The sequence below is a fragment of the Corvus hawaiiensis genome, chromosome Z, assembly GCF_020740725.1.
Source record: "Corvus hawaiiensis isolate bCorHaw1 chromosome Z, bCorHaw1.pri.cur, whole genome shotgun sequence".
Lineage (NCBI taxonomy): Eukaryota > Metazoa > Chordata > Aves > Passeriformes > Corvidae > Corvus > Corvus hawaiiensis.
Window position 1 is genome coordinate 47,886,266 of NC_063255.1, and position 144,179 is coordinate 48,030,444.

General features: G+C 38.4%; 1 protein-coding gene across 4 annotated transcripts; it reads left to right on the forward strand.

Moving 5' to 3' along the window:
* The first annotated feature begins 38,798 nt into the window (after window positions 1-38,798).
* On the forward strand, window positions 38,799-109,072 carry KCNN2 (potassium calcium-activated channel subfamily N member 2). 4 transcript variants are annotated; one of them, XM_048291423.1, is made up of 11 exons: window positions 38,799-38,862; window positions 39,105-40,351; window positions 40,533-40,628; window positions 60,360-60,778; window positions 74,796-74,834; window positions 84,830-84,971; window positions 98,436-98,546; window positions 101,012-101,139; window positions 103,603-103,611; window positions 105,650-105,719; window positions 107,560-109,072. In XM_048291423.1, the coding sequence occupies exons 1-11, from the start codon at window positions 38,841-38,843 to the stop codon at window positions 107,845-107,847; spliced, it is 2,571 nt and encodes an 856-aa protein (XP_048147380.1). In that variant the 5' UTR covers window positions 38,799-38,840; the 3' UTR covers window positions 107,848-109,072. The 4 variants fall into 4 exon arrangements, with proteins under 4 accessions (XP_048147380.1, XP_048147381.1, XP_048147382.1 ...); XM_048291424.1 differs by lacking the exon at window positions 103,603-103,611; XM_048291425.1 differs by lacking the exon at window positions 74,796-74,834.
* Window positions 109,073-144,179: the final 35,107 nt, after the last annotated feature.

A 144,179-nucleotide genomic window follows, 5' to 3' on the forward strand; every position in this document is an offset into this window, starting at 1 on the left:
AAGGATACAAATCAATAGTGAAATAAAATTGGTAAAATAAGCAATGGTAAAATCACACCATCTGCTCTTTTTGCAGAGCCTACAAATCACTAAACAATGGCTGGAATGAGTTTAAAAGCATTTGAGGAAAAAAAATTACTGTTGCTGTGGTTTCTGAGCCTATGTGAAAGAATGGATTCCAATTGTATCTGCATCTTTTCCAATAACTCACAGCGTATTACAATCAAGACTGTCTTATTCAAAAGTATTTCTATTTTTGAACTAAATTTTTGGTGGCCAAAGCAGCTTACAATTGTTTACAATTCAGAGGCACAGCTCTGCTGTCAAAGCTTCAGGAAAAGCATCTGTATTGGAAAACTTTCTATGAGCCAAAGGAAATTTCTTGCTTTTCTGAAGGAGCATAACTCAAAACTGGTGTGACTTGTGATTTTGCTGTGCCTTCTCAAAACACATGGAAAAATTGCTGCCTTCAAAAAGGTGATCATATGTTAAATCGAAATGTTTGCTGACAGCCGTATCTTTGCAAATTTATCCCCACAGGAGTAATGTGCCTCTGCTTCTTCTGGCAGCTTCACGGAAAATAGACTTTGGTCTGCATAAAGAATCAGTACTGCCCTTCAATAAAGAAATATTATCTTTTTTTTCTATGGCAAGAGATTTGATAATGTAAGAGGTACTATTAAGCACTGTCTTCCATTCCAAATATACTAATGGCCCAGGACTTGAACGCAAAATACCACTCCTCTAGTTCCACATCACATACTTCAATGAAATTGTCACTCCCTTTATTGATACCTGCCACATTTATCAAGAGGATACTAAAATCTACTACATACCATCTCCATTTTGTGTAATCAGTTCTTTCTGAATTGTGAGCCTAGTGGCAGATAAAATTCCTCCCCCCAAACCCCACCTTCCCTTGGAGTTTTATACCCCGAACATTAGAAAATTATGGTCCTGCCAATTTGTTATTGTTACTAAGGGCAAAACAATAGTATTGGTCTTACATTTTTAAAATAGCACTGGTTTCGATAACTAGTAAGCTTCTTTTTTTCATCTCTTACACTAAGTTACAAACAGTAGAAACTAGAACTCAAAGTAAAAGTATGATTTCCTGCTGTTTCCCTCCTGACACTTCAAGTATCTCTGAGATTAAGTGATTCTGTTCTTCATCTCCACCACTTGTCTCATACCTTCTTTTAGGTGCATTTCATCAGTTAAGTGGGAAAAAACCCACCTCATTTGCTTATTTTCTAGATTGCAAAATTGTAATTGTAAAAAAGATTGTAATAGTTAAAATTCTTGAAAGCTATTATATATCCCGTGGACAGAATTGTAACACAGGGAAACAGAAGTATGCAGAAATGCTAATGATTTAGGGCTTTCAGTCCTGAAGGCCAAGGTCTGTTACCTAAACTTTGTCAAGCCCTAAATCTTCAGGCCAGATTATACTGTGTATTGCAGCTGATAACCATCAAGGCACCAGTTCTGTCCCACCTGCTTTAGCAGTGTATGAACAAATATTTGGGCATTCAGTTATCTCTTGTGGGTTTTTTTGTTGTTGTTTGGTAGGTTTTACTGTTGGATTAGGTCTCAAGGGATCATCTGCTTATCAGTTTCCAAGTAGCTAGCAGGTGTGGTCTGTGGATGACCTGCTACTATGCCATGAAGAACCCTGTATTTTGTTGTTTCTGATGTGGTCTAATGAGACACAAGAGTCTTATTTTCTGTTACAACAGTTCATCGTTCATCAGAGAGCGTGCAGTTAAAACAAACACGTTTTCTTACACTTGCACCCCTCACAAGGGCCACATTCCCATGCTCTACTATCATGTTTTATTGCAGCTTACCTCAGATGATGATTTGATATTTGCAGGGGGAGTAAAATAAGGTCATTTATATGGAGGATCTTGCAGATATTATAACAATTTTGAGGCAACAAAAGGTGAATAAAATTTTCAATTATTGTTTTCTTCTACAGTTCCTAAAATCTAGTACATAAGTGAAGGGTAAACATAGTAGTGCTTCTTGGTTTTCTTCCAAGGAGTCTGAAACACTGATTTTATATATATTTTTTTATTATATTTATTTTATATATATTATATATATTTATTAGATATATATCTATTTAGATTATATTATATATCTATTTAGATTATATTATATACATATTTTTAACATATATTTATTTTTGCTAATTTTATGAGAGAGGAGAAAATGTTTGTAAAGTGGAATGGCTTCTTTGCCACGTCTTTCTAAGTGAATTGGATAAACCAAGAAAACAAAAAATGCCTGAGTCCTAGATTGTTTTTTTTTCCTTCTGGAAATATGTGGGATGATTTACCCTCTGAGCTCTTTGGACAAAAACTTTATTAATACATAGAAGTGCATTTGGACTGGGAAGAAATCAAAGCCTTTTCATCAGACTCCCCTGCTTCCACCACAGTGGTTTGGCATAGCTCAACAGAGTAGATAACGTGAGAGAAAGAAACTCATAACAACTAAATATAACCCTGATTCAAGTGCAGTCTTTAACAACTACCATTGAGTTCTGGAGAGTTCCCAACATTTCAGACAAATGCAAGAACTTCAGATGAATGTATACGTGATATAAAATTAGTCCTGGATCTACAGGAGTTTTCATTGTTGCCTGTGCAATCTGTGAAGGGATTTTAATTTAACTTTCTTTGGAAAGGAAACTGAGAGTTCTTGGTCAGTAAGATGAGAGAAACTTTGTTCTTTCTGCAAGAAATAATTGCCATTTTAAATTTTCCACGTGTTGGCTCATTAGGCACCAGTCTAAGCACTGTAACCTTGCAGGGGCTGTCACAATTTGCCAGTTTAATTGCTCTGTTACTGTTTAAGGCTGCTGGAATTAAAAGAGCATCCAACTTTCTTCAGAAAGTACTGAAGCCTGATTTAATGTGTCAATATCGAAAAAAAAGGAAAGGAAAGGAAAGGAAAGGAAAGGAAAGGAAAGGAAAGGAAAGGAAAGGAAAGGAAAGGAAAGGAAAGGAAAGGAAAGGAAAGGAAAGGAAAGGAAAGGAAAGGAAAGGAAAGGAAAGGAAAGGAAAGGAAAGGAAAGGAAAGGAAAGGAAAGGAAAGGAAAGGAAAGGATGAGCAATAGGAGGACTTCTTAGCTAGCAATGTGCACAGTGTGGGAGCATTTATCTTAACTGGTTTTTTTTTCCCTCTCTGTCAAGTCATAACTCCCTGTGATCTCTTAGAATGTCTTTCAGCTCCCACTGTTTGGCTGCAAGGGATTTACTTGTAAATTTTGTCTCTTTCCCTCTCATCTGTTTGGCTACTTAAACTTAGTGACTTCTAAAAGATAAACAAAAATCCAGACATTTGTCTTGCAATTTTCTTGGAAAAAGGCTTATTTCTACAGGGTGTCTTCAGATACCTTTGTGTTCATCTTTGGTTGCTGATGTGCTGTCTGGCAAACTGTGGCAGTCTTTGGGCTGCACCACAGCTTTACCATCCTGGAGATAAAATTCTAGGTAACAAAAACAACCCGTACAAAATGAACAAACAGGAAACCTACCAGTTCTTTTGGCATAGACTAGACTTATATGTTATTTGTTGCCAGATGTCATATCAACTTGGATTCTTACTTGTTTACAGGAAAAAATCAAAGAAAATTCAGCAGACTTTTGCTAGCTACTGAATACATATATTACTGCTGGTTTTAGTTGTCTAGTGATTATTAGAAGTGTGTTTTTAAATTACTTATCTTTCCCAGGTAAAGAAATTTATGTTTTAGGATCCTCTGGGAATGAAAACCATAAAAAAAGTTGAAATGCCAAAAATAAAGCATGTTCACCTACTACAAGAGAATGCATATATATTTAAAATTTCTCAAGAACCATGCAGTTTCCCTCTAACATTTGACAGTTTTCTCCTTCTTGGTGCTTTCAAAAGAAGGGGAAAGGTTCTTTCCTAAGGACAGCATAACCTGGAATTTTTAGTTTTGATTAGCTAGTTGATTTTGTTGTCAGTACTGCTGCAATAACTTCACACAGACATTCTTGAGATATTTTTTTGTATGTGCATTTATTTCTAGTGATCTGACTGTTAATAAAACACAAACTAAACTTGAGGATTTCCTTTTGCTTTTTCACTTGTGTGGCTAGTCCAGTTTTTACCTTTAGCTTTTAAAAGCATGACTTATTTCTCTCACCATTAAGAATCATCTGCATTTTTCCATGACCTTTATACAACAAAACACTAGCATTTCCCCATTTCCAAGGATGCAGTTATTAAATAAACTTGGTGTTCAGTGGCCACCATTTAACTTACATTAGCCATAGTTTAGAGCTGTGATGTGACAATGTGACAGCAGTCAAGTTCCTCCAGTTCCAGCAGGAGATTTAGCTGCAAGACATGCCCAAAAGTGTTTCAGTAGGTGGTCACAGCTCTAGAAGGACTTTGGGAAACACCTTATTTTCAGGGTCCATATACAGTCAGACACTAATGTGGTATGTGTACCTAGTAATGACTCCCTTTCCTCCATTTTTTGTCCTGTCCTGTTAGGATTTTTATTCATGACCAGTTCAATTAAGTCGCATACTTAGCAGTAATTATAAATAAATGTATCTTAGCATTGGTGTCAAATTAGGTTTTAAGATTTGGTTTCCTTGTATACTGTGTATTCTCCATAAACCTTTGGCACTCTACAGGGTGCTCCTTGGGGCACTATAGGAATTGGATGTTTGTACACTGTTCTGCCATATCACCTAAACACCATAAGTAAAGGGAATAAAATCTCCTTGTTCCTATTCTCTGTAACACTGCTGGAGAACAGCATCTGGGAGATGGGTTTGGCTCTCCGGTTCTTCCTTTTTGTAATGTAAAGTTCCATGGGGCTACTTGCACTAGGATAGAATGAAATAAGTAATGGGATATAAGCTGTGCATCTCATAGCCATGTGTCCCTAGAAAATTTGAAACATCCTCTTTCTCTTCAGGACCAGGAGTGCAACAACCACAGAAGGTGGCTGTGTGGTTTATTAGTTTCAGGCTGGCATGGACTGCTGCTACTTGTTCAATTAATCTTCAAGTCCAGACCTCTGGCTATCTCAAACCCACTGCTTCATGTTCACCAAAGAAAGGAGTCTGTATGCTGCAAAGTTTGGTCCAGTAAATCTCATTTATTGTTAGTGCAACATCTTTCAGCATTTGTGCTAAGTTAGGCTCTGGATGGGTTACCAAAGATAAAAGGAACCCACAGCCCTGTGTGGGTCTGCATGGCTTTGCAGCAATCTGTGAAAAAAGAGGAAAAGCAAAAGGATTAGTCTGTAATACTTTACCAGTATGGTGTTAAAAGTTCCTATGGGTTGTGTTTTCATGATTAAGGTGGTAGGATTAAAAGAGTTAAAAATTTTCCAAGCCTCACTTGGATGTTCACTTCAGAAATGTGGTCGATTAAAAAGCTATTTTCCTTGCATTGTTTGCTACAGTCTCTTTGCCAGAAATTAAAACAAAGGGATGGAAAGGATCTTTCCAGTGTTCATCATTACCCTCAGGACAATGAGAACCATATCAACATTACCAAGTTGTCGAGGTCACTCTGACAAGGAGTCAGATTCCCTGACTGATTCCCAGTGGCTCTGGATTAGGAACTGAACTCTCACTTTGGGCAATGAGATTTTAACCATTGCAGCAATTGACTGAGTAAGCATCTCTCTCTGCTTATCATCTCGTTTTGACAGAAACATGAGAAAAGGCTGAAAGATTTTTTCAACTTGTTATTCAGATATTCTTTTTCATAAATTGGTGAGTGGTTTTAAGGTCTACAAGTTTCATTTTCTCTCTGAATGCAATAAGAGCAACATACAAACAAAAAATTAGATTTATTTTGCTTGAATGTAGACTGTGCTAGCAATCTTTAAAAATTTGCATATTTCCAGTATTTCCCCACTGAAATTTTAGAGGGAACTTTCCTCTTTGAGGGAAATATCAAAATTTTGTGACCTGATTTGGAACAGATATTAATTTGAAAATGTCAGTAAGAAGGAGTGATTTCTTCCTACTTCTGCTGATCGCAGACTCATCATGAAATCAAAGAAAGGTTTGCATTGGAAAGGACCTTAAAGATCATCTAGTTCCAACCCACCTGCCAAGGGCAGGGACACCTTTCACTAGACCAGGTTGCTAAAAGCCCCATCCAGCCCAGTGTTGAACATGTTCAGGGACGGGGCATCCACAGCTTCTCTGAGCAACCTGTTCCAGTGCCTTACCACCTTCACAGTAAAGAAATTCTTTCTAATACTAAACTTTCCCCGATGTTTTGTTCTCCATTCTTTAAACTTGTTTGAATTAAATGCAGTTGCAGATGCAGGCCAGATTTGGAACAAAAATATGCATGATACATAGATAGATTCTTGCTCATAAGATTCAGATATTGCTATCTGGATTTGATGCAACAAGAAAATTTTCCTCTTTTAAAGACTGTCAAAGGGAAAAAACAAAATAGTGAGTCCCTAAATAAATCCTTTTTCTATAGCTCCTAGAAATAAACACCTGTCCCTTGACTTTATTTCTCCTTTCATTTCGTTTTCTACATGCATCTTTTTTTATTGCTGTTACTGTCTTCAGTTTGCACTGGCCCTCTTTTGAGCACCTGCAGTACACCATGCTCAGATTACATGTGACCATGACATTATTTGAGGTTCATGTTTGATATTAAATTGCAAAGTGATGGGGAAGTATCATATGTCTGTTGCCAATACTGAAGAGATATTGCTTTATAGATAATTGGATGGAGGGTTAACCTGGTACAAACTCTGACTAGGATCTGCTCAGATAATCACCTTACTGTGAATTCTCATTGGAAGACCAAAAGATTTTTATAACCCAAAAATCCTGTTTCTCATTGAAAACTCCAGAAGTTTCATTCATTTGAAATAAAGAAAGCACCAACCAACAGATTAGGGCAGAACAGAAGTAATAAGGGTATGTATAGGACTTGCAGTCCACCTCTGTCTTATCAGCCAAATGCTGTTGTTGCTGGCTCAGCTTCCCCCTGAGATGACACATGAAGTTGAGAAGATCCAGGTCGAAGAACAAAGCCCTCTCTTTTCCCACCTCCAGGGAGCTCTGTCTGCCTTAGTCTTCTTAAACGAATATATCTAAGATAATACATCTATCAAATAGATTTAAGGCAAGAGCACAACAGATATTCTCTGTGATGTGAAAAATGACCACACAGGTTTCTTGGTCATTGACTCTAATTTTTGGTGTCGAGAGGGCCTGTGGATGCAGGTGTTTTCTCCATAACAGTAGAAAAAGATCAAGCACTTAGCTCTCATACAGAAAAGCTACAAAAGCTATTTGTTTTTATATGGAATTGCTTTCATAAGATTGAAGATATATTGGCATTTTAAGTTCTAGTTTCACTGCAGACTAATGCAGGCAAATAACTAATCAAAATATTCTATTTATTGAAATGACAGAATCATAGAATGGTTTGGGTTGGAAGAGACCTCAAAGAACATCTAGTTCCAACCCTTGTGTTCTGGACAGGGAGACCTTTCACTAGACACTTCCTCAAAGCTCCAACCAACCTGGCCTTAAGCACTTCCAGACATGGGCCATCTGCAGCTTCTCTGGGCTACCTGTTCCAGTGCCTCACCACCCTCATACCTAGTATCTAACCTAAACTACTCTCAGTTTGAAACCATTCCGCTTCTCCTGTCACTACATGCTCTTGTAAAGAGTCTCTTCTCCATCTTACTTGTAGACTCCCTTCAGGTACTGGAAGGCGGCTTTGGTGCAAAATAAAAAAAAAAAAGAAGAGAGGAATTATGATCTAAAAGAAGCAGTGCCTCCTGCTCATTACAAAGAGGAATTATTTCCAAGGCAGCTAAAAAAGTCACTCAAAGATGTAGAAGATTAATGAAGAAAAGTTTTGGCAGAAAGATTTCAATTCTTGCTTTAAACTGCTCAAATGAGACATCAGTGTACAGAAGCCCCAACTGTGAACAAAATTCATGCTTTGCAGCTATGCAAATTTTTAACATGCATAGGAGGACAGTAATAAGATAGAATAGTTACTCTGCATTGTAATTCTGCCAGTGACTGTTGGATCAAAGACAATGAAAAAATTTGATGATGCGTATCACGTTGTGATAAGCATCTATTAATTAGCACACACTTTTGCATGCCAACGTATTCATAGATTATGCAGCCTGCAAGAGAGTAACAATGGGTCTGGAACAATGGTATATGTTCAGTATTTGGTTTTGAATTACTGAATAAATGGTGGCCCAGTGTGCTAATCTGCATTATAAACTTTCAAAACAATTCTCACCTTGGCAATACCCTAACAAATGGGATTTACAGGTCAAGTGTATCTGGTGGACTATAAGAAACTTCAGTGTTTTCTTCCGTGCTTGTACAGAGCAACCTACCTGAGAGAGAGTGCATAGCACATGTCTGTTTCTTTTTCCCTTATGTAGTTAAGGTCAGGAGACCTTCTCTAGGGAAGATTCTGTAATGTAGCAAGAGTGACCAGACATCTTCTAGAAATGCAACCCATGAGGGCCTCAAAGAGAAGTACTTTTCTCTCTGCTTCTCACTCTCTCAGTGCTTCACCTGTGGGCTTGGCCTCAGAAGAATGCAGTGGTCTTGTTACCAAAAATTGGTAAACTCTGTAACATCACTGTAACATTAAGAAGCAGGCTGAATTCTTTATTCAGCCAGATGCACAAGGGGATATTTGCTCTGAAGTTCTGTACATCCTGAGTACAGAAAAGGCTTCCATTTATATACTGTATTTCACATACATTTTCATTTGTTTTCCTGGAATGAACATACATATGATAATAATTTCCTCAAAATGATTAACATATAGTCACTCCCCTCTGCACACATGCTCTTCTGTCCTGGGGGTCTCTTTGGTGGCTCCTGGTGGTTGGTGATCCCAAAACCATACCCGACAGCCTGATGAGCTGCTACTTTCAAAGTTAGGAGAAAAGTTGGCATAACGGGACTGGTTGCTCTCCCATTCTTCTTCTTGGTTAATGTTTAACCTGATCCTACAGAATAAGCATTGTGTGGTTGCATGGGCTGGTGATTTTTGAAGAATAAGCATTGTGTTAACCCACCAGGTGTGCAAACAATTCTTCATCTGCTAACAGTCTTAGAGGACTCCTGGAGATGGATGTTCCTTTGGAGCATGAAAACCTGCAGTTAAAACAAACTAAAGCCTCACAAGGACAAAATGAAACTGGTTTTGACATGCCACATGGTAACTAAACTATTTCTACATATTTATTCATTCATAGATTTGTATGCTTTTCACATACAAGCTTTACCACAGTTGTGGATGAAGATGATATGTATATGTAACAAGATTGCTGAAGTCAGGTTATCCTCCTTGAGCAGTTGCAGTGTCTATTGATGTGGAGATATAAAGGGACAGTTGTCTTGATTTAGTGGTCTGTTAAGTTTCATTCACTTAATTAAGACAATTTGAGGTGCGTATAAGATCATGGTCCACTAAGTTTTTTTATGTAATCTATCCTCTGATAACTATTATTTCAGATTTGCCTGGCCTCTCCATGCTGAAGGCTGATTTCAGATATCTCAGGTTAGTTTCCTTTAGTTTTTTAATGCTTTTCTGAAGATGTAAGGTTTTAGATTCAGCAGTAATTGGAGAAACTTCCATTAGTGAGTACTGCTATGAAAGTCAGAGAGAATGACAAGCCTGAAATTTCAAAGTTTGCCACTAGTGAACAGTGTCATTTCCTCAGCCAAACTATGGATCTTTCCTGTAAACGTTATTGTTTCCAACAATGTTATGCTATTTCCAATAGAGGAAGGGGAAAAAAATGTTAATGAAGATAATTTTGTGATAATAGCAGGGAGAGAGGAAAATTTTAGTAGGTTTTAATCAGAAATATTACCTATGCTTTATTTAAAGTATTTTTAACTTAAAGCTTTGCTGCAAGAATAAAGAAGAAAGGGTGAAAACACAGCTTTGTTTTCTGTGGGTATCAGTCCAAGCCTATTACCAGAACTAACTACAGTTGAAATAAATAAAAGCCATTTGTTACACTAAATTAGAAACATCAAAGAGAAAGAAATCTATTGTTCTGAGACATTGATGAATTTGGCTCAAGGGGTCATTGCCATCAGCAGACAAAAGCTGACACATGCTGCATTGTCCTGCACTGCACGTTGTGCTCCGATAGGCATGCAAACACAATGTTGTTCACTTTGCATCATATGCTATTGGTAAAACACCACAGTCCTGAAACATTGACTATGGAGAACTATCTGTCCTTGTGTGCCTATAAATGCAATTTAAAATTGTGTCACATGTGCCATTAAATGGAACTTTCAATTATGTCACCCCCACAGAGCAGGTGATAAAAAAGACCAGGGCAGGAGTGGTACAGGATTTTTTTTTCTTTAATAAATATTTATTAAAATTGAAACAACTGTGAGTCTGGAAAAGGAGTCTTCCCTCCAGTAATATGTTACGGGAAAAACACAAAGTAGGTCAGGAAACATACGTTTTTCTACAAAATCTAAGCTGTGCTGGAGAGGCAAGTGAGAGACAGCATTACTGACTGCTTACGGTAAGAATGATATGCATTGTGTAGATTAGGTCCATAGCAGAAAATTAGTGACCTAAACTGGTAAGCCACTATATACATTGGGCCAAGAATATATCATGAGATTTTCTAAAACTAGTTCAGCACAGGAGATGAATGCTCAGTTGTCCGAGACCCAACAGTAAAGAATAGCACTAGAAGGGACCTCTTAATATTAGCTAGTTCATTCCCAACCTCAGGAACTCCTCCAGAAATTTTCCTGGCAAAGGTTTTTTTCTAGAAGGTTCTATATTCTTTCTTGCTTAATACATTCTCTGTTAAATAGCCACACCATCATAAACATCTTATTCAGGATTATTGCTCTTGCCTTACATCCAGGAGACACAGGGAAATATTTATTAATTTTCTCATTGAAATGTAGTGCCTCAGCTAAATAAATACCCCCAACATTCCTGATTCCCCCAACACCCTGAAGTTTTTGTTACCAGTTGTTGTTGCTCTCCTCTGAAAGCTTTCCCCTAATATAATAGTTTCTAAACTGTGGTGCTTAGAGCAGAGTATTCCCATTAGTAAAGCCTTTTCTCATGTGGGTCCTTAGTCAGTTTGACTGCTGATAGTCTTGCTAATAACTCAGACGATGCCATATTGGAAAAGTATGAGTTGTTAAAGCCTCTTTGATCTATGAGTCATTCTATCCCCAGCTCCTTTCCTGCAAAGCTCCTTCACAGATGTTCTTCCAGTTGAACTTGTGCATTTCATTATTCCCACAGAAACACAGCAGTGTGCGAAGATTATTTCCTTGACTTGTCAAGATAATTTTACGTGATTTCGTTCTGCCAAAGTGGGTGCAATCTTTTCCACTCCACACACACACACACAAACATTAAGTGCACAGTCTACTCAAGGGTTTGGAATCATTAATATAAAAACCCATTTGATAAATTCTTGCAGTTCAATGGTGAAGCATTAAGGACTACTCTGACAATGATTTTTTAATCAATTCTATATTTGTTTGATGGTAGCTCCCACCTGAACCATATTTCTGCAGCACATTTATGGAAAGGTCATGAGAGACAGACAAAACCCTCCCTAAAGTAAGAGATATTGTATCTACTCTCTTTTGCCTATCTACAAAGCTTTCAAAGACATTTTTTGCGCTTGAGGAGATTGTCTTAGAGGGCAATGTATTCTCCCTCTACTTGTAGCTTTTGCTTAGAGAAACTGGTGTCAGGAATGCCAGAAGGGAATTGCCTAAGAGAATTGAGTATATGATATCTTGAGGTCTATTTCATCCCAATTTTCTGTGATAGAAAGACATTGCTGGCTAGATTGTTCTTTGGCACACTGCTAACTTTATATAAGCCTGATGAATACAGCCTCCAGAGACTTATCACATAAAACTCAATTATATGTGCTCCAAGAAAGAGCTGGAACAAAGAGATATACTGGGTTGTTAGGGAAAAATATATTTTGGGAAATGGAGAGACGTTATTCAGGTATACATCTCATCCTTAATTAAGGATTGAGCCCACAGTAAAATCTTAGTGGAGTCTCTGCTTACATATCTTCTTGGTAGTTCTATATTTTATGTTTCACCAATGTAAATAACTTGTCAGTTTGCGCTGGACTCCTCTCTGCTCTGCTGTCATTTCCTACTTGCAAGTTTCAAGCACTTTGACTCTGAAGTTTTGAAACCAATACTGTTTAGGGCAGAATCCATGGAGCTGCAGGAGCCTTTGGCACATCCTTGCCTCAGACCCAAGCTTGTGTCCACCTGTCTCTTTTCAGAGCAGTGTTGTGACATAACTCTGCACCACCATTTCAGAAGGGAAAGTTGTGAACTATACTTTAAAGAGAAATGCTTTGAGATGCATTGAAAAGAGACATAGTAACTGATTTTCTTTGTGACTGTCAGGGTAAGGAGTATAGAGGGGATAAAAAGGGGTTTTTTTCCATTTTAACTGCATGTGATTACCTTTTGTTTACATCAGAATTGTTTCTAGCTCCAAAAATGGTTTTAAGCCACCTAGCCTTGTTGTCGTTACTATCCTGGCAGTGTAAGACCTTAAAACTATTTAATGCACACAGTTTAGAACCTGGACTTTTGCCTTTACTAAAATTCATTTTTTCATCAAGTAGTAGTTATATAACAATGCATTTTTTTTTTGTTTTAATCCAGCTCTTGCATAGTATAGGTAGTGAAGTTTGACACCTTATTTCCATGTCTTCCACTGCAAAAACACATTAAACAAGGGCATCTAGAAACTACATGATTATTATCTTAATACTGCCAGGAGGCTTAGACAGAAAGACTGGATTGCACAGAAGATTGGCAGAGGAAGAAACTGTAGTTCAGGGTATGCCACTTCCAAAAGCTGAGTATCTTCTAAACCTTGTACTTGTCAATTCTGGTTTCTTCCTTTGGTAAGAAACATAATTTGTCCCTTTCTTATGGGGGCAAAATGCCAATTCTTATGTTTTAGTAAATGTGAATTGTAGAATATGTTATTTCCTGCTGTAACTAACAAATGACGTAGTAAGCCATTTTGTTTTGACTTAGTGGGTATTCTGGCACTATCTGAAGAAGCTGGGTTTTTTCTGCTGTCTCCAACATTTCTTTATTGTCCAAATGGTCTCTTAAGTTTGTCTAACTACCTCAATGACTGGTCTTAAGATAAAGGCTCTCTGTAATACTAAAATAGGTGGAGATTTGATTTGTAAAACAATTTGTAAGCTCTAATCCCTTCTTCCATACATGCCAACTGTAGCGGGTTGAGTTTGAAACCGGGCGGAAACACCAATTAAATGTAGTGGTTTTGATTCAAAATATTCATTATTTACTTATTTTCCTTCTGTGAGATAAGAATTAGGAGAAAAGCAAAGCAGGCACAAACCTTAAACAGTTGCAGTACAATGAAAGAGCTTTATTACTAACAGAATTAAAAGTAAAGAGAAAACAACAAAACAAAATTAAAGTAAATTTCCCCCCCCCCTCTTTCCAGCACTTCTCTCCTTTTATCCAGCTCACACAAGGGATAACAGAACATGGGATGTTAGTCAGTGTTGCAGTTCTTGAAAAGTCTCTCTCTTATGCTTAAGGAAAAAAAGGTTTTCCTTCAGTTGCACGTGGTTCCCAAACTGCCACCAATAGCAGACCCGCCCGGAAACAAACAGTCTGCTATGTGTAGAACATCTCTCCCATGAAGAATTTCATAGTTCTTTCACACTACAGAACATGGGCCATCACATGGGGTTATTCATCTTTTTAAGGATAAGTTATTTTGGCCTGCACACAGAGGCTTTTCTTCGCCACAAGTCTCTAACAGCCTCTTACTACTTCTATATAGCCTGGCATAGGCACTCTTCACAAACTTCATAGGCACACGTTGATTCTCCACCCCCCCCATGTTCTTCAAATGGATTAAAGAGACAAACAGTTTGTGGTATTACAGTTTCTTACCACGGCATGCAAGAAGGTTTCTTTTAAGCTGCGCGCCAGAATCGCGGCACCGCCCTCTTTTCTCCTGTCGCCATGCTCAGCTCCGTCCCACGGGACTCACTTCTCTTTCTCTCTGACTCTGAGGCCTCCATGTTGAAGAGTGTTCTTGTTCGGGCTTTACGGTGGGGAAAGCCTCGCTCCCTCTGTGCTGCTGGCTGCGTGGTGTCCTCTTCAGTTCAGCACGGAGTGTGCTGGCTGCAGGCAGGAGGCTCTGCCGGCTCCCGCTGGCTCCGCCGGCTCCGCATGGAGAGGAGAGGGACCCGCCTGTCCCCAGAAGCCGCGCTGGATGGGTTTAGCTGTGAGCAGTCCATGGCTGGTTTGAGCTGCCTGCGGCTCTGGGACAGTCCCCCTCAGTGACCCAGGGTCCGTGCCGCAGCGATGGGAAAGGGGGAAAGGGGCAGTGGCCCCGGCCCGGCCCAGCGGGGCCTGGAGGCTCGGAGCCCCCCCACCTTCCAGCAGGCGAGCTCCGACCAAAAAAGGGGAAGTCCCGCCTTTCCGTGCGGTTTAAATATGTAAATTGTGAGAAGCGTAATTGGTCTTAAAGACTGTCCATCAACTCAGGGTCAACCCAACACACCAACACATGTACTGAAAATATTTGGGGTACAGATGTGAGCATTTGAATACTCATGATTATCAACACAAGTACTGGCAAAGAGTGAACTTATTGTGGATAACCTTATACTGATTTTTTACAAAAAGTTGCAATTTTTGCACTTTTCTCCTTTTTTTTTCTTCTTTTGCTCACTCTTCCCAAATATAGAAATGTGTTAAATTCTTTTTGTAATTAAATGGAAACATTTCTTTTACGTTGTAAGGGATAACATGATCTTATTATTCATTTTTCAATAAATGTATTAGGCTTTTCACCACTCATGCAGACAGTAATTTACCCAGGAGCCACACAGGCTTGCTTGACTGCTGGGAAAATACAAGGCAATTTACCCCAAAAGTGAGTGATGCCTTTCTTGCTACTATTGGCAGACATAGGCTGCTGTGCTTCTAGTTTGACCTGTGACCACAAGGAACGTAACTTGCAAGAGCAGCATAACACCTTGTACCAATAAAAATATTCAGGGTTATACCCAAGACTGAATCTATTCCCACATATGGTCTTAATCAAATCATAATATAATATGAAATGCTTACATCCAGCCAACTGAAACTCTTGTTCGCTGAAATATTTCCACTGTGTTCCAGACTTGAGCTAGAGACACAGACTTTTTTCCAGACTTTTGCTCAGTTTAATTAATATACTGCATCCTTAAGAAGGGTGTTAGAGAATGCCACACACCTGTTGTTCATTGAGCACAAGTCATTGTGCAAGAATGACTGCAAGAATTTATCATAGGATCCACTGTGAGTTATCACCTCTGGAAAGACTGTACTATCTGCATAAAACTACACCTGTAATTATAGACAAAATATTCCAGGGCTTCACTTGGTTTCTAAAATATTTGTCAGCTGCTGCAAAATTCTTAAAACTGAATAACCGTCTTCAGGAATCTTGTGTGAAATGAGAACGTCTTTCTGTCATTTAACTTGTATTAAATTAGGTAACTTCATAGCAGATGCATAAATATTTGAGACTAAATACATCATAGTAGACTCTTTAGCTTACTGTTTTGTGAATTCAAAATCAATCCAGGACTACATCAGATCCATTCTAGAAAATAATGCAAGTCTAAGGATATCAGAAAGACCTTCAGGTGTTAATCCCTCTCAAGCCTAGTGCTAACTGGAATTATCTTGTTAAAAAGGAGTGGGAGAGTAAGAGGCGGGGGGGGGAGTAGGTGTGAGTGTGGGTGTGTGTTGGTAGACATAAATATTCAGTCTGGATCAATATTAAATGCAAACTCCAATCCACTTCTGTAGTCATATGGTGGGAGATGTGACCATTCCTCCAGAATCTTACAGTGACAAGCATGTAGTAGGTTGTCCTGTCTGGATGAGGGTTTCCAGTATGGTGCACTACAACAAGCTTGACTTTGATGTATAATAGCTGTGTTTTGGGGGCCTTCTTTGGTTTTGGGGTTTTTATTATTTCTTTTTTATAAGAAAAAGAAACAAATGCATTACCTACTACACTTTTTAAAGTGCACCTACTTGAAAAATTTGTCAAAATATAATTAAAGGGCAGTGCATGTATAATGATTTGAATCCTCCTTCTAGAATGGCTACCATGCAGTCAGATTATAAGGCTGTTATGTTTATAGTTCCATTCCAGCGTAAATACTTATCTCATTTATTTATCCACAGATAATAAGAAGACTTTCTTAGCTTTCTTCAGGTGTAATTGCATGAAATATTTTATATGCCTGAATAGAAGGCTAATGACTGTACTGTAATAAATAATGAAATCTGAGACCCATATAATATAAATGCAGAAGCAACAGATATCTGAGAAAACAGAATGCTGTGGCTAAAAATATTAAATCTTCAATTGTAAAAAATGCACCCAGCAACTCAGGGATGTTATGAAAGCTGAGTTTATCTGCTTGCAGAATGGAGCTTGCTATGTAAGGAAGTTCTGACTTTTTGCTTCTGATCAGAAGTCAGTCTGATTTTATTGGAATGGAGGTGGTTGGAATAAGCCCTGTTGTTGCAGTGGGGATACTGCAACATGCATATACCAAACCAGGAGTCCCGTGGAAAGGAAATATATATGGACAGACAGATTCTTGCTAGATGTTTCAGAGATGTTTATTTCTCCAGCCGCATGGCCGGAGCTCTGCCGAGGAACTGTTCCAGTCACCGGACCAAGGGTCCTTCTGCCCGCGCAGGGAACACAAACCAACCAATGGGAACGAGGCTGAGCAGGGACAGGGAACCCCGTGTCTGTGCCCTCAGGGCCCCTCTCCCAGGGCTACACGGCAGGGGAGGGACCCCAACACCTCACCCGTTTTATTTTAATAAAAGGAGAATGAAAACAACTGGATAAACATAACAAGAACAGTTTCAAAACAAAACAAGCCACCCTCCTGAGTCTTTAAATGTCCAAACAGATTCTGTGGAACATCTTAGGGCTGACAGCAGGGAGACAGAATTCTCTGAGCATGCTTTGTGGGGAAACTGAGGCAGGAGAGGGTTTAACTTCTTCCCTCCCCCTTTTCATCCCCCACTCGGCATTGGAAAGGGATTTTTGGGGAAACAATTGGCAAAAGCATGGTTTTGTGAGGGAAACCATGGATGAAAAAACGGATTGGGAATACACTGGGGGTAATAGGACATAGGGTAAAAGGGAAAGGTGGGATTAGGAAAGGGAGACTGTAGGGGGGGCTTACAATGGAGATATTGTCTAACATGACTACGATTTTTTGCATATATACTGCCTTTTACAGAAACACCATCAGGCCCAGTGACCTGCGATGCTTGTAACCCTTTTCTCCCTAGTACAATATTAAATTCCACCACCTCTCCATCTCCCAAGCTTGGGATCCATTTTTCAGGGTTATTCTTTTTAATAGCAGTTCTATGCACGAATATGTCTTGCTGGTTGTCACACCTTGTTATAAAACCATAATTTTGCTTAACATTATACCATTTTACTATCCCTAAGATCTTAGTTACTATGATCTTTTCCTTTTTCCGAGTGGCTGCTGTTTTCTGTCTCGCTGCGTCTTTGCTCTCTCCTTCGGTCGCTCCCGTGTTGGAATTGTCGGGGCTGCTCGTGCCTGCGCGCTCTTCCCGGGGTCGTGTTCGGGGCTGTGCGGGCCAGGCCGGGCCGTGCCGCTCAGTTCTCCGTGCGTCGCCTCCTCTGGTCGCAGCTTCGCTGCCGCTGCCGGGCGCTGCACCCACGTCTCGGCCGGGCCCCCGAGCGATGACCCCCCCGCGCCCCGCTCCAGCGCACGTCTCGGCTGGGTGCGGCTCCGTTCCACCGCCATCGCCGCCACCCGCCGCCCGCGCGCCGCCCCTCTCGGTCGGGCGTTCCCGGGGCTCGCTCCACCACGCGCTGCGCAGGACCGGGCGGGCACTGCCGGGTCCCGCCGCTCCCGCCGCGCCTCGCTCCGCCACCGACACTGCGGCTCGCGTGGCTCCGCCCGCGCGTGGGAACTGCCTCGCTGCTGCTCGCAGAGCGCTCGGTGCACATGGCCTGGGCCGCACGGTCCCTGCGCCAGGCTTCCCTTCGCCAGGACACAGCTGACATTGCTCAACAGTCTTGGTAACTAAATAATATTCACGAAAATATTCTTCCATCGGCATATATTTTGACTCCAGTATTAACTGTGTCCAAACGGTTTTCCAAAAGCCCTTCGTAAGAATTAAATCCCAAGAAACATAGAAAAAGTTCTTAAACAACCATGCCAGGAAGTGTTTCAGTTCTTTTTGAGCTTGAATCAAGCTAAAATTTACAAATCGTTGTTCAAGAATCATTTTAAGTTTAAGATAAATGTCCATATGCGGCTCTGAGAGCCAAGAGTCTTCCCACGGTTCCTCCATAGTTCAGATATGGAATAGCAAAGCAAAACCAAGAAGAGGAATCCAAAGTTTCCAGGGTTTACTCACACAAATCAGTCGCTTAGGGATCGGGGATCGTTCTGCTCTCAATTCTCCACCATTTGTTGCTGTGGTGATCCTGCAACACGCATATATCAAACCAGGAGTCCCGTGGAAAGGAAATATATATGGACAGACAGATTCTTGATAGCTGTTTCAGAGAGATGTTTATTTCTCCAGCCGCATGGCCGGAGCTCTGCCGAGGAACTGTTCCAGTCACGGGACCAAGGGTCCTTCTGCCCGCGCAGGGAACACAAACCAACCAATGGGAACGAGGCTGAGCAGGGACAGGGAAACCCCGTGTCTGTGCCCTCAGGGCCCCTCTCCCAGGGCGACATGGCAGGGGAGGGACCCCAACACCCTGTGTTTATCTGTTTATAGAAATATTTATTCTTTTCACTATGTTATCAAATTAAATTTTAAACTGTTTTAGTTTACTTTTAACTTCTGAAGAATTAATTGAGGGGCAAAAATGTTTCATTTTTATCACATCCCAAAGGTTTAGGGGAATGGTAGAACACAATTACAATTCACACCTTTAAATATTTATCTATCTTGGGCTCTACAGCTTGGCTGATACTTAGTTTAATCTCATTACATTTGATTTTATTTTCAGGAGCAAATATCTAGGGTCAAATCCAGCTTTATTCATGAAAGGTACTGAACTCTATCATTTAAATCAATGAATAATACAAACACTGATTTTAACAAGATGTAATGAATCATACTTTCAAGTGTTCAGCCCATGTCAAGGTTTAGCTCATAATGAGATTAATCACATAGGCATGACAGGCAGGATTTGTACCATAACATCCATGCTAACACAGAAAAATACACACTAATGGTGATTAAAAAAAACCCAGGATCTTTTCAGCTTGAAAAGAGTCTTCCTGACCTCCAACAAGTCTGTTGTTCTAGTGATCTTACTAGATGAAGAGGAGGGAGTGGGCTGTTCACATACTGGTCTGCTTTCTCCTGTGCGAAGGCTGTTATGTTGCACTAGGGACAAGCCACCCCGGTCTTGAGACATGAAAAATGTAACTGCACTGCTTTTGCAGCTCACCGACTGTAAACAATGTTACAGGAAGGTAGGATAGGACTGGCTCACAGACAGAAAAATGTCTGGCTGTGCTAATGCAGCTAAAGGAAAAATGGAAATTACAACATCCTTGCAGATGATGTAAAAACACTTCCATTTTTGTGAATGCAGAGGCAACATGGCTGAGAAGAAAGTGGTACTTCTGTGTGAAATACGGGGAGAGGGTCCATGGTCAAGGCACACCCAGCACACATCTTGTGTTCTGGCTGTGTGCTGGGGCAAGAGTTTCTCTGAGAGACTTTCACAGAGAGGAGTGCTGAGATACCACGGGATAAAGAAGCATAATTCCACCTCATCCGTTTCTGTCCCAAAGTCTACCAAATTCCTCTAGCTGAATCACTTCAATGATGTGCAAGTCTCTGCTGCAACAACCATTTCCATGCATTGTAAGTATCCACATTTCTAGCCTTTGTTATGGAGCTCTATTACCTGTACTGCAACTCGTTTCTTCCAAAGCACCACACAAATAAAATATTCAGATGATGCTCCAACTTTTTACATACTTCTCTCTGTTCATAAAGTTTCATTAAGCAAACGTTTTCTTTGGCTTTCACATATAGTTATTCATATCTGCCTGTAGTTGGGGCACACCTGTGACTAAACAACAGAAGACACCAAACCTCTACAGAAAAGAAAACAGGAAACATACTTTACCAATTTGGGGTTGATAATAAGGTTCAATTATTTTACCAAAATGAAAAAAGTAATTTCTGGAGCTGATAATATAGCGTATATGTAGTCAATTTCAGTAATTGCTAATATATGTATTCAAGCTGGCATTATTTATTTACTGAAATTTTTAAATGCATTTGCTGTAATTGTCTATTAAGAGAAAAAAAAAAAACAATACCAACCCTCCCCTCCACAAATTCTCAACTTATTGTGAGTCCAGTGAATTTTGTTTTCTTTAAAAATCGTGGCCTAATTATCATGACTGGAAGACAGTGCTTGACTGAGACAGAAGCCTTGGAGAGCGATGAGACTTCGGGCATTTTAGCACTAATGGGGTCAGACATCCTTGGGCTTGTTTTTTTCTGCCACTCATCTTGAGACCGTAAGTACAAGAAACAAGACTATGGGACATTCCCGAACTGACTGGACAAAAAATTGTTCTTCCTAAGTCAAAGTAATGTGCTCTCAACAATTTCACTAATTCAGTTTGTATCTATCATATTAACAGATACACAACCCTAGTGATTAAAAAAAAAAAAAAAAAAAGGCTGAATATAGTCAAATACATATCAATAATTAAAATTCACACCCAGGAAATATTGCATGAAAAAAGACAGAATCATTTTTGCTGTTGGCCATCTCACCTGAGTCCAATAAACACATTTTACAAAACCATAAAGCTTTTGTTAATGAATTCCAGATAAGAGACCTCAAATGAACCATGGATATTTTGTATTTTCTTTCTTATTAGAGACCTATCACAAGGGAAATGTAGGCAGACTCTGAATCACTAGAACAACGTGGGCATGCCAAAGGATGGTAACACAAGAGAGCTCAAGATTGCAGCTGTGCTCTGCTGCTGTGTTGATACACAGGATACACAGGCACACAAAACATTCACTTTCAGCTGGGAGGCCTTCTGGAGACTGTTCAATTCTAATCTATGGGACCTAATCCACAATTATTTTAGCTTCCTCTAAAGGTTTCCTGCACCAGAAAACCTTTCTTGTCATATCTTCACTGTACAGTTAACACATAGTCTCACTTCAACACAGAAACCAGATGTTACCACATCAGCCTCTCTGAGGCAGTGGTCTGGTAGGCTTTCCTACAGCACACATTGTGCAAAATCTAGAGGACTGCAGTTTTCATGAAATGTGATACCCACAGGCACTGCTGTCTTCCAAGCACAGCTAGAAGAGGAAACGGAAGTGATGCTCTGGACTGCTATAGGACAAATACCAGTCTTGGCCAGCAGGAATTCCTGTCCCACTGAACACTGAATAGGCTGTATGTCATGCTCCTTATCTTTTTTTTTCTCAAAGACTTCATTCAATGCTTTGGCAGGAGAGAGACACAGACAGTAAAATATTATTCTGGGAGAGTTTCCAAAAGATAGGAGACGAATTTCTAATTCCAAGACTATGATGCAGGAGGGAAGATGCTGTTTCTGTTGCTGGCTGGCTTCTATACTGATGTGTTCAGGAGAGGTCTCAGGTTCTGAACTGGAGAGAGATGTTTGCCTCTGCTTAGTAACCTGGGAAACAGGACACATATATTGTATATTTTTTACACTTGTGTTTACCTATTAGCTAACTCTAGTGGTTCTGCTAATAGTATTTGCACAGCAAGCCTAAGTGCTTAAGGCTAATTCCTCTACCTCGAAGCAATGCTTTTGCAATGCTCAGAACTGTGGCACCAGAGTAGTTTCATGATGTCGCATGCTAAATGTGACACAGAGAGTAGAGCAGCTGATACCGCTCTACACAGAGGTTTGATTCAGCATCTGTTGAAATTAATATACTTTTACTCAGTCTTATAGTAATTTGATCCTACTGAATATTTGATTTTCAGGCGAGGAATTCATCTTACATACTTCAGAAAACAGAGAACTAAAAGGTAGGTTCAAACACAATTCTGATAGGGATTTTATACAGGGATTGGTATTTCTCCTTGCACCAGCAGCAGTTACATAGAACAGGTAAAATTCCAAGGCTTTCAAAGGCCTGCAATGACTTTAGAACCGCTGTTTTGGTGATTTCATGTATTTTCAAGGTGTGATGCTTGAGACTGGATTTTCAGCAACTTCTAAAGACCTAGACTCTGTTTAAAGTGGCATGTGTATCTGTCAAGAATTAATAGGGCCAACTTTTAAACTCATTTCTGGAAAAAAAAAAAATTGATTCATCCCTTCAGGAGATATAGAAAAATAAGGTTCTTTAGCAAAGCTTTTATGAGAAAGCATGCTGATGAATTAAGCAAAAGAACATAAGGTATGCACACACATATGATGGGATAACCCTCCCCCACCACACTGTGTTATCCAGATCCCAATTTCATTTATGAAGAAGACAGCTAGAAGAATTATTCAGTTCTTTGGTGCCTCAGTATTTTTCAACCACTTTCCCCTAAGTTAAAATCAAATCCTTTGTAACTCACCTGCAAGGTACAAATATTGTGGGAAGAAATTTTGAAGTAGAAAGACACCTTTTTCACAATACTGCATGCTGCTAAAGCTGTAACTAAATCTAAAATAGATTTTTTTTTCTCTTTGGCTTAGCTATGTGAGGAAGTACAATAAAACAAAGTGAGTACAAAACAATGTCCTATATATTTATAGACTGGCTATATATAGTCTAGCTGCAAATGTTGAAGTTCAGTTTCTGCAGTTCTCCTTTACTTTTCCTATATTTTAAGGCTATGAGGTAAGTACAATTTTTATTATTTAGATTGTTAATGCTACTCCTGTTAAACAAAAGACAGAGAATTCAAAGGAGAAATTAATATACAAAGAGGATTTGACTTCTTTCATTAACTGAATATCTTCTCTACAGAGGTGCTTCTCTTTTTGCATGTTCAGCATTTCTCAACACTGTTCTTCCTTTTTTAATAATCCTTCTAATATCTTTCCCCTTCATATAACTGAAATCAATATTGTCAGCTAAAACTGCTTCCTAAATTCAATTCAATGAAGAAGAGTGATAGAGTGCAACAGAATAGTAATTAAATCCTAAAATTTGAAATGTTATTCCTCTCCATGATGAACAAATGTTAGGCATAAGATTCCTTTTGGAAAGGTGAAGAAAAATTACGCATGAAAATTATTGACCAGCTGTCAGTTAAAAAGTGATTCAAGGACTCTCTTCCCTCCTATTCTCCATCACCTTGTTTTTTTCCTAAATTGTATCAGGCTGCAATTGCATATAGTTAGGTATAAAACTCAAGCTACTATTATTGGCACACAAGATTGCAAGAAAAGGAAGTAAAAATACACTGTACTAAAGAGAGGGAGAAACCTTTATGTGTATCATCCTTCATGAAACTATCACTTTTGAGAAAAAGCCATATATGTTTCACTTTAAAATCAAATTGCTCCATTATCCAGCTAATTCAGTCATGTGAAAAATCTTCCTCTAAAATCCAAGAAGAAAAAAGATTTTTCAGTATTCAGTTACCTGGATGGTTTGCTGGAGGAGTCTCTCTCTTTGCCCACTGTCTAGTGAACTAGTCACCTTACAAGGGATATTCCTGACATGACTCACACCCTCAAAAATGGCAAAATTAAAATATGCTGTATTTACTGCAAATATTTTCCATATTCAGCTGCTATTTTCCTTTGGTTTTTTTATTTACAGTAGGGCCTTGATGGAACAGCAGTAAGATTGTCAGCGGTGCTATGCATCCTCTTAGTACTTACAGATAAAATCTGAAAGTGTATATACAGAGAAAAAAACCCCAACTGTTGAAATCAAGGGGTTTGAAATGCTTTGATGAAATGACTTGCTATTTTGCTTCACTAAATGATTTAGTAAATTTTAGTGTTGTGCTCTTGCCACATGAAAGTCTATTTTAATACTTAAGAAAAATTTTATGATTGGGGGAAAATGGTAATGATTATTTACTGAAAAGAAAACTTTATTGCAGGGTCTTCTACAGACTTTGAAAATCCAGGTGTATTAAATGGTTCTCCCTTATTAACACCATTGTGTTGACTTCATCAAGGAAATCCATTGAATTTTTAGATAGGACATCTGGTGAAGGGGAAGAAAAAAAGTTATGTTTCTTTCCCAAACTCATATCAATCCAAGTATGTATTACTACTATCTTTTAACATAGTTCTTAGTCATTTTTGAAGTCCTAACATCAGGTTTTCTGGTCTGTGGTGTCACTTACCGTCCTAGGAACCTTCACACTGTATTGGCCATTTGCCAGCTGTCTGGTGCTGACATAGTCTTTAGCAAAAGGTTATATATCCTGTACTTAGCAATTCAGCTACTTCATCTTGAAATGCATTTATAAATACTGGCTGATATTTCCTCCTTTATTTGTTTTTACCATATCGTCTTTTACTGCAAAAACAATATAGGATAGGTATTCAAACTGTCCATCCTTTCCTTCTTTATGGGTACTTGGTGAAAGATGTAAGATCAGGACTCAAGGCTTTGTAGTCTTCATCACATCTGCTACTTGATTACATAGATGCTTTTCCTTCTATGAGCCAAATTCTCAAGTCATTTGTCTTTGGGAATGCCCAGGACTAAATCTTACATGCAATGATCAGCTAAGCACCCAGCACATATCTGTATCTGCCTAGAAGGATTTTTTCTACTTCTGTCTCACCATCATGGCCCACTCCACTGGACATGTTTGCAACTTGCTATATGATTTCTCCTCTTCCCTTACTGCACTTTACAAAACAGAGGTGTTGCTACCTGTTTCCACAAATTCATTTATTTAATAATCTTCGGAGCTTTAAGTGTCCCCTAGCATGTGAGAGACCATGCTATAGATCTCTTCTGTGTGATAAAATTTTAAATTGCCAGAATATAGGGTAAGGTTTTTTCAATTACTCTTACTGTTGAAAAGAATAATTAAATAGCCACTGCAAAGCTCTTCAGACTAAAGGCTGAGGAAGTCATTTGGGACTTGGAAACCTGGATTCCAATCCCTGTACTAATGAGTGTTTAAAGTTCATTCTATTAAGAGTTTTATTTCAGAAAAGCCTTTAGGTTAGTGGGTAAAGCATAGAGCTAGGAGATGCACTTTAAAATTCATCAAGCAGAAGAGGATACTGACCCTATTAGTTCTGCAACTTGGGCATGTGCTGAGCAGGTGAAACATTGCACAGGCACTCCTGCCTCCTGTTTGTCCTTTTTTCATCTCCTCTCTGTTTTTGCAGGGAGCAGTGATGAATTCTGTGCCCCAGGAAACAGTTTGAATGTGGGATCTATCTTGGGCACTGTATGGTAGTTTCTTACTTCCCTGAAGTGTCATCATCCCTCACATGGTTGTTGTCTGCTGCTAGATCAGGTTCAGGTGTTGCTTCTCTATTTTACAGTTAGAAGATTAACTCTTCCAGGATATTAGGTAAAGTTTCAAGTTGTAATCAGCTGGTAAAGGGTCTCTATTATATTACTAGCTAGATACCCAAGAACAGTTACAGTGCTGAGAAATACTGCATTTACAACCACTGCTGACGTGGTGCACAGCTTTTGAACCTCTAATTCAGATCACAGAGGTCAAGTGTGGACCTCTGTGGAGGAAGGTGGTTATTCAGTAGTGAAGAGTTTCACTGGTTAACAATTTTAAGTACATGCCATTTATGTCCTAGTATAATAGACTTCATAATTTTATGAAATTATTGTAAAGATATACTCAGGTGAGAGACAATGTAAACCATGATTAAGAAATCCATCTACTGGGAAATATTCTGGAAGCAGAAATTTACAGTGTGCAAGCTACTGAGCAGCTATTCAAAAGAGGCAAAGGTTGAAATGAGAAAGGTGTTCTAGGATACATAATACTTGCCTACCTTAAGTGAGCACCTTTTCAAATTAAATACAGTCACAAAGATAAGATTGCAAACTAATCCTAATTTGTATTCTCTTCTTTTGCCAGTGGTTATGTGTGCTTCACTGATCCTTCATTATTTCTCAAGTGTGTAGATTATTATTATATCTTAATCCCAGTTTGGTCATACATTAGTGCTTCATTGGCTCATTGGAAAAAACTAACTGGAGACGGGCAATTTAGTGGCCAAAAATCACCCCTTAAAAACTTCACTCTTGAGACATTCCAGGTATGAAGGGATTCAGAGAAAAGTAAGTCAAAGCAAGAGGATTTTTTACCAAGTTAAAAAATTGCTGATATTCTCCTTTCCAAACAAGAATAATTTTACTTATATTATTGTAAAATGTGGATCTTTACATCCATGATTGACTGGAAATGGTATTGCAATAAATATTATTCCTACGTGCAGGAGTTGTGAGGAAAAAATGCAAGCAGTTAATTCATGTTTATGCATTATTAGTAACTGCTTATTTAGAGTTAAATGCCTATTGTTTTTAATCTTAAAATTCATCAGTGATCTCATTCCTTCATATTCTTTCAGTTAGTCAAAATGAGCAGGATTCTCTTTAGTGAAATAGATTCAACGGGATGACTTTAGCATAAGAAATTTGTAGGATGACACAAAATTGTTATCAGGTAATTCTAATCCTGGAGATTCCTAGAAAGCTATATTGTGTCAGGCAACTATACAAACCTAAACTAAGGATTTTCTTTCTGTAAGAATTAGACATAGTCTTATGCTTTGAATCTCCTTGCCTGTTTCATTCATGAACATGTTCACACAATAAATATGTTTATGCAATCTCTTTACACAGAAATAAAACAGTAGTATAGCAGCTGGATAAACTCAGTAATTTTGTGCACAGTTCTCCAAATTTCTCCTTCAAAGTTCTTCTCATCTAGCATGTCTTACTTGTGCCCATTGTAATATTGTTACTCTCCAGTTTTCTAGGGCATCTGATTTCATTATTTATTAATGCTAGTTTTCATATATTTTCTTTCTTCCCAAATTAGCATAATTCCAGTAATCTACTTTTAATGTAAGTTATTGACATTATTTTAGAAAAAGTCTTTAAAGCCAGGGGAACCACGTGAACTTGCATTGGCACTGTGACACTATTTTCCTGAGGCCTGGAATACTTTTCTTCTGCCTTGTATTGAAAAGTCTTTTATTATCAATAAGAAAGAGTACCAAATCTGTTAGCACAATAGTAATTGGCTTAGTTTTCAGAATTCCTAAGCACCTGATATAATTGTCAGTTTGGCAAAATATATCAGTCAAGAAGTTCCAAAAGATCTGTCACACCACCTCCAAGAGTTTGACATAACTTGCAGAGTACCTGAGTCATATTCTTCACAGGTATAAGAGAATCAAATCTCTCTCCTTGAATGCAGTGGTCTGTGACAAGTTCTTTTAGAAAAACTTGAACATTCATAAGCCTCCTGAAAAGTAAACTGGGTTAATCTTTGCTCATGCCTTAACAGGATATAGGATGTTAAGAGTGTGCTCATCATTACTAATTCTGTGTTCTTTGCTTGGACTTTGGAGATAAGCTTGGTTTCATTAAGTTACATAAAACAAGGAACCTTAGGAAACTATTGCTTTAATGTAGCAATAAATGAAGAATTTTCAATGTTCTTTTACAAAGTCTTAGGTAGGAATATTATATATCACTGTGGGTAACTCAGTGAACAGCTTCAGTATGCTGTCACAGATAAAGATGCATATAAAAGTAATAGGATGAAGAATAACAAGAATAGCTTAATACCTTTGAAGACACTGCAGTAGTCTTCTGCTCTGAAATGCTGTACTGGACATTCCTTTTCAAGAAGGGTGTTTCAGTTCTAAAGGTTGCTATGAAATAGATAATTTCTATTGGCCAGGCATAGAAAACACCTGTGAAAGAAAAAACTACATGGACTTCTCACTTAACTTTTTTGAGAGGCCTTCTCTTGTAAAACACAATGTCATAAAAATAGGTTTTCTAAAAAAAAAGGGCCTAAAAATAAAACATAATAAGAGCAAAAGGAATAAGACCTGTGCCTTCTTTCTCTTGCCAGAAAAGTTAGCAGCAAGTAAATGAAATATTAGAGGATTATCCAAAATTCATAATGGGATTATTTTTAAAAAAAAAAAAAAACGTGAACCTTTACTATCTTGGTAAGTCTGATCTCTAAACTCAGGGAGATTAGAAGGTAGATGAGGTATTGATTTAGATTTATAACTAGTGCTTCAAATAAGAGACCTTGGAAGAGGGATCCAACCTATTATCTCATAGCAATCACTGCCAAAACTACTACAGGGCACAGCTGAGACGAGACAGGTCTGTGCCTGTGCCCTGTCAGCCTGCTGCATACTGGAGATGCACAGAAAGGGGCTCCTACCAGCAGCAGAGCTGCCTCCTTGCTCCACATGGACTGATCCAGCCACACCAGTCACCAGGCTTCTGTCACCCACAGCATTTAAAGTCAGGGTAAACACATGCCTTAGCAAGGGGAATGGATTGTCCCCTTATCTACTGCCAAGTCCTGAGCACTATCAGTATACCAAATCTTTGATAAGTTCCCATCAGGGATAGGATACTCTTCCTAAACTTGGGGTCTGGGCACTGCCTTCTCCTCATGAATTACAAAGGGGGGCAGTTCTGGTGCTCACACACCTTATCTGCTTTCTGTAGCTGAGAGGAAGGACATGTCAGCCATCTCCAGCATCTGCCGAGGGCCTAGATCAAGCTTGCAAAAATGACAAGATCTTTTCACTAGTAGGACTATTCTTAAAAGAGCAAATACTTTACACCAGCAAGCCAGTTTTCACTGCTCAGGAGTAGGCTAAAATGGTATTTGTGTTCTACATAGATAAAATCTTTTTCCTGAATTTATCACTGACATTTAACTACTGACATTCTTGTGTTTTAACAAATTCAGTGATGGTGAGACTCATATCGAGAAAATTTTCTTTGTCTACATACTGTATTTCTGGCCAAAACATCACCTCTCCTTCTTTTAACTACACTTTTCAATCCCTCTGTCTCAGATACTTTTTTTTAACATCTTCTGTCACATCTATTTTGGAAGAGCAGATTTTTTTATCCCTCATTACCATTCTTTCCACCTCACATAGTTCATCTCTATAGTTCCAGTATTCCTTCACAGTGACTGCTGTCTTGTTTTCATTTCTAGCTCTGCTGCCATGAGTCACTTTCATACTACAGATCAGAGACCACTAAGCAATACTGATCCACTGAAATGGCTTTTACCTGATTACAAAGAAATTGTTTATGAGCATACTAGCATACATTCTCATGCAAATTCACACTTTGCATCATAATAAACAGAAATTACACTCTTCCCTCCAGGTGTGGGACTGCAATAACTTCCAGTGCTGCAGCACCCAACTTCCCAGCCTGCTTGCAGTCCTGTTATTACATAAGTACACATGTAGATACAAACATATTGGGAGAGTTTGTGCCTACCATAAAGCAGCTATCCTTCTGCAAATGTAAATCACTACATTTCATTAGAAAATGACACCTATAATTGTATGTCTTTTTATTAAAGTCTCCTGTATTTCACTTGCTGTAGATTCATCATCCTCACTTAGAATCTGCAAATACTTCTGCCACTGTCTTCTAGGACAGTTTTCAAAAGTAAACCTTTGGACTATGTCTAGAAAATACATGTTTACATGTGCAAAGAGATGCTTTTGTAGAAAGACATGAGCAAACATTATCTGGCATATACATTTGATCTGTGCAAATACTTGCTTGTAGAAATGAAAGCATTACACTCCAAACAGTTGAACAAGACTAGAAGGAGTAAAACTGAATAGCTTATTTTCCACAGAGTAATTAGGTAATTTAGGTTCACATCAAAATAGGTTTAGGAATTCTTTTTTATCCTTGATGAAACCAGAAAGTGAAAGAGGTTTTGTGGCAGCAAACAAAAGGAAAATAGATAAACATATAAATTCATAGTAGGTGTCATTATTTTCTTCCTTATTCAGTAATCCTGCTAGACTAAGCCACCCAGTACCTTGCCAATTTTCAATCTTCTTCTCCATTTGTTTGGGACATCCAGCCCAACAGGATAGCACAAAGTGGTTTGGGCAGAGACATTCTTGTGCCACCCTTTTGGTATTTATCTGCATTGCATAGCTAGCTATTCATCAGTGCTGAAGCAGAAAGGACAGTGTTCACCTGCAAATCTTAGCTGCCAGACTAATGAATGCTTTCTCTGTTTTTTCTTGTTTAACATTAAATTTAACAGCCTCATAAGGAGATATGCAAAACCTTCTGTTCTAATCCCCTCATGCACAGAAGGGAACATGAAAAGGGCATGAAATGGAAGCACTGATTAACAGCTGATTGTTTGAAAAAGCAGAGATGGGGTTTATTGATTTTTGTGAATAAACATAGCCGAACTTTTTATAATGTGGGGTTTTTTTTCATTAATGCCACATTTCACATTGTAAATAAAATAGTGGATATTTGAGTCAAATACAAAGTATTTTTTCCTTTTTCTGTTATGCAAAACATGTTCATAAAGCACAATTCATAAAACGCCCGGTGAAGTTGAACGAGAAATTGCCAAAGCTGAACTGGCTCTTCAGACTAAGTAAAGGTTACATACAGAGATTAAAATAATTTTAAACTACCAGTCATATAGCAGCTTCACCTCTTGGAATGACTGTCTTATCAGTTATGTAGCATGTGCATGGGAAGGGTAGCAGGGCAAAAGCATCCAAACTGACATATGCGTATCAGCTGAATGGCAAATGAATATGGTGTTATTAGCTTGTAGTGAAATCCTCCTTTTCCTACATACCTAACAAGAGAGATGAAATGCTGAATTTAACATGCAAGTCTAACCATGACTACAGGTTGGCATGTTTTAAAGTACCAGCAATCCTTGAATCCCAGATAAAACTCTCAGAGATTGTCAGAAATTTCTAGCAAATACTATACAAGCCTCAAAATTTCAGGCAATTCTGAAAGTAACTTTAGGATCCGGGGTTGAAAGTGTTGTGTGCTTCCCTGGGTATTCACACGCTGTTACTGCACTGAAGCAGACATAGAAGCCTGATCATGAGAAAGTCTGAAAATGGCCAACTGGCTCCTGTGGCTCCTCCAAAGGGGACAGCACTAGAAGTTGCTGGGGTTTGGTGAGTATATGCACACTGCTCTTGGATAGGTGCCTATTAAAGGGCCTCTGTGCACCTCCAAGGGGAGGTATTCCTGTTCCTATTCTGATGAGAGTGATTGATTTTTGTCTAGATGCATGTGTCTTGTGTACTTTCCTGCTGAGTGACCCAATGAATCATCTCAAATTTCATGAGTAGACAATTGTAAGGGGAGGAGATTTGTTGTTTCTTCCCTGAGCTACAATACAGCTTGATTTTTAGCACCTGCTCTCTGAGATGGAGTTCATCCAGCCTGGCAGAAAATAAAATCACTTTTTCTTCCCTACTGAATTTAAGCAAAGAACACCCAGATACATACAGCTTACATTTAAGAGGTGAACACAATGGCACCTACCCCATCTGGAGAGAGTTATGAACAGAGAACCATTGGGTTTGTGATCGTGTCTCTGTTCTCTGCTCATAGCCAAAGCTCTGCACACTGAGTCTCTAAACCCCGTAATCCACATCCCCTAACAAGCAGGGATCAAGTGCCTAGGAACAAGGTACATGGAGGTGCAGGTAGATGTTGCCTCTTCACCCTTCACAGAACACGGCTTGCTGAATACTGAATACTGGAATTCCCTCCTTGAAAAGAATTTTCATTGCCAAGAAGTGCGTAACACTTTGATGACTTGTTGCTCTCAACACTGTCACTTGCACTGCTATTTCCTGAGACGGTACAGGAAGATCTCTATGTGCCTTGATCATTCTGCAGCAATGATCACAAAGGGGAAAATAGATTCCTACTATGAGGGGCTTTCCTCTCCAGAGGATAGGCTTCTGTGAGACAGAAAAACTAGTTTTATTCAGACCAGCTTGAACACTGTTAAATTTTTAATATTAGTAAAAATTTTCTGAGAAAGAACTTTCAGGTCATACTTTGTAACAGTAACAGCAGAGATTTTATAAATAAAACAAGAAGATCTTTTCCATTTTTAACTTTGTTTTGATCTTCTGAAAAGATAAAGAATCTAAAATACTGGTCAGGGTGAAGAAACTACACTGTCAATATACTTGGCATGTTTGCATCATCAGACTAGTCTAATGTAGAATATATTCTGAATGTGTGAAGATGTATAGAATAATAGTTTCTAAAAAGTAGTTTTTCTGTTGAGAAATGGTCTGGTTATCCAAACTTTTTAAAGCAGTCTACAGTGTTATACATATTTTTAAATGTCACTTTGCTAATACAAGAGATACTAATCTCATATATTGGGCTGCAGAAATATCTTTTACCTCTCTGGAAAAAATTAAGTTTAATTCTATAGAAAGGTCTTCTGAATAGGGTAGGGTTTCATGTGAAACATTGTCGTGGTTTAACCTGAGCCAGCCAACAAGCCCCAGGTAGCTGCTCACTCATTCCCCCAGCAGAGAGATCGGGGAGAGAATGGGAAGGGTAAATGCCAGAAAACTCATGGGTTGAGATATAGACAGTTTAATAGGGAAAACAAAAGCAGTGCACTCAAGCAAACCAAAACAAGGAATTATTTCACAGCTTCCCATGGCAGGCAGGTGTTCAGCCATCTCCAGGAGAGCAGGGCCCCATCATGCGTAACGCTTGCTTGGGAAGACAAATGCCATCACTCCAAATGTTCCCCCTCCCTCTTTCTTCCCTGCAGTTTTGTATGTATTGAGCACAATGTCATATGGTCTGGATGGTCTGGAATATCCTTTTGGTCAGTTGGTGTCACCTGTCCCAGCTGTGTCTCCTCCCAGCCTCCCATGCAGCCCCAACTTCCTCACCAGTGTGGAAGTACAAACAGCAGAAAAGGCCTTGACTCTGTGTAAGCCCTGCTCAGCAAAACAAAAACATCTCTGTGTTATCAACCCTGTATTCAGCACAAATCCAAAATACAGCTGCTGTGAAGAATATTAACTCCATCCCAGTTGAAACCAGTCTGAAAGTCTTAAGCCCTTTCACTCTAAAATTAGTTTGGTAATTAAAACTGTCTAGTCTTTTCCTCAAGAACACAGCAAAGTTTTGGTTGAGGAAATAAGGTGTAGAGAAGTGAGAAGAATTATACTTCAGGGAATGAAAATCTTATAAAACTTCCCATCAAGTTCTGAAATACAATTTCAAATATTTGTTTAGTTGTACAGCTTATCCGGCTAGAGTCAGCTTGAAGCAGAGGTAACTGCTTACTGAGAGTTGAGTAACTCCCTACTTTGATAAATGCTTCCCTGTCTTCTACACCTGACCCAGAGATGATCTCAAGTAACCTAAGTGTCCTGTTTCCTGTGCAGCAGGGAAGGGTGAGAAGGAGGGGTAATGTGAAAGGTAGAGGATGGGAGAAAAGAAGGTGCTGCAGACACAGCTAGCTAGGAAGGAAGGAGATGCTCTTCTCTCAGCAACTGCCCTGCTCCTCTTCCCAAACTCATTTCTCAAACCACCCATCTCATAAATTAGGAACATAAGTACACAAATACAATTAAGTGTATATTGAGTAGGAAGTGCAACATAAAATTGAACGTTTACTTTCATCTTTTCCCTGCTTCCATTTGTTCTGCTAGTGCGTAAACTTTCCAGACTTGTTAAAGAGATGATTTCTGTGAGCAGGACCCCAACATTCATTGACCTTTGTGTTTAACATGAGCTCATCCAAAAATCTTTACGTGTGATGATGACAGCAGTAAATGAAAAAACTTCTGTGACAAGAGATTTGAATGTGCTGTGGAAATTGCAGTCCTTCGGGGTATCATGACTGCAGAAATAAATAAAAAATCTCCTAGTAAACACAACCAAAGAAGCAACCTTACATTTTATATGTGTTTTGAATTGGGAGGGTTACCGACTGGAAGAACCTACCGTTAGAGATTTGAAAGCACTCTCACACACCTGATAAAAGCATTTTTCACATTTGACAGCCTAATAAGGAAACCTGTTATTAAGTAACCTTGAAGGAATTTTCCAAATACAACAAAGACAGTGCAAATCTATAGCAACTCTGTTCTCACAGTAAAATGGAAGCACTGATGATAAAGTACCTATGAAGAACAAACCCTTATTTTCAAAACATGGGCAAACTTAATTATTTAGAATCAATTGCTACATGAATCACAAATGACACATTTTATTGAGAGAAAAAGCACTGCTAGCATCCACCTTTGCAAGGTATAATCTTAGATTAAGTGCTGTCTCACTGCATTTGACTGGTCAAAATGCTTCAAAAAACTACATTCTGCACAGTTAAAAATAAATTCTCACACTTGATAATCCCATACACACTGAAAGTCACTCTGTGCTCTTGCATAGGCTGAAATAGAAAAAAACTGCATGAAGTTATCATTTCAGTAATTGCACTGAGTTATCTGAGTTCTGTTACAAAACTGCACCAATTTGTGAGAATAATAAAAGGCAGTCGATTAAACATACTGTAACAGTCACCTGCTGAGCACCTATATCAGCTGGCTGAAACAGTATTAATGTTGATGTAATTAGCTAGCTAAGAAATTCTTTGAAGGTGGCAATATCCCTTGACAATGACAAAAAAGTAGAGGCAAGAAAGGAAGTCATTAGATTTATGTGACCTTCAAGTACCATAAAAATATCCAGGAAAGATGGGAAAGTTAATTAAGTAAAGAGATACTTCACCAGGTATTTTTTGGGCCACATTCAATATTTCCACTATGTATAATAAAAATAAAAAATGTTTTTAGTAAAAAAAAAAAACCAAAAAACCCCATCCCTTAATACCCCTTGACTGGACAAAGGGCATGCAGCAACTCTAGATATTTCTTAAGCTACATCCCTATGAATGAAGACATCCCCAGTTTTGAAAACTTTCGTTACTATTTTAGAGCTGTTGTCAATCCAGTGTCCTTATGCGTCACATCCTACATATTCCAGATTACAAATGAACGTGCATTTTCATTGGTGATGTTGCTGGAGAAGCCAAAGAAAGTGCAGATTAGTAAAATTGTATAAAATCAAAAGTAGAAACAGCAAAGCATGCATCCTCCTAATACATAACTGCATTATCGGTATGGAGTCACAGTATTTTCCTTGCCCAATTACTGTGGAACATTATCAAAAGGTCTTTGAAATAAGCATAAGTCCAGCAGAGGTGGGATTCCAGTTAGAGTATATAATTACATGACACCAGAAGCTGCTGGGGTGAATATTAGAAGAGTCTGGTGGGTAAAAGCCCTGACAGATGGTATGGAAAAGGCAATTTACACACGTGGTTCATATGGTTAGTTTCCACGCCCATCATCTCAGCAGCTATACTGCAGTCATTTGGTGCGGTCTCACAAAGCATTTTTCTAACTGTATAGATACCCTTACATGATCTTACATTACCCTATTGCTGCTGGTGTCACCTCTGTTTTTATTAATGTGGCTCTGCTTTCACTGAATGCCATTTTTCAGTGTAATACTGAGCTCGGCAACACTTGCTTTTTTTTACGAATTGGACAAGGCTTTTTCCTTTACTGCTTTCTAAAATACCCTAGGTGTTGGGCAGAATATGCTTTAAGAATGGAACTTCCAAGGCTTTTTTTTTTTTCTGTATTTAGTTTCCTTTTTATTACTTTCTATATTTTTGACCTTTTTATGAGCACAGAATTCTCAGTTATTTTAACAGGAGTTTGGCATTAGCAGGGGCAATAGGGTAACAGCCAAAGTAGCTTTCTAACATCTTTTATTGTAGTCTGTAAGTGTAGTATCTCCGTTGCATGTTGCTATGTGAGCTTTTCAAATGACCAGCCAATACATGTCACTTCAAATATTTCATCATGGTTTTTCTCCTCTCAAAAATCTAATTTTTCTTGTGTCTGTTGTGTTTCCTGTCCTGATGTTAATACAGTTTTGCTCAATACTGGTCAGCAGTATTTATCTTGTTCTTGCAATTAGAGAGGTTAGAAAAAAACCCGTTTTTCAAATATCTTCATTAATCATAATTATCAAGTGAGATCTGCAGTAACTCAGTAACTGTTTCTCTCTTACTTTATATTAAAGTGTGCATGCACATGTGTGTAGACACACTCGTGTACAATCAACCTTTTTGGCACAGCAGAAACAGGACCTGTAACAATCAGTAAGAGCAGTTCTGTCCAGTAAAAAATGAAAAGGTAGGAAAAAACCAAAGCTTTATCCCAAACAGATAATGTTTCTTTCATAGGGGTTCACTGTTACCATGTTAGCACGATTTAGCAGTTCTGAGCTGCCACACGAATTAATGTGTGGTACAAAAGAATGTAACAATTCAGTTCGCATAAAGAATAGATTTTATTTCTGAAAACAAATACACTCATTTTTGAAAATGAACTTCAAAATTATTTAGGAATGGAAGACAGAATAAATAGCATCTTTCTGTTCTTTCTCATTAATCATGCCACAGAGGAAGTTTACCTGTTTAGCTCTGAAAATGCAAACTCTCCACAATTCTTGGAATTGTGGTGAGACATCCCAGACTGCACAATGAAACTAAAGTGAAACCCTAGCTGACCAGTTTTCTAACAAGCTGTGTGATGAGTATGACCTCTTGTGTTAGACATGGGAATATTCATTTTTTTATTCACACAATGAAACAACCAAGCAACTAGACAAAATATCTAAAAGCTAGTAACAGCACTGTCCTTGCATTTCAACAAATAAACAAGATAGCAGGAGTAGAGGTATAAAATTTGGGACTTGTGACTTCTATACATGAATTAGAAAAATAAATGCAATGATTTCCCCACAGAGAAAAAAGATACCAAATATTTTGGTGTAACAAGACTTTAAAAATATTTTTTTCTTCTTCACAATTCTAATATAAGCTTCCATGATGAAAGCAGATGAAGTTACAGGACAGAGTCTTGGTGACTTCTAAATAAAACATGGAGATTTACGAATTTCTTAAAAGGCTTTTCAAGGTAAACTAGGTCATGAGGAATTTATCTTCTGTTAAAATGAAAGCTTAGGAGGAAGTACCTTTAAGCAAAATTAAGGACACAGCATGAATAGAAAAGGAATGATGAAACCTCACCTATCTAATCTTTATAGTTCACAAAACATGTATTTTGAAAGCATGCTTCAGCATGACTTTTATTTACAGAACAGTAGAAGCCCAGGTCCCCAGGGATTTTAATTTTCAAAGATTCTCGAGATTCATGTGTGTTTCAAAACACAGGCGAGATGGGACCAGTGAGACAGAATTACAGCACCGTGTTTTTTCAAAGAAAACGGAATATCTGAAGCTGTGTTAAACAGCCTGCTTGTTCTTAAAAATAAAAGCACCTTCTCTCTTGGTCATTGGTGTTCAGGGAAACTAGTGTGATATTGAGCATCCAGATACACTTTAGTGTAACTTAAAAACTGAAGTATTTTATCATTCATGCAATGAAGCGTGTATTTTTATTCAAAACTTGGTGTAAGATGAATTTTTATTTATCACAAAGGATTATGATGCTGTGTATCATATATATGCCTACTTATGAGTGCATTTACAAAATAACATGCTATGTAAACATACTCAAATTTTAGTCTGTCTCTAAATAATTTATCTAAGTTGCAAACCATGATATTTACATTAGTGAGGGTTGTTTCATTGTGTGGGTGACGTGTGCTTGCTTTAAAAGGTACATCTTGATTAGGAATTAACTATTTTAAATTTTATAACAGAGCATATTTTAAAATTTTTTTAATGACAGTGCCTCACTCATCTTTCTAAACTACAACTCATCTAAGGGTTTCAAAGGAAATTGAATGTCACGGGAGACACAGAAATTACAAGAACGCAGGCTTTTATCTTAGAAAGGCTTGGTGGGTTTTGTCCTTAACCTTGTTGAGACATTAAAGATGTAAGGAAACCTTCCAGGCTATCAAATATTGACTGGGGGAAAAAAAAAATAATAAAGGAAGGAACCCCTCTTATAGTCTTGCCTAGTTGACAGGAATGACACAGCTGTAACAAGGTAAATCACTTTTCATCTTCATCATTCTTTCCTTAAGGAATCTTCCCTTAAATAAATGCAGAAAGGAGAATTTACCTGGTGCAGACATTGCTCTGCCTAATGGAGCTGCCAGAGTTGATTACTCAGTGGGGGCTTGGGAGGCAAAGAAAAGGGAAAAGGCAAAATGGTAGCAGACAACCGGCTTCAGGACTGTGCCGGCAGTGCATGACAGGGAACCGGAGCCGGAGTGGAACTACTCAGTGACACCGGTCCCGTCTCACGGCACAGCTCCTGCCGACCCGGCGGAGCGGCTCTCCAGCCCCGAACCACCCCCGGCTGCCGCCGGCCTCACACCCCGGCTGCGCCTCTCCCTCCTCCGTCTGAGGGAAGAAGAAGCAGCCGGCAGAAGCCGTGCGTGCCCCCACCCGTCCTCCGTGACAGGCCCGGCATGTGCCGGGGAGGGCTCCCCGCTCCCCGCTCCCCGCCGTCGCCGCGGCCCCTTCCAGCTCCCTGCGGCCCGGGACGGCGGGACGGGAGCGAGCCCGACGCTGTGTTTTGCAGGGCGGAGGCGGCGGCGCTGCTGGACAGCTCCGGAGCGGCGCCCATGTTCCGGAGACGGCGCAGATGTGAGTGGGGAGCCGGGGAGAGCCGCCGGGGAGAGCCGCGGCGGAGCCCCTTCGCCGACAGGCGGGGGCGATCCCGGGAGCGAGCGCGCTCCCCGCCCCCGGGAAGCCCCGGGTTTCCGCGGCGCGGGCGGGGCGGGCGGGGGGCGAGGGCAGCCCTCACCTGCGGGGGGCGGGGGGCGGGATCCCCGCGGGCGGCGGCCCCGCGCCCCCCCGCTGACGGCGCGGCCGGTCCGCCCCGGCAGGTGACGTGATGCCCGTTGTTTTGGTGCGCCCGACCAATCGCACGCGGCGGCTGGATTCTACGGGAGCCGGGATGGGCCCGTCGTGGCGGCAGCAGGACGCTCCCCTGCCGACCGTCACGCATTGCGCAGGGTGCACCACCGCCCGGTCCTCCTGCGGCTTTAACGGCCCCGGCATGGACCCGCCGCGCCACTTCCCGGCGGGCTTCGGCCCCGAGCAGCAGCAGCAGCAGCAGCAGCAGCAACAGCAACAACAGCAGCAGCAGCAGCAGCAGCAGCAGCAACAACAGCAGCAGCAGCAGCAGCAGCAGCAGCAGCAGCAGCAGCAGCAGCAGCAGCAGCAGCGCCCGCCGGCGCCGCCGCACTGCCAGCAGCACGGCCAGGACAAGCAGAGCCTCCTCCAGCAGCAGCAGCAGCAGAGCCCGTGCCTCCAGTGCAACAACTGCGCCTACTACGGGGCTGCTGCGGCAGCCGCGGGGGATAACCTGCCCCTGCTGCTCCGCGCCTCCTCGCCGCTTTCGGGCGCCTTTCGGACGCACTCCTCGCCGCTGTCTTCCGCCGCCTCCTCCCGGCACGGCAGCCAGCTGAACGTCAGCGAGTTCACCCCGTCCAGCCATGCTGGCGCGTCCAGGCAGCCTCACCAATATTCCCAGTACCACCAGTGCCATAGCCTGCAGCAGCAGCAGGCAGCCAGCCCCAGCAGCAGTGTCAGCAGCAGCAGCACTCACCATCATCATCACCATCATCATCACCACCACCATCACCAGCAGCAGCAGCGCCGGGAGAGCAACCCCTTCACCGAAATAGCCATGAGCAGCTGCAGGTACAACGGCGGCGTCATGCGGCCGCTCAGCAACCTGAGCTCGTCCCGCAGGAACCTGCACGACCTAGACTCCGAGTCGCAGCCGCTCCAGGCGCCGCTCGCCAGCCCCGCCGCCGCTGCCGGCTCTGCCCCCGCCGCCGGCAGCCCCACCGCCCCGGAGATCGTGGTCTCCAAGCCCGAACACAACAACTCCAACAACCTGGCGCTCTACAGCTCCTCCGGACCCGGCCCCGCCACGGGCAGCAGCAACAACGGCGGGGGCAAGTCCAGCAAGAAGAAGAACCAGAACATCGGCTACAAGTTGGGACACCGCCGGGCTCTCTTCGAGAAGCGCAAGCGCCTCAGCGACTACGCGCTCATCTTCGGCATGTTCGGCATCGTCGTCATGGTCATCGAGACGGAACTCTCCTGGGGCGCCTACACCAAGGTACCAGCTCGGGCGGCAGCCGGTCCCGCCGCCCGCAGCCCCCCGCCCCGTCCCCGTCCCGCGGTGTCCCCGCTGTCCGGTGGCGCGGTGCCGCCGGCCGCCTGCTCGAGCCGGGGTGGCGGTGGGGAGGAGCAGCCCCCCGCGTGGGTCTCTGAGGAACGGTGCTGTCTTTTTCTTGCAGGAGTCTCTGTATTCCCTCGCTCTGAAATGCCTTATTAGCCTCTCCACGATTATCCTGCTCGGGCTCATCATCGTGTACCATGCAAGAGAAATCCAGGTAACGTTTCCTTCAGTGGGACAGGGAGAATTGCTGGCTTAGGTAGGGGTGCGAGGCGGTTTGTCCAGGGGAGCAATGGTGGTAAGTACTGGGCGCGTCCTGCTGCTTCAGAAAGCAAACGTGGTCTCTGCAAGCCTGCCGAAGTTGGTGAATGGACCTCAGCCCTGGAGACGGGCACCATACAACGGGCAGAGAGGAGCCAGGAACCTCTGCCTGCTGGGGAATTCTGCCTGCTAGGGACTGTCGCCTGCAGTTATGCTATAGGATTGCTTAGCCCCGAGGTTATAACATGCTTTCTAGGTGATGTGCCTGTCATCTCCTGTAGCAGCTGTACAGCAATAGTCTTTTATTTCCCAATGACTAAATTTCATGCTATGCATTTTCTCTTGACGGCAAGGTTAATGGTCTTCACTGTGCAAGGTATGTAATCTTCACCCTGCTGTCTCAGATAGGAGTATACTCTAGGAGAGTGCTTAGGAGGAGGGGGAAGATTCATGCTTGACTTTTTTATTTAATGCTGCACAGCATCTAGGAATGTGACCTGAGAAAAGTGTCAGGAAGGATAGGGCTAAAGGTACGAGGAACATAATGGTCAAAACTATAGAATAAATCCCACAGATACTGTCACAGGTTCTGTCCAAGTGACTTAGGTCCTAATTTCAGTTGTAATTTTTTTGAATAAGAAATTAAAATGTAGCATTTCAGCTCAGCTGAAGTTTTGAAGGGAAAAATACCTTACTCATAGATACAGTGCTTTTGCTTTTTCAGATTAGAGACTGCTTAAGCTGAAGACTGAAATGTCAGATTTCAAGTGCAATGAAGACTTTTCCACTGGTACCAGTCAGTTAAATAAATAATAAAAAAAAAAAAAAGAAGAATTGTATAGTATACTGCTTCTGTGCAAATGAAAGCTGTAGTTTCAACATGAAATGGTACATAGTCTCCTACTTAGGGTAGTGTTAGAGAAGTACTGTGTTGCTGAAGACTTTATGGCAAATTGAATCCTGTTGTACAGTCTTTGCACATGCAAAACTTCTTTTCCTGGCTCAGAACCCGGTTTCTCTGCATGAATGTCAAGGATATTGAAAGCCGTTTAATGGTATTGTATTGAGTAAACAAGTGTTCTGGAGAGAGAGCAAATTTATAAGCTATGGGAGTACTGATGAACAGGTTTCTTTATCAGTATAAAAATAAATAAGTAGCACTCCTGCAGCGTGGGAGACTTCTCTGGTGTATCTTCCCACAAATGTTTTTTTCAGGCATGAAAAGCAAAGCTGAAAACAAGCCCTCTCTAAATGTTTAAAATATTCTATGCATTTTCCAGAAACTTTAAATGGAAAGTTTTATGAAAGTTAAATAATTGTAGGTCTGTGCAGGTCCCCAGCTTATACTAAATAGTTACTCCAAGATTCGATTGTTTGTTGGGTTTTTTCAGGTAAAGAGTTAGAAATTTTCATTGTCCTGGGAATCAGATGGACGAGGAAAAAAAAAATTTAAAAATTGTCATTCTATTTTGGTTGTTTTTTTAACCGATTGTTTTAAAGAACATCCTCATATTTGCAACTACTTTTAAGGAGTTATGCAATCTTATGACTTAGTCACGGTTAATGTAGTTTTCAGTGCTGCCTTACAGTGCGGAACACAAGTATACCTGCCTGTAAAACAGCAGTACCCCATGTTTTGGAATGAGAGACACCAGAAACTGCAGTAGTCATGACAGTGCCTGGAGGAGATGCAGCTTCAAGGGGTTCTGTCATTCACATCAAAAATGAAAAGTTCTCCGTTTCAAGGAGTTTGTTAGAAGGAAAGGGCGAAGTACCCTCCGTAGCTATTAGATATCAGCTTACTTTTGAATTTAAGCATAGTATGTTTTTCTCCACACACTTGACTTTTAAAAACTAGGATGATGACAATGCAGGGCAAAGGCTATGTCAATTCTACGATCATAAAATTTATGTTGCACTAGACACCTGAAAAAAAAAAGTACCTTTAAAATCCTTTGGCTTAGTGGTGTACATAGTGTTCTCCAGGCAAAAGAAAATAATAATGTAATGTTTTTTAAATAACCTTTAAAGCTGCCTGTTTTCTGAAGGCAGACATGTCTTTAATTCAAGCAAATGTTCTGCTCTGTGCAGAAGACTGAATAAGGTCTGTAGAACAGAGGCCACAGATGCTTGGTTGTGTCCTGGAAGGCTTTTTGCACCAGCTATATGTCAGTCCTCCTGATCCCATTGGAACATTCCTTTCTGATTATTATCTGAAACATACTTAAATATTTGTTATAGTGTAAATAAGCAGGAAGTCATTGAGAGAGGGGAATTTGTTCCATAGAGCAGAAGAAGGTGGCTGTATTCAGCTTGTGGCTGTCGTGTCTTTCATAGTCTGGTGGGAGAAAACCAGCCAAAGCATAAGTAGATTTTTCTACAAAGCATGAGGCAAAAAAATGCTGGGAAATAAGGAACTGACAGTCTAGTAGTTATTACTGATTGTAGGATGAATACGGAGAAACTCCTGGTGACCTAAAATGCTGGCAAGTGGCAGTTAGCTTTTTTGTTCTTTTCATTAGTCTTTGACCTTGATTTATTGGTAGGAAGATCAAACAACCATGCTGCAAGGATGTCCATGGGTCAGTGCCTAGCAGCATAGCAGGTGGCTTTAGTCTTCCTATTGAAATGACATTGCTTGTATGTTTTGTTTTGAAAACAGTCAGTTAAACCAGTCTCTAGAGTTTGCCTGCCCCAGACTTGCTGCTTTTTTTTAAGGCAGTTGGAAGGGAAGTTTATAAAGTTGCCAAGATTCTTCCCAAGCCGAGAAGTGATACGTAAGAAGCAACGTAAGACGACTGAGTTCTCTTTTCGTCTTTCCCCGGGGTCTGACCGTGGTGGATGTGCGGTGGGGAGCTGGAGCACCTCGGGTGCGGCTGGGGCGGTGTAGCGGCCGCCTGTTCAGCACCGCAGACAGCTCCGCGCGGAGCGCCCGGCCCGGGCGGCGCATCCCGCAGGGCGCATCCCGCCGGGCACATCCCACCAGGCACATCCCACCAGGCACATCCCGCCGGGCGCATCCCGCGGGGCACATCCCGCCGGGCACATCCCACCAGGCACATCCCGCCGGGCGCATCCCGCGGGGCACATCCCGCCGGGCACATCCTACCAGGCACATCCCGCCGGGCGCATCCCACCGGGCGCATCCCGCCGGGCGTGGTGTCAGCCTCGCCGTGGAAACCTGCTACCTGCACGGCTTTGTCTGGGGCTTCCCAGGAACTTGCACAGAGCTCTGCATCTGGCAGACCAAAGTCTCCAGACGGGTGGGAACTGCAGTAACTAGACAAGGCTAACTGTAGGGATGCTGAGTAGTCTTGTGAGATACTGATAATGTTTAAATATTTTCAACAAATAAGTTTTCAGTGATGGCACTGTGTTATTCTGTATAACTCTAGGAATGAAAATGTGAGCTGTTATGAATTTTAATAAATGTGAGTTAGTGTTAAGAATACATTGAAAGTCAGTTGAAAACAGTTGGGTTCAAATGTTAATTCATAGATTACATTATCATTTCTAGAAAAGAGGATAAAAATTGTGAGCAAGTTTGCTTCACATCCTTCCCCTTTCTAGAAAAAAAATCCTACTGGACAACAGTAACGGAGTTGAGAATAGTGATAAACCCAAAATGTGTGTTCACTTTTTGTTCCACTTTTGTCTTGCCTATAATTCTCTTAAAAACATTACACTTGGGAGATAATGAAATATGCATCGCTCTCTCTCCAGGCCTGTGTTTTTGTTGATTCAGTTCTTCAGAACAAGTGCTTTGTGTTTGAAAGATCAATGGGAAAAACGTAATTCATCATTATCCCGGACTAGAGAACAAGTATTTTCTCTGACTGTTACTCCAGTTGAGAGTTTGAAGAGGTGAAGGAGGGAAGAGCTAAAAAGACAACATTATCCAATTACCATAATAATTTTTGATATATTAATTATCCACTTCATGCATAAACAGTTTGTTACTTAATACTATTTTACATAATTAAAGCAGAGGCAGCATGTAACATAATTAAAATTGTATTCCTTAGAACTTACTGTTCCATTCCACATTTCTCTAGTGGAATTTGATCCATAAATAAAACAGAATTTAAGAAAGTTTAGGGTGGCGATTTATATTACAAACCCGCAGTTTTTCTACTTCTATTTAAAAATTGACCTCTCTGCCTATCTCTAGTACTGTTGGAGATAGAAATGCTTTCTAACTATGAACACCTGAACTTCTACTAGCACTTGCTTGTATTACTAAGAGCAAAAGGTTTGAAATCAAAATTCTGTGAGACTGCCAGTCGGAGATCTTTAATAGCTATAGCCCAGTATTTCCAGAGAGATGGTGGTCAGTGGAAGAATATATCCACTGGAACACTTCTTTAATGCTGGACTGCTTAGTGTATCCCTTCTGTAAATGAACATACTGCCTGTCCTGAATAATAGTAACCTGAGTATTGCTAACCTGTGCTGTCCCGGACAGCATCTGAGCCTCCCTGAGACAGATGCTGTCACTCATGCAGAAACATGAAAGGTATTGGTATTTGTTAAAGCAAATAGAAATCTTTCGTGTGTATATGTGTGTGCATCAGCTGAGGTTTCTAACCACTTTTAAAATGTATTGCTAGGTCATACTTTGATAGAACACCCATGGAAAGGCTTGCAAACTCCGAGGTTAAGGTTAAGCCATTGCTTTCACAGCAGAGCCTCCCAGGGCTACGGGGAAAATCCACTGTCAGTCCCTAGATGGTTCTGAAGTGATGGGAAAATAACATGCTACTGATAGATTTAGAGTGAAATATTTTCAGTCTTCATTAGCTTTCTATGAAGTTACCACAGCTGAGAGCCCAAATGTCTTGCTGAAGAATCAAGAATCTTCTTTTCCCTGTGCCTGAAAACTTGAAAAAATGGAACAAGCAGTATCAGGTAACAGAAAAGAATGGTAGTAAATACGTAATACCTGTTTATTGTGCAAATACATCCCATAATGCATGATGGTAATAAACACAGTTTATGGGAGTTTCATTATCTTACTGGCATCAGTGGAAAGTTTTGTGGTAAAAAATTCGCACTTGTGAACAGTTAAGCCCCCTTACGGTTTCTTGTCATAAGAAGTAATGCTTATTCTACAGTCTAACTTACTTATTTTTTATTTGTTATTTATTTGTTTCTATCCATGTTATCATTTTGCCTTCACTGGAGTGGTACATGTGCATTCCCTTGTCTTGCTGGCAACCTTTTGACTTTGTGTGGAGTCTGGCTTGTCTTTGCTTTGGTGTATTGATGCATCAGGGATTGCTCACACAGCCTGTAAGTCTTCTGCTGAAGAAATGAATGAGTTAGACTAAGAGCACAGAGAGCAAGTCTGATGAAAAACTGGTGCAAATCAAGAAGTAAACTTAGAGTGTTACTTAGCCTGATCTGAAGTCTCTTGAGAACCAGTCTTTTTTTTTCTACTTATTCTAATAGACTTTGAGTCAGGCAACAAAAAAAAATCATTGTGTGGCAATTGACCAAAGATACAGTAATTTCATGTGCAAATTCAAAAATTCCCCTCTACCAATTAAGTTTAATACACATTTCACATCTGTAATGAGCAGCAGAAAATCACATAGGAATCCAAGGACGCTGTATTTGACAAATTAACACCATATCTGTCAAGTTAACACTTTAGAGTATTTTCATGAAAATACTTGGTTTCAGTTCTGTTCAGTACATTTTTGGTAGTTTACATGTGCAGATCCTGTTGATGTAGGAAACACTGTGGGTGCCCACTGTCTCTGAAATGCAGCACTGCAATGCATATGGCATGGAAGGCAGGCTCGAAAATCCTTTAATGGTGGTCAGCCTTGGAAGGGGCAATAAAGTTAATCATACATTATGCCTGTATTTCCAACAGGCTTCATTAGATCCTAGGAGGAGGTGGTACCTGGTGATCGGTACACTGAGTGATTGGTCCGGCCATACCTAGGATTATCTATTTATATCTGGCGTTGTTCTGAGCGTTTTTTAATGAGGCTGTTAGAAGTTTATCAAAATACAGCAGTGCATTATGAGGTGTGAGAAGGTACGTCATTGCCCCTGTTGGAGGAGAGAGAGCATAGAGAACATTTGTAACCAGAGATCAGATTCTGGATTTGTATAAATTGTGTATCTTAGCTGAAATGAACAGATATTGTTGTCTGCAGTATTAGAGGCATTCTGCATGCCCATCCTAATGTGAAACTATTGGACATGTCAGATCATTCAGCTGTGGGACCTTCAGGTTAGGAAATTCTATCAGGTACTTGACTGTAGCTCTTTTTTGCCTGACTGAGTGAAAGTGTGCCAACACTGACAAGTGTACATTAGTGCTTTTTTGGTTTTGGTTCTGGTTTGTATGTGATCTACTAAATGTAGTAGCTTGGGCTTTGAGTTTGATTTGAATGTATTGGACATCTGTTTTGAGAGAAGATCAGAACAAGAATGGCTGCTGTTTAGGACTTTGGAGAATTAAAATGTTCTCTTTCAATCAGCTGTTTTCACCCTTGATGATGAAAGTTGTCACCTTGCCTTACTGAAGGATAAAGTACTGCTTTGAGCCTGTGAAGCTCCTTTTAAGATTACCACTAAGAGAAGAGGCTGTAATTGGTCTTGTAATTAGCCTTCAGGTAAGCTGGGAATATCGGTCACTGTAAAAGTTTTCTTTTATGAGCTGAGAATAAGCTATAAAGTATTCAGGAATTTTGTGAGGAAGTTTTCACAGCTCTGTTCTACTGAAATGAGAAAAGTTGCATATCATGATGACACACAAACACAAACAGAATTTAATTTTTTTCATGCTTTTTTAAATTTAATAACATAAAATACATTACATTGAAAAATGTGAATGGAAAAACTTCTGTTCAATAAATGTGATATGAGAAATACACAGTGAAATATTTGAGGATCAGATTCTTAACACATAATGAGTGCTCTAAATTGAAGTGCTCTAAAGATTCAATTACTTTAGGTACTCACAAATATAGACCCCTTAGTGTGATTATTCTTCGTAGAGAAATATCATGATGTATTCTAGATTCAGTTGTGTAAATTGACCTTGTACCATTACTTTAATGAAAGACACATTAAGAAATTTCTTCATGTGTCTATCAAAAGATCAGAAGAGACTGTCATGAGAACATACTTTACAGCTAAGAAATAATTCTTTTGTAAAGGCAGCAGTCAAACATGAACATTTATACTTTAAGCTGGCGTGTCTGAACCCAAGCTTTTGCAAACAAAAGTGTTCAGTTAATATCGTGCATAAATATTTTCATAATTGCAGAGTATCACACATTTGTTAGTTACTGATTCATTTACTTCTTCCTTCTTGAACAGTCCCTGCAATTGTTCCCTTCATCTGTGTGAAAGCCGTCCTTAATAAGCATAGGTTTTACTGACATTTTTTAAATGGGTGTGAATATTATATATTTCATGAAGGAGTGAGAGGAATGAGTTCTGACAAGCAATGTTTGCATCTTCTAAGGTGATTCCTATTCTCTTTCATTTTGTTGGAGACAGACCGATCTTTTGGAATTAAATTCCTTTTAAGGAAATTCTAAACCTTTTTGTGACAGATGGAAATGCTCCTGTGTGTTCCATATAAAGTAAAGCAAAAGGGTAAGCCTCAAATAACTTTATATTTTAAAGTCCTGCTCTTAGTCTTTTCAAGAGTAATGTGCTCTGGGTTTGTTTTTTTTCCTCTAGAGAAACAAATTAAAACAAAATCTTGTGATGAAGTAGCAGCTTCTAAACTTCCATGCATACTAATACTATACAGTTATCTTGATGTATAGGGGAGAGCTGGTTCTGTGTTATTTGACTGACCAACAGAACTGTTTATGGAATTCTAATTGAATACAATCACAGAGTTACTGAAAGCTGCAGGAGCCATAAGGGTCAAAAAATAGAGAGTTAAGAGGCTGTATAGGTGTAGCTCTTAAGTATAATTCATCTTGCAAAAACCCTGTTTGTAAAAGGGTATATTTGAAATTAAAAATAATTGAGAAGTAAATATATGTGGGCTGATATCCACAGATTTTATTTTCACTTGTGGATAAAGAGCTTCCTGAGCTTTCTTATCTGTATTCTGCAAAAAATAATGTTCCTTGTAGTATTTCAGAGTGTAACTGTGTGTCTTCCATAAACAGTTATGCATCAGTTCTGTGGTTCAATGAGTAGGTGTAAGATAGCCTGAAAAGAAGGAAAAGCTTTTATAACAAGTATTTGTATTGTATAAAAGTATTGTATTATAAAAGGCAATTACCTGGACAAGTCCTCACATTTTTTCTGTCACTTAAAGGATGTTTTTACAAAAGGAAACATTGAGACTAAGAGTTCAAGTGCTGTGGACGTAATCTGGGGATGGCTTCCTAGCAAGATGTGAAGCTCAGGCTTGCCTATCTTGTGGTCTTATGCTCAGATCAGTCATTTGTCATGTAAATAAAGACACTGTAATTGCCATCCATCTATGCCTATAATTTTCAAGAATTATATGCCTACTTTAGCAGATGTCCCAAAAACTGCAATGTAAAATGAATGCAGTGGTCTACAGTATGTTCTAATGAGATACTATTCTTTATGAAGCATTTTATTGCTATTGAAATAGTTTATTCCATCTTTCATAGCTCTGCGAGTTCTGTAGCATTACTACAGGTATACCCAGTCATTCGCACCTGCCCTATAACTGACCTCTTATGGTAGTGTCTTTCTCTAGAGTAATCCATTAGGAAGCAATGCTTCATCTTCAGTCACTTAACAAAATAAAGATTCATTCTAGTCGGTGATAGGTATTTCTTGTTTTGTGACGGTTTGTTACACTTTTAAGAATATGATCTGTTGCAGCCAGAGAACAAGGCATGTCTTTAATTAAAAATAAAAATGGCACAGTAACTTTGATTCAGTCTGCACCATAGCATCCATAAAATCCACATACATAAGAAATCTGAATTCCGTCTGGTACCTGCAGGAAGGCTGAATGTCCAGGTGTGGCTTGACATACAAAATAAATTACCTCCTACCTAAACAAATAGCAAAAATTACTAGAAATAATGATCCTGAGCATTCACTGATAACATTTAAGTTTAAAGATGTTTTCATCAAAATTTTTCTCACTGCATTTCTGATACAGTATTAGTTAGCATTTTTACACCAGTCATGTGCAATTGAGCAGTATTTTGACTTCAGAAGAGGATCTGTATTTGTGAGTATCTAAATTAGTGGGATCTTTAGAGCAATTCAGTTTAGAGCATCCTTATTATGTGTTAACGATTTGATCCTCAACACCTTTGTTATCATTAAAATATTTTCTCAGGAAGACTTGAAAGCTCTTGAACAGAAACTGATTTATGAATAAGCTAAGGTTCTCTTAACCCACTTCCCTTTGGCTATTTCTCTGCAGTAGCAATAAAATTCAGTTTTGACCATGCAGCTACTATAGCCAGATTATAGCGGGTTCCTTTTTTGTAAATTCCTCTGTAGTATACTACCCATGAGTTTTTCTTGGGCTCTACATAAGGAGTTGGCTGATATAGCAGAAATTCTCATCCGTCCAAATTCAAGTATAACTGAAAAGGTACCCTATGGCAGCTGCTACAGAACATGATCCTTACCTGAATTGTGTCATGGGTAAAGTGGCTTCACACTAAGACCACGTCATTCTTTTGCCCTTATTCAGGATTAGACTTCATGGTAAAAGCGAATAATTTGCATTCTGTTGCAATTTTTGCAGTATGATAGTTTAGAATAATTAAAACTCAATGTGTTAAGATAGACAAGTGCTACACCTGATGTATTGCCAGTTCAGTTTCAGTATAGTTTTAAGACAGTTTAATAGCACAATGTTTAAAGTAGGTATTGAGATAAGACTACCCATGGCCAGTCTGATTTTCAGATTTGGTTGTCAGATAGGAAGGTGTTTGGTCCTCTTTATGTGCAGCCGTATATGAACAGACGTTTGTCTACCTCCCAGCAACAGAATGGGCTGCAGTGGAGTCAGATGAGAAACTTAACAGTGTGGCTGTCAGCAGACAGGCCATTCTTCTCTCCCACCATTTGGCACTTGGAAGGAAAAGAGGGGACAGGGTTTTTTTTTATATGCAGCCTGCAATCAGAGACGTCAGCTCATCCAAAATTATTAATTCTTGCATTTCACCTGTGCCTTTTGTATGTATGTTGTGGCTGATAACATCCTATATTAACTGCTGGACATCAGAATTTTTGCTGCTGTGGTGTGTCCCATTGAGCATAATGGTTGTGGAAAGAAAGCTTTCTGAAACACTTCTAATGGCAATTTTATGTTTAAATTGTGGACAATAAGGGGGTTGACTGCAGTCAATGCGAACGTGTTTCATGTATTTGGTTTCCAGAGATGTTAAAAAAACACCAGTTGCTTTGAGGACAGAGCATCTTCTACCTGAGATCTGCTGTAGAGCAGACAGATTTGATGAAGCTGTAACATTCAAAAAATTATTGGGCAGCAAAAAGAACTTCATGTACTAAGACATATGCTGAGATGATTTTTTTTCCTGAGGAAGCAGGTGTACTCATGATTAGTATTGATCAAGTAAAACGGTATTTTACCTATTAAGAAATACAGGTACCTGTAAAAAAACTCATGCCTATGTTTATTTAACCTGATGTTAATAACTGCGCTACTTAAAGATATTTTAAGTTGATCTTTGAAGCAGTTTGAAGACTTTATCAGCTATATGGTTTAGCAGCCCACTTTAGACCTTCTTGAGTAAAAGGTACTAAGGACATACCTTCTTTATTGCTGCCCCCTCAAAATTTTACTTGCCAGGATGAGTTACAGAGACATTTGAATAGAACCAAATGCCTTTAAACACTTGGAATTAGTGCATGACTATGTTTATTAGGATTTTTAAATATACAAGTACTTCTAACTCCATTCTGCTTTTCCTTCTGCACAATATACTTCCACTTATTTTAGTAGTCATGCTTTAGGACAATACTTGGATTTTATATTTCTATATTTGGAGTTGATTTTAACATACACTTGAATGAAATTCTGGGTTAAACAGAAATTCTGGGTTAAGACAGTAAAAAAACTTACAGGGACTTCATGATTCCTTTGGTGCTGATGTGTACTCACCCATTTTCATTTAAATAAAAATTTAATCCATTTAAAAAAAACACAAACATTCAGACTTTCTCACATACTTGAAGTATTTATGTAATAAGTAAATGCTAGAGGAGGAACTGAGAAGACAGATTCTTGTGTATATGACGTGTTGGTACCCATCATTTCCTAAAAACAAGTTCCTAAGTTTAGAGTCACTGTTGTACTCCTTTGGCAGAATGAATAAGATAGCTCATCTTATTTAGCCTCAGATTCAGTGTTTCTTCCTTTAACTTCTGTCTCCACTGAAAATATATTGCCAATTTCTTCAGAAAATATATCCTTTTTTTTAATTGGTTCCAGTTTTCCTAGTAGTAATGAAGCTGATCATCCCTGAAGAGAGTGAGGCTTCTCTCACAGTGGCAGATGGCAGTCGTTTTGGGAGATGGTGTTTTCTTCATGCAGTGATCCATAGAGCAAATTATTTTTAGTACTGAATGAATAAAAACAATTCCTAAATTAATAATTGTAAAATAATTATTTAAAATTAATAACATAAATATATTGAAATGTAGATTTCTTCCCAGCGACTTTTGCATCTGCAGGAAAAACGTAGAATGTAGAATAGAATTACTTTATTTCTGAGGTACTTGAAATGAGAAAAACATAGCACAGACTGCTATGTTTCTTGATAAATACATTCTAAAAGCTAGTTCTGAAATATTGCACAGTTACTTTGTAGGAAGATGTGCTGTGTTCTTCATATATGAAGTTTTGCAACTGCTGCTCCAGCGCAAAGCTAAAATCATCCCTTATTTTGATACCAATGTTTCAATCCTTGTACTACCAAGTTCAGTGTAGTAGTTGAAGCAGACCTAAAAGACCAGAAGAAATGTTTTAAGAGATTTTGTTTGATTTTTGAAGAGATTTTTGTTGCTAGAGATTGTTTTATTAGCATGGTTGTTTATTCAGTGTGGTCATTTTTTTATATTTGTGAAAGTAGACCTAAGCAATCCATTTACTTTGCAACCTTCCCTTTTCGATGTAATAAAGCTGGCACAGTTGATGTTCTGGTGCACTCTTTTAGCAGGGAGAGTGCGCCAGGGCAGGCCAGCTAAAGCACAGGGCATGCAAATTGGCAGCTGGTGGAAGCTGAACTCAGAACAAGATGTGTTGTGGCTAGGTTACGTGCTGGTAGGTTTCTTAAGGGCTGGCTACATCCAAATAACCTTCCTCAGTCCTTAGAGATGCTCCTGACTCCTCATCATTTTGTGGCCTCCTCTGGACCTTCTCCAGTAGCTGCTTGTCTCTCTTGTACTGAGGAACTGAACTGAACAGAGCACTCCAGATGTGGCCTCCCTAGGGCCGAGTAGAGGGGCAGGATCACATCCCTGACGACCTGCTGGCCACACTCTTCCCAATGCAGCCCAGGATCCCACTGGCCCTCTTGGCCACAAGGGCACTGCCAGCTCACGGTCCACTTGTCATCCACCAAGACTCCCAGGCCCACCTCCACACAGCTGCTCTCCAGTAGGTCATCCCCCAACCTGTGCTGGTACTTGGGGTTATTTTTCTTGCACTTGAGTGATGTTCAGAGCTTTGTTAAATTAGGCTGCTTCTGTATCTGTCTGGAGGACATTATTGATTCTCAAAGCCAGGCACAAGAGCTTTTGGAAACTTCTGACACTGGGTGGAAGCCTTCTACATGAGCTTAACGAGCTTTTTCTTACTGCTTTAAGCAGCCAAGGGGGTAGGATCTGAAGCTTTGGTATAGTGAAATAGCTGTTAAATTAAGAATATTGTTAAAATGAAGAAATACCCTTCATAGACATTAACTAGTAGAAATTCCTGTTTTGGTCAATTCAGTTGAGTCACATAGTAGTTATTCTGCTGAATATCTCAAATGAATATAGTCACCCTGAGTGGTGGACTTTTATTTATGGAGCTGTGATTCGTTCAAAGGTTCGTAAAAATTTGTGTAACTCCATATCTCTGTTGATTACAGATCTCAGGAAGCTCAGCTGTGATTTTTCAAGCAAGACTCCAAATTCAATTATACTAGGAAGTTTTCTTGTGAAATATTTTTTTTAATAATAAAAGTGAAAAAAAATTGGCTTTATATTAATTTTGCTTACAATCTATTAGTAATAGCAAGCTCATTATCTAATTACTTCGATTTTTTTATATATTTATGAGCTTTTGATGACTTCTTAGTTCAATCCATAATTGTGCTTTTCTCAGGGGTTTCTTCTTCTCTGTAGCATTGGGAAAGAAATCCTGATATCTTGGAATGTCTTTTCTATTTTTTTTTTTCTTCGTAGTGCTTGGATTTTGATTCTTAATACTATTACCTGCACAGAAATTCAGGAGGGCCTCACCTTCTTTGGGTGCCTGGAGCTCATACATGGATATAGAGAGACCTATATGAAAAGAAATTATGTACATCCCAGCAATTGCTAGTGCTATAATGATCTTTTGGCATTGTAGGTTGTTGTGGGGGGAGGAGGGGGTGTTAAGCTGTTTCATAGTTTGGGATGAAGAGTACAGCTGAAAATCTGTCCAGTACCATTTAAGAATATTGAGGAATGTTTCTGAATATCTTTAGAGAGAGAAAGCTAAAAAGAATAGTGTCAGCTTGTGGATTAAACCAGAAGGGAAATATGGGTAGGTGGAATTAAACTTTGTGGGCTCATGCAGGATTTAACCCTATGTCATTAATTTGATTTTAAATTCCTTTCTTTCTAAAAAATCTCTGTATTTTTTATAATGATCTGAGGGATAGATACTAAAAAAAGACACAGACAAACCTGGCAAGAGCATTGTTTAACACGCATCTGTATTTTGAAATGGCTGTGGTTACATGTGACCTGTCAGAGTAACCAAGATGTACTGTTCAGATTATTTTAATGTGAAGGTTTTGGTACTGCACTTCTGAAGATATAGTTCACAAAGACTATAAATGCTCTGAGCCTTTTTTATGCATCCCTTCCTGAGATGGTAACATTTAAATGCAGTATTTGAGAGAAGTATTTTGGGCCTGTTTAGCTACCAGGACACATTAACATGAAGTTTGCTTTACATACATGATTTATTTATAGCAAAATATTAATCATTATAAAAAACTAATTTTGCACAGAGATGTCAAATTTAAATGTACTATGCAAGTAATAATTTTTATGCTGAAACTAAGTACCAGACTTTTAAAATCTTCTGTTTAAATTGGGATGTTTATAGTTGGGAGGGGAATATGTATGCATGTGTACATGTCTAAGTAATAGAGCAGTCCGGCTTCCTCATTTGAATGAACTAAGCATGTCTCAGTTGGTAGATAGCTATGCCCGCAAGACCTTGTGGATCAATTTCTAGTGACCTACTAGAAAGTTTGCTTTTAATTCTGGATGTGGGAAACATTCTGGCAAAGATAGGATAGCCAATCCCTCATGTCATTTTGTGAAAAAAACATAATCTTTACCTTCTGTGCTTCGTATGTGCAGAAGGAGTTTGATGCCTCATGACTTCATGTGTATTAAACCCACTAATGTCTCTGATCTGGGACATTGTGCGTAGGGTGAGGAGTACAGCAGCTTCCAGGAACTCCTGTAGGCTCTCCAAGGTCAACATGCCTTTGGGTAACTTACAGACTATTTGATTACATGCCTTCCAATGATGTAAGAAAGTAATTACCATCTACTAGTTAGAGGCACCTGTGCTAAAGGCATAAGATAGCAATCTCCCATCAAGACTTGAAAATGGCTTTAAATCATTTTTACTTAATGAGGTGCTGTGGGACAGTAACTTGGCTTTTTGGAGTAGTGAGGCAAAACCAGTATCTTCTTCATTTACCATAATGTTTTTCTTTTTTTTGGTTGTGTAATTGATATTTTGCATGCTACACACCATAGAAAAACATAAGGTCAAACATTCTGGTAAGTCATCAATCCCAGAGGCTGTATTTTGCTACTTTAAATCATAGTCCTATCAGTTCTTTTATAAGATTTAAGTGTCTCCAGTATTCAACCGTTTTTAATTTGGATTCTTAAATTAAACAATTGCAACAATTTGCTCGTAAGTAAAGTTGATTTATTTTTTCCAAGGAATGCTTCTAGCACTACAGCTGATGCCACTTTATCACTGTTTATTGCTTCATTTTTACTCCTGTATTAATGTATCCCCACAGTGTTACATCAGGGTAGTGATACAGTTCACAGATTTGTTCTTTTGCCTGTAAAGGCCTTTTTTAAACATGACTAATTTCCTTGTTCTTTGCACTCACCAACATTTAGCAAATTAACTTCTCTCCTTTTGTTTCTCTCCTTCAGGGAGTCTCTGACCCAATTTGTTGCTGCAATCTATTTAGAATGCCTTTCTGTTTTTTCCTCTGGTGTTACATGAATGTAACACTGTGTAACACATAAGTGTTATGTAGGCGTACACATACCTATCTGTATAAATATCTGTCATATTTATTTTTACGTTTTTAATGTTTGGCATTACAAATATCAAGTTTATTTGAAGTTGAAGATTGATTCTGTGTCTTACATTCACACACAACAAGCTAGAAGTATATTACATAATTCCAGGTGAAAATAACTTCACACAAAGTGGAGATGTAGTGAAGTTATATGAGAGTTCTCTATTTGAAGAACCTTGCAGTACACTGATGAAGTACTTGCATTAGATTCTAACATGGAATAATTACAAAAAATTAGAAAAAAACGATGAATAGGCATAACATCTGTGACCTTGACTGAAGTTTGTCCTTCTCTGTGAAGTGCAGGACTCAAATCTACAGGAAGGTTCAATCACTCTCTTATTACAATCTCTTTTATTGCTAGCATCATTCCCATTCAGTTGAGGAGTAGTATCTTGAAATTATGCATGCTTATTGTAGCCAGATTGACTGAAATCAGCTAAGAGTGTGCATACATGCCCTTTGAATTGTGCTGTTCAGTTGTCCTTTCTCTTCTCCATTCGTGTTTCTCACTTGCTGAAGTGGAAATGTGCATAGCCAAGCACACAGGCATGCACAAATACCTCTGTATCTTCCAAATTAGAAATGAAGCTTGCATTCAGTAGATTGCATAATTGCAAGTATATAAAACGTATGTGATATCCTGTACTAATTTCTGTGTCATTTTTTATGTCCAAACTTAATTGTTATTCACAGCGTGTGGTTGAGGCCTGTTCATGTTCTGGAGTGTTTGATGTCCATCATGGTTTGAACGTAGATGAAGAATTGTAATGAAGTCATCCTCATAAATGTGATTTTGAAATGTTAATATTGTTATGAAATAGAAATGTTTGTGCTGGATCTGTGGTCCTTTGTGACTTCTGATGTTTTCTGCCTTTCATGTTTTTACCTCCTAAATCTCATTATATGAAAGCTTAAGATACTATCACTTTAAAATACTAGTTTTCTTAGAAGAAATTGTCACAGTTGAGGTCAGGGGAGGTTGATAAGGATCGTCTGTGTCTGTAAGCATAACCCATTCCACTGAGAGAAATTTCTCTCTATGCAGCATTTTAGGATTTCTTCAGCTGACAGGTGACTGTGTTATCAAGTATGTGTTCCGTAATGATGTCTCAATGTTTTTAAAAAAGTCAGTCATAAAGTAACATTATCTGCTATGAAAATGGTAAGATCAAATTTTAGTGCCTGTATTTAACTCAACATTCTTATATTCTCATCTTTTAAATTGAATCAGTTCTGAAGGTATAATTTTTCTTGAATTTCCTTTCTGCATATAGAATTCTTTTTGAAATCTATGAAGAGTCTATGTAAAAAGGGAGGAGAAAAGACCTTTGCTTTTTTCAGCCAATTTTGAAACTTTGTAGCACTGCCACTTTGACACGTATTTGATATGTATCTTACAATTGAAGTATTTAAATCTGTTGTAAATTTAGTTCATTTCTTTGTAAACCCACACAGCATTTGAGAGATCTGATATTATCTGTATTTTTTTCAGTCATTCTGGTTACTATTAATCTGCATTCTGGGTGTTCTATATACCTGGATTTCTTAATAAATGATGTAGCACTTCTGTGGTCTGACTGACAGCATTTGCAGGCTAATCACAAGAATCAAATGCATCAGAGCTTTCCAGTACTTTAAAAGTTTGGCCCTTCAAACCAAATAGTGCATTTGCTAAGTGCAAACCTGCACTGTTTTGGTAAGACAGACATAAATTGGCCTTCTCGTATCAATTCACATATCTAGTATCTGTAGTTTGCAGATTGACCACAGGTAAAAGAAACTGTATGTGCTCATGGTGCATACATTGAATCACTGAGTGTTTCATTAGATTAATTCAACAGTGTATGACTTTGTCTTCAATAATATTGCAGTGGAGATAAGAACTATGTAAATGTGGTGGTTTGACCTTGGCCAGCTCTCAGACCCCCACCCAGCCATGCTTTTGCTCTCCCTCTTCAGCAGCAGGAGAGAAAATAACATGAAAAGGCTTGTGAGTTGAAATAAAGATGGGGAGATCTCTTACAAGTTACTGGGAAAACAGGCACAATTGGGGGAAAATTAATTTTAATTTATTGACATTTAAAAGTAGAATAGGATGGCAAGAAATATTCTGCCCCACCCCCCTGTCCTGAGGATCAACAACTTCATTCCCCTAACTTCATTCCTCTATCTTCTCCTCTCTGTGCAGGGAGCATGGGAATGGCAGTCTGTCCACAATAGTTCCGCCCTGCCACTCCTTTCTCCTCACACTTTCTGTGCTGCTGTGTGGGTCCTCTCCGTGGTCTGCAGCCCTTCAGGAGAAATCTGCTCCAGCATGGAACTTCCATGGGCATTAGCTATTCTAAGGAGAATCTGCTGTGGTGTGAGCTTTCTGCAGCTGAGAGTTTTTTTAGGAAATACCCAGCTTGCTCTGGAGTGGTCACCTCCTGGGCTTCAGGGAATTGCCTCTTTTATCATAGTCCGTCCTCTCCATGGGTTTGTCTCTGTTCCAGTGGCTGGAGCACCTCCTTCCTCTTCCTCTTCTCTGACCTTAGAATTTCCATTGTTATTTCTCACATTTTTTTCTTCCACTCCTCACTGCCTGGGCCATGCTTTGCCCTTTCTTAACTATGCTTTCACAGAAGCGCCACCTGCTTCACTGGTGCACTCAGCTGTGTCCTGCAGTGGGTACTTTGCAGGGCAACCCTGACTGCTTCTTGCTGACACCATCCCTGCAGCCACCCCAGAGCCAAAACCTTGTCCCCTACACCCAGTGTAATAAGATGGAGAAAAAGAACAAAAGGGATAAAAATCAGATCCGCAAAGACAGAAATTTATTTTGGTTTGTTGTGCTCCTTACTATGGTTAACTTCTTTATTTCTTTTAGTATCAGTTCAACTACAATGAAGTTAATTTGAGGTTATCACTTTCCTAATTTGATAGGGCCATTTTCTGAAAGACAAACTGAAGGTATTTTGAGGAGGATGTAGAGTGGTTTTTTGCTCACTAAAAAACACATACAGGGAAATCAAGCTTGTATATTTAGACTCTTGAAAGAAGGAAGGGGGAGAAAAGCAGTGCGGATGAGTGGGGTTTTGGTGTGTATAGAGTGTTTAGTATGCTGAAAATACCTTTCTTACATTAAGGAACACATTGTGTACTTTGCCTTCTCACCCATTATTTTTGAATATCTAATTTTAAAAATTCTGCAAAAGTATTTTTTTTCCTCTTACCTGTTTACTGAACAGCCTTTTTTAGATTCAAACTGTAGTTGAAGTGATGGGAAGGCCTTCTGTCACTGAAATTGTATCTTCTTTGTACATATGGATTATGTTCCTCTCTAAAAAAAGTCTATTTGCAAGGTCTTGCGTATCTCCACTCTCAACTAGTGACAAGTACTGCTTGATTAGCTATTTATTTATTAAATCATCAGGCACGTAATTTGCTAAACAGTGTGAAATGTTTCAGTACCTTTCCTCCTGGGTGGCAAGTTGAAGGCCTTGATTGTGCAGCAGCCAACATCTGCATTTAATTTTCAACTACTAGTGGAGATCACCTGGCTGCCTGGGCTATTCTGATATTTGCTGGCTATCACTTCTATGTTTTTACCATGAGATATCTTCTTGAGTCTTTGTGCAGTTTCTCCTGTAGTTTTGCATCTTACATTGATTGGTATTGGTGCCTTGAAGAAAGCTTGATAGTTCTACAGAGTATCACCTTGGCTGAAGCTTAACAGGAATCTTAGGAAATATTTTTAATTTGTAATTTAGGTATCTATTCCAAAAACACTTAAATACTTCTCAGCTTTATGAACTTAGGGTAAACAATTGATTTTGAACAGACAAGACTTAATGGGTCCAGAATTTTTTTTAATCAAAGATTACAATTAAAAAAAAAAATGAGAGGCATTCTTAGTAAATAGTGGATGAAAATTCTGTTTCATGTGCAGTTTTAAAAATAGTGTACTAAAAAATTCTTTTTGTCTTAACGAGTTATGTTTCCTTTCATAGTGATGTAAGGTCATTTTCATGGCATATTTTTTCTTTTTTTAGTGGTCTTTGGCAGCATAGAAAACTATGGTAATTTGAAATGGAATTATAACAATTTTGTTAACGATGTACTAAAGTTAACCTTATATTTTATTATTTCAGTTGTTCATGGTGGACAATGGAGCAGATGACTGGAGAATAGCCATGACTTATGAGCGTATTTTCTTTATCTGCTTGGAAATACTGGTGTGTGCTATACATCCCATACCTGGGAATTACACATTCACATGGACAGCCCGGCTCGCCTTTTCTTACGCTCCATCCACAACAACAGCTGATGTGGATATTATTTTATCTATACCAATGTTCTTAAGACTATATCTTATTGCCAGAGTTATGCTTTTGCATAGCAAACTTTTCACTGATGCCTCATCTAGAAGCATTGGAGCATTAAATAAGATAAACTTCAATACCCGTTTTGTTATGAAGACTCTAATGACAATATGTCCAGGAACTGTACTGTTGGTTTTTAGTATCTCATTATGGATAATTGCTGCATGGACTGTCCGAGCTTGTGAAAGGTAAGGTTGGTTTTTTTGTTCAGTTCTTTCTTTTTGTCTTTCTATTTTTCACTCCTGCTTTGTCTCTTAAATTTTGAGTTCAGGGGATCCAAAAATTTATTAGAATGGAGTCCCTAGTCCTTGATAATTTGAGGGTTGGTTGGGTTGTATTCTGTGACAGAGATTGTCGGAATGATCTTCCTTTAAATGTGAAGGACTTCTGCAAAGAGATCTGTGCCCCACTGTTTACTGTAGCACTACAATTCGATTTCAGTGTGTTGATATAATTAACACAGTGGACAGATACCACAAAATGCCTTTAAGAATAGTAGTTAATATTCTGCATTGATACCATTTTTCATTTGTTTTCTTTGTCATACAAATGTAGTGAGGATAAGGTAGAAAAAAGAGCCAGTGAAAATGTTTGGGGGGGATGTGTAATTTGAGTTTTATTGTGCTGGAAAAAAATAGAGTGCAAAATGCTGTTGAAGAGTTGGTAAGATCAGTGAAGGGGAACAGACAGAACACTTAAAGTAATATAACCAACCTTCCTTCCTTCCTTCCTTCCTTCCTTCCTTCCTTCCGAATTCCTTCCGAATTCCTTCCTTCCTTCCTTCCTTCCAAATTCCTTCCGAATTCCTTCCTTCCTTCCGAATTCCTTCCTTCCTTCCGAATTCCTTCCTTCCGAATTCCTTCCGAATTCCTTCCTTCCTTCCTTCCTTCCTTCCTTCCTTCCTTCCTTCCTTCCTTCCTTCCTTCCTTCCTTCCTTCCTTATTCCTTCCTTCCTTCCGAATTCCTTCCTTCCTTCCTTCCGAATTCTTTCCTTCCTTCCTTCCTTCCCTGTAAAGCAGAAGGGCATTTGAGAGTACAACTTTCAATTTCAGCTAGTTTTCCAGCCTCCCTTTACCACACACTTCAGTGTAGGTGCATAATAAATGGCTATCAGCGCTGACACCTTGAAACTGAATTTCTCAAACATAGCTTTAACAAAAAAAGAAATGAGCTTCTGATTGGATAGGATTGCTTAGGAATATGAGATAGATTAACTCTAAGAAGACAGAATGATTCACTAGAAAAGATTTAATGCCTTGGACAGCTCTTAAATCCTGGAATTTATTTCTCCTTTCTTAAGCTGGAAAATTATCAACATATTTAAGGCATTTCTGCTGCTGTGTGTTGACCATTTTGTTTTTCCTATTCCTTTCCATGTCCATCCATTTTAGAATCAGTTTAGGGGAGTTATTTGTGACAGATAGATGATTCAAGTCAGCAGTTAAATCAAACACTGTTACACTTTTTTTAAGTTACTCCTTGCCTTACTTTTCAACTTGTTACAAGGAAAAATATCTGATCTTATAAAATGACTGTAGAAATCATGTTCTTGTAGTTTTATTGTTAAAATTGCTCTGTATCAATATTGTTTCCTCATATTGCAGGTAGACTAATAGTTTAAGAATATTCTGAAAATGCCATGTTAAGAATGACGTATTACATTTTCAGAGTATTCCCCATAGTGTCAGCGGAGGAGTACCCTAGATTTTGACTCAGTCTGTAGTAGCTGTATTTTCATAAGCATGTTCTTATTTCAGACGTAACTGATTTCTGCAAAGTCTCTCCTCTTTATCTCATATTCTTCACTTCTGTTCCCACCGGTTTTCTTTCAGTAGAATTGCCGTTCAGGAATTTTGAGTGTCGACTCAGGCATTTCCCAAACTGTCACTTGTGAATAACTTCAGCATCCATTGCTATCATGTAACTACATATAACTGGTTGATGATGATCATGATGAAATAATAATTTTGTTTTTAACTTTTTTATACAAATGCATTTAAAATAATCTTATACAACTCAGTGAAAATTAGTGAAAAATACTTGCTACTGTCTGATACATACGTTTGTAAAACATATTTATTTGTTAGTAAAAAGATTGCAGGACAAAAATGTATAGTAACATAAAAGAAACAAAGACCACCTCACCCATTTGCCAGTCAGGGAGAGTGAAGACAACACTCTCATAAAGTTTTGATTTTCTGAGTTTGCTTATTTATATTTAAAAAGTGACACATTTCTCTATCACTGTTATCCTGCAAAGAAAATTTTTTTTTCAGTCAGGAACACTGAAATCAGTGTTGGAAAAAACTGAATTTTCTTCAACTGTCTCTTAAATTAGAAATGGATTTCCCATGTTTTAATTGCTGTCCTTGAATTGAAGTTGCTGTCCTTGAATTGACAGTAATAGTTTGGACAGTAGGCTGTACAGCCACAGACTCATAAAACTGAAACAAACCATAACACAACTAAAAGCAAATTAAATATAGAAGTGAGTACTAGGTTAATATATCTCCAGCATAATAACCTTCTGTCACTGGAGCCCAGTCCAAGATTCATATTTAAAAAAAAAAGTAAATTTTATGGTTCAGAAACACTAAAAGGGATATATTTTGGGGTTTTTTATGTGTTTTACCTCCAGTTTTCCCTTGAGGGAATGTGTAAGTGTTTTACCAAACAAATTATACTGACTCTGGATTCCGGTTACTAGCTAGCCCATCAAAACCATTTACATCCATAGCCTGTATAGAAGTACATGGTAAGGAAGAGTTCTCAGAAGAAAACCTCAAAACCCCTCACACAGGAATGCTCTCAACATTCTGCCATCTGAAGTTAAACATCCCCTTTTTTGCATAGCTGCAGACAGATACAATAGCCATTTATCATGAGAAAGGACAAATATGGCCACTGAATCATTTCTGTTCTGTGTAGAAGTCATAGTCCTCAGAAGATGTCTCCCAAGGTCTTTATGGCTTTGGAATTGCTTAGTAGTTAGAAGTTTAGTTTACACAAATAAAGTACATTTTTTCCCAACTGCTCTTGGTTTTTTTCTTAGTTTTAACTCAAAGAAATCTTTTTTTTTTTTAAGTAGACTGTTATATGTACACAAAATGATCCTGAAAATAAATCCTATGGTTAGGAGTTCTTGCTATCCCACTTGACACTATGTATGAAAACATAATGAATGTTGATACATTGGATAGAAACTGGGAATTAGGCAGCAGCCTGGTAGCTTTTTTTTGATAAGGGATGATTTATATTAGTAAAATTTAATGGTGTTAACTATTTCTTTGCATCACTCTGGCACCGTGCTCTAATTTCTGTTACATAGTAGCACTACATAAGGGTTTGCATTAGCAGAATTTCTATGGTGTATTATATCATTTAACTGATCATCCAAATTGGAACAAGATGATGGTGATAAGATATAGTAGATTAAAATACTGAGATTTTTAAACTGGGAGGAAAGATTCTCATTCTGTTCTATGTTCTCAGTGAAGAGGGAGGTGACAGTAGGCAGTGTCCTTCATTGTGGAGTTGTGTGTGCTCAGCAAAAGCTGTTGCTGCTGAATGACAGCCTGATACTCAGATTGTTCTTCTATTCAAAGTTAGGTTTTTACTATTGCAGGCAGTCCTGGGAATAGGAAGAGATATTTGGAAGCCCCACATTTCATAGTGAGGAAGGTTACATGAAAGAGCCTTATTATCCATTTCCCTAAAGATAACCTGTAGAGACAGGTCATAGGTTGAGCCAGCCAAGTTGACTGTCTGAATAAAGACTTCACTGCTTTAATGGTCATCTGACTGATCGCTTGATATACACTGAACTAAGACAGGACGTGTCTTTCTCAGTGCCTTAATGGCTGTATAGTTAGCTCCCAGAATGCTAATTATAGCAAGTGACACTTTGGGTTGGTGAGCAAGGTATTTTCCAGGATTGCAGTTTAAGGTCATGTATGAGGGCAGAATGTGGTACAGATAATGGTGGTGGACAGCCAGCTGGGTATAAATGAGTAGCTAGGGCTGCAGAGTAATCTAGAGGAGGGAATTTGGAAGGTAAAGGTGGGAAAAGCATGAAGTGTTGCTGTGTGCATAATGGCTGTTTAGAGGGGAAGATTGCATTGCGTAGGTTTCAACATCTGCCTTCTCATTGCCAGTGGCAGTATATTGCAGTTTGTCATATGTAGGCTTCATAATGAAAATCTAAATTTTTTATTGGGTCTAACTCAAAAGATGTTTGTGTTTATAACTCTGAGGCACGTGATCTAGAACACTTACGAATATGTTACTTTCATATTTGAATTATGAGCCCTACAAGCAGATTAATTTTTGCAGTTTCCCATTCATATATTGTTACTGAAAATAGATTTGTGCATGGTTGTCAGTTGTTTGTATCAGTTAAAATAAAAAAAGTTTGGCTTCTCACAAAAAAGGAAGTTAGTATGTTTTGCATTAAGTCATTGAAGAATCTGACAAGTTTGCTTCACTCTTCTGTAGAATGAATGTCTCTTCTGTGAGAAGTGGGCTGCTTTTCTAGGTTGTGTGGAAGGTAGCCACTGTTATTATCTGTTATTTTTTTTTTTTTTATACAAAGGGAGAAATAATATTTTCTTCTGAATACAAACATGGGTATAAAGTGCCCATGTACCAAGCAATATGAACCACAAATGCCCACATTGCGCTATTGTATGTCCAGAACGGATCGTATCATGTGCCTGGAATTTCTTTCAGAGGAGAACTGAGAACAGAACTGAATTTTCTTCTTCTGCAGAGAGCACATTTTTGGCACAATTTCTGGTTCTATTTGTTCCTCTCTTTAACTTCTGGCAATGAAGTAAGTTCTGTTTGAGCAGTTTTAGTAAGCATTTCTTCCTCTTGTCAGTTTCTACTCTGTACTCTCTCCTTGTTTTAACAAAAACAAACTCAAACAAAAAGCACACACACACACACAAAATCCCATCTGTGTGTGATGGTGAAATACTTTTCTGCTTTCTGCTCATTTTTGTTTTCTACAAATAAATGTCTGTCTTATTTCTTGGAAGTATGATACCATTACAAAGTTTCCAGTAAGCAGCTCACACATGACAACTGGGAGGCAAATGTTAAGGGTTCATTTGATACAAGCAAGTGGATACACTGACACTTTCAGTTGTCATTCATGAAGGAAAAAATGTTTCTTAGCTATCTAATTTCCTCTTGGTATGTATTCCAGTTCTTGCTTGTCTTGAGGACCTTATCTGACACACGTTGCATGCATATTCACAAGGCCACCTTCCAATGGAAATTGCTTTTAGCATTCTCTGCAGTGCCAGTGGGAAGATTCTTGTTCTTAGTTTAAAAAAAAGCAACCAGAAAACCCCACATAAACCCCAACAAACAAGCAAACAAAACCCAACAACAACAGACCATGCCTGCATATTTAATTTTAAGCCTATTTTTAGGCTCAGAAGGTCAGAAACAATGACATATCATTTTTATTTTTTTCAGTCTCGTGACTGTCAACTGATCAAATAGTGTTTGTGTATGGACAGTGCTGGCTGTTTATCGTGGTTCTTTACCTTCCCTTGGCTCACGGCTCACTGAAAGTAGAATGTGCTACTGGCAGTCAGGTTTCTCCAGTGGTGGCAAATGTTAAAAGTTAAATATTCAAAACAACAATAAGCAATGATGACCTGTCATCATCCTGACGTGCACCTGTGCTGTGAATGAATGGTTCTCTGCCTACCAGTCTTAATTCCTGTTTTTGCACACTGAGTGTAGATTAACTGTAAATGATGGGTTGCTGTTTTATAATACTTACACCTCAAAGCAATTCATAACTAAAACTACATGTAACTGCTTCCATTTTTGTTGAAAAAGTTACAAATAGACCATCAGATCCATTATTTTATCATACACTGAAGGCAACAAGGGAGTTTATTCACAGAAGTACACTGGGGAGTGTCTTATATGCATAACCCAGATCCAAAAAAGAGCAATTGATCTAAATAAAATATTCCTTTTCTAGGTGTATCCAGAAGGATTAATAGCTAAATCATATGTTCTTTTGCTGCTTGAAAACAAAACAGTTATGTACATTTAAGGGAGGAAGCAGATGCACCTATTCTAATGCATGTAGAGTTTGCTGTTCTTTTAAATTCATATCTTCCTTCCCTTTGAAAGTGCTGTTTGTGTATTCTCAGCACAAGAACTTTGAGAATATAAGTAAGAATATACTCTTCAGTTTGTTTAGGTTATTAGAATTATCCTTATAAATATGGAAAGTAGCAATAACTGGTGAGGTGTCAGTGGATATAGTCATTCCTTCACAAAAATATATCAAGCCAAAGTAGATCAGGATTTCTCTAGTCCAAAAATAGCAAACCCATCTTTGAGAAAGGGAGTGCAAAAGACAAAAATTTTAAAAACAAGCAAAAAAAAATCTACTTGCTTAATGAAAGAGAAAAAAAAATCTGTCCTTCAGATTAATCTAACTAGAGGAAGAAAACTTGTTTTTAGGTTAAATTCCCTTTTATTTACAAAGGACTTATATGTATAACAGTTGTAGAAGAGAATGAAGTGGAAAAGTTCATGTATAGTTCAAGAATGGTGAGCAAAGTGAAAACTATTTCTCTAAACAGAAAGGTCTAAAGAGAATTAAAATACTTACAGATGAGTACTTACCTGCTTTCAAGGACAAAAAGATTTTTCTTTTTCATTAATCTTGAATCTATAAAACATAATTAAGAGAACAGTCTTTGTTCTGGTCAGTAAGAATGGTTGTACGTACTCCAAATTCTTTCAGATAAGAAAGCAATTTATGGAATTTTTTTTATCATTATTTCATTACTGGATCGAAAGTAACATCATCTGGTCCTCGTATTTTTAAATGTGATAATTTTTTTTTTCCTCCCCATTTTGACCAACATTTTGAACTACTCAGAATATTTTGCTTCAAAATGAGTAAAAACTATTTGCCACAGTACACCAAAAGCAATCCCTATAAAATAGGGTCATACTGAAGCAAAAATCAATGTCTTCTCACTTCAAAATAGAATTTGTTGCTCCAATAGTTTAATGTCTTTGAAAAATGCACTCTGAAGTGTGAATTTAAGCTTTTCTGCTGGTTTTCTTTTGCTTCTTGGGCAAAGTGAGGAGTATAGACCATGGCTGTTACTTCATTGCTAATAAACAGCCAGTATGCTGACTGAACTCTAGCCTTAGATATTGAAGGACGGCTTCTATTAGGAATTTACAATTCAGTCCTAAAAATTCAGATTTATAAGGTCAGTAAGAGGATATAGATAGTGTTGTGAAATTGCACAGTTAAGGGAATTAGTGGTTTTATGGAGGGAAACATGAGAAGGTTCTTTTCAATATTTTATGTGTTCTTTATTTTCCTTTTCTGTGTTTTCCCCCTTTTAATTTGTTGTCTCCATAAAAAGGCTTTTCTTGCTGGGGTAGGTTTTTTCTTGAAAAGTTCAAAATCAGGTATAGTTTTTAGTACAGCTGTTCTTGAGATAGTAAGTGATTTGCAACATCTCTTAGAAGTAGTAAATGTTGGTGTGTGTCATCATTTACACTTGTGTTTCCCAAAACAGTGATACTGTACTAGTTCAGAGTTTAAGCTGATCAGTCTAGAACACTTCTGATTGAGAAAAGAGAACGTGAGTCTACTTGCAGTTGTTTTTTCTCTAAACCAGATTGATATCTAATATTTCTTTTTGAGCCTTGTTCTGTGATAAATGAAATCCACTGGCAAAATTCCTGTGGCTTTCCACAAGAGTGGTTCACTGAATTGAAGTATGTTAATTGAGAATTGAAGGCATCAGTGCAATGTGAATTGGACAAGTATCTTGGATTATTTAGGTTTGCAAGCTTCTGGGTCAGGGGTTGTCTTTGAACTGTGTTTGCACACTGCTTAGCACAGTGCTGTCCAAGAATAACACTTACATATGTGATACTGCAGTACTAATAAATGTAGTAACTTCTAGTGAGGAGAAAAGGGAGCTAAACAGTTCTGAAGGCTAGTGGTGTTCAGATGAAGGTGATGCCTTCATGTGTTGATACAGCAGTTTAAGCCTGTTCGGTTTTGATGGATGCTGGCTGTGCTGACAGCTTGTGCTGAGAACACTGCCCAGGCAGGAATTACACTCTGCTAGCTGACTTGTTTTCCCTGTGTACTCTCTGCCTCAAGTGGAGAAGCCTGAGGCAAGAGCCTCTGTGGTCTCACTTGCAAAGGGTAATATATATGTTCATATCAGTTTGGTGGTGGGACCTCCAAGTCCCCTATCTGGTAGGGTCAGTGAAGTTGTGCTCCTGCCGGGTGTGTGCAGGCACCGTGCTCAGCACTGTGCTGCAGTCTCACCTCAGGCTGGGTTGGAACAGCCTGGCACTGAACATTGAGTCTCTGTACTGTACTTTGTGTACGGTGCTTGTGACACAGGGCTTAAGTGTATCTTCTGTTGCCAAGCTTGACAGAAAAAGAGACCAGTCCCTAATTACTGATAAGGTGCAATGAAGGTAAAAAGTACTCCAAATGTTGCAGAGTAGCAGGTACCTGAATAGGATAAGAACACACAGAAACAGAGGATGTCAGTGCCATGGGGCTACAACCTGGTTTGAAACCTGGTGCAGAATCTGTGGGAGCCGGTGGGCTTGCATTAGCTTAAAATGAGCCTTGGGTATGAACTGAAGTTTCAGTATCAGGAATTGTATACAGGCCTAAAAATAGGTTTTGCAATGCTTTTTTTTTTTTTTTTTTGGGGGGGGGGGGGGTGATGGGGGTGCTTTTAAAAGTTTTATTTATTCCATGAATTAACTAAATATTTACTAATAACTACTGAACAGGTGAAAATAGCAGTAAAAAACAGTGTATGCTGTCTTTAAAACAATAAAAACATTGTAATACGTAAACAAGAATTATCAAATCTGTAACTGCTGAACAGAAGATTTTTGTTAATATTGATGTTAATGTATTCTTCTATAACAAACATGATCAGCTGGATGTGTAAACAAAGTATTCAGTTAATCTAAAGTGAATGGGATTTATATTGTGGGTATGACAGACTTCAAGATTGTGTGTTCCAGGCATAGGAGTGCAATGATACATTGTTCACCGGTGCTTATTTTGTTTGATGACATTATAAAGTAGGCCATTGATCACGTTAAAAATATCTTGATACTTACAAACTTGAGCAGATACAAATGTAGTTTCATAGCATTTGTTTTGCCTGCTTTGACTGGCTGCATTAGAAGTATCTTGAGCTGTAGGCAGCTTTGGAGTATGAGGCAGAAAGATTTTAAAAACCTGGGATTTGAAAGTTGTGTGTAAGACTGAATAAATGAACTTTTTTTTTTCAAAGATCAGGATGTTCTATAAGGCTGGAATACTAAAGCCTGGCTTTTCCACAAGCAGCTCTGCAATCCAAGGGCTTTCACTTATTACACCTGTGCTTCAATTTCCTTGCATGTAGTGCTGTGATCCCTCACAGCAGGTTATTCGTGCATCTTCAGCAGGGGCAAAGACACTCTACAAGCAAGGTATATGCAGCTTGAGAGTGCAAAGCAATTTTTACTTACTAGTAGGTAATACACCCAAAAGTTAAGCTGGAATTTAGTGGACTACTAGACTAAAGATTCGGACACTAGCCCAGTAAAAGACCAAAAGAGACTTCGCTGGCCATGCAAGAGTGAGCTAGGCAGTGAAGGTCTGTTCTCCACAGCTCCGTATGTGCTGCTGCATTCCCACCTCTTGCCATGCTTCTGTGGTATTTTCTCTGGATATGTTTTCTCCAGATATGGATGGATGATCCTCCCAGCCTGCAGTGAGAACAACCAGCTTGACTGGCCCTCCGTTTTTTGGTTTTTTGTCCTTTAGGACTTTAGCTTTCCACACTGGGAATGACCTCAAATCCTTGAGCTATGGACCATACCTCTCAAGAAGAGGGGATATAGTTCCTTTTATTTAAAGCAAAAATTATTGATTATTACCCAAGGCATTGCTAACTCATGCATATCCATTTTGGAATAGGATGAAACACTTGCATCTTGCTGCTTGAGCACAGTTGCTGAACTTCGATTTTGTTTCATTCTGGTGTCTTTGGTTGGTGTGTATCTTTCATAGGAAACACCCAACAGCAGACTAGGAAAGATATACAGGGCACAGTTTCAAAGTAATGAGCTTCTGATCATTGCACAGTAGAGCAAACAGTTAAACACAAATGTGACTAAAAGTCTTTAACAGTTTGGGACTCAGCTATCAAAAGCTAAATGGTTCAACCTGTAACCTGCTGATCTCATAAGTTGTTAGCTTCTGCCATAAAAATCTAAGTTTAGGAAGGGGTGCTGGTTGAATAACTCTTACTAAATTATTTAGGAGTTAACAGTTCTGTGATATGAAAGTGTCTTTTTTTTATAAGACTTTAACCAGTGCCTAATTATTATCTGTAAAATCTATTATCTTTTTAATAAACACAGGAGACACTTAGCAGGAGTACTTTGTCTTAGTTTACAGAAAGAACCATGAGCCAGTCTGTGTCTCAGCTGTCCCATATGGTCTGGATATTTTTTTAATGGAACAAAGCATCAAAGAGTCAAAATACATTGTTTCCTTGGCTGCTGTAAAAAAGCTAAAAGGAAGAATTTTATGTAGAAAGAAGAAACAATATTTTAGTCCCATTGCAACCTAATGCTGATTGAGGGGAGAAGAGGATTTTGGCTGAGCATGTTTTCCTTTTTTGGCTGTCACCTCTCTAGTACATGTAGGGTGGATGTAAGACATGAGTTCTAAAAGGGAGAAGCTGCTCCCTTGGTCAGCTCTGGCAAAAAGTACGGCCAAGCTTGGAAAGTATTTTGTCTATAATTGGTTGTGTCAGCAGGGTCAGTTGCTTTGTTTTCAATTCAGTAGTTGTCTGCAGTACACCTGAGGGAGAAATTGGCTGTGGGTTTGTAGCACATGGCACACCAACTGCTGGGTGTGCAGTGGGGTGGGAGAATGTGGAGTTTACTTTGGTGCAGGTGCTGTTTGAAGTGCAACCATCAAGCTTCAGGCTTGCTTTCAGTAGCTAATTTCAGGATGACATTAATCTATATTTCATGTCTTTCAGTCACTGCATTCTCTGTTGTTATTGAATAACCTGAATTTACCAGTTTGTAGACACTCTAGTTTAATTGGCTTGACCTGAGAATTGTCCGGAAGATATATATATGACCTTAGTGTCAGTTCAGGAGCTGGACTACACATTTTTGGGCAGGCAGTAGTACATGTGGAAAACAACTCTGCAAAGTATTCACATTTAGTAATAGCCTTCTAATAAAAACAATGTATCTTCACTGAATTTGAGAAAGAAGAGACTTGGTGTTCTAATTCCTTGAGTTAAAGGTGACCTCTTATTATTTTATACTAAAAAGAGTGCAGTAGATGTAATTGGCAAAGCTGCTCACAGTCTGAAATCAGAGATACAACATTCCCTGAAACTGAACAGAGATTTCAGATCAAGTATTCATGCCCAAATGTCTTTTCTTTTTAACTCTGTTTTTAATCATTCATCGTTTCAGAAAATCATGATACACCTTCAGACTAATGAGCTTCTAAAATTGTAACCCTGACTGTTAAAACTTTGATGTTAAATTGCAGTCTTTTGCAGTAGATTCTTTCCAAGGTGTTCAAAGGCAAATTATATGTTACATTTAGTTAATTGAACACCAAAGATGCTTGTCAGCTCTCAGTAATACCTTCTGCATCAAATTTCTTCCTTTCCCAAGCCTACAAGGATTTAACAAAAAATGTGCATGATAATTCTTGGTAATACTGCTTTTAGGGTGGTATTTGTTCCTTGCAAGCAGATCACATCAGTTGCCTTGCTCGTTCCTTGTGTGCTGGGAGGCAGAAGACCTGCTGACGCAGTCCGTGTACCTCAGCAGGACACTGGTGTCCTTCAGTGATTGTATTTCTGATGTTGTGGAGTACGATTTCTCTTGATTTTTAGAAAATGAGATCTAGCACAGATAATAGACCAAGAAGCAGATGCCGTGTCCTGTGATCTAGTGTCTGCAGGAGACACAACAATCTGTACCAGGAGCTACACATTCTATCAGTTTATTTTCACTTCTTTTCAAAGGAAATTTAAAATTTAGACTAGAATAATGTTAGCATGGTTTTAGTAGGATCAACCCTAGCACTCTTCTGTTATTGAGGTAGTGGCAGTAGCATTTTTAATAGTACAGAACACTGGAGTGAAGGTTTTATTATATCAACAAAAGTATGCTAAATATATACAAACAATTTGTGAAGTCACAAAAGCAATAAACAGTGCAATTTTGTTTTAGAGGCAGATTGCATTATTTAATTACATAGAAGTATTCTGCATGTTGAAAATAGCATGAGCTAGAGAATCCAACTTGCAATTCTGTTGTGACCTTGACCAAAGTCATTTAAGCTATTTGTGTCTATGTCATGCAGAGAATTATGTTTACTGCTATTGTTTGGTGTGATGTCCTTATTCTGAATAACAAAATTTATTTGAACTTAATGAGCAAAGGATTCTACTATAGTGTGATGGCAGTAATGATGTTTTATATTGTTTCAAATTATTGCACAGGTAGAGACGCAATCTAGAAATACTCATTCTGAGAAATGAGGTGAGAGATATGAAAATAGAGGAAATGTTGTTAATTCTGCATGCTTGCATTTTTCTTTCTCATTCTTTTGGGAAAGGTATTCAGAATACATAAGCCTGCTGAAGTCTTTGTGGCTGTACCACAGCTCCACACATAAGTCTCCAGTCAGGACTTCAGAATCTGGAGGACAAATTGACTGAAGCTGTACATTCTGGAAAAGAAAGACTATAGATCTCTTGCATTTTCCAAGGATCTTTAATCCATATAGTTGGAATTCTTTCTCCTCTACCCCTTTAGGGGAGGCATGACTGACTTTCTGGAACTCAGAGGATGCAATCTAGAGAAAATCAAGGGGTTTTTCTTTTAAATATGAAATATTGTTTTTCCTTTAGTCGCATCATTTTCTGAGTTCTCCAAAAGGTTACACTCAAATGTAGTTGAACTCTTAAAGGAATATTTTGCTGTGTATACATCTATCTATCTATCTGTCTATCTATCTATCTATGTATCTGTCTATCTATCTATCTATCTATCTTATCTATCTATCATCTATCTATCTACAACATTTGCTTGTTTATAAATTTTTATAATTAAAGTTTTGTAGCTCAGAGATAATGCTTCGGTATAAAGGGCCCATACTCTACGTAAATGAGACAAACATTTACAGTTCAGTGTCTAGTTTTAGTCTTTCTTTTCGAAACCAAACATGCTGAAACCAAGCTGTTGTTCCCATTGTGTACATCCTTAGTTAAGCATGACCCCTGATTATGTGCTTGCCTGTCTAAATCTTGACCAAAGAACTGAGTTGAAGCATGAAAGTCACATAGATAACTCACATATCTGATCTATGATTCACATAGAATTTGCCAGTAGTCTAAACAATAGGCATTAGATAACTTCAGGTTTATTAAAGGACTTTTCCAGCTTGTTCAACATATAGACTGTAAGACACATGCTTCAACTGTAGATAGTGCAAAAGGTAAGTTCTGTTGGCACACCATCCAGAGTACTCCCCTCCATTAAAAACAGAGTGAAAATATGTAACAGGGTTTTTTTTTCTGAAAATGTTGTCTGCTCAAGTTCCTTCAGAGCACAGAATTTCATTATTTCTTCAGTGTTTCATTGAAATCAGTCAAAATGCAGTCAGAAAATCTTGAATGAGGGCCAAGATATCAGGCAACAAAATGGTTTTGGTAAAAAAAAAACTTATCAGTAGAAAGGATTCTGTCATGTTCATGGTCTTTAGAGAAAATAGTACAAGATCCTTTGTTTTTGGTAAATGTTTGCCATTAATATGAGATGATCCCTACAAAAGTTAGCTGTCCTGAAAGCAAATGGCAAACAAACTGAAAACGCCAAATTATCACAAGCGAAAAACTGATTTTACTCTTTTTAATGAGAAAAGGGGGGAGAAAAGTACAAGGTTCAGACTTCATATAATCTCACATTCACAGTATTACAGAATTTGGTGACAATATATCAAGGCATTTTGGACAATGTCATTTTGACAATGTCTAAAATAGAGCAAAGAAAACCATAATTGCATCTAGCATATTTAATATATTTTGGTGAAGGTCTCCTAAGCCTTTTCTTTTTGGTTACATTTAGGTGGGCAACACATCTGTCTTCAAATGTGACACTGCAGAGGTCTGTATAAGCAAATGAGGATGATGTTCCTTTATTCCCATCGCCAGAGTAAAGTACTACATGTAGCTCTATTACATTTTTTCTAGCCTGTATGAATTTATGGTATTCTCTCCACTTGGATTTGCCTTGAGAACCTTGTGGCAGAAGTCCATCCTGTAGCTGGTCCATGTAAACTCACTCCTCTGTAAGACATACGGTAACAGTCACAAGAATGTCTTCTGTGTAGATAACCTTTCTCAATCCCTGTAAATTAACATCTCTACATCAATCACAAAAATTTACTCCAAAGTATTCTTCTAGCCTTCTGATTGGTTTGATGAAGAGAACAATAATTAAAAAGGGATAACCCTGGGTTTTTTTCTTAAATATTGACAGTCTCATGCTGAAGTTTCATACATAAAAAGTAAGTGGAAAATATTTATGTTACAAGTTCTTTCTTTGTTTAATTTCCTGTATGGCAATATATAGTTACATTTTTAGACTTCATGTTTCATAACATTAAATGTAGTCCCCAGTACTTCACTGTTAGTGGGATCTGGTACAACTTTCAGCTGACTCTCAAAAGTACACAGACTTTGGGTTTGGAATTGGCTTTAGAAATACTCAGTAAAATCTGTTTCAAGCAGTGTAACTTACAGAAGCTAAACTGTAAATACAGTCTTTCCTTTTTATAAAAGAAATGAAAATATAATCAACAATAAGTTCAATTTGTCTGATTTAAGTTAAGCATATAGCTCCAGCAGTGTTCCCAATACAGAATGTTAAACTCGTCCCCAATTCTGAGGAACTCAATAAAACTTGCACTGACCGCAGCTTTCTGCTCTGATCCAAACTTAGTAAATTCTGTCTAGATTTTAAAAAAATGTTTACTTGTAAGGTGCTGTCCTATCTAAACCAGTTTTATTCTCCAATTTATCCAGACCATACATTTTGATGAATCCGGTATTTTGTTTTTCAGTTCTAAAGGAAAGAGAATTGTCATAGGCATTTTACTTTTATTTTTTTTTTGTTTTGTTTTGTTTTATTTTATTTTATTTTATTTTAGTCATCTGTTCTCAATGTCCATTACATTAGAGAACTTGCATATGTTGGTAAAATTGCTGGTATCCTAATGAAATTTGGACAAAAAATGCCAAACCAGCAGGCTTTATGACCATGAGCATGTGCTTCATTCCTTTTTATAGAAAGCAATACATCAGCTACAGAACTAGTAAGTTTTGTGATGATAAATGAAATTAGTTCCGTAAGAGAAAAATACCTGCAGAGTTCTCCGTTTGTCAGAAAGTCTTCTTGAAGAATTCAGCATAATCTTTGCTCTATAATTTCACCTCCTCCTGTCTTCTCCCTGCATAAAAGGCTAACTTTTACCTAGTTCTGCCGTTTTATATCAGAAAAATAAAGGTAGGTTTCATTTAAAGTCTATCATGATAAATTCTATTTCTACTTTCTAAAACTTCTATTTCTAAAGTTTTTCTTCAGAAAACTGCTTCTGAATCTTTAGATATCAGTTGATTCAGATAATCTCAAAAATATTTCCTCCTTCTGAGAGGGGCTTAGGTATAAAATAGTAACGGGATATCTCCAGAGGAAATGCAAAGTGCAAGATAAGGGAAAATTTTAGAAGGGTTAGAGTTAGTTGCCCGTGAATATAATGAATGATTCACAGTACAGCTCATTAAGAAACTCTTTGAATTTGAATGATTCATGTTTCTATCATAACACAGCTTTAGCCAGTGCTGTTGCAGACCTCAAAAACTTAAAGCAAATTTTAAAAATAAAATTCCTTCTTATTGTATTGACAAATTTTAGAAATTAGACTGTGTAAAAAATAATGGCTGCAGAAAGGAAATATGCATGCGTTTCTTATTTTAAAAGATAAAAAACTACAGAGAAACAGGAGTTTTCCTTCAAGCTTACTGATGTCACTTCAGTTTCCTTCTTTTGTTTTCATATATTTAATATCACATTAACAGCATATTTATAGTAGCTTCTTTTACAGAACAATTTCTGATAAAGATAATATACAGAACTACAGAAGGAGCAGCTCTTGGATATTTCAGATTTTATTTCTAATAGTCAGTGTGTTTGCAGTCACTGTCCTTTCTGGATTATTAGTTGAATTTTGCTTTCAAAGCAGAGTTAATGTTTGTTCAAAGTGTGGTTTGTAAAGGATTTTAACAAACACTCCTTTTTTCAGCTCCTGTCCTAATAAGCCTTTCAGACAACATGTCTCTCCACTGGATTAAAGAGTCATTTTTAATTTAATTTTTAATTCAAGTAGCTTCAAAAACATATTCTGAGGTACTTTGACAGCCCGTATCCTAACAGGTAGAACAGGGACATGAAGATACTGGTGTGAATCAGCTTTGTGCTTGAGAAGAGCCTGACAACAAATTCACTCCCCATGGTCAGTGCTCTCCTCACTAAGCTGCTAAACTAACAAAGGAGTATCAACTGCTCATTTGTCCTGTGCTTTTTGGAAAGCCTGATGTATTGCTTGTTCACTAAGAATTTTTTCTGTGTTGCTTCATTGTATGGATACTGATGCGTTTAAGAGGCTGTTTTGCTTCTTCAGGACATGCTTCTTCTGGTAAAATGAAAAATTTTGGTACTACACAATTTTTGGATGTCTAATTTAAGAGAATTATTTTTAAACGTGAGTCATTATAGAGGAGTTTGAGTTCATTGGGTTTTAGCCAGAGCTTTGGGCATACAGGCTAATCAAACTGTCAAGTTGGGAGCTGAGAGCTCAGAAGGTGAAGACCACCAAAATAATCATCAGCTGTATCAAAAAACTTAACTTCATTGAAAGAGTCTGTCAGAGAGCTGTGAAAAATTAAAACATGATATTTCATTTCCAAAAACATGAGGCTAAAAATGGTATGCCAATAAGGTGTTTTATGCTGTGAGCAGTTGTGGTTTGCATTGGAAAAGGTACTAGTATGTTTTTTGTGAAGACAAAATGTGACATATGATCATGGAATTGTGGAGCACGTTGTAATACACGTGCCAAAGTCTGTGAATAAGCATCCTTATTCGTAACATACTGTTTTGGTGCTGATTGCTGCTCCTGATCCAACAACTAATACCAACCATTAGAGCCTGATTTTGCCTCTTAGCGCTTGAGCTATATGAAGCGTGCTTAGTTTTTCTGCAGAGTCTGGGTGTGTGTGTATAGGAACCGGGAAAGGCTAGGGAGTTGAGTTTTTAAAATATAAAGGCATTCCTTTGAAATGTGCAAACTTTTTTTATTGGTGACAGAATATTATCAAATGTAAAGAAACAGAGCTGAGAAAAGCTGAATTCCTGAGCATGCTCTAAAATGTGACGAAGATAGATCTTTCTGAAAAAGATGGTCTGAACACAGTAAAATGTGTTTGTCCAAATACTTAAGATAAAGCAAAATTTTGCACAAAGAATAATTAATGTAAGTTTTTTCAAATTAGAAGAATCAGTCATGGAACCTTTGTAACAGCTGCTACTGTTAGTCCCAGCTTTCACCTCTGAGAGACACAAAGGTGCTTCTACTTGCCATACTTTCTGTTCTGTTGGGTACATTTTATTAAAATGAGCCATGTTTAGGCATGGTGAACCTGATTGTATTTCAAAACTGTCAGATTATATGTTTAAAAAACATGTCTGTAGGCAAAGCTCATTCAGGTCTCTAGGAGTTAAGGGTTTGTTTTAGGACTTTTTGTGCAGCCTTCCAAGAGCTTTAGGAATATTCATTATTCTGCTGAGTCACAACAAGTCACAACTTCAGTTATGCCTCTGCAGGAACAAAATAGCTTGAAAGTGCTGAAAAGAACACAGTGGGAGTAAGAATACTTACTGTACTGCGGGATAAGTACCAAAACTGGGGCTTGAAGAGAGGTGGGTGTGTTTCTTAATTGAGGCGAGAAAAATTTCTCCTTAAACTCTCTGAAAACTTTGATAAGACACATTATTGTTTTCATATAGTCTAAGATCTTCTGAAGCAGTAGCTACCACTTTATTCTCAGGATTACTTTTTGATACGTTGATACTGAACTCTCCTGTCTTTACTTCTGATCTTTTTAGTGGATTGTTGTCTGTCACAAATTTAAAGCTTTCCCAATTTCCCAATGCTTACAGAATTTATTCAACAGATTCTCCTTAACACTCTTACACTATTATTGAAAGCACATTTAAAAAAAAAAAAAAGTCAGGTACTTCTAAGAAGCTTCAGCAACCTTTTTGCTTGTAGGTCAATGGCTTCTCTTGGAAAGATGGAAAATCCTCCCATCTACTCCAGCTGCAGAGAAGTATACTGATTTAGCACAGCATCAATCCTCTACAGCACCAGGCCTCCATCAGTGAGGGACAAATAAAAGCTTGACACCCTTATTATAAAAGACAACTAGTCCTTATTTCTGTACTGGTAGGGTATCTGTTGCTCAAGCATTGATGGGTGGGTATATGATAGCAGCTAGGGGTTTTAGTAATTTTCTGTCTTCACTCTTCTTAAGCCGTAATTTGTATCAAAAATAGTGATAAAATTTCTTAAAACATACTATCTCACCCTTCTCATTTTGTGTTGATTTCTCTCTCCTCTGTCCTGTTGTTTTCTTTTAGTTTATATTTTGCATCCATTTTAGCTAACATAATAACTTAGGCTAATTACATAGAATACTTCACTTTTCTTGGTTTTATTAGCTTTCTGTAAATAGCCTGAAAATGCACTTAGCAGAAAAATCATTAACATTTTTGGCCATGGTAGAAGCAATCCAGTCAGCTGACTCTAACCAATTATTTTTGATAGGGTTCACAACTGCTACTGTTGTGAGGCAGTCTGTTTGAAATGCAGGCATTTGGTGTGGTATTTGTACTTTCATTAAGCAGTTATTGTGACAAGAACATTTTTGCTGCTCTTCATAAATATTTGGGGGACATCAACAGATGTGTTAGAAAAAAGATAAGGATTGGCATACATTTTTCCAAGCTGCCTTTCTGATCCTAAGCCCATTAGGGCACGCAAAATTTCTTCCATTGACTTCATTATATTTGGAGTCAGCCCCGCTGTTCCATGTGCCATTATGGATTTCTTTTTTCCTTTCTTTTAAACAGGAGGAAGGGAGAAGGAATACAAAGACATGTCTGTTATCATCAGAGATAAAAAGCTGGCAGTACTAACCATCTAACTAAGACTAAAACGGCATTTAGTAACAGAATGGTCTGATACTGTGGGGGAGCTCTAGTAGCTGGTTAGATCAATCAGAGTCTCAACAGTCTTGACAAGTTTCTGATTTAATAGGATGAGCCTCTTTCCAGCTGTTAATAGTCTAAAAGATTTTAAGGTTTGACAGGAAAAAACTCAGCCTGAATTGCCATTGCCAGGAGTTTCTTCATGATTATGGTAAAAGCAGGCCATTTTCTTCCCTACAGAACGGGTCATCTTTTCAATCATTTTTAGTTCTTTCCTTGACTTGTTCAAGAAGGCAAAACCAAAGATAGCAAAGTTATCAGAGGCTGTTCATGGAGGCAAGAGAAACTGAATTGAAGCTGCTAACTGTGAATTAATGCACCAGTGGTCAAGCTTAATGTTATACTTGATTACTTCTTATTAATCTCTTTTTAAGATGAATGTCTTAGATGTCCACATGTGAATGTGTGATAATTATGTGCAGCTAAAAAGCAGATGTTCTACCAATGACATGAAACTTCATCACATACAAACAGGAAAGGGAAGCAGTACTGAAAATCTTCATACCAATAGTGAAAGCAGAAGAAAGGGACTGCTGTTTGATAAAGAATCTGAAATATTTCTTTGACAAACAAAGCCACTGAAGTATTGTTGCCTGAGGAATGTATTTATATTTTTCTGAGATGAGTTGTAAAACTCCCACTCAGTTTAGCTTGAGAAGGAATTGAGCCATGCTATTTTTTCACAAATATAATCATTCAGCTGTTTTTGGTTTAAATTAGAGTGGTTTCAAGAATTATATATGCTGAATGGTGAGAACTGGATGGTGGTGTTTCACAGGATGATGATTGCCTGGTGAATAGTCTGTTCCAGCTGCCTGCCTGCTGACATATTCCTTGTTAGAAAAGGAGCGTGATAAATAATTCTTACGCCTGTGTGACTTCAGCCAATGATTTTTGTACACTGCAGGAATACATAGCTTTTCTAAATGACCCTTTATCCTGCTGCCTTGTGAGGCTGAGAGTAATCAAGAAAGTCAAACTGTATACAGATGCAGTTTTAATACAGTTAAATACTAGTTCTTATCTTCAAATGACTCATTATCTTTCTAGTGCAAGTTTTTACTGACTAAGAATAGTGGGCTTTAAATATTTACATGACTGTATTTTTAGTGACTCTAATTTTAAAAATAAAAATATTTATAAAAATTAAAACCTCTATCAAAATAAAAATTAATGGCGACAAATCTTCTGTTTTGGAATTTGGTTGGTAATGACAAAATTCTGTTTTGTGTGAAACTTGTCACTGAAAGGAAATCTTTGTTTCCTTTTCTTTATTTTCTGAGCTTTCAGGTTTCCTAGTGGTTCATGGTAAAGTGTTTTCCTGTCAGATTTCAGAAGTCTCAGCTATAGAGTGAATGGATAGTTTAGGAAAACTACAGTTGAATATTGGAATGTGTTACATCCGAGCTGTCTTTCACAGTCCAGCTGGGATGAGGAGATGTTTGCAGTGGCTTATGATGACTGACAGTGAGTGAGACAGCTCTGCTCCAGTGCTGGTGTGGTTGGCTTTTCTCCTCCTTATAATGTCCATTGCAATTGGCTCTACTGGGGATAATCCCAATTGTGAAGTGAAAGATACAGTGCTAGGAATGGCTTTTATCAGGGCTTCTAGTGCCACACATTAGAGCTGCACTTACAGAAAAACATGGGAAAGTTTAACTTCTGCTGTGTCCATTTTGCCATTCCCTGCATAAATGGAAAGTTCAGTCTTTAATGCTGGGATAACTCTGAACGCAGGCCAAAAGGCAGTAGATTGATTCCTTCCACCCCCCACCCCCCCCCCCAAAAAAAAAACCCAAAGCAATTTAAGTGCCTCTAGTGTTAATTTTAAGCCATTAACATGACTGTATAAATAAGATGCTGCAATACTACTCTCTTAAGATACTGCTTTTCCTCCTTTGATGCAGATGTAATAATTTTCTACCTGATTGTGAACACAGGGTAGCAGAAGACTCCCCTGGCTTTGCTGGCTCAGGCTTGAATCCCAGTTGATAGTGGTGCCTAGTGACTTAGTATAGTACTTGGAAATCTATGCTGACACAACTGTAATCTTATGAAAATCCACAGAGTATAGACATGTACTAAAACTGCTAACCACAGAGATTCAAAAATCTTAAGTAAGGTTGCAAAAATATGAGACAAGATTAAACCACCTTCCTAAAAATGTGGCAAAGAAATGGTAGGATTATCATGAGTGTGATACCCTTTTATATTGTCTCAATTTTACTTATAGATTTTTAACTTGAGAAGTCAGCCCTTCAACTTTCCATGTACAGTTGCAAGAGAAAAAGTTTTTAGGTTTTTTGAAAGATTAAATTAGGTAAATTAAGCATGCTTTACTGTGCTTGAGCAGTTGCAGCAATAGGGAGGACATGAAATAGCCTTTGTTTTTTAGCCACGGTAAGTTCATTCATAAGTACTGGTGATGATTTTTAAATTAAGCATGCAACATTTGATTGCTGAACTATAATCTTAAAATCATAACTGGGTGAAATATTCAGAGTAGGAAATCCAGCAGGCCTGAGCTAACAAGATGGAAACATTTAAACAGGTCCTTGATTTGTGCTGACACATATTGATGCAGATGGCTTTAATGAAAAGTTCATCTAAGGAACCTTAATTGTCTCCGTGTCTCCAATGAAGCTTGAAAAACTTCTGATGAGCTTTTTAAAATTTAACTTTATGTCACCTTCTTTAAAGAATCTTTTTGTAGGTTGGCTTGTATGTTTTCTGACATAGGTGAAGGAGGATAAGTGGATAAAGACTCCCATTATCTCTTCCCCACATTGTTCAAGGCTTAAGAAAGAAGTTTTGGCATTCCCGATGGGTTAGTTATTTCTGCAACTTAGTGATTTGTATGAAGCATGGAAATGGCCAGGTTCAAAATCCAAAGAGAGGCATTAAAGAAATGTATTATAAATATTTATGTGAGCATTTATTAGTATTTAGCTGAGTTGCTAACATTAGAATGTATTGTGGCTTAGTGCCCCTCTGTGAAGCTCATCCAGACCCTATGGATCATATCTCTTACTTGATACTCTGTAGGGATTAGCATGATAGGTACGCAGGCTTTCTTCTTGCTTCCTGGATGGAACGACTGTGTTTGTCTTCTGTGTCCCTATATTTCACAGCTGTTACTTGCTATGTTTGTTAAGTGGAGACTAAAATCCATAATACGTAGTGCAGTCTAGAAAAAAAACAATGTCAGACTGTGTTTTGCTATGCAAAGCTTTGTGGTCATGAGTTAAATCAAGTCTGCTGTTTGGTTTTTTTTACTCTTTTTGCTGTTGTGGTTATCATTTTTTGTGCCCTTAGGACCTCCAAATATGGGCTTTTACTAAATTGTTCCAGGCTTTGTTCTAGGCAGAACAAAAAAACTTCAAAGGCATACATAAAGTTTGTGAGAGACAACACTGACACCAGGAGAGAGGAAAATACAGGTGAAGTGTGGAACAGACTTGATTAGAGTGATTGCTGTAGTTTCTGGCAGTCAAAGAGCTTTTATGTTGTTGTAATCATCGGAGCATAGGTGGGACTTTGAAGATAGCATTTTACAGACATTTATAGTGAATATCTTACAAGTGACAGAATAGGGAATTTCCTGAGAGTGCCTGCGTGCTTGCTCTGCATTCTTGCTCCGTCACGGAGACTGAGGTCCGGAAAGGAGGGAAACAGAAGCAGTTATTTCAGTTGTGGGAAGCCGGTTGTTTATGGATTTGTGAACAAATTCATATATGGCCCTCTGTGACCCCCTGTGAGAAACGGATTTAAGGACTGGCTAAAATAATACCCTTGGGTAATCTTACAGCATATAGTTAGCTTGAGGCTTCACAGAAGCTGCAGGGGTGATGGCAACCTTGAGTCTGCAGTGGCTGCTGCAATTAGTCTCTGTGGCAGAGCTGCTCTGTCCAGGGAGCAAAATTCCACCTACTTTAGGCTGTTAGGCATTTCTTTTCCCACCACAGAGTAAATAGTGACAACAGGTTTTTAGACCTAAAATATATCTTCACATTCTATTAGGTATATATGTCATGTGAGGACAATATTATTAATCTGAACTTGGGGGGTTTTTGAAGGGAAAAAATGAACATATTCCTCTAAAATACTGAAACTAAGTCAACAAATGGCACATCCTGAAATTTCACATAATAGCTGACTTAACACTAAAGGGAGTTTTTGCTAGATTTACGGTAAATATCTTTTGATGGTGAGAAATACAATGGCATTCTTTTTTATTCACCTTGAACTTGAAGAAGGAGAGGGAAGACCATAGGTTGTCTAAGTCAGCATTTACATGTTAGCTCAGGACTGGATTTCTGGTCATAGACTTGTGTTTAGGACAAGGAGATAAAGATGTACTCTGCTGTCTGGTTCTGCACACAACCTTTTCTGACTCTCATATTTGCCTCAGACCGCAGCAGACACCAGTAGACTGGTGTTGTATGCTACTGCAGAGTATTACCAGGATCTGTAGCCCCGGTGAAGAGATTCTACTAAAAACAAAGAGATTTCTGCTATTTTACTGATAATAACAAAATACTGAATTATAAACCATCACGAGTGTCTCTACTGGTGGGGCTATTTTTATACCTACTGATTCTTTACTGCTGATGTAATTGTATTTGAGTTCTGTTTAATTCCTTACAGCTGCTTTTAAAATGAGATTGTATGCAAAAATGGTTGTATGACCAGTTAATGCAATTTTTTTCTGAGAGCACAATAGTTTAACAAATGTTTTCATGATAAAGAAATTGTTTTCTTCTTATTTTCAGATACCATGACCAACAGGATGTTACTAGCAACTTCCTTGGAGCAATGTGGTTGATTTCAATAACTTTTCTATCCATTGGATATGGGGATATGGTACCAAATACATACTGTGGAAAAGGAGTCTGTTTACTTACTGGAATCATGGTGAGTGAATTTATTAATTGGATATGAGATTACGTTTGCTGTTATTTGTTTGCAATTAATCTCAAAACTTTTGGTAGTCATAAAGAAATATTTATCTGCTGGCTTGCAGAGTGTATGCTTAATCAGACCATCCCCATAGTCCTTCACTCATGGTAATGAAATGGAGTTTTTGGGTTTTTTAGGCAAAAATTTAGTAGCAGTGTAAGCAAATACAGAGAAACAAATTCCACCCCGACATAATTCATAGCTTCAGAAATCTCAGTAGAGTCTTTCATTAAATGTTAAGGTATCATACCATCTTAGTCATCTTTGAGCATGTGTAATTGGACCAGTACTAATAATGGATCTTCAGTTCTTACTTTTGTTTCTTAAAATTAAGTTATTCACAAAGAGACATGATGGTGGCTAAACTCTTGAAAGTATTTTGTTTGAGCATAGTTTTCTACTCTATTTCTTACAAGTCTAATAACCTATTATTTATAGCATTCCATTACTTTAATTGGAGTTATGTTGTGCAATTTGCGCAGTAAGAGCTTTTGCTCTTTTTTTTGCAGGAATTGTTAGGTCATGCATACTCAGTATATATTTATTAAGTGTATTTCATGTCTGGTTTTAATTTTTTTGTACTGCACCATTTGATCAAAGTTGGGTAGGGAGTAAGGCAATCAATTGTAATGCTGGGGAAATTTACACAGATCTACAGCAAATTAGATGTAGACAAGTTCTGGATTCTGCCACTCTTATTTCTATCAACTTCTGTGTAAATGCCCCTGTGAATGAGAAGGGCTGAATGATTGTCATATATGTACTGTATGTAACAACAAGATACATACTTGCTTCTGAATTTTTGCCACTGATTATAAGTCATGCAGTTCCAATATGTACCTGTGTTAAAACAGCTATATTGGGATTATGGCTGAAAGCAAATGCTATCAAATCATTGCCCTTTTTGAGTAGATATGTTGGTAAAATCTTAATTTATAATCAGTGTATATTTTATGTCTAGAGAGTAAAATGGACTTTTTTTTGTAATGTTTAAGGATTTTTTTACAAATGCTTAAAAAAAAAAAATTAAGAACACCTGATAGATTTCAGGTCTTTGACCTTTATTGATAAAGGCTTCCAATAAATTTTGCAAAAGGTGGCAAATGCATATCTCCTTAAATACAGAGTTTGGAGTGGAGTTGGAAGGTACAGGCTAAAAGCAGAGGAATGACTCAGAAGGCTTTTTTAGAAGCTGTTGGGTGAGCGCAAATCTGCCGTCTTCTGGGGTATTTGCCTTTGCTCCTCTTCTTGTGTTGGGTATTGATGCCAGAGAGAATGAAATGTGGTCATAAATTCACTAGGGAAAGAGATGGAGATCCGTGTTTATTGCCACCTTGCAGTGCAGGGATTGTAGAATGAGGACAGAATCCTGATATAGAGTCGCTTCCATTGCTTCCTTGAAAAACTCAAGCATGGATTTATACACATCATTTTCACACATTGGCATCTCTTTTTCACAACTGGTAGACTTGTAAAATGTGTGGATGATACCTTCATGTCTCTAATTGGGTTTTTTTAGTGATTATAAATTCTGCAGCTGCTTTGGAAGAACAAAGGCTCCAATCAGGATGTCGTGGTAATGAATTTGGGATAAACATCTCCAGAGACAGAAAGCATTTTTAACAAAAAAATGAGCCAGTTAGCTGCTGTGTTATGATAGATAAAACAATAGTGAAAGCCTCACCACTGCTCACATTTATGTCATCTTTGAGAAGAAAAATGGAACAATGGGGAAAAGTCAGATGCTGAAATTACTCTGGGTTTTGGGGGGGTTGCTTTTTGTTTTGTTTTGTTTTGTTTTTGTAAAGGATCTGCGCATTATGGAGTATGACACAGTGAATATAATAATGAACTCTCTTCTAGCCTAACCTGCAATACCAAAAAACTTACAGGTCTTGAATATCATTCTTTAAAACCAATTACTCTTCTGAAACTTGTACAGTAACTAATTAATGTTCGTTGTGGAAAATATAGATCCTAAAAGAGCAGACCTAGTGATTATTATTTCAGTAGGACCAATTGATGGTCTAATTGAAAGATACACAAGGGTAATGGTTGAATGGATGTAGTAAAATAAAAGTGTATATTTGATTTTGAGAGGTAAAGTGTAATTCCCTAGCATCTGAAGCAGCAAATACATTGCTGGATTGTGTGATCAATACCAAATACCACTGAGTATTTACTCAGGATGGAAGGGTGAATAAATAGAAGTACTTGTGAATACCAGAGTAGTTATACAGACCACTGAAGAGTTAAGATTGGCTTTGTGGAACTGGTGCCCATGGAAGCCTCCTTTGGTGTCTTGATCCCTATGAAGGAAGGGCCCGGGTGCCCTGTCTGTCCTGCCACTTCTGCCTTAGGAATTGCTTTCTGTGCAGTGGAAATGGGAGTGCTCAGGCTGAACTCTGCCTTGTAGTCCAGCCTGGGAAGTGGACTTCGTGCAGTGTGCTGGTGGCACCAAGCTGTGTTGGCTATTGAAGTTGTAACTACTGCTGTCTGGAGTCACTGGTATCAAGTGACATCTTTTAAATTCTACAAATGCACACTGCTGGAAAATAGGAAAATGTTTACACATATTCAAATTATAACAAAAAGAAAAATGCCTTGAGAATTCTTGAGAGTAAGATAGCAAAGAAGTCTCTTTAATGTATTAGAGAAATTGGGGGAAAAAACCCTCAAAAAACCCTGTGAACAAAGAAGGCAAGCGGTGAAAAAATATGAACAATTTACAGTTTGATCTTGCAAAGCACTTAAATATATGAAACTTTTCTGAAAATACTGACACAGAGTGATACAAAGATGGGTCAATGCAGAGATGTTTTAGAGACAAGCAATTGAAACTGAACTGGATGCCTCAACTCAATTACCAGTGTTCTTCCAATGAGACTTCACTAGGCAGCAGTAGTAGACTGTGGGCCAGGTGGACTATAAATCGATGGCAAATGTATCCTCTGCCCTCTGTATACATTAGGCAGGTCTACAAGAGTGTGATGGATGGATAAAAATACGGCTGGTGTCACTGTTCTCAGAACAGGATAGAGAGGAATAGATGAAATGCAATTGTCCTGTCACAGGATGCAGTTGGTTGGGTATAGCTTGATGAAGTTTGCTTTAAATGAAATATATGTTGTTTCAAAGTATTTGTTTGTTAATGTGGAAATTACAGTTTAGTTGCTTCTGTTGTTGAAATGAACTTCAAAGAGATTGTTAGGCCTATGAAAGAAAAAAATAAATAAGTTTCTTAAATTTGTACAATAGATGTGGGAAAGATTAGCATTTTTTCTTGCAAAAATTTTAAGTGTCGTCTTTTAGCTACAGTATTTGAAGACCACTCAATGTAGATGAATTCTTATTAGAGTAGTTACAATGCAGTCATTGCTTACAATCTGGCTTTAGGGACGATAGTTTTTATTAGTTCCAAATTGTGAATCAAAAATTAATAAGATCTCATTTTAAATCTTCTCATGCTGAAGGTTTTAATGTCCTTTGAAAGTATGCATTTAGTTCTAAACAATCACAGTTTCTTTCCTATGAATCATTAAAAAAGTGATGAGGATGAGGTGTTTCTGCTGTGAGAATACAGGACTCTTCATCTAAGGCTAAAGTTTGATGTTTGATGTTGTGCAAATGGTAATTATAGACAGCCGGGTCTTACCAATAAATACAGAAAACTATCTAAAAGAGGAACATAGCACTTGGAGTAGCAATTTCTACTGCTACTGTCTTATAACTGTCTTATTTTTTCTTGGTAGCAAAATCTTTGAAATTTAGTTGTTGCTAGACCATAAGAAAAAGAGGGAGAAAACAAATAGATCCTAACTGCAGAGTTAACATTGTCTGCGTGTCTTCTGGGATGAGTCCTGAAAAAGAGAAAAATAACATAAACATCAGATTTGAGCAATCAAATATGAAAATTATTTTATATAACTTCATGGATAATGTACAAAAAAGGTTGTAAATTACTGTGCAGAATAATGTCTAAAACATTGTGTGATTTTCTGAAAACTTTTATTCACATTGTTTAATTGTGTAGTGTGTTGGAGAAACATAATGGTTTATGAAACACAGAAGTGTATTTTGAGTTACACTCTAAAAGCTGAAAAGGTATGATCAGTTCTAGTTAGAGCACTAACTGCTGTGCTATCTGTGGATAAGAGGATATTTCAAAAATCTAGAACACTGCTCAGTTTTTACTTCCGTGAGAGTGCAGAAAATATGAAAAGCTTTTCATATGAATTGATAGCATCTTGGGTCCATGTCTCAGATATATGCTAGAGTTTAATTCAGTTGGTTCTTATAATTCAGTAATTAATACAAGTGACATCAGGATTTAGAAGAGATCGTTTGTTCCTTCTAGCATAGTACAACCTAAGCAGACAATGTATTGAGCAGAAATTTTATATGGAGAAGACAGTTAATGATGCCTGAATTCTTAGGGATACAGCTATTAAAAGTTGGGCTGCTGAGAAACTTGTCATCTCCTCTATTGTTGTTGCAGCACAAAAAATTGCAAAAATAGAAACTTTTGTAGGAAAAAAACATAGTTTGGGATTATTTTATGACTATGGCTTGTTGGAAACTTTTAACTGAAGCAAAGAAAAATAAATTATCAAAATCAAGTTGAGAAGCTTCAAAACATGATCCCTGAAGTAGTGGTTGAGAGGGCAGTAATCTGAAAAGTGAGACAATGGCAGAGGCTCTACTCCATTTGAGTAAACAACATCTCTTGAAGGGTTTCACCATCTTTCAAAATTAGAAAAATTAAGGGAAAAAAAGATTCTGCAGAAGGTCTTTAGTTTGTACCAGTCGACCAGAGACGTTCTTGAAGTTTCAGAGGGCACAGGAACTGTTTCTCACTTAGATCTAGTTATGGATGCCTTTCAGCAAATTCAAAGGCAGTTAGTTCCTGGCTGGAATGAGCAGCAGTTGTCTCATGCTGTCTTTGTTTATGTAGGTATCACTGGAGATGATGACTGTTGCGACAAAATTTCTTTGTTCTGAGAAAATGTAATTTCATCTGCAATAACTTCAAATTTAGTGCAGCAGTTTTCGTATACTTTTACACATATTGTCATGAAACTTTTGTATTTACAACACAGGTGATGAACAAGAGCAACACTGGTAGCTTTCACCCTGAATTATTAAAGTGATATTTCCCATCAGTCTTGTAGCCTGTTAAGCCTGCTCATTTAATGAAATTGGACTTCAACCCTTGGTCAGCATAAAGCTTTTTATGCTTATTGGGATAAACAGTCCAGGGGTGTTTTAGCTGTTATGACCACTGAAGGTTTACCAGAGCCCCAGTCACCAGGGCATGTTCAATTGTTGGGCTTCTCTGAGTTAACATTACAATCATTTATACATTCCCCTGTAGAAGAGATATTGTCTTCATGGTGTAAATCATTATGTCCCGTGCTGTCCCAGATGTCTCTCCTAGTACCCAGCTTTCAGTACTCAAAAAGTTTACTTCACCCTCACCTATGACTACCCATTATTATATGTGGCAGTATTTAATCAATTTCACATTTACACATAACATTTAATGGTCTTCATAATTTTTATTTTTGCAACATTGCTAAAAACCTTATGGTCTAATTAGAATTAAACAAATCTGCTTGTCTACTCTTGTATGGATCAGAAGTTTAAATGTTGCAGTAAAGTTCTAGATGTGGTACAGACAAACTCCAATGAAGAGTAGTAGACAGGCAAATACTGAATACATGAAAGTATAAATAATGCAAAGATATTTTGGATCACCCTTTTGGCTGAGATGGCATAGTTGTTGTCCTATTACTCATCTTATTTTGTTTCAGTCTTGCAAGGTTACACATCTCTCCCAGTAAACAGTGACAAATGCAAACTCACATTTATACAGCACCATTTCCCTAGCCTCTGTCTGTCTTGTTTTGGAGAGGTGTTTTGTTTTTTTTTTTACTTCAAGCAACATTTTTTTTTAAATTTTTTTCCCTTCCCTGGTGGTCCTGGTATGTCCACCTCTGAGAGAGCCAAATGAACAAAATACCTGTTTAAATTCTTACAGGATTTTCATTTTATGCAGAGCAGCAGGAGGAATATTGTGCCTTTTCTGGTGCAGAGCTAAATTTCCCACCAGAACCATATGTCTGCAAAGCGCACCTCCTCTCTCCCTCAGTGGATCCCAAGGGAAGTGAGCAAGAAATGTGGCAACTTCCTTCTTTCAGCTACAGGCAAGTATAGCAGGACATTTTTGTGACACCTACACCACTAAAGATTGCACTTCACTTCCAGTCCAGTAAACCAGAGATGCCAGGAGACTTTCAGCTGAGGCATTGATGCAGTGTTGCTTCCCTTCTCACTGATAGCACTGTCCAGGCATGTATATAACCTTCAGGTGGTTGCAGGAGTGACTCAATTCACTGTTGTCTTGTAAAGGTGTTTTGAAACCTTACCAAAAAAAGAACCAAGTGACAATGCCAGAGGCATGTACTTAGAAGACAACAGGGTTTCTCTACTGACTAAATGCTGCTTTCAATGCTAACTGAAAATGCAGCCATTGCTAAGGCTTTATTTGCCTTAGATAAACTCTGATTGAAGAATTGAATACACCTCTCTGGCTATCAGTAAAACTGAACCTTGATGAGAATGTTAGATGTGAGTACCTGCTAGACTTTACTTGAAGTCTGAACCCTGCAGTTTTGCAATCACTCTATTGCAGCAGTGTGAACCCTCAGTCTCAGCACTTGTGAGTGGTAGTAAAGGCATGGTCTTGATCTGGATTCCATAAGCACATTTTCATTCTGTGCTTTGGGATATGCCAGCTTTTTCACTCCAGCTGCTATGGCTGTGTCAGCTGTGGTTTACCATAATGTGAAATTCTCTGTAGTAACTTTCAGTTAGTCAGCTTTGATATGGTGGTTGTGCTGACATCAGCAGAAAGCTCAGGGTGGGTTGCATGAGTGAGGAGGACAGAGGATTGTGATTGGACTGCAAAAGGCATCTCAGCTGGTATGTAGTAAGTATATTGATGAATAACTTTGACAAGGAGGAAAAGGCAAAGTCAGGTCTAGTATGATGTGCACACTGTAGCTGGATAATGCAGACCTACAACCTTTATTCTTACTTGTATTCCTGTAGCACTTCAGGACTCTTAACACCTGATCCTGTTGATACCAGTACTGTATAAAGAGAATAGAAATAAATAGTCCAAATTACTGAACAGTTTACCATTCCCGTAGAGCAAACAGAATGGAAGAATTATGTAGGATCAGAACAAATGGTCTTGGCGTACCAGAATCTGACGTACCTTCACTAGTTTTGCTAGGCTTTGTAGTAAGTAAAATCCTAAACAAAAAAGGAGAAGCTTTTAAAAGAAAACTGTATTTTAGATTTATATGTGTTTCTAGAGAGCTTTTACTAAGTAAATAGGTGATGCAAAGAATCTTGTCTGAAAGAGCTAAAATCCATGAGGAGTCATAAAATAATTGCAACTGAGGGCAAATGTTCTGTATACGATGCCATGGTGAAGGGACTACATCAACACAGAGCAAAATAAAATCATAAGAATGACAGGCAAAGAAAATAACCATTGCAGCAATCTCTGATGTGTCTAAGACATAGTTGGCTTTGTTGAACCAGTTGAAAGGAGGCTTGCAATAATTCAGGACTAAGTGCCAAGAGGAGACACTGTGCAGAAGATAGGAAAAGTTGCGATTTATGATGCCTGAGGGTAAAGTGAAAGATAACACCAAGTAATAATCATGCTTTTTTCTGAAAGTCATGTTTAAGCATTTTGTTCAGTTGCTAAGCTTAAAGTATAACTTAAAATACAATTAATTTCACCTTTCTTCTCTTTCCCTTTTCAAATAGCATGGGCTTGACATCAGTGCCTGATGACATTATTTGTTCCCCCCTCAATTTAGTCCAGCCTTCCATTCATTTTTTTAAGGAGTATCAGTCATCATTTAGGCTTATGTAACTGAGAAAATTATTATCCTGCTAGTGTTTAACAAGTGCCTAAGTATATATGAGTAAAATGCTGTCGCGGGTTCGGTTTGTAACCGGGCGGAAACACCAATTTAGTGTAGTGGTTTGGTCCAAAATACTCATTACTGTTTATCTGCTGTGAGATAAGAATTAGGAGAAATGCAAAGCAGGCACAAAACTTGAAAGAATATAAAGCAGTTTATTAACAGACCTAAAAGAGGGAAAAAAAGAAAAAAAAAAATTATACCACCTTCAGAACTCTCCTCCTCCCCCCACCTTCCTCCCTTCTCCCACTGACAATGTAAAAAGACAACCCTTGAGATGTTCAGTCTGTTTACCACTGCCATAATAACCTTGTTCAGTCCATTTAGAAAGAGAAGTCTCTTCTTGCTCATGCTATGAAAACATTATCACAACGAGACAGCCGCCCACTTCCAAATATTGTTCAGTCCATTTAGGAAGAGGAGTCTCTCTGCTTGCATGTGAGTCCCTTCCCTCGACTTGCAGCTTTTCCCACAACTGCTTTCAAGGGTCCACTCTTGAAGTTTTTTGGGGTACAATTTTAAGGTTGAGCCGTTCAGAAACAAGAACAGAGGCCCTTCTCCTTCCCTGAGGGCAAAGGGTCTTCATCATCTTCATCGTTAGGACTATCTCTGGGAGCATCTCTAGGGACTGAGGTTTTCTCCTTTCCCATTTGGAGCCAAAGTCCTCATCTGGTTCATCTCTAGGGACTGAGGTTTTCTCCTTTCCCGTTTGGAGCAAAAGTCCTCATCAGGTTCATCTCTAGGGACTGAGGTTTTCTCCTTTCCCGTTTGGAGCAAAAGTCCTCATCTGGTCCATCTCTCCCTGTCCAAACTTCTCATGAAATTACAGCTGCGTCAGCATCTGCCTATCTCAGTGCAGGTGCTTTTGCTTACGAGTTGAACACTCCACCCCCCATATCTTCATGAAATTACAACAGGATACTCTGATATATCATAGCTTCACAACAGAATTTCAGCTTTAAGCATCTCCTCTCTCTCTTCCCTAGGGTTTTCAGCTCTTCACAGCAATAAAAGGGTTAATCTCACCTCGGCCTTGCAGCTTTGCAGCTGGAATGTTGAATTTTTCTTATCACAGTGGAGAGGGGGGAGAGCCGAGCCGCTCCGGCTGCCCACAGCAAGGCAGTGGGGGGGGTTCCACGGCTGGAACAGGTCCATCGGCTCCAGGATGGCCGTGGCCCGGCCCGGCCTGGCCCAAGCAGGGCCCGCAGCCACCTGTCCCAGCACCGGAAACGAGAGAGAGCTTGGAGGGGGAGTTTGCCTATTCTTAAATGTGGATCACAGAGGCGGTCACAACTTTAAGTGGCTTAGAGAATTGTCCATATTCAAACTGGCCAGCTGATAGGTTCTATCAGTTCCCAGAGGAAACTGTAAGCACCCCTTAGCAAGGACATCCCTTCCGGGACTATGCTTGCTAACCTATGACAAATGCCAATATAGACTTCTACTTACATTTCTATCACAGAAACTCATTTTGGATTCTAGGCATCAAAGAAGGTACTGGAGAATGGCTTTCACAGACTGTTGCTTGCCTGCATGAGCATTTGAACTTTAGGCATCATTCTTTGTCCTTAACAGGAACACCACATTTAGAATTAAAGATACAAAGAATGTCCTCAAGTTGTTTGCAGTCAAATCAAAGTGTTTTCATAAGGGACAACAGCTAGACAGATTGACAATCAAGACGAGTTCTATCCAATGTAAAGGGTTGTGAACCTTATGCTAAAGGTTGTACTGCTCACAAATGCAAATTCTACATCACCATCAGAGATCTCATGCCACTGTGGAGGCCAGAGTTTGTTGATTTGCTCAGTTGAAGACTGAGGATATGTTTATTTCCAGACTTCTTGCTTTTACTGTAGACTAATATGCTACACTTCATATCAAGCAAGAAATACTGTGCATTCCGGATGAAATTCATGTGCTTCAACTTCCAATCCTTTCAAACAGGAAATAGGCATTGCTCAGCTCATCAGCAGAGTCCTGACCTTGTTGTTTTAGATCACAGTTCTTAAATCTTCTCATGCTTTAGTAGATAATTTCATTCAGCTAGTACATGCTCTCTGAAAAATAGAAACATTCAGGTACATCAGCTTTTAAAACTGGTGGTTGCCGGCAAATGCTTGATCATAGAATACTTGAACACCATCAAATTAATGGATGGTTAATTCTGTTATTGCCTGTTTCCATTAAGTGGAGCAAATGAACGATGTAGTCAAACCTTAACTTTGGCTTGATCAATTTGCTTACACTGTCTGCATGTGTTGTAATAATTTCTGTCCTAAGTGCCCTTAAAGTCAGGCTGCTTACCAAGCCAAAATACACTGCAATAACTCTGTAATGCAGGAGATGGTCAGGCAGCTGACTAAGGAGTGTGAATTCCAAATAGAATTGATTAGTGCTTTGATACTTGAAAATATATACATTCCTGCCTTTTTCATTTTCTTCATCTTATATATAATTCTCCTGAACAAGAGCTTGAAGCAATGATTTACTTAATTATTTACTTTAAAACAGGATAAAAACAATGATGTTGAAAGTTATAAAATGCAGTAATCAAATATAAGACGTTGTAGAATTTTATTCTCTAGAAAACCCCTCCTGCAGTTGAAATAATTATTAGTGCTTTTACTTAGATTGAGTAATTTTAATATATAAATAGCTGCTGCATTGCATAGTATTGATATAACAAATAAACAGCATATAAGCTGACCTACTGATTTTCCTATCAATCAGCATATTCAAAAACTGTGGCAAGTATCATACATACAATGCTACCATTTTTTAAAGTAACTGTATTGCCTCTATTTAATTTCTACAATTTTGAGTCATTCTCACTTTATTAGTATTTTTAAGGATGTTGAGCTTTTTAGGGGAGTCATGTAATACTGCAGATCACTGTAACATAAAGTATTAATTAGCATCATGTAGTTTAAGTGGCATTTTAGTCATTGTTGTAAGCTGTTATGAGTGATTTTTTTTCTTCAAAGTACTGTGAAGTGTAAACAGGAAGGTAGTATAATACTTCCTACTTCTGGAGAAATACTAAAAGAGTGTATGTTCATCATAGAGGTGGTTGTCACAGCTTGCCAGTGACAGCATTGTGATGCTGCAGGCAGTATATTTTATGTGAGACTTAAAACTGCTGGTTTTAACAGCACTTGGCCCTTACAGCTGCTGTGCCACTTTGAAAAAGCATGAGACTTAATCACAAAGGCTGGAATGATTTTGCCTCAAACCAAACTCTTTTGCCTGCCACCATTCCTCTAGTATTTTTGAGGGGAACTGGGAAAGAATGGTCTAGTATTTCTCTCCCCCAGTAAATTGGCTTAAACAGGTGTTTTGTGCCAGTGGCGTCTGTATTAAAAAGCTCATTTCCATTCTAGCTTTCTTGCTGTTAGCAAGCAGAACTCCAGTTATGTCATTATATCAAGATCTGGCCCCTGGTTTTCCTGACATACTGAACCAAAAGATGTCTGCTTTTATCTTCATTTCCTTGGTATTATATGGGATAATTTATTAATTTATTTGCCTACAGAGAAGTCTTCTGCATATTAGCATCTCCCTTGACAGGAAGAAGACTTAAAGAGTGCTGTCTGTTTTCTGGGGAGGTAGGACATGTTAGCGCGTCTCCTGTCTAGTCCTCTTCTCAGAAGGCTCAGTGGACTCCTGGAGTATTTAGTCTTAAGCTGCATGGCTTAAGACAGTATGGCCTGTCTTCTTCCTTTTTAACTGTTAATGGGGTCTGGAGAAGCAAGGGAATTTTTAGCACCATTTTGACTCATGGTGAGAGCAAAACTTCAAGTAATTTCCCATGAACTTCCATCATCACAGGACTGGAGAAAAGAGATAGAGAACAGCAAAAGCTTAGTATTGAGGACAGGAGAGAAGCAGGAAATGCAGCAAAGTTATGAGCAACTCATTTGAAGGAATTCTGAGAGCTGTTGAGGATGGAAGATGAGAACTAATTGTAGAAAATTAGGTGCTTGAAAGGAATTGGATGGATTTCTTGGAGCAATCTACCAGGGAAATGAAGAAACAAAGGCTTTCACAAAATTCATTGTGTGCCTCAGTAAGTACACAGAGAGAAAAAATTCAGGTTTTTAAGGACATTGTGTGAAAAGGGGTTTCCAATGAGTTAATTTATTTTGCAGTCTCTATGTGTTTGTTAATGGATTTTGTATTTCGAAAGCTAAATTCTGAGATTTCTTCTGGATTTTCTGGAGTTGGTAAGGCCGTTATAGATGTGGGGGTTAGAGAGAGAATAAATTTATGAGAGAAATACAGAATGAGTAGGAGAAAGCTCTGTGAATGAAAATGTGTTAAGCTTCAATGGACAATGAGAGATTGCTTTATATTGGAGAGTAACTGACACAAGTGCAATAAGAACTAGATTGAAATGATGTTAAACAGATTAGAATTAGATTGGAATTGCAAGTTAAACACACCCTCATGTATGTAATGAGATAGCTATACTTTTTTTAAAAAGAACCTGTAAAAATTTGTTTATAAAAACAAAATACTAAGGCAGCAGAATTTATAAATAATGTAAAGTAAATGATACCTCTAGATGTGTATAATTGACAGTGCTTCTTATTACTTGGCTCATTTTAGCCTCCTTTCCGTTTCACCTGGCCCATACAATAGTGTTTAAATTTGTGATGCTGATAAAGGCACTGTCATTTGAAAGAGACAGGAACCTTCTGGCATTAGCCTGTTGTGGACATGTGTGTCCATGTATATACATGCATGTGCAGACATATACACAGCACAAATTAGAAAATTGGTATTTTCTCCCAAGGTTTGAAGACATGGTCCTGTGTGTGTGTTCTATTTTATATGGTAATAAGATAAGCAGAAATAATATAGGAAAACATCACTGAAGGACTCAAAACAACAGGAAAATATACTAAAGTGAGTAAATACTAATTTTGCTATTATTTTTAGGCCCTACAGAAAATCCTAAGAAACTTTTCTTTTGTGTGTGTGTGTTGCCAAATACTAATCTAATCTTATTTTCTCTTTAGCAGTTGCTATAACCTTGAGAAAATTTTTAAGAACAGGGTGCTCTGTTACTAACATTCTGGGTTTAAAAAGTTGTTTTTATCACCCCCTTTATTTATGCATTAGAAATGGGACATGTTCAAATTTTTAACGCCTGCAGGAAAGAAAAGGAAAAGCAGAACTTTGAAATAATGCTGCTCACTAATTATTTTGGTACCTTGACAGTTTACCAACCTGTAAATATTGACTTTTCATATTACTCTGAAATTAAATAGCTGTAGCATGTTGACTGTATTTACCTGAGATGAATCACCTGATGCCTGCCATACTTCTACAGGAAAGGAGAAACTTCCTCTAAAAACTCTGCAAAATGCAGTAGTAACATCTTGGGGGTTTGTTTTATTGTTTTCAGGGTGCTGGGTGCACTGCACTGGTGGTAGCTGTGGTGGCAAGGAAGTTAGAACTTACCAAAGCTGAAAAACATGTGCATAATTTCATGATGGACACCCAGCTAACTAAAAGAGTAAGTCACACTTTATATTCACAACTGAAAAGGAATACTGTGTATTTATTTCTGCATTTCTTTTTAAGTAGTGTCCTGCTCGGTACCCCTGCTGAACATTATCATGGGTGTGATTTTGAAAGATTAGAGATTGAATGCCTTAAGTTCATCTCTAAATTGAGGGCAACTGCAAGGTGTCAAAAAATTTTGAGGATTTCAATATTGTATAGAGGGTTCTTGTAACTGGAAGGTAGTTGGTGTTAATTAGTTAATAGTCTAGTTTCACAGCACTTACCTGCTGTGAAACTAGACTACTGTATTAAACCAAAAGCTATGTGGCATATGAAAATACAAATTTTTTAGCTAAAATAGGTGAAATAACAGTTAAAAACAAGAATTTCAAGCTATGAGAGATCTTCTTAAGAAAACAACGTTTCAGGGTTTGTGAGTGAGGCAGTCTTTCCAATTGCTTTTTGTACACAACGCATGGTTTATTTTTAGCAGCACACAGTGCTGAAGGGTTCTGAAAGATGTTTGTTTATATTATTTTTAGAAGAGATTGTTATTGAAAAAATAGAAATCATTGGTATTCAAAGAAATATTTTAAATGAAAGAAAATGCAGCAAACAAAGAAGTAGAAATGAATGCTGAAATGTAGCAGGTCAGTGTTGAGGGAACAAGTGAGCAGTAGCTGTACAGTCCACTCAACTTGTTTAGTCTTCATTATTGAGAAGAGCCAATGTGGGGACAAAGGTCCTTTTAATCACAACAGGAGTTCAGCAGAGTTTCTCCTTACCAATGTGTTCAGAGGGATGTCAATGCCTAAGATGGAGACAGTAGGTCTGCTCCCGGCAAGGAGGAGGGTGACTGCCCTGGTACAGCTCCATGCAGCGTTGCAGCGCTGCACTGCCAGGGAGCTCTGCAGCAGAGAGCCCTGTCCTATCCCGACATGCTGTGTTTCTCAAAACACTGCTCTGTCTGTGCTGGCTCTCTCATTTCTGTGCTGCTCACCACTAACAGCCTGTATCTCCTCTAAGCAGTCACAGTGGGGAAAGACTAAGGATGCGTGGGAAGACAGTTCTTATATAGGTATAAAGGGTCTCTGACACAAAGTGGCTTTCTGAGCTTGTTGGTTAACACTCCTATTGCAGTCAGTTACGGTCTTGTTGATACTAGACCACAGAAAACAATTTGTCCCTTCCTAACACAGTTACTTTTCTAGGGTTATCTGAGAGCTGAGCCCAAAATGTCTTGCAGAGATTGGCCAGATTTTGAGTCTGGTGTTTATTTATTTATGCCTTCTGAAGTTTATTTTGTTCACCTTCATATAAATCTCAGTGTTAGTCTAATACTTTATCCAAGTGGTACTTTCATACCTTCAAGCTCATGAAACTCACAGCACATGAAAAGCAAACCAAGCAAAGAAATCCAAGATGCACAGCACGTCACAAATCATGCAGGTGATGGGGAGCTTTCCTCACGGCCTGGAGACAGCGATACCTTGTGGAAGTGCAAGGGCTGCTTAGGGATTGTGAGGAGGTCTCTAAACCTCCTCACTATGTGGTTGTGCTTTCACTGAAGACAGGACAAGGTTCTCCAACACTTACAGGTGCCAGGTTGGGGGTGACCTGTTGCTGGGCAGAGCTATTGCATGACATTCCTGCAATGTCTTAGCCCTTGACTTAGCTCTAACACTGCAGTTACTGGCATGACATAAAGCTGGAGGGACGGAAAATAAAGGTGAATAGTCAGGCCAGTTTTTATTTGTAAGTAACCTAGTCATTCCATCATTAATCAACATTGCATTCAAATTATTTGTATGTTTTTAAGCACTCTTGAAACTTCTGTATGACCTAAAAAGAGAACTCTAGGTACTCTTACCTTCAATATTTTATGGAAAGCCTCATTGAAAAAAAAGGCAAAGCACTTTTTAAATAGAACTCTGCCCATGTTAATTGACAACATATTTTTTCATCTTCTTGGAGAATGTTAAAAAAGAAGCAAATATAAAAACTAACCACCCCCCCAAAAAAAAGGAAAGGGAAAAAGTGTTCAAATGGCTCTGGAAGCTTAAAAGACTGTTAAATTGGTAAGAGAATTAAGAGGTTCTAACCATAGAAGAAGCGAGAAATGTCATCGTACTATTAAATACACTTAATTAACGTACAGATAATGCATGAGTATTTCCTCGCTGTAATTTGTATTGCCATAAACAACAAACAGTTCCAACTCTTTGAAGAGGGAAAATTATTCCTGGATGCAAAAATATTTGATCCCAATTTCACATCTATATAAAAAGGAAATTGCTCAGCAGTCCCCTTAGTCCAGTTGTTGCTTTCTCCCCTCAGTGCTGCAGTTTCTTGAGGTACCCACTTCCTATAGTTAAGACAGCATTTTAAAAGCTTTAGGATGAGTTAGGACCAGAAAAGTGAAAACATAACATAATACTACTTTTGTCAGCCTGGTGTTTTTCTTTTATTAAACAGGTGAAAAATGCAGCGGCCAATGTACTCAGGGAAACATGGTTAATTTATAAAAACACAAAGCTGGTTAAAAAAATAGACCATGCAAAAGTAAGGAAACATCAACGCAAATTCTTGCAAGCTATTCATCAGTAAGTACTATTTTGCTTTGTTTTTCCTCTCAAGGTGTTCTCTCTATGAGTTTCCTTCTCCCTCAGTCACTCTTAGTCCCATCCTGTCCCCTCCCTTCTCTTCGTCCACCATTCCCTTCCCTTCATAGAAGATTGTTCTTGAGGTTGATTTTCTTTCAGAGTAAAGTAAATACAAGGTTTTACTGTATTATCTGTTTACAATAAAATAAAAAGGTATGCAGGCAGTTTATGTCCATATAAACTCGTTAATGTTTTTTAGAAGTTTCCAGTGCTTCTTGAATTATCTAAGACTTTTTTGTTCTTTGCCACTGAGACTATCCTTTGTTTTTATGCATTTGCTTCCAAGCAGTAAGATGCAAAGTACAATAGACGGAAGAAAATTTTTTCAAAAAATTTTGCTTTGTAGTAGATGTTTTAATACTTTAAAATCAGAATGATGTGATAAAAGAGAGTAGTTAATGAAAAGAATATTCATTAAGTATCATGGAATGGTCTACCAGCATTTAGTTGCCTCTTTCCACTGTATATTCTCAGTGCATAATATCAAATGTTGGTATGTCAGCTATGACCCCTGACATCTCTTCTAGAAAATTGGAGTGTATGCCAATAGTTGAGACCTTTGAGCACCTCTGGAATTACTCAAATGAGTTCTTCCTCTCTAACTTGAGGGTCTGAAAACAAGCCTGTGACTTAAAACCAGTAGTAGGATTAAGCTGTACCATGGTATTGCCACACTATAAGTATTTTTCTAAAATTTGCGGTATGTGTTTATCATAAAGCACATCAAAACAAGCAGAATTGCACAATGGTTGCTATTTCTTGAACTAAATGGGAGGAAAAAACCCCAGAGTTTTATCCTCGGGAACCAGAATTCTTTTGAGGAATGGTCAGGACCTGTTTGTCTGTTCTATTTGTTATCCCCATCCAGCCTGAGGCAGCCATTTGTACAGCCTATGAAAATAGTTCCCATTAGTTATAGGGAAAAGGTAAATAGATGAGTTTAGTTTCAAACTGATGGTTTGAGTGTAGGTCTGTGTCTGAGCCAAGCAGTGAAGAGATGTGAAGGAAGTATCCATGACGAAAAGAACATCTATGTAGCATCTTGCAGGAAAGACAGGAAGGGAAGGCCAGGTTAATTCATGTCCTATTAGTAAATTTAGACTGACAATCATTCTTTCTCTCTTTCGTAGCAGTGTTTTAAAGCAGTAGGTAGCTAAGCTTAAGATACGAAGTATTCTGTAAACCTTGATTACTGTATTATATTTAGCAAATTTGCAGGATTAAATGTTACTGTGTCATTGTGGAAATACTTTGAGGAATAAAAAGACAACAGAAGTTGTGGCATTTTTATGTGAATATAAAAAGTATATTTTTATATACCAGTTTGGTCATCTGTCTTAGCTTAAAGGATTGGGAGGTGGAGGGGAGTGGCAGGGGTTCTGGGGAGAGGATGACATGTCATGTGCATCCTTGCTGGACTTGAATCCTTGATTGCAAAGGTTGTTCCTTAACATTTTAACTTTGCTATTTATTTTGTGTGTATGTGTGTATGTGTCTGTGTGTGTATGAGCACATATGTTCAGAAAATAATCTAAAAAGCACAGCAGGCTCGATCTCCAGCTTTATATATCACTCAAACTCAGAAGACCTTTGCAGGATATAAAGTGTGTTCTGCACCTCCCTTAAAAATGAATTAATCGGGTGGGGTGAAGAAGGTGGCAGTAGTAATTTTTTCCTAGCTGTGACAGCTACACTGCACAGCTGTGTTAGTCATTTGTCTCTATCCTTTACCACTTTGCACTACCGCCCCAGAACTTTTGTATTTAAGAAACAGACAAAAGATAATTTTTTCAATATGCTGAAGAATGTGCCATAGATGAAAACATTGCACTAGCAGTTTCCTTTCTTCCTGTAGCTGGGTAGATGGATGCAAATGAATTTTTCGTCCTTTTACATCTTTGAGCTTTTCTCAAGTGACTTACAGTTTTCCATCTTTCTGGATTCTTAAATTTTGTTTGGTATCCCTCCTTCACCTTCCAACCATTTCACTGGAGACAAAAATAAAAGGAGTGGCATTTCAGGGCCAATTTCATAAAAGAAACCAGACTAGATCATGATAACAGTCATGGTCACAGCTCTAAAATGCTGATCTGTGTGTTCTGCTGCTCATGCAGATGATACGTAAGATGAAGGCAAAATCATTAAAAGGCATGTTATGTATTGTATGAATAAGAAAATCTACAGATGATAGTTAATGGGAAGGCTTGAAGATATTGCAGATTCCGTCATCATGAATGCAAGTGAGTTAGACTCCTCCTCAGGCAGCTACTAATCGAAAGAAGTAGCAACTCCCTAGGACTTTCCACCTGCTGAATCAAGCCCACTGTGCTCATTTGGTTGTTTTAGTATATTTTACATTTTGTTTTCTTTTGTTTTGTCTTTTTTTCAACAAAATGAAAATAGAGCTCGGAAGTAAGTTGTACAAGCTGTTCCTTTCTAAACTTGAAGAATTTACCACTGTCTGCATGCAAAAAAATAAGAGTTTTTATTTGTGAACTTCAGTGGTCTGATTGCTGCCATGGAAACGTGATCCAGAATCATGATCTTTTTCTGTGATAAGTGAAGTTCATAAAATCAAAATTTTATTTTAATGAATTAAACAATTAAAGTCTTTTGGTTTACTTTAAATCCGGCTGCTGCAGCTAAAGACTTGCCATACCTATACATTCTTACAGCCTGTGGTAGGTGTTGGGTTGGTTATCATGAAGAATTATTGTGTTGGTGTCAACTGGTACTGGTACTACTACAATAACAATGGACTTCCTGGAATTTTAAAATTAAAATACTGACGTTCAAACAGATGAGTCATTGAATCTTAAGAAAAGCAGAAAACACATATTCTACAGATTATTTGAGAGAATGTTCACCAAAACACTGGGGTTGTCCTTCTCCAGTGAAATCATTACTTTTGAATAATTATTCTGTTCTGAGACTGTAATTATATAATTCTGTACCTTGGAGACTCCTTCATATTTTTCACTTTAGAAAAACTCCAGCTCACAGCCTCTGGAAACACCATTCCAAAAGTCTGCATTTATGTCATGCTCTGAAAGAAGCTTGCAGTGGAAGAAGAGCACATGACATTCCAGTAACAAGCTGCTGGAATGCCAGTTTTATGTGGTCAATTAATTTCTACTTTAACAGAGTTATTGCCATTTATATTTTAAAGATATTTTTAAATGCTATTTCACTCTCCACAACTTACTTCCTCATGGCAGTTAGCCTAGATATGAAAGGAAATGCTTGTAAACTAAAGATATGAAAGAAACTTTCTGATTTTGAAATACCTTCTAGAAGGCTTTCTTTAAACTAACTTTCTAAGTAATACCATCACTGAGAAATGGGCAGAGAATGCATTAGCAAGCCACCTTCCACAAAATGCTGCCGAACTTAGTTCCATTTAACAGCTAACTAAATTGTTATTTTGGTTGGCCCTTGACATACTGATAGACTGAAGTGGTATCTTGTCACACATTGTTTATAAATTGATACCTTGGTTTTGTAAAACCCTATTTCCTGCTCTAGAACAGCCAGAAAAGTCATTGAAAGCTCGAGTATGGGTCTACTATGAGATGTTGAAAAAATTATTCATGGTAGAAGTTGCCTGTTTGTGAAAATCAGATCTACAAACCACTCCTCTAGCAGTTAATCTGGAAAACATGGGCTTTGTATCAGGGAATATATAAGAAAGGTCATGTTTATATCTTGTAAGGAATGTGCATATCTAATAATAATGTAGATAGGTATGCATCAAAGAAAAAAAATATACCCTTGCTGCTTCTTTCATAGTTTTTCAATGCTGTAGTTTAAATAGTGCTTTGAAAAAGAATGTCTGATGTAAATTTAAAATGTAATCATATTAAGATTCACAAGTTATCTAAGAAAACCAAATGTATTGGCAAGCATGTTGGTCATTTAGCTGCTGGTCAGATGGAAGTTCTGTTTAAAGTAAGGAGAAACTCACTTATCACTGTATGTTCATCAGGTTCCAACACTGCTAACCCAATCCATTTCCGACAGAACAGGGCTAATACCTGTATCTAGTCATGTAGGCATGGGAAGATTCTTGATTACTACAATAATAATGACAAAAAACTTCTGGTTTATGTTTCTTCCTATATCTACTTGTCACGATACTGAGGCTTTGAGGAATGTTTTGGCTTTCTTTCATGTAGTCTGGATAAATTGTTATCTTCCTTTTTGAATTCAACTTTGACCATGGCAAATGGTATTCTTGAGGACATCACATTTCCTTGCTCTTTCCTTTTTTGCGGTGTTGAAGAAGCATGCTTCTCATTGTAGCAGGCACATGACCGATTATGACTCTACACAAAGTAGTCAAGGCATTGTCCATGCAGTTATTTGCTCTTGTAAGTTTTGTGCATGCTCTTTAGAAATCCTAGTATGACCTCATACAAAAAAAAATCTGACTTAAAATTCCACTTTTTAGATTAAGAAGTGTAAAAATGGAACAAAGGAAACTGAATGATCAAGCCAACACTTTGGTGGACCTGGCAAAGGTTAGTAGGCAGTTACTGTTGTTTCAACATTCATTCTTTCAAAATGAAGCGCTTTTAAGTGAAAATGGTGTGCATTATATGTGCAAATCTTGTTAACAAGGTTGTTATTTGTAGCAAGTGAAAATATGTGTGTGTTTTGTGGTAGTACCTACTGAAAGAAACATCCTGACGAAAGTTTGAATGTGCCATATTTATTTATTTTTTTGTACATTTGAAAAAGACTTCACAATAAGAGACTGATCCTGAGAGCTCCTGAAGTGACTGCAGTGGTCATGGTAAATGCTGAACTGTGAGTGGGCCGTAGTGGTGTAGTGCTGTGTAGTAAGGAGATACGCCATGTGGTGACAGTGACTGTGCCATCACAGACCATAGTACATAGCCTCTTGACTGGAATTAGAGGATCTGGTTTTCTGTTCCTGTTGTCTTATGCAGCAGTAACTTTAGATAAGTAAATTTAGATCTGGATTTATTTAAGTTTTTATAATGAATAATAGCTGCCTACTTTGCCAGTATATCATAAGGCTTTTAAAATCTTTTTTAAACCATTTGAGTTGAGGTAAAAGAGGCTATTCAGTTGCAAACTGCTTGTTTATTGTTGTTAGAATTTTTCATAAATATATAATAACTAGGAAGCTAGAGGTCTGAGCTGATAGCATTTTGGATTTCTCATTAGATCTTAATATTTAAGAGTTACTGTGAGCTTAGTTTGAGGCAACATTAGAAGCATTAATGGGCTCTTCCTAAGGGTTTCTTGTACACCTCTTCATTTACCTCAAAATCCTCCTCGATTTCAAGTGCATCAAAGCAATGATTAAACTCTTCAGTGTTCATTCCCCTCTTGCTTTACAGAACCACCTGACAACTTCAGGTGAAAATACAGTTCAGTCTAATGCTTCTGGCAGCTAATAAGGACTTTTAAGATACTATTTTGTGTAGGATACAAGACTATTCAAGGATGATGCTAGCACCCTGAAACAGGAGGCAGAGAAATGGGTTATAACACTCACCTGATACTGAAGTGGTTTACACTTCAGGTAGTCATTCAATTAATTTTCCTTTCCTTTGGATGGTTCATAAATTTCAACCATTTTTTCTACTGAATTACATCCAGTTTTTACTCTAGTTTAAATAATCTGAAGTCTCAGTCTGTAGGAGGCAGACATTTAGCCATTTTTTTAAACCAGTTCCAAGTCCCTATGCAATAACACATTTCAGATTACATTTTTACTGACCATTGTGTCATTTTAAAGTACACTGTATATATTTGCTGTATCCAAACAGTGTTTTGTAGAGGCCAGATAGATTGGAAATGCAGAAGTAGAAAAGCATACAATTGAGTTTTTACTCCTTGCACTACTTTTCAAAAACAATGCACTGGATTCCTCTTACTGCCAATCCAAGAAAACCTGCTCAGTTTAGGGAGAAAGCCAGTGAACAACATTTGTGCTCTGCTTTCAAGAACGAAGGTGTTTAAGAATCAAGAACAGTTAAGGATGGAGCACATCACTGGAGCCTTCAGTCCCCTGGTGGCTTCCACTGACTGTTCAAAAAGCTTCACCTGGTGCACTCCCAAGCACCTGAATTTCCACAAAAGGTCTGGTTTGTAATTGATTTCAACTTTGACATCTGAAGTGCTACTAAAAGGCATTACATTTCTGCTCAAGAAATCTAGTAGAAAGCTTAGTCTACTGTAATTTAATCTACAGGGAAAATTATTTCACAAGACTATCTATTGTAATAATACTCATATCCTCTTTTACAAACCCTTGTAGAGTTGTGCTACTTGTTACAATGCTTGTAAGGTCTCTCTAAACCTTTACTTACATCCTTCTGCTTTCAGACTCAAAACATCATGTATGACATGATTTCTGACTTAAATGAAAGAAGTGAAGATTTTGAGAAGAGAATTGTTACTCTGGAAACTAAACTGGAAACTTTAATTGGTAGCATTCAAGCTCTTCCTGGAGTGATTAGCCAGACAATCAGCCAGCAACAGAGGGAATTCCTCGAGGCTCAGATACAAAATTACGATAAGCACGTTGCCTACAGTGCTGAACGGTCACGATCTTTGTCAAGAAGAAGGAGATCATCCTCCACAGCACCACCAACTTCATCAGAGAGTAGCTAGAAGAGAATAAGTTAACCGCAAAATAAAGACTTTTTGCCATCATATGGTCAATATTTTAGCTTTTATTGTAAAGCCCTATGGTTCTAGCCAGTGTTATCTGGGTTCTGATGTCAGAATCCTGGAAACCTGAACAGATTTTAGGCCAAAATGAGTGAAAACTCTTCTTTTTTTCCCCCCTCCTCCTCTCAGATGCACAGTGAATGCACCTATTATTGCTATATTAGATTGTTCTTCCTGTAATTTCACTTTTTATTCATGCACTTCAAGCAAGCTTTACTACTACAATACATAATCTAGTATAATAAAAAGGTTAATTTCTGCACATAGTTACTTGATTACTTGGACCTAATGACCAAAAAAAAATCACAATCAAAAGACCTAATTATGAACTTTTAAGAAGCTAAATTGAAGCTTAATAATAATTTCTCAGTATGAAAGCTAACTGTCTAAACTTTGCTTGCAGTGGAGGGGGAAAAAAAATTGATATTAATCTAACAGTGTGCTGTATATGTATAGTCATTTTAAAAGGTCACTGACAGCTTCAATTTCTGAAGTGATTAATTAAAAATATAGTTTATCCTAGAATATAAGTCTTGGAGTAAGCTATGGGTTTTTAAAATATTCTTAGGGCTTTTATTTAACATGCATTGGTACACACATGCACATAGATAATATCTATATACATATGTATTTATGTATATAAAATTATTTATGCAATGCCCATGGCAATGATCTTTTAAACTGACTATTTGTAAAGCTACTGGCATTCAAAAACTACAGGCAAAGTCCTGTTTACTTATTTGGAGTCTCATAACTATGCCAGGTAAGTTTGTCCAGATCGAAAGCATCACTTTCAGCCAGAAGTCTCCTAATAATGCTATTTGGGTTTTGAAAGTGTTAGGTTGCTACTTTCTCCACTCCTTTCATTGTGTTTCTGGAGTGAATGACTGACACACATAGTATACACGGTTGCGTGATGGCAGCACAGTGTTCTGTATACATTATGTTTGGGTAATCCCCATGTTTCCTGCTATGCAGTCAAGCTTAGCAAAACACTTCTAGCAATATTTCCAAAATCTGTAAAAAGCCAGCTGTAGACTGGAGTTACAACAGTAGGGTATCTATAGTACTTTATTTTCGTGCATAAAAATGAGGTCTCCTACTTTATTTAAAAAAAAACAAAACAAAAAAAAAAACAAAACAAAAAACCCAAAAAAAACCACAAACAAACAAAAAAAAAAGTAAAAAAACCCTGAAAACAAATCAGAAAGCATAGTCACCAGTAGGCACTGGTGAAAAGGTTTTGACTGACATTTCTCCTGGTTTATGCTCCAGAGTAGCAAAACTAGGTAAGTTTAAATGCTCAGAAGATGCAACTTACATTCACAATTCCTAGTTATAAACAGGAAATTATTTGACTTTATGAGGTATTTTTTAGTACTTGCTATTTACGAAATATGCCAGTCCAGTCTGCCTCTCCCCCAGTTTACAGACAAGGGTGACATCTGTAGCTAAACAAGTAGACATGGCTGACTGTTTCTAAGTAATATTATGTCTGCCTAGAAGTAACCAACTTGCACGTTGAAGGAAATGCACATTGCTCCATGAAACACTGTGACTTCTGGTCAACAAGGACAGGCAGGAAAGAGTAATGCAAGAAGTCAGGGCAGAGCCCTGCTGGGCAAGACAGAAAAGCTGTTCTTTCCAGTAACCAGAATTCCCCAAACCAAATACATAATCTGAAAAACAGCAGATACTTTAGGCCTATTTAAATTAAAGGATCTTCTTTTCTGGTGTTACGAATGTATAAATGATGAATGTATAAGTGACATCCAGAGGTATTGCATGCTTATTAAAAGGTCAAGAATTTCTCCAACTTTTTATGTCCTTGAGAAAAATAATGAGTTTGCGTATTTTTCCCCCTAGAGCAGGACAGTTGCATGCCTTTGGCGTGCCTTATTTGCAGACTGGTATTTTGTGACTGGAAATAACAAGCAGTATGCATAGTATTTGCAGTTCTGCTTTTGTTTTTATGGAGTTCATTTCCAAAGGAAAAGGGGGATATTATATAGTGCTAATACTTTTCTAGTGCAGTCCTTAACTACATGAGATTGTGAGTGGTCATAAGGCCAGTAGTGATTAATAATATTGGAATTAAATAGTCAAGTTTTAGAATTCTTTTTTTCTCCTTTTTTGCATTTAGTTTAGAATACTTTTCTTGACATTGAATGTGAAATACACTTTCTGTAGCTTGAATACATTCCTTTTTCTCCTGTCAGCTTGAACTAGCTCTTTCATTGTTTACATCTTTTTAATATATGTATAACACCCATTTTTTGCACAACTGGGTTTTTTAAGAACTGTAGCTACACTTTGAAAATTCTTGTCAATCTGTCAATTTGAATTAAGATCTAGCTGTAAGTATTGAGCTAGCTATTTCTGTTGTGAAAGAGCAGCTGTCATCTTTGACCTCTCCAATTCTTTTACTCACTAGGACTCAGGAGCCTAAACTTAATATTATTGCCACAGCTTTTTGCAATGGTGAGATGCATCAGGATTATTTCCATCAGTAGCATTCTGTAACAACCTGCCAAATTATTTTGGATTCCTTTCTTTCTTTTTAAAGCAAAAAACAAATGATGTCACCATGTAATACTCCAGTTCTACATCTTAATTTACCTTCAAGCTCACTACAGATATTTTATCTGCATTTTCAGCACAAATGATTTTTTTCTCGTAATACCTGATTTCAGCACTAAGGTGCTGCATGGGGATACACTATATGAAAGGACAGATATAAACTTCTATTCAGGAGAGCACAAAGCACTCTTGGTTTGATTTTCTTACTCCTGACACTAAACTCCTTTTAGTCTTCCCTCGTCTGACTTTTGTAGTACCACAACCTTACTGACTTTTTATTTCCAAAATTTTAGCTCTATCATTGTCAACAGATATGATCATCAAAAGGAAAACATATCATTATGATATCTTGGAAACTGTATATTTAAATGTAGACTTTTCTTTGAAAGATTGTTTACAAAGAGTCTTTCTCGAAGCATATGGCATATTTACCATGTTACAACTGTAAAGCTTCATGCACCTCTTGCCTTAGTTTCACCAGTAGGAAAATTCTGCTTTCAGTTGCTATTAAACTCCTCCTTTTCACTACATTCCAGACACTGATTCCATTTGTCAGTTTCTTGGGAGTCTTGTTGCTAGTCTGCTTTTTTAAAGACACCGAGCAGAGATATCTTGCTCAGAAGGACTGAAATTAACATCACAAATAGACCTGTTCACGACGCTTAAGATTAAATGCATTGATTTAAATAGTACTTTTTACTTACATTTAGGTTTTTTGCAGAATCAGAATAATACATTTATATGATTTATGCTTGCAAATGCTCTGCAATTCTTGATTCTGTAAATCATTACGGATTTTAAGCCTGCATATCTTTCCAGATGGACTTGTGCAACTCAGCTTTTCTTTACCTCCTGCTGCTCCATAAGGATCTATCTAATATGGAAAGAGATTTACTATCTAAAAGTTTGGCATCCATCTTAGGAGCTCTAAAAGCCTTCTGGAGGTCCATACCTTATGAGCTATTTCAAAACTCTGGCTCCCAAGACTGGGTTGGAATCACTGTCATCATTAGAGCAAAGATAAGTGGTAAGCATACTGTTTTACAAACTGTAAGACTCTTTCCATGTCAGATCATATGTAAACATTCAAATTGATATGCCGCACACTAAAAGCATATCTAAGCATAAAAGAATAAAAGGTGTTCAATGTGTCTAAAGTTCAGAATAAAATCTGTAACCCTTATCAGTACTAAAAATTAAAATTGTTTGAAAACTCTTTTCCCCTAACTAAAAGTTATGAAAAATTCTTTGTAAGTTTTATCCATGGGAGGTTTTCTGGTTAGTAAGTGTGTGCTCTCCATCTGCCATGCTTTTTGGTCATATCCATTCTTTTTTTAAATCAAAGTCCTTAAAGTCTTTTTGCCCTTTTAGTCCACACTCAAAGTAATTATTAAGGGGTGACAAGCAATGAAATAGAGGGGAAGGTAGGAAGGAGCTAACACTCATGTGTGTTACTTTCAGAATTCCACCTCTGCATCAGCATATCTAAATGCTCAGGTAGAAACGGACACAAATTTTAACCAGCACTCCTGGCTACCCAGGTACGAGCCAGCCCTAGCCTGGGAAGAGCACTGCCATGTCTGAACAGTCCTGAGGTGGAGCTGACACACACTCAAAGCCAACATTTATGTGTGTGGAAATTTATGTACACAGAACTTTATATGTGCATAATAAAATTAACCTACATCTGTCGATTAGGGCTTATGAATGTGGTCCTGTATCTGTTAGCACAAATTCAAAGAAAACTAAGCTATAATGTATGTTAGCCTTTTTATTATAAACCTTTTAAGGGGTATCCTTAAGATCTCGACTCTCTCCATGTCTGAGAGAATAAAGAAAAAGAGACACTTAAAAGATTCTTTCCTGTCAGGCGTGCATAGGTTTGGCTCTGACTTGCCTGAGTGCCTCACTGCACATCAGCTTTGGTCCAGAAATCACGGGGTTTTATTCACTCCAGAAAGAACAGGTTTCTCTCACTATAGGGGGACTTAGCACAGCACTGAGCAAAAAGTCCCATCTCTCAAGAGCAGCCTGGTGTGCAAGATGATCTCCTATTCATAATAATGAATAGGAGAGGAAGATTGTGTTAATTTATCCAACTCTGCTCAAGACTTACGGCTTAGCACAGCATCAAGCCCAGTGCAGACACTTGATTCCCTGCCAAGAATTGCTTACAGCTGGACAGTACAGCACATGGACGGAGCAGGTGCGGAGTGGTCTGGACTAGTGTATGTTGACATGCTGAAATGGAGGCAGTTACCAGAATTAGCATCAACATACTGCCATATATTAGACTTCGTTACAGTGATATAGCTGAAGCGCTATTAGATCAATAATTTTCAGGCCTTTATATGAAGAAGATTCTCTTGCAGAAGACTTCAAAGCTTTTCTGCACATTGAAGGATATGCAACGTGGTGTCAGTGAAAGAAAAAACATAAGCCAAGATCTTGAACCTGTTGCAAACTAGCATGGCAAGTAACAAAATCAGATGGAGAATGAAGCTTTATGCTGACTTCTCTTTCAGTCAGATTCGCTTAAGCCCATTAGTATCTTCAAGTATTTAGGAGAATCTATACTGTTTTCAATTATACATGAAGCGAGCTACAAGCTTTTAGTTAGATTAAGAGGTTCTACTTTAAGAGTATGCCTGTTCTGACCTACTGTTCCCTTTCTAACCTGAATTTCAAAGTACCTTGAGTCTAAAGAGGAGATGCATATTCTCCTATGTGGATTACAGCAAAGCAGGTCTCTTAACAAAAAAGCAGCTCCAGTCCAGATAAATGACCAAACATCATATAGCACTAGGAATAATAATGGAGTTAAAATGTTCGAGTAGACAAATTGACAAGCCAGAGGCTTCAGAGCTTAGGAAAGGTTTAAGTGAAGCCTCGCTCCAGATGTAAAATTCATGGGCAGCAATGAAGTGTAAGAGACTGTGCAATTACACTTTCTGACAATGAATTATAGGGGCAAACTGTATGTGTTTAATACTAGCTTATCACCTTATATGAGAAGTTCTCAAAATGTGAGAGTAATATGAAGGCTGATCATCACACAGAAATAAAGCAAGTTTCTTTTAACAAAGGACTCCAAACTCTAATAGAAATGTGGAGAAGGCCTGGAAGAGATTATGCTAGATTATTCTCTCAAAAGACAGATCCTTAGCCTCCACAGGCTAATATAAATTGCAAGAGATGAGGTTTCAAGTGGTCTCACACAAAAATCAAAAATATATCTCAGGAGCAGTTTGGAACTTAAAACACATCACTGTGTGCTCAGTACCACAAATCTGCACAAAATGAGGTGTGGCAGATCAGTTTTCCTGATGGAGGAAGAACTGTCGTGATAAGCACATGAACTTGACATGCATGTAGGAGATAAAGAAATCTATCTTGGGGCCACCCTTTAACTTAACCTGCAGTTTCAAATAATATGGCACCCTAGGTAATAAAATAGTAACAATCAGAGCTCAATTTTTTTTTTTTTTTGCAAACACCACTTAGCACAAATGAGTGCACATAGCATAAGAGGCATGGGTGCATGCCACTCCCTCTGTTGTGCCTACCCAGCCTCAACCCTTTGCTCTATGCATTTTCCTCCAGCAGCTGCTGAGCACTGGGAACTGTGGTTGCCTCTGTCAGCATCTCTGGTATGCAGCTGCTGGGACTGATCTGGTAGGAGGTGACCCTGGGGCCACTGAGAGGCCACTGGCCCAGTGCCTGTTACTGGAGAGAGCAAGACCCAACCTGAAGGTGGCCAAGGCCCCTCAATGGGGCAGCAGCATATAACCTCTGTTCTTCCTCCCACACCACTGTATCGCTACATTCTTCTGTTTCTTAAATGGTGTTATAGACTGAAATATGCTTTTCTTATCACATCTGAAACGTGATGTCACCCATTATGACAGGCTGTGCTACTGCTGTGAAGAAAGCACGGGGTCTGCTTCTCCACTGGGGGCAAGGACAGTGCTGTACCACTCAGTAGGACTCTTTCAGAGAACAACTTGCTTTCAAGATAGAAACCAGCAACACTCCACCAGCACCAATTACCAGGATTCAAGGGGGATAAACCTTAGGAAAGTGTTCTGGCTTGGCAATGAGATTTAGGAACTTGGCTTCTAGGTGGTTAAACATTACATCTACTTTAATAAATAAATAAATAAATAAATGGCAGAAGAAGAGCTGTCAATTAGCCCAGTCTGTGTTGGCTGGAGTTCAGAGTCTCACTTGTACTGCATGATGATGAGACAAAAGACTTGTAGATTGACTCCTAACCACACAAGTTCAGAAAAAAGTCCCCAGGTTGAAATGTGCTTGCAAACCGCCTTGTTTCACTGGATTTCTTTGAAACAGAGCTTTCAGTCAGTATGGCTAGTAATGGTGGATCAAACACATCACAATTCTGGTGTTTTCAACATGTTTGAAAGCACTTCTTGCTACAAGATTCAGTACCCTTGCACTGATTTGAGGCTGCTCAGCTGGCACTGCTGCCCAGCCAGTTCCACAGACATGACAGAAAATATCTATGCCCATTGAATTCACCTGGTCAGCCATACTATAACACCTTCCACTTGAGCTCAGGACATCATCCCCAGTCAGGTCTGGAGAGAAGAGGCTTTCCCATGATTTCCCAAGATACTTTGGAAAATAATGGAAGAACATGTGGAAGAGCTTCTGTCCTTTCAGACTTTTTAGTTGCAATCTATATGCAGTGGAGGCTGTTCAGTTATCGAAAGAACAGTGGCAGGAATTTAGGTCATGTTTTTTTCAGTTATCAGGTGCATAAAAATGAACACAAAAATTGAACATAAGAAATAGATTGCTTTTACAGATCTTATATATTTAGGATTATATTTCCTACCTTTTTACCCTGTTTTCTTCTGCCTATAAAATGCATTTAGTAATTCAGCTATACTTATTTTCAATTTGAAGCAATTACTGTGATACAGCAGCATGAATATGTGCATTTCCAGAATTGCAGATACTTTTTTCAGTTGAAGGGAAACAGAAGAGAGATGGGCAAAAAGCAGGTAGGCTTTTCAAATAATTTTTGCAATTAATTTCAGAGAGGTAAAAATAGGACAGAGAGGGTTTGATCCTCAGCCTCTCTATTAGTGGACTGTGGATACATCTGAGTTTTTCCTTGCAGGCTACGTCCACATCTGCCATGGAGAGGAATATAGGCCATATCTGCAGACAGTGCAACAAAGTCTGGTGTCTGGTAGCAGCATGAGGGCATCTCTTTGTTGCCCACTTTTCACTCATGCGAACCTCTACTTCCCCATCAGCTTTCTGCTCAAGGATCTGCAGCTGTAGTATATGGTATTCAAAAAGGACTAGACAAAAAAAAATCATTGGTGGAGAAAATATTTCTTACACATGTACGAAACAGCCAGATACTCACTGGTGGCATTTGGATGCATGATTCATGATAGGAAGTTCTACCTCCTGTGACTCATGCTATTTGCCCTGCAAGGAGCTACAGAGTAGCACACCTCTCATTTCTCATGTTCCACAGTTATTTGAACAGTTCTGGCTCAGTTCAGCTGAGTGCCGGACAAGTGCAAAAGGCTGAGCAACAAGGCTAGGTACAAAGCAGCTGCACAAAGGAGCCCAGCAAAGAATGTGGTGATTTGATTTTGTGAATGAAGAAACATTTTCCCACTACTCTGTTTAATTCACTTAAACAGAGCCAGAAGCTTCCCTGAAGCTCCATGTGTATTATTGTTCCAAATAACTTCCAAGATGACTGTCAGAAAAACTTGATAGCAATAAATTTTTTATGTTGTAAGCCCTGGAATTTCTGCTAGATAACTCTCATATGGAAGGGAAGTTTCTGAGAAAAATGAAGTATTTATCCGAAGTAATTTATAGGGAATACCACTCTTTTTCACTGAGATTTGATTTCTACCCTATCAGGTATGGATGAACATCACCCACACCTGTAAACAGACATGTCCTTTTGTTTTTTCAGGCAGGTGATGGGGGGAGGAACATTTGAATTAACCCCAAAGCAGGGTAGCAATGACATTTGTAGGAAAAAAGTATTTTTCATTTCTGAAATGTTTAGCTGCCTAATTTTCTCTGTGCCCTCAGAGGATTGAAATAAAAAGATACTTAGAGCAAGCCCCAGCAAACAGATTTCTTCTCTTGCTCCTTTCTGAGTACATGCTATAATAGCTACCCATTCATCAACTTCATTTTTTCAGTAGCAGGATGCTCTCTCTCAGAAAACAGGAAAACTGGGCTCAGGTCCCTGTAGAAAGTAGCAAGTACATATTTTCCTACACCCTCTTTCTTGCCTTATTTTCTGGGAAGAGCCCTGGGCGGCTTGGTGCTAAGCTCCTTCCTCTGTGAGTCAGAGACAGTCTGAACTTCTGCAATCAGGCAACATTGTGCAAGTGTAACATTACAAAAAAAATACAAAGCTGTTTCTGGTGAGGTTTGAAAGCAAACCAGACAGAGAGCAAGCAGGTCAATGATGCAAGTGCCAGAAACAGTTTGAGAACTAATGCCATTGTTAAATACCTCGTTTGAAGTTAGTCCTGAGCTCTTCCTGTCCCCAGTCTGGTTTTGTGGGAAAGAAAGAGATGTTTAAAAAAAAGCCTATAGCATTTTTAAAAGAGGAAGCAAAAGGATAATTACTTTAAAAGTTCTTCTATAACAGAAAGAATGAACACAAATTTTTTTTTTCCAGAAATAGTAGAATGATTCTGCACTTTCAAGACTAGTCCCATGAGGAGGCAGAATTGAAGATAGGCAGTTTCACCAGTTGCCCTTTCAGGTTCTGCACTTTTGCTTTCTGATAGTTATGTACAACTTCTTTTTTTCCCTTAAGGTTTTTTTTAACTTAATGTAAGGTATTCATTATTTTATTAGTTCTTTTCCTTCAGTAACAGAAGACTACTTCTCTGGATTTTGTTTGAGGTATACAAAATCACATTTATTTACACAAATCTATTCATCTTTGCAGTTACCTTGCTCACTCTGCTTCAAACTATGTGACATCTGCCAGAGAACTAAACAGAAAGCAGCATACTAAAGCAACAGGCTCTTGAAATCAATAGATGTGAACATCAGATGCAGTACACTCTTCTCTGTTTTCTTTATTACTAGTATTGTGGATGATCTGTAATGACAATAAGGCAAAGTAAGTTTACTCTGGTTAGACAATTCCTACTCTCTCTCAAATGCATTTCAGTCTATAGAACTTTAAAAGCGTGGGGGAAACTCATCCACAAAGTTTGCCCTGTGAAACTATCATGGAATTTCAAGGTTTCAATCTAGACTGGACCCCTAAGCTCATAGGCCATCTGCTGCTCTACCAGTATTTCTACCAGCAATCTCTTGGCAGCTCTCTGCTAAGCGCATGGAATCTGCATATCAAAAAGACAACCTTTCAGATACATTGCCTGCAAATCCTTGACACCTAACCTTGGCAGTCAGGGTCACACAGGATAAACAAGGAAGTGCACAACTCTCACATAGCCAAAGCTTTTGTCATGACAGTTCCTGCCTTTTTTTCTTGTTTGGGTTTTGGAGGTTTTTCTGGGGAGGGGGGGTTGGGTTGGGTTTTTTAAATTAAAAAGGCTGATATGTCAGTGTATTAATTTTATTAGTACAATTTTTACACTATACTGAGATAGTGCCTTTGGCCCAAGCTATCTTTTGTCCAAAGTAACCTCTTTGACTCCATCAAGTTATAGTGCAAAAAATCTGAAAACCTTTATTAAGGCTTTGGATTTCTGTGCTCTTCTGTGCCCTGGAGTTTTCCTTTCACTTTCCGTATTATGTAGGTTTCAAGGTTTGAGGTCTCTATATACATCCGCTGTAACTTCCTTGGCCACAGCAACTGACCTGTATGGGTACCAAATACCATAAGAATTTGAAGACCATTCTTTATCTAGCATTGAGAAAGATAAATAAAAAGCTAAGACGGTAGACAACTTGTCTGCAAGATTTAAGATGAAAAAAATATATTTCTAAAATGAATTTACCTGACTAGTTAACCTTTGCTATTTTTCTTCTGTTCTTAAATTCCTGAGAGTTTCTGCAATTTCTCTATTTGCTTTGGAACTCTCACCCAAGAGCTCCAGTTCTTACAGCCCTGCACAGTTATTTCCCCCTGAGAGAAGGCAGCCAGAGACCAAACAAGTGGCAAACTTCCCTGGAGAGTTCCACAGAACCCAATACAAAAATGCTTGTAGCAACAGATGAAGCTGGAAAAGGAAAAAGCGGAGTCTATGTTGATTAAAAGTACGTTGCCAGTAAGACGAGAATAATATTGGGAAATCCTTTTGTGATATCTGGACTTTCTTTACAAGTACTTGCAAGTTTTAGTATAGATGTGAGAGAAAAAAGAGGGGGGGTTTCTGGCCATAGGTCAGTCTTGAAGATGAATAGGTGCTGAATGTCAACTTAATCAAATGGGAGCTCTCATGGATGCTTCTAAACCTCAGCACCCTTTCGGCTCATGTGTAGCTGGATCTGCACAGCTGGTAACTTTACCAAGCTTCAGAGAGTTGGTTTTAGGTTGGTTGTTACAAACTGGTCTAAAAGACTAAAATGTGTCTTCTGTTGCAAGAAAGTTGGTGTAATATTCCAAAACAGTCAGGATGATAAAGTCAAACAAACTAACAAACAAACAAACAAAAAAATCCCAAACTCTCTACCAAGCCAATTAAAAAATGGTCAACAAAACCCCAAACTCAAACCCCTCCACATTTCTCCAAGCACATCACTCAACACCTTCCACATAATTCACAAGGACTGACAGATAAGCATTTCCTTGAGTGGAGGAACCACAAAATTGGTTGCCCAACAGAAAATGCCTGAGGATCCAGCTCTTGCAAGGAATAAGTAGACCCTGACTACCTTATAACACAGCTTTTCAGGCCAGTTACCTATCCACATAAACACTAAAGCAAACCAACGTTTGCTCATGTACACATAAAGAAGCCTACTTTCTGCTCTCAGCCCACTTTTATCACTGATGCTTTGATTTCTTCTCCACATAATATGATATTAGCTATCCATTCTGTTTTTCAGTATATGTATGTTCACTGTAATGGTAGGACACCTCAACCTATCCTGTCTAGAGATCACAGAACCACAGAAGATTTGAAGGCTAGGTAATGAAAGGGATATAAACTGTGCAGCTGTCTCTAGCCTGACAACAAGAAAGTCAAAGATTTTCATTTCTTCCTCCCTCGTCTCCACTCTACCAAATACCCCAAATTTGTGGTTTCATAGTAGAAGAAAACCCACACCATAGTAGTGCCCTCCCAGACACTTATATTCAATAAACACTTCTTCAATAACTATGTTGTCAGATATTTTACTGCACACACATAACTGAAGAAAAAAAAAATGTACAGGTATTACTACCAATTCTCAACCTTTTGTGCACATCTTGGCAGTCAGGTCTGTGACTTACTATTTTGCAGCATAACTCCACAGTTCTGTAGTCACTACTCCTGTGTTACTCCAATCCATAGGATGTACATTACATTCATAGATGCAGGAACTAAAACAGACCAAAATTCTTCTCCCAAAAAACAGTTAGCATTAGTTCTTCACTGGAAATAAAAATCTTGTAAATATTACTTTGGCAGATCAGTTATAAAATTTCCTCTTTATGACTTTCTTTCCACAACAGCTTTTATTTAAGACACCAGTTCATTAAATCTGAACACCTGTCTAGTCTTTATTTGCCATGGATTGAAAAAAAAAAATTGACTGGATGATGCTGTGTGAAAAATAATTGTAGAAAAAACGGATGCCAATAAATAAACCAAATTCTTGGTGAATATAAAGTACACCCTGATTTTCCTAAACACAGTAAATAAACTTCAAAGTTTCAATGCTGTTAGCAGGAGTTAGTATTAGTCTTCGTACACAGTTAGGTGGTCGCACATTTCTGGGTGTAAGTTTGTGGATAAATCTTGACTTCTTTATGTTGGCCTTAAAAGACTCCAGATATAGCTCCTAAATCCATATGCCAGTACATAAATAGGCAGCTTAATTTTAGAGCTTGGAGAATGCATTAGCTTCTATCAAATTTCCTGATAGTTCACATATTGTAATATTTGTTAAGTACTTTGCTTCCCTAAGTAACAGCACACCCCCCTGAATTCTGAACATACTGTCTGTTTAATTATTATATGTAGTCTGTGAACAAGTGAAACTGCTGCCTGTGGTGTAGGCAAAAATACTATTGTCTAATTTGATCAGCTTCAACTTCAACACAATTGACACCCCATAAATAACTAAAATTGAACTGTATTTGAATCATCTGCTACTCTTTTTGCAGATACTGATTCCCTATTCTCTTAAATATGTCACATTTTACTTGAGGCACTGTAAGCATCTCATTTCACAGAGATTTAGTGAAGAAAATAGGAAGGGATAGGGTGGATGGTGGTTTGTTGTTATTTTTTTCTCCAAAACAAATCCAAGACATCCAGCACTGCAAGAGGCATAGTTGCTTAGTAGTACAACTCATAAAGAAGACAGACATCCTCTTGCATGACGTCTTGAAATGGGAGCCTTCTTTTGTCTGCTATCAAAATAACTTGCAGAAAGAGGAAAGGTCATCTGTCCTTCCAGTCACTTGAATAAATCTTGGAGGTAAACACCTAGGTGAACAATAACAGAGAACAAAAGGAAAAAATGAGCCCTTAGTGATAAGGTGAAATTAGACATGAAAATAAATAGTTATGCCTTAATAACTGTATTCTCTGACAGTGAAATGGCGTTTCTCTCAAATGTGATTGAAAGCCAAGATGGTATAATCAAATCCACTTGTGTTGCAGAATTGGGTTTTTTTGAAATAAGTTAATGCTGAAAGGAAAATATGTAGTTCATATTAAGTACATACTCAGTAAGAATGTTAAGTATCCTGTTGCAAAGCAAATTCAAGTATCATACTGCCAAATAAATATTAGCTGCAGTCTTCCTTGTAGAGAGCAGTCCTCTACTTCTCATATGAAGCATTACTTTGGCAGCTGTAGAGCAAGATGCAAGTCTGACTACAACCAAGAATTAATGTGAAGATCCAGTGATGGCAAACAAAACATGGAACAACTGTGCTTGTTTCTCTTGTGGCCTCCTATTCCCTGGTACATCAGTGTCACAGGCAGCCTCAGCCAGTATCACACATATCTAAAGACACTCAGCTTGTGCTCTTTAGCGTCTGACACCAGTGTAGTATACAACATTCCAGACATATTTCTTTCAAAATTGTGTGAATTCAACAAAAAACTTCTTTTAAATTTAATGGAATCCCATTTAGAATCAAAAGCAGTGCATTTTTAGCTCCTAAACCCTTTGCTTCAGATGAGATATGGACCAAAATCTTTAAGGATGTCTTCCTTTTTCTCTGTGCTTCCTGTATGAGATAAGGAAGAAAAAGGTAACGGAGTGCTTTCAGACATGAGACCTTGGTGACGGAGGAGGCAGGGAGAAGGCGGAGAGCAAAACCAAAGGAGGTTCATCTTGACACTACAATTCCAAAATTGCACCTCAAAAAGTGTAGGTATCAGTTTGTAGCTCAAATCTTAGGCAGGTGCAAAAATCACATATTTTAAAAGATATACTTATTACTGAATGCTATTCTATCTTCCTAAACAAATAACTGCCTTAGTCTAAACTTGTTCAAGCAGTGATAATTCTGGCTATGATTACACTGGAATAAAATTCATTTCTGGCTACATTGGCAGTGAGTTCCTTTGGGAACTATCTTCTGGCATAAACTAGACTTTTTTTTTTTTCCCAGTACCACTAAATAGTGGAGAGATCCTTGAGAAGAATTAAGCCTTCCATAGCTTCACGACAGGCAGCTAGAGTAAGAAATACACACTGGGTCTGCTCTTTCTTAGCACAAAGCAGAAACAGACTCAGCCCTGTGCAATTCTATCTTGCTGCTTTACAGTCCTGATCAGAGCCTGATGCAGCTAAGGGCTTTGGTTTAGACTTATTGCTGTCATAAAGAAAATGTTCAGCAGGCTGCAGGAATACTGTCTGCCACTTACAAACATGTGCCCAGTAACAACTGGGTGTGTGGGAGGGACTAATGAAGTATGTAACTGGATTTTGTTGTCTTGGACAATAGCAGTGTTTCTGGCATGATCTGCATCTTCATAGGAAGACTCAGCAGTTCTCCACAGATGTGGGATTTCAGTGTATACCCCTGTTGAGCAATACAGATTCTGGTGCTGGGATTACCTAATGGGTGATGGCTAAAACATGGCTTCCATATGGGTGAACTGCCTTGTACTGATGTAAGCTGTACAACAACAAGGAAACCAACTGAATAGCAGACCTCAGGAGTGAGTAATAAATATTGATCCTTTACCTCTGGCCATGTCATGAAGCTTAGACAAGACATGTAAGTTTTGTTGTGGCTACAGCTCTCAGCATCATTTTCCTCAAAAGCCACGGAAGTAGAATTAAGGACTATTTGGCCGGACAGATAGTGGAAATTTTTTAGAGTATAAAGATTTTGCTGGCTACTATTACACCACTGATAGCAGCCATTTCACTCTCCTTTGTGAATGTGGAAGCATTCAAGAAAAGTGAATAAAACAGCATGACTGCTGCTTTCAGTCAGAAAACTGAGGAGTTATAAAGACATTTTTTAAATAAAATTCTGTGGTTTTGTACACAAAATACTGAACAATTTGGAATTATTTTGTTTTACCATCTAGAAGTTCTTCTATAGGTTTGTGAAGAGTCCATGAAAATCTCCTGTTTTATGATTAAGGTCATAAAATGTCAGCAGGACTTATTCTTCTGAAACTACAGTCACAGGTGGATGGTAAAACGTTGTTGAAAAGATGAGGGAGATGAAGAGGCTCATTAACAAAATGCAGATGATGATACTGTGACCATCTTCTGAACTGTTTCAATCTATGACAGGAAATCCTGTTGACCAAGTATTGTTTTATCTTTTTTTTTTACCTACAAGCAAGTTTTGTGTTGAAAGACCATGAAAGACTTGAGAATACAAACATGGAGTCTGAAAACACCTACACCAAGGAAGCCTAACTCATTTTTAATGAAGTTTGGGGAGCAGCAGGTGGATATGAGTAGTGGAGGGATGTTCATAATAATAAGGTGCAAAAACTTTCCCTGCTACTCACAGCACAGCCACGAGAAGCACCTAAAAATAACTTTTAACTTCACAAATCCATAGTCCTGCAGCACACATTAATTTCTACCAATAGACTGAAATTCCAGAGCAGTTGAAGATGAGCAAACTTATTATTGAGAGTACAAGGTTGTCTTCCAGCAGGTGCCTGAAAACCACTTCTAGACCAGATAACAGCCTGGTGGGAGATCCAAGTACTTCTTTAAACTCTAGTACTAACAGCATATCCATTTGGGGGAGGGAAAACTTAAATTAGGTTGCTATAAATACTGTCAATCCCAGTGTCATAAGAGGAAGTTCAATTAGCTTAGACTGGTCCCAAAATCATATTCTGAAAATGAAATGATGAAACACCATGTTGTTTGGGTTTTTTTTTTAAATTAGCCATTCTGTCAATTGCTCTAAGGGAAAGCTCAGCAGCATAAGAAAGCAGGAGTCTTCTGTTAAAATGCAGCAGCTGTTTCCAAGGGCTTGTTGAAACCATCATGAAACTTGAACTGTATTGGAGGGAAGACTGTGAAACAAAATAGCCAGTAATGAGCAGCTGTGTCTGAGGAGCTCAGCTTCAGTGTTTTTAAACTGCCAGCTCCTTGTAGAGAGCTTTCTCCAGGCTCAAGAATGAATTCTCTTGATATAAGGGTCAGGGGAATTTTTAAAACTTTCTGGGTCAGAGAGCTCATTTGTCTCTTGATTTCTTGCTAACCCACCAGACTTTCAAGCACTGATAGCCTCCCTCTCACTGGTAAGTGACTGGAGCAGCCATTTCAGTAACTATCAGGGAGACAACACTTGATCTATTTTAAAAAATCTAGGATTGCTTACAATGCAAGTTTAACCACCTTGTATTCCATTCCCTCTGCTACAGAGGATAGAGTCAAGAAGTTCCCTAAGCGTTGCTTTTTCCCAATGAGTGGAAAACAGGCAACTATAAACATTGCAAAAGGATTGCCAAATTCCTGGCATTTTTTTACTGGTTGCTGCCACAAAAGATTCACACAGAATCACAGGACACATTACTTTTCAGAAGTTTTCAGATGTGTGATTAATACAAGTAGGGAATTTTTTTACTCATAGACCATAATACTGGCTTTGTAGTACTGGCGAGAAATTCACTTTTATAAAGAAGTGTTCAAAATCTAAACTGGAGGAAGGAGGAAAGGAGGTCAGAACTCTTAATAAGACATCTGCAGAGACACAATGCACCCAGATCTCAGGAAGAACCACCCAAGAGCAGCTGTTGCACTCTGAACAGCAGCTAGCTCATCTGACACAGCTTCTCTCTTCTGTAACTACTGGCACATATAGAGCAAGTCAAGACGCATAACCTATTTTAAAAAAATACCCAGAGAATAAAAAGCCATCTAGGGCCCAAGCAACAAATATTTGTGCAGCAAAAAAAAATGTAATGTGAGCATAAAAGGACTGCACAAATTTTGCAATATTTGTAAAAGTGGGTTTAGCTGTGTTTGGGCACAGCAAATTGGCAGTTTTGGGCCCAACCCCAGTTCGGTGTGTACAAGATGATAGCATTTAAAAGGAATATGAACAAACTGCCATAGGTCTGCCCAGCCGCCATGACTCTAGTATTAATCCTTCCTCTACTCTTCTCCAGCTTGTAACTTAAAACTGCAGCTCACAATTGGAATGGGGAGCACAGAAACACTGTGAGGATGCTTAGCTCTCTCCCTGCATCTCACATAAACTCCCCAGCCTTTTTGTCCCTCCAGTCAGAAGGAGGGTACCCAACTGGACCTGTGGCACTCCTCAGAGAAGAGGCTGGCCTGCTGTCTGCAGCCGTACTGGCAGTCTCAGACCTGTCATTTGTCACAAGACACAACAGGACAAGGGCTGGCTCACCAACATGAGAGCTGCATCTGCTCCTCGGTGGATTTATGGGAAGATGTCACTTAGACAGGTCTGTCAGAACCCAGATTTGTTTCACCACAGAACCCAAAGCTAAAAAAATAACAATCAAATAATAATAGGTTCACATTTGCAAAGGAAAAGAGGGATATTTTTTCTTGACTGGTTCAAGTCAAATCTGAGTTCATCCCTACAAACCCAGAGCAGCCAGTGTAGTATGCTTCTAAACACTGACTTTTCTACTTTCTTGGTCATTTTGGAGGTCAAAAAGGGAGAGAAGGAGAGAGGAAACTGAAAGTTGGGAGTTAACCCTTGGAAACTGTCAAGATCATTTGAGTATAACTTGAGAGGTGTTTTCCCCATTTACAAAATGTCTCATCTGAACAGTTCACAGCACTTCACACTCAGTTCTCACAATATTGCACTTTTCTGCCAATGCAGGCATCTCAAACTCACACGGTACCAAACTGAATTAATATGATAGCACAGCTTTAGGGCCAAGGGAAAGCATTGCCTCTTTCACATACCCACATAAAACCTCCACCCCCATTACTGCAGCTGCTCTGTTCCATCCCTTTCTGTTGTTTGGTTTGCCAGAAGTACTGCTAGAAGGAGGTCTGAAAGGGAAGGTTTCAGAGGAAGACTGTGTGGCTGCCACATTCATTTTTGGAACTGGAGAACAGACTCAACAGGAACAGGGACAGGGAATCACAGATCTTCACTGGTGGCATGTTATACTGGGATCAAGGCAGTCAGCCAAGACAAGGTTAAGAGTTTTCAATTTCTAATACTTTCTGCAGTTGTAATGTTCTGTTGAGAATGTAGTTTCGTAACATGTGTTTATTCTGCTTACTTCTAACTGAGCATTTGGAAGACATAAATTTTAATAGCCTGCCTGATACACTGCTATGTGCAGTATGTTTTCCTGTTCCATAACCTAAAGTCCAATTGGTGGAAAGATGATTGTAAAAGACAACCCATGAAATATCTTATTATGAGTTCCAAGAGCTTGGAGCTATTTAAATTTAAAAATTAAATGAGACAAAGGTTTTTTTAAATGCTGTAGGATGTCAGGGCCCTGTAAGGAGGGGACACTTCCATGCTGCTTCTCAGGATTTAGCTGCCTGTGTTCATGGTTGGCTCTGCCACAGTGCAGCCATGCAGCCTGGGGTGAGACTCCTGAGTTAACAACTTTGTTGTGAGAAAGAGCTGTGTGGTGATTCTTGTAGCACCCCTTACCCCTTGGCTCAGGAGATACATTAAAGCTCGGGATCATTAAATCTCCTTGGTCGCTGCTTGAGCCTTCGTGCAAATACACACTTCCCTCTGCCTGCCTCTCATCCTTGGCCCCTGCACTTGTCAGCAGGGAGCAGCTTGTGCCTGACAAAGACTGTTTTAAAAACAAAACAACTTTTGAACCAGAGATGTATCAAGTATTAGCATCACAAACTTATCTGGAGGATGTACTAAGCTACCACTTCTGCAGTTGATTTTCTGCTTCCTTTCAGGGATGCCCACCCCAGAACACCCTGAGCAGCTGCTCTCCTGCCCTCCCTGCCTATTTTCTTTCACAAGACTAAGCCAGTGTGCCAGGGGCAGGAAGCAGGAAAGCGTGGTGTATTCCTTCAGAATTTGTTCATGTTTAAGTGGGGGTGGCAGGTGGAGAAATCCATAAAGAGCATATATTTCTCACTCACCCTGTAAAACTGCATGCCAGTCATCCTGTGAAGCCTGCATGGGATCTCAGGGGTACTCAAAATCAGAAACTGGGACATATTGGAGGATGTATAATTCACAAATTATATCTGCTCCAGGGAAGGGGTACTCCTTCTCACATATTTATTCAGCTCTGCTGCACTGCAGCCCCTAGGCATCAAATTATTGTAATTTCAGTTCTGGTTTCAGAACTTGTCAGAAATCTCTGAACACACTCGCTGAGAAAAGCTTACAATTATTCCAGTGAATTAAGTGCCCATTTGGAGACTTTCATTTCTTCAAACCCGTTTCTGAGGTTTGTCTGGTAAGGAGGATTAGGCTAATCTGGAGCACTTTCCAAGTGCTGTTGATTTGGATCAGGCACTTGCTGCTTCGCTGTTCACTTTCATAAAGCACAAGAGAAAAGTCAAATGCTACTTGGGACACAGGTTCTTTGCCCCTTTGTTGTGATATGAAGAAATAATTTTTTGCTGAATAGGAGGAATAGAAAACCCTCATTCCTCTTCTTTCATCCAACAGCTGTATTTAGATACTGGGAATTACTTCTGTAAAAAATCTCCACAGAGTCTTTACAAATATATAATATCACATCTCCAGTTGGTGAGATTTTCTTCAGCAAGTTGCCATATGTCATTTTAACATGTGAACTATGGAACAAAAAGCTTTCCATAGCAAGCATTTAGTTTTTTCTTATGAAAAATGTGGCATTGTATTTTATAATACACAAATTTCTGCAAGTTGCTGGCATATAAATGCAGCTACTCTGACCTATCTCATCTTTCAAATTAAACCTTCTATTTTACTCTAATTTCCTTCAGGAATATAATCTTTTACCATGCAACACTAAACTTTCAAGCAATGCAGCCCTTTGTGTATAAACAGTGAGTTGTCCGCACACCACTCCCACTTGCATTCCAGGAGAAAACAGTTGGTAGGGTTATACTAGTTTAATAGTACACATGTTACAGTCCTGTTCCGTCATATATATCAAATTTTTCACATGCTTTGGGCAAGATTCTGTTTTCAAAATCTGATGTATATAGACAGGAATCCAGCTGGCAGCAGCACTGGAGCCTCAGGCCTGGCACTACTGTACCTTATCCAGAAGTCACTCAGTGTTACTAAAGACAGTCCTTAGTTTGACAGTTTCTGTGTTCTTTCCCACACTGTCATATCCATTTTCCTTTAACAAAGCCATCTCATCTACTCTCATACCATACTCTGCCTCAACTGACCTGCATTCTCAACAAATTGCTCTAGAAAACACCCACTACACTTCTGCAAAAATTAACCAAAACTGCCTTTCCTCACCACTGCCACTGGAATAAACTCTTCCACATGCTGTATTGAACATGACTGGCTACTAGTTATTAATTTTTCTTTGATAAGCAAGAGTTACTCTGCAGATGTTTTTAAATCATCACAGTGATTACAGAGCAAGCGACTTTGGCATTGCTCCTGGTCCAAACCTTTGTAGCTAAAAAATTATCTTCTTGGATGTGTTTCCAAGTTGTCATGAGGATTTTGCAAGGCTGCATATTCCAGCCTCATAGAAACTCAGAAACATGAGATCAGATCCATTAAATAAATCCCCCAAAAGGCCAAGACAGCAACCAGAAAATTCTCTTGTTTTTAATATTGATGAGCATACTTGTTACATATTCTTCTCAAACTCATTCTGAAAATTTTTGTTGCAATCTAAGGTTAGTTGAATGGCTGCTGAACTAAATCAAATATTATCCCTCTATTACTTTAAAGCATTGCCTTTCCTCACTTTAATTAGCCCAAAACTTTCATAGTAAGGCAAGATAAATAACATCTAGAATTAAAACTACTGATAAAGTTTATTCAACATGCAAATAAAGCAAATTTGAATATAGCATGAAAAAGTCTGAAGGAAACAAGCATTTAAGAAAGATTTTTCTCTTCCCTCCCTCAACCTATGCTTTAAAAAACAAAGGAGACATATAAGAGCCAGGGATTTTTTTATTGTTGTTTTGATGCTGTTGTTGTTTGTGTATTTTTTTTCGTTTCAGTTTTGGTTTTTTCTTCAAGAACTGCATGTAGAGTGTGATTGCAGAGAGCAAACTACTGGGGCAACAGTGGGGCATTTTTCCAGAACTTTCTACAGATTTCCTGGATTATGCAGAGCCTCAGAACGACTGAGAGTCTACTTTTCTGGTCAGACATGGAATACATGTGGAAATATACGCTGAAAGGATTCAGGCACTTGTAAGCTTGTAGGAAAAGGATTTCTACATGCAAATAAGGCAGACATATATATTTTTCCTTGAAGATATACCCTTTAACTTTGAAATCTGCCACAATCAATCCTCTTCCCCAGCAGAAAAAAATTTTTAAAAAAAGCCCAGAAACAAACAAGAAAAAAAAACCCAAAGGAAAAAAAAAGAAAAAGAAGAAACAATTCAGACACACTTTTTTCCACACCTGTATATATAGTTACTGCTTGTTTTTTGGCATATCCACTACTCTTCTCCTTTGTAATTATAATGCACTATTGTGATTTCTATCAGAAGCTACTACTGCCTTTTAAGAACAAAATTCTCTAGGAGACAGGGAATGAGAAAATGGGAAGAGTAATTATATGATATGGTGGTAAATTTTACTACTAAGAACAGAAGGCTGCTTTTGTTTTTCAGATGAAAAAACCTGCAACAGCAACTTAATTAGGCACAATTTATCTCCACTTACCTAATTCAAAAAGTTACCAAATAAGTTTTTTCCTGTCCTTAGCATTTAATTTTGGAAAATTGAACATTTAATTATCAAAGTTGTTGGGTGAAATTTATAAAGATGCCAGAAGTCTGAGGTGCATCATTATGATTCCACATTAATTTTCTCATCTAGTTATACTACTAGGGTGTTTCATCTCCTGCCAGCATCGTAAATGATAAGAGACACTTGCCAAAAGGGGGACTGGGAACGACTAGTCAAAAAGGGAAGCAAAATAATGGTTAGCTGATAATTTTCTCTTGACATTTTTATTTATATGTCTGCAGTCCTCCACCAAAGTTACAAGCAAGGTATACAGCTGAGTGTGAAGGTACATGGAAGCATGCAAAATTCTGATATTGTTTGAGGAACTTACTTTGCCTAAGAGATATTTTAGCCAAGGCAATTTCCTTCATAATTTTCATAACAAGGGCCTTCTCATTTTGTTCCTATTCAGTAGCACATAAGGATGGGCTAATTTCTATTTGTATTTACCTCCAAATACCTGGTTGTGCAACAGCAAATGTGCCTCTGTAGTTCAACACCTGACACCGGTAAAGGGTAGAAATAGCATATGGACACTGAATGTTAAACAATAGCAAACCAGTGGTAGAAAGCAGTGGAGGAACACAAAGACCTAAGTCTGTGCATGCACATGGAGTTCCTTTCGGTTTCCTACTTTCTGCAGAGATGCTCAGGCTCATGCCCCAAGGAGGCTATTCATACTTAATGCTAGGTAAAAGCAATCCCCATGCTGAGTTTCAACCATTTAACAGGAAACAAGCCCGAGTCCTGGGTCCTTAACATACATCTGTATACAAACAGCTTCCTGCTGCTCATCTTCACAGTCTGGTACAGATTCACCCTTGCCAGAGATTAGATCTTTTCCCAGTTCAGTTTCTAGTCTGTGCTGAAAAATTGTTCAGAATTGCTTATAGACCTCCCAGATGTTAAGATGTTAAAACTGATGTGACTTGATATTCAAACATTTGTCTTTTCCCATACTAGACTGAATACAGCCAGAGTTAGGCTTAGAAATTGTTACGAATGATAGTGTTTGAGATCACTTAAAAAATCATCGGCAAGAGTATGAGCAAAAGTCAGATTTAATATTAAGTTACAGAGCATGACAAGTTCGCTGGCAAGATTCACTCTACTACTTAGAGGACAGCTAAGACACAACAAGGGAAAGCAAGCAACAGCAAAACTAAACAATATCCAGGCAATCAAAAAAGGAATGAACTGAGAACTATCTAGGGGTAGTGTGTGTTTGTTTGGGGGGGGGGAGGGGATGTGTGTGTGTGTGGGTGTGTGTGTCAAAAGACAGTGCAGGCAAGGATAAAAAGGAACACGGCCTAAAAGCTTAACAACACTCAAACTTAACAGTACTTTAGTTTAACTTACATCCTGAGCCTAGCAATTTAACGTAGGAAAACCACTTAACTTATACCCAACTTACCATATTACTTAATTTGTAGCTTAACCTTAACAATCTAACAGAGGAATAACAGCTAACATCATTTAACCTGTTATAACTTCAATGTCGAACTTAACATAAGGGCACTTAACAACACTCAGCAACACTTAGTTTAGCTTATAACTTATGTTTAACAATTTAGCAAAAGAATGGTTAGCAGCATTTAAGATTATAACTTAACCTTACTTACAGGCCTAACTTACTTTGATATCCCAAGGTACTTAAGCATCTAAGAAAGCATCATTTCTCTCAGATTTGCTATAACATGCGCACCGGAGAACGCACAGACAGAAACAGGCTGTGCAAGCAAGGTGCCTGGGAAAAATTCCCCTCAGAGGTCAGTGAAAATACTCACTTTGGATGCTTTTGTATCTCCTGACGGGTGAAGGATCAGGCCTCGAAGAGAGAAGGTATCGGCCCAGGACACGTCGTGATTCAGCGATCCTCCAGGTATAGCAAACCTCAGGGTCTGCTGGCTCTGAGAGGCGTCCCACTCAGAGGGAGATGCTGGTTGCAGGCTTGCTGTGGTCCAGGAGAGCTCAAAGTTTATAAACCACTGTTTATAGGCTCGCAAGAGAGTGGGCTTCAGTCACAACAATATTTCATCCTGGCCACAGTTTGGGTCAGCACTTTCTTTGAAAGGGTGAGAACGTTATGCCATTCAGGCCAGAGTAATATTTTCCAAGGCTGGTCATAAGGAAAACAGAAGCTTCTTAGCAATTCCCGGAAACAGACAGTGTTTCTGATAAGCTCAGAAAGAGCTGAGCCCAGGTGCTGTTTCAAGGCCAAGGCCTAACAAGCATTTCTCAGATCACACCGCAGCCTGGAAAGCAGAGGGGAGGCAGGGAGGAGGGGGAATGCGCCGCTACAGAGGTATAAATGCCAGCGTAGAAGAACCCAGCACTGCAGGATATTTCCTGCTCACTACCTTCAGGAGTATGAAAATCAACAGGTCTTTTCTGGGCCTGGGCTTCTGCTGTGCTTGAAGGCTACTTAGATTATGAGCACAGTTTTCAACTCCACTCTGAAAGGTGTCTTTATTACTGCATGCTACATTGCTTGCAGCCTACATAAAATGTGTAAGAATAGCTCAAATACAAGGTATGTTTCACACTGAGATTAAGTCATCATTGTAAAGACCAAACGTGTTACGTTAGGTTCATGGATCACATCAGGAAATCATCCTGCATCATTCTTTTAGATTAAGAGTTTCAAAGAGTTTTGCAATCTTACACAATTCGGAGAACATTTTAAAATAAAATTAAAGAATTAAAGAAATGCATTCTTTAAAAACAAATTCACATTAGTGAATAAGATACAGTTAAATTTATAACTCCGTGAAACCAAAATTCCACCTCTTTTCTAAATACACTTCCCATTTGCACACACAAGAGACAATACATCTTCTCTTTCAAGGTGGGATAAAATTCATGTGTAAACGTTAGGTTTGAGAGAGATGATCTAGATGAGATTCTGGTGGCATTGAAGCCATGGATAACAAAGGCCTTTACACCACAATGCTAGGAACACAGTGCCTTTATCTCTTGAACTCCCAGTGCTGGACCAGTAGAAGTTGCAGCCATGAAGTGCGCAGTCCTGCCACGGTATAAACCATTTTGGGTAGATCACTTTCTCACAAAAAGTTTTGCATAAACAGGCTTTGGACTAGTTTTATCCTATCTAATAAATGAAATTATTTTGCCTGTTCTATTTTCTTTACCACATCATTTGACAAGTTCTACAGAATTCTGGTCCCATGCCATGCACAATTCAGATTTTCATCCATGAGTGACTTGAGTTAGTACTCTGTCCCTTCTGTTTTATGATTGTGGAAGCAGCAGTTGAAAATGGAAGGGAAGTTTATAAGACCATGAGCCTTACACTTCTGAGTAAATTCTGCTCCATGTGCAGCACATGCAAAGTTATTGGGACATAAACAACTCTACCATCATCATTAAATATCTCTCAAGTGCCTGTGTTCAAGGTCATCTCTGCCGTGGTGCAACCTTGAATGGAGCTGCTGGGAAAACACAGTGTTTTCCCAGAAAGAAATAAGAGTGAACTGGGCAATGACTTGCTGACCACCTCTCCCTCCCTGGCTTGGGAACTGCATGACAGCTCAGGCAGCCCCTGGCCATCTCTGACCTGCTGACTTGGCTTCCTAGCTGTGCCTGGGCCTTCCTCCTCAGTGGTGCTGCTGTGGTGGCCACATATTCCTTGGCCACCGCTGATCCCTCTTCCCAGCCCTATACTATTCTGTTCATTGGGGTGTATTGAGTCTGTATGAGGGCTAATGCAGGCATAGTCCTGCCAACCTTCTCAACATCCTCAGCTCTTGGTCCTGGCTCTTAAAAGAGTGTTAGCTCCCTGATGATATCCTAGACTTTTCAATCTCCTCTTCTACCCTGGAGTTAAGCAGTGGTTCTTGTTTTATTTCATCTATTTTTAGCTTTTAGATTGTGTCCTTCTGGTGCCTTTTTAATCTATGTTTCGGGAGTCTCAGGGGAGATTATCTCTTTTTATTAGAAATTCTCAGTAAATTAGCATTTCACACTACTTAGTAGTAGTAGACTATGTAAAGTTAATTTTTTCTAGTTAGGGAGATAACAAAATATTTTTGTGTGAAATCTTTTTGCTCTCTATTTGGAAACTGACAGTCACCTAGAGACAAGAATAATTACATGGTTCCCAGTTAACTTTTTTCATAGTGAACACCAAATCTCTGGATTTTTCCTACAGCATACTGAATGGTGATGACAGTTTTCAACCTCTCTGACAACAATTTGCTATTGGATGTTATGACACTCAGCATACTGTAAATTCAGGTACTACGAAGGCAAATACTAATTCAGGTATCTTGAATGTCTCTAATTTTTCAAGTGCCGTAGCCTGACAATGAGCACCATTCAAATACGACAGCAAATTCATATTTAAGTAAGTCTCTTCAGTTGTAAGTGTTCATTTAGTGCTTCTAGAAATTTTCTCACAATGCTTAAACAATTTTTGCTGATTTCCAATGTTTCATTATTATCTCTTGGGGGGTTACTCTTCTTTCCATGGCGGCCAAGTCACCAGTACCGCTGATCTTGTCTCATAGAATACTCAGTAGTCTCAAGACTAGTCAGTGCTTGAAAAGCAAGCTAGGGGCTGCAGAAAGTGATACTAACCAGCTTTTCCAAAGCATTCAGTACAGAATTGATTACACCTCTATGACTTCTATCCTGTTTTTTATCACAGTAAACAATTCAATTATGCAATAGTTCTGTGAGCAAATTTTTATTTTTGTTTATTCAGTAAGTTATTAAAATAATTGTGCATTATTTTGGAGAAATGGCTGTGATAAAGTTGCATTTTGATACTTCAATGAACATGAAATTAAGAGAATTACCTTTCCTATCTCTCCCTTCAGGAAGGCAAGAGGCTAGGTGGGTGATTCAGAACTCCCCAGACCAAAAGACATCCTTCCTTTTTCTTTTTCTTCTATCTTGTACCACAGTATTATTTTTATCCACATAAGAGTTGAATTTCCTTTAAAGCTCACCATAAGGTACAGGTTAGGAAACAACAGCACTGAAATTTAGGACCCAGCACTTAAGAGCTGAAATTGTAGGATTCATCCTCATGGCTCAACCGTCATACAGGGATTGTAGGAAGATCTGAGAAATGTCTTCTTGACATTTGTGCATAACGATAAAATGAACATGTCAGAAATACACCAGCACCCAACATGAGAAGATATTCTTTTTTCCATTCACATCTTCAAGATGCAAGGGAGGTACAGAAGGAGCTAGATGGTCCCACAGACCATGCTGCTTATTTAAAAGGTATACTGAGGCCTTCTCAACACCTACTGTTGTAACCTTCCGGCTCTTCAGCTCATTCAGATCTTCACTTATGCAAGCTGGCTCTGCATCCATGAGTTAAGGTCAAAACTGTTCCTGTGTGTTCCTGAAGGGCTTTGGCCATCCATTTGCATTGAATACTTGCCTGAGAGGACTTGTATTGGCCATTAGCTGCAGCCAGATGGAGGTGACAGTTCCTCAAGCTACAATCAAGCTACTTAATTCCAAGTCACTTTCCTCTTTGGTCAGCTTCTCTTCTGCCCCATGCATCAACAACATCCTATCCCTGACACTGTCTAGCTGAGTAACAGGCTAACTTAAATTTTTACTTCACTTTAAATTTGCTGTTTAATAGGGCATATGTGAGGAAAACTGTTTTTATATGCCCTGCTGGATCATCTGGTTTAAGTGATTACTTTAAGGCCATACTTTTATTCATATATGATTCTTTCTATGCCACCACTTTGTGTCATGAATTTCACAAATCTCAGAAAGGAGTTGTCCTGCTATTTATAGTGCTCACATAGAATCTAGAAGGATTTTTCCACAGCCCTTACAGCCCCTTTTTTCTCATATGTAAAGACTTAAACCCTTTCTTGGTGAGATGCTTAGAGGCATCACCTTGATGACCTAGTGACCCAATATGTCCTTTGCTTATGACACCAGCCCACAAACCATCACAAGGTCCTATTATAAAAGTGTAACACTTACCTTATCTACTAAGACAGCAGCTCATATACTGATCTTATTTGTAATCATATCTCATAGCTTTGCTATAAAAACCTTGTGTTGTTTTGTTCCTGGAACTCTGGATTCTGGATCCATAAAGACTCAATATCTTAAGCAATGCTTAACAGGACAACACTGTAGAGAAACAGATTCCTGATGTAACAAAAAAATTCAAACTGTTTGTATTACTGTAGAATATGATTCCTTTAAGACTTTGCTTAAATCCATAAGCAATAGGAAATGCTCATGGATATCCATGAAGATCTTCAGGATACTTACCTTTGGCCACATAAAAAGAAGATTAAACTCTGAGAGCATATGAACAACTAAAAAAGGGAAATGCACAGGATTACTGAGTTAAGAAGTCTTCACCACATAGAAACAAGGAGTACAAAGGAGGATGGGACATAAAGGTATTTTATTTACTTTTTAAAAACAATCGGGCATTCATTCACATATAAAGATTACTGTAAAATCTAGAGACACATCCATGAAGAAAATGTTCAGAAGTTTGTCTCAATTTTTTAATGTATTTAGTCAAGTCACATATCCGTAAAAACTGGGAAGGCAGAAAATATGAATTATAAAATAGTGATGCTATCTGTGGATGGTTCTGGAAGACTTAACAGGCTGAAGCCTAAGAAATAATGGAAGAAGAAGAAAACACTCTATAAATTATAAAGTCTACAAGCATAAAATTGTTTTCCTTGCTACTCATAATAAGAATAATTTTATTGATAAGGTACAGGAAAAAGATGTTGAAAAGTCAGAAGAACCTGAGCAGTTAAGCAGCTAAAAGATTTATTGTGTCAGCAATGGTAAATTGCAAATGCATGCACGTGCAAAGCCATGGGTTATTACAACAGGAGCAGCACAGTTTGCATTTCTATACAGAGGAAAAAGAAATCACAATTCTGCCTAAGCAGATTTACCTTGGATGTATGCAAAATAGAGCATTTATTTGATATTGCTTTATGGGCAATATGCATTGATGGATATTGCCTTATAGGGAAATAGAGACAATCTGGAGCAAATAAGGAAGAAAAATAAAAGCACAGGTTTAACAAAAATTTGGACAAAGTTGATCTAACAGCAAAATGAGAAAGAGCTGCTGATCCAGAAATATTTATGTCCGATAATACAGATATTGATACAGGGTGCAGGCTTCAGAATCAGTCACACTGCTAAAAAAAACCACATTTCTCTACCACTTTCCTTCCACCCTTTTTTAAAGAGTACTATTGTAACAAAACTGAGAAGCACCCAGGTTTCTGTTCTGCATTGTCATTTCCTTGGCAGCTGCTACAGCAAAGAGTTCAGGACTCAGTGCTCAGACAGGGAGGCAGGATGGAGGAAACACACAATTCTTGGCTATCTTGTCCCACAGGTCACATCACATGCTCAGGCCTGAGTGACCTATTTGGCTGCTCTCTCCTCCTCCATATTCTCTCTCATTTGTGCAGACTCCTTCTTCTCATGAATTTAGCTACTGTTAGCATCTTCTTCAGCATATCAGTTTTCATCCTACTTCTCATGTTGCAGGCAGTCCTATGTATGAAACACTCATACATGGCTAACACCTTACACCTCCTTCTTTTGCCCCCTTGTTTTCTAGAAATGCTCAAGCTGTCCACAGAATAGTTTGCTTCTCTCTGTACCTTCATGCCAGTTGTGGGCAATGTGAGCGCAGCCACCAACCTGGGCCCCTCCATTGGCACAGCCAGGCAGAGCTCAGGTCTGGGGTGAGGAACAAGAAAAGCATCCAGCTGCTTGGAGTAGGGAATATGTGGAAAAGCACATACAGAAAACTCAAGGAAGGTCTGACAGCTGCAGAGATTTCAAGATTCAAGATGGAGAAGGGTCCTGTCCTGCTCCAAGGCTCCAGCATTTCTGAAAGGATTGCCCAAACCACAGCCCACATCATTCAGTATTGTGCCTCTTCCTGAGGACATACCATACTACTATTAGTAATTTTGAGAGACTGAGAAGACTATAGCTGACTTCTAGCACAAGGGGATCCATGTAAAAACATGTTTCTGTGTATCATTGATATGTAGAAGTTTCCCTTCAAATAAGGAGGGTTTTCCTTATTTATTATTTTTCTTTATATAATGAAACATTGGACCATAGGAGTGACAACTGATGGTGTCCATATCCCAAGTCATACAGCAATAAAAGAGGAATGTGTTATTCTGTGGTTAGGATTTAAAATTGGGTTGCACACAACACTTCTAAAAAACTTTGGGAAAAAAATTTGTACTGCCAGAGTAATAAACTAAATGACTTCTAAAATCTTTCTCCTGAAGTTGCTATTGTCTTTTGATCTGTTTTTCAAGGACCTAGTCCTTAGTGTGCTCAACAGGCTATACAACAAACTGGGAAAAAATGGAATAGGCTTAGGATGCCTATTGCTACATAACCAGTGTCCTGTTGCTGGTTTCATGTCACCAGGGAATTCAAAGAAATCCTCAATACAGGAGGAAGTCATCAGAGAAAAAGGCAACAGTCATTATATTTTGCTTCTAAGTTACATGACAAATAATTTTTTAATGTAATATCCTGAAGGAAATAAGTAAATTTGAAGCTTTAGCTTTGTATGCTGGAAAGAGAATAATGTTTGATCAATTAAGCCCTAGTTAAAGCTGAGAGTAATGCCCTCAACATTTTTAAAGAAAAGACTGAGAGAGAGATTGTTATGCTAGGAGTCAATGTGTGAGCTTGCACCAGACTCAGAAAGACCCTCCTGGATACCCAACAAGACTTGTCTTGCAAGGCTGGCAGTAAAACATATATTCCACATACATTTTCCACGGCAGACTAACTGCCGTTAGGAATCTTTCAGCATTTTTTTTCTGAGGTCATTTCTACTGGGAAAATAACTATGCCACTTTCATGCTGAAAACCTCTGTGATGGGAGTGTTTTAGCAATCTGCCATTAAAGCTTATCTTTGCACTTAAGAGAAGTCCACAGCATAGTTTCTTCATTTCCTCTTCAAGACTGTATCACATCTACAACTATTTTTGTAAAGACCCCAAAATCTTGTGTTCACTGCATTTAAGGACAATTCCTAGTACACAGCCACAGCTACTTGTTACTTGAAGGCAAGTGTGAGCTCCACTGCCTGCCGGATGAGCTCTGTCTCCTACAGAGGTTTATCTCAGCAGACTGAGGGGCACAGGCTGGCACTACACAGCAATGCATGGCACATGGACCACAGGCTCCACGCCTGCAATCACAATCCCTCAAGATATTCAGATGACTTTCTATGGAGACTGTTACTCCTGATCCAGTGTTGTCAGCAGTCAAATGAGAAACCTGCAAACCTCCAGCTAGTATATAGATTACACAGGAAAATTGTCTTCTTATAGCAGGTTCAAGGACAAGCATAGGAGTCTTGAAAAGCCTCAATTATCAAACATCCTCTTTAAAGAATTTTTTGTGCACTAGCCTCTCCTATCCTTACAGCACATAATATTTTGATTATCCTATCTACCCCTGTAGTGTAAATAGCTAGGAAAGAGCAAAAAGTCTTTGTTTTTTTCTCTGCTAGGTCAAAGGAATATATTTTTCAAAAATCTTCATTCATACATTTATGAAGCAAACCATAACATCCTAGTCAGACAGGAGATTAATAAATTAGGTATTTTTGTTATTTTAGATCTTAAATCATGGGGGAATAAAAGGCATATTTTTCTTAACTACTTTGTTTTCAGAAGTTATGACTATAAGTTAAGTCTCCATCTGTCAGAATTTTGCTGCTTAAGATGCAAATGATAATTCAAGATATCAAGAGAGCAGTTTTATAAAGATATTGCAGACTCAGAATGAAATTCTTTTACCCACCTGAGAAAAAGGAACAAAAATTTCCTGAATGTTTGAGAATTATCTCTCTCAGACACTGAAAACCTGAGAGCTGTGGAGGTTAATCATATTTAACCACATGCTTCCAGAATTGAGTAGATCCATTAACCACAACTACTAGAAGAATTATTTTAAATAGACATAAGCCAGGTAGGCTTCTGTCTCTCAAATTTGCATCATTCCATAAGAAAGAAAAAATACGTCTTTTTTTTCTTCTCCACTGTATTGTAGTAGATACCTAAAAATAACATAACAGAAGTGTAAGAAGTCATTTCCTCATCATAAAGAAGACTTTAGTGTGATACAGCTGTACTGAACAATTCTATATGTCTAGATATAAAAATATGCTTTATACTTACAGTGGTAAAATAAAGCACATTAATTATAATTTTTAGCCATTCACTCAGAAGTGTTTTTGTACTTTGATAGGACTCTAGATATTCATGCATTACTGAAAATTGCTGTCAGAAACTAATCCTGGCATTTGCCCTTGATTTTTCCTCATAGATGTGGGATAAGGAACAAAGTGAAGTCTAGTCTCTGTGATTAGTTAGAGCTTACTCAGCATTGTTTTCACTCATGAGCAGCTGTATCCTGGCCCTTTCTGCCTCTTCTGGTTGCAAGCAATTACTTGAATACACAGGTGCTTAACTGTTATCCCTTCTACGGAGAAATATACTTGCCATTAAGGCAGCAGTGAGATAGATACATAGATATGTATAGGGATAGATAAATAAACAGATAAGGTAAGGTAAAATAAGATAAGTTGGCATGACTTCTTGGCACCATATTTATCAGAGTAGAGTACAGCAGATGATACATTTCTGGTGATATTATAGGTATTTTAAGTGTATAAGTGTTCATTCATTTAGAAGCAGATGAGAACGGATATGAATTAACTGAAAAACAACCGGTGGCCAGATACTGCAAATGAATTCCAAGACTGTATTGTATAAGCAGAAACTGAAATAAATTTCACATTTTGTAATCAGAATTAATTTTTAAGCAAATTTTTAGAACATTTTAACCATTAATTTACTGTAATAAAAAAGGAGATCTTGAGATTAATATTATTACTGTACACAGGAAATTTAAAAAGCAATATTGTGGATGATAACAAATTCATTTTTAAAGAAAGAATATTTTTGCCTAAAAATGCTATCTTCATAATATAACTTTCTTTAAAAATCACCTGGAGATTAAAAATATTTAGTGCAGAAAAAGCCCTGCTGTCCTTCATTTGTCATTAGAGGGGAGAAGAAATAAAGGATGAGCCAGATATTGACAAACTCTTTATTTTCAAAGATTTTTCTCATACTATTAAAAACTGCTATTTCAACTTAGCTATGCACTTGATGAGGGGAAGTGCTTTAATGTATGTCTGTATCCCACCAGGTCATAGCTTGTAGCAGAGAGGCACGGTGCTCCGCTCTGCCATGCCAGTGAAACGCTGCAGCATGAGCAGGTAGCTCCTTGGCTGAATGAGAAGTGAGAAAGAGCCTGCAGTCTGTGCTACACCATCCTTGGTGGTGTTACTGAATGGTTTCTATTAGACAGCCATTGCCTGCTGGACATTTTGCACTGATTTTCCTCTGATTGTTCCCAAATGAGAAAGGCTTCAAGGTATTATGTGAATAAATCCTACTCAAAAGGTTATACTTGTGTCATGGGGACATACCCTACTGTACTTCATAGAACCACTGCTATTTTGCTATAAAAAATTCAGTTGAAGGAAGTTAAAAAGACAGAGCTTTCATATAGGGACAGTTTCTTTGAGGGAGATAAGGTTCACAGGGTTTCACTTGTTCACTGATGTTTCACTTGGATTTTGGATACTCTAAGTCTCACATCACTAGTTTTCACGTCAAGGACAGTGAATTATTCTGCTTGTAGTAACTATAAGACATTCCATTTCTTTCTCTCTTTCTCACCTGAGGGACCCTAATACATCCTTTCTGTTACAAAACAAATCCATGTTTCTCTCCTCAGGTGCTTCAGCTAAGCCTTCCTTTGTAGGGGATACTAAAACCCACTGCTGGCATCAGTGGGATTCCCAGCCTACTGATGGAGGCTGTGCTTCCAGGACAGGGAAGAACAGCAGTAGTTGCAGCAAGCCAGACTCGAGCAGAAAAGGAGATGTCACATCTGTGCTTTGTGTTGAGCAGGGTACCAAAACCACACTAAACAAAGTGCCAAATTTGGCAAAGATACATGTTACTTCACTTCTCTTAAAAGAAAGGAGATCGCTTTAGCTGCTGAAAACACAGCAAACCAAGTAATATGTATAATAGGCAGGGTTGTCAGATGGCACAAGTGAACATTAGACATGTGTTGCAGTAGAACAATGTTTTTGGTCTAACAGGATCTTAGCTTTCTGATTCTTTCACCAGTTAGCCTTTTTCTTAGCCATGTATTTTGGAAGGGACATCTGGTTCCTTATTCATTTTGGTCTCAAGCACACAAATGGAAAGGACAGATTTGACAGGGAATGGAACCTCTTTATATGACTAGGAAATCATTCTTGAACTCACTCTGTGTCCTCCTGCTCCTGGATGCCTCTGGTGCATTTTAATTTGTGTTTCATAGTTTTTTGTAAGAGCTCAGGTATCATTTTAATTTTTACTCTATAACCTCCTAAGAGGATATGTGGAGGAGCAGATTATCCATGTGTTTTATCTCATAAGTCACCATTTGATTCTGTACAACTGGTGCCAAACTGATTTTTGCCTTCTTGCTTTTGTATATTCTTTATATGTATGTGTAGCTCTGTAGCCAATTATTGTATAATACAATGGATTTGTAGCTAGCATTTCACCTACTCTGTTAGACAGAAAGGCAAAACACATTCCTAAAGGCTCCAATACTAATCTTGCTTCCTCTGGGAACCAAGGTTAAAACAGCTTCTCAAGGAACCTTTTCATAAACAAAGTTCAGTTAATATCTAAAGGGGCAGTTTCAGAGGAGAGCCGAACCAAAGGGGAATTACCTCATCAAATGTGTCTCTAATTGGGGATTCTTGTCAGTTATGCTAATTTGCTAAACATATAAAGTTGTGGCTGCTTTATGTTACAGTGTGCATCTTCGGCGCATTTTCAGTGTGTATTTCCGTGTGTCGTGCACCATAAAGGATCCTTTATAAAGATAACCACATTTTATCACCTAACTTTCCTAACTGTGTCTGGCTCGTGATTTTAGGACCAGGAAAAGCCATCACAACCATGTTTACACTGCAACTACTGGAGAAATTTTGCAGTAAATGTGGCATTGTAATATGAATAGTTAGATGCCCCTACATAACTACATACTTTTCTGGATGTGACTAGTGAAAAGAATTACAAAAGAAAAATTGTCTACAATTTTTCTCAGAGATCAAATAGTAATAATATTTAATTTTATCCAGAAATTCTAAAGTGCAACACATTTATCCCCAGCATATAGTCATGATTTATGTTTTTTTAATATAAGTGTCTAATAAAAAATATCACATTAAATATGCTTAATATATATGATCATTGTTATTCCAAAGGAATCATTCAGCTGAATCACTGCTGAGTCAAAGTATAACTGTTAACTCTAAAAATACAGGAATTCAAGTAAGTTATATAGAGGACAACCACTTACGAATTATAACTATCAAGGCTTTACAAAAGACAACACATGAAAATAGTGAATTTATATTTAGTAGCAAATTATAGGCATTACCAAGGAACTGGGCAAAAGGTTTGCTTTAAAATAAAATTCTTACGGTTTTGTGATTTAGAATTTAGAACTTTGATAATTCTCCATGCCCACTTTTTCTTCACCAGTAAAATATCACTGAGTAGGTTTCTGTGCACTGCAGCTGAACAGTCAGGATAATAACACCAAGACATACACAGCCTCTGCTCTAGATCCGCTATGCATACTGTAGGTTGAGGACCGCTCACTAATGTCAAACTGAAATGTAAAAATCATTTTAGTGGAAAATTCCTATCTTATGTAACACACCTCTCCACTTTGAAAGTTGTTCTTACACACTGCTACTTTTATTAGGTAATTTTTAATTTGTTCTGAAATATTACATAGGAACTCAGTTGTGGATTAAATCCCACGACCCTTACCACTGATAACCATAGATTCAAAAAGAATCTGTGCCCCAAGGAATTTTAAAGATAAGGGGTTTTTCACAATTCTCATGGGCAAAGTTGCCCTTCTTCTTCTATCTGCTTATCTGAGAATTTTTCAGCTTGAAAAAATGGACATGAAATTAGAATGGTATAGAGAAATATAATTCCAAAATATTAGCTCAAATAACAAGGGTATAAGGGTATGAGACATACA

Bases quoted from the DNA above. Each gene is read 5' to 3' on its own strand.
- KCNN2 (XM_048291423.1), top strand. From the start codon at position 38,841: ATGTTCCGGAGACGGCGCAGAT. The intron at 38,863-39,104 runs GTGAGTGGGGAG...CCGCCCCGGCAG, and splicing joins GTTCCGGAGACGGCGCAGAT to GTGACGTGATGCCCGTTGTT. The intron at 98,547-101,011 runs GTAAGTCACACT...TTTATTAAACAG, and splicing joins ACACCCAGCTAACTAAAAGA to GTGAAAAATGCAGCGGCCAA.